Raw genomic sequence first — 143,183 nt, 5'->3', positions numbered from 1 at the left:
AAGTCTCCCAGTCTAGAACCTCCCCCCCAAAAAAGGGAATTAAAAAAAAAATAAGGTACATAATGAATCAACTTTGGAGAGGGGAAAGAGGGAAGAAATAAACATGTGTCAAATGCTTTACAAATATCTCATTGGATTCCTGAACTCGGGAAAATCTAAATTCAAACTTTAATCTCTGTCTGCCTCAATTTACTCAACTCTAAAGTGAAGATAGTAATAGCACTGGAGAAGTTATTCTTTATACACAGAAGAAAAACTCAACATAAAACACTCACAAGGAGATATTAGCAGAATAGAGTTTAGTAATCCAAGTATTCTTACAAGTTGTAACTAGATTAACATTCAGACATTATCAGGTATTTTTCATTTCATCTCAGCTCGGCATTGTCCAAACAACTGCTGACATAGGTCTGCTAGTAAAAGAGATGAGCTTGGATCAGTCTTCTTCTTGGTCAAATTTTCTTCTTGCCTGTTCTGATAGAGAAGTTTTTCTTAGAACCCTCCTGCTGCCACAACAAAACACACCAGTCCCTCCTCTCATAGAACCTAAGACCTCTGGAATTCTCAAACTCACAAGTCCTTCAAGCTAGAACAAGTCTTCCTCAAGAATTATGTTCAATCACCTACTCAGGAAAGAAAATAAAAAGAGAAAAAGGCTACTGGGGCCTGGTGGTATCCATACTTCACATGGATGGTAGCAGGTTCAACTGCCTTACAAGGAACATGCAAAACAGATTGTGAACTACTGGAGCAGAGAGAATGTCTTATATTGGAGAAAATCATCCAAATGGCAGTCAAGTGGGAGAGTCAAAGGAAAAGAAAGTTCAGTACCCTTTTGTATATTCATTGATTAAGTAATTCTTCCAGCTCCCTTGGCTAATAAAGGAATTCCTTATCATCTCAGAGTATAAGTCGTACCCCTCAGTGATGGAACCCACAAGACTGGAAAGCAGTCCTCGAAGCAATTCCAAATATAGGATAATGATTTATGGATATTAACTTCTGAATTTAAAACAATAGGAACAACATATGCTAGGCAATATTTTCCTTACAGAGATCTGGTGAGAGTTGCATAAATTGTAATATAATTGTGATCCTGGCTCAGTCAGTTACTGTTATATTTACTTGCTAAACATGGGTCATATTATATATTTCTTTTCTTTCTAAGAGAAGATGATAGATAATTTCTTTTATCATTCTTACTTGGTTTTCAATCACCCACACCATTCCTAATCTTCTCATTGAGCAGTTCTCTCACCTCTGACACATAAACACACACTTTGGTCTCCAACAGCAGCTTGCCAGGTTAATGAGGCTTATCCTCTGTGTTCTGAATTCACACATCTGAAATCTGGTCCATTTGTTTTAACTTAAATATACTACAGGAAGTAACATCATGTGGAAAGAAACACGAAGATAATTTTGTTTCCATAAAATTGTAGCTCTTGATGGGGAAGTGAACCCTTATGTAAACCTGTGAACACATCATTTACTGTACACAATTCTATTTAAAGCTCCTTGGACTTTCCCCACCTCCTTTCCAGAATTAAGCATGGTCTTACCCTTGACCAGAGAGAAGTGTTTATTTCACCACACAAGTTGATGATTTTGGAACTGGGGACCTGAGAAGCTGAATGTGGTTCTATGCTTCTTTTGTCATAAGCTCAAAGAACTATTGAACATTATATTATGAGTCTAACTCCCTTTTTCTAAAAATAAAACCAAAACCCAAAGAATTTAAGTGACTTGCTCAAGGTTATATAGTGAGTAATGGCACAGACAGGACTTAAAACTCCAGTCTTCTGATTTCCAATGCAATGTTATTTTCTCTGTTTTACTATTTTCACCCAGAAAATTTCTAAGACCCAATCTAATGAGGAGAAAAGATAACAGGAGACTTGAGGTCTTGTATCAGATCTGCTATGAGACCTTGGGCAAGTCTTTTTACTTTTTGGGTGTCTGAAAAATGACTAGAGGATGCAAAACTTTTCTTCAAGGTCTAATATTCTGAGTCTAAAAACAGTTGATGTTTAGTTATGTCTGACTTTTTGTGACCTCATTTGGGATTTTCTTAGCAAAGATACTAGAGTGGCTTGCCATTTCCTTCTCCAGCTCCTTTTTTTTTTTTTAGGTTTTTGCAAGGCAGATGGGGTTAAGTGGCTTGCCCAAGGCCACACAGGTAGGTAATTATTAAGTGTCTGATACTGGATTTGAACCCAGGTACTCCTGACTCCAGGGCTGGTGCTTTATCCACTATGCCACCTAGCTGCCCCTATCCAGCTCTTTTTGCAGATGAAGAAACTTAGATAAATAGTGACTTGCCTAGGGTCACACAGCTAGTGAATGTCTGAGGCTGTATCTGAATTTGTAAAGATGAATCTTCCTGATTCTGGTCCATTGCAGGTGGAGTATACATGTGCCAGATGTTAATTCTGGACTCTGTGAAGTAGCAAAATGTTAAGTGTCAGTGTGGGTTGTACAGGAGGTGGGGGCAGAACAGACAATACAAGAAAAAGGATGTTTCTGCAATGGTTTCAAGTTTCCTGCCTACATGTTTTCAGCAGCTAGCAAGGGTCATGCCGCCTCCACCATGGAGCATACTCAAAGCCGCCTGTCGTGGTTCTAATCAACCTTGTAGGGACTTTGGAAAACCAGTTCCAGCCATTATATATGACTCATTATTGAGGAGCTTGTCCTGAGATGCACTGCTAAGAGGGAAGGGCTGATGACTCAATGAACCTTTTAAAAAGAGATGGCATCTGGTTAGGGCCCTCTCAGCTGCAACTCTCAGGATGGCACCACACATCCTAGCAGGCTCACCCACATGCCAAAGGCTACAATTAGGCAGGTTTATATCGTGGCCCCTCAACACCTCTGCCTCTTTTTTGGGTCCTTTCTTGAGATAACCAAGAGCCACTCCAATACAAAAGGGGATCTGGTGAATTTAAAAGTTCTGGAGTTCTGAAAATAATACATTGGAGCAACATTCACTAAACCAAGAGAGTGATAGACATTTTTGGAAGCAGTTGGTTGTGCACAGGAGTGCATAAAAGCTTAGTGAGGGGTCTTTCTAGATTGGATTAATAGTGAACAGCAGAGGTGTAAAGGGCCTAACTAGCAATCTCAAAGATTGGTTTATATTCTGAGGTACCAATGTATTAAGTCACTGAATTCTATTTGGTTAATGTATGCTTGTTAGTTCTTTCTGTTTAATCTTTCTTGCAGGGGCCAGCTAGGTGGTGCAATGGTTAAAACACAGGGCCTGGCCTCAAACACTTTAACTGTGTGACCTTAATCACTTAATCCCAAAAACCAAAAATATAAAAAAAATGTTCTTGCATACATAGGAATAAATTACTTATTCCATAGGAGATTCATGATGTGCACCAAGTACCTTTTTAAATCTCTACCCCCCCCCCTTCCTTTTGGTGAAATACTGGATTCATTAGCTATAAGCTAATTTACTACAATTAAAATTGTCCCTGAGGTACCAAGGTGGGGGACTTAATAAGCCAATGAGTATGAGAAAAAGTGACATTTCCCTGCAGTCAATAACTCCAGGGCTAAATTTGATTAAAACAGTATGCTAGAATAGAGAGAGGGATTGGGACAACATTCCATCCCCAAGGGCTGGCCAGGTTAGGCTTAAATTTGAAATCTAGTAAAGAGGAAAAAAGTGTTTGTGAGCTACATGGGCCCCAGTATACTCACCCCAGGTCTTGTGTTGAAATTGTCTGATTTAGCCACCTACTCTCCTGTCTTTTCCTTCCTTTCCTTTAATAACAGAAGGAGATAAGTCCCTGAGGGGATCTGGAGAGATCCACTGGGAAATTCATATTCTCTTCACCAATATCTAGTTTTATATGATGATGGCTAAAATTGGATTAGTCCATGGACACCATCCTGGAACTTTCTTAGAAATTTCTGGAGTCTCAAAGGACATGTACACTTCTGCCTTGGGTTGTATTGGAGAGAATATATTCCCTATTACTGGTGTAGGAGTTAATAAACCAAAGAGTATGAAAATAGTAAGCCTTTTCCTCCTAATTGCAGGTCAGGCTATCCTGGAGCAAATTGCAATGCCTAGCTAGAAGGCAGAGAGTGATATAGGTAACCAGCCCCTGTAAATCCAAGCTGAGCATTGCCTTTCTACTATATATGGGAAACCTTATCTGACTCTTTGAGGGGCTAATTCCAATCAAACCCAGATGTTTAATCCTCTTGAGGATTCAGAACTTAAACAACAATAAGTAAATATATATTCGTGCCTTATTTTGTCCTTTTCTTTTTCTTTCTCATTTTCTTCCTTTCTTTTTCCCCTTCTTTATTTTTTCCTTCCTTCCTCCCCTTCTTTCTTCCATTCTTTCTTTCTTCCCTTCTCTTTCTTTCAGGTAACAGGGTTAAGTGACTTGCTCAAGGTCACACAGCTAGGCCATTTATTTTTTTTAGGTTTTTTTTTTGAAAGGCAAATGGGGTTAAGTGGCTTGCCCAAAGCCACACAGCTAGGTAATTATTAAGTGTCTGAGACTGGATTTGAACCCAGGTACTCCTGACTCCAAGGCTGGTGCTTTATCCACTGTGCCACCTAGCCGCCCCTGCTAGACCATTATTAAATGTCTGAAGCTGGATTTGAACTCAGATCCTCCTGAATCCAAGGCCAGTGCTCTATCCACTGTAGCATCTAGCTGCCACCCCATTCTCTTTCTTTCTTTCTTCCCTTCTTCCCTTCTTTCCTTCCTGCCTTCTTCTTTCTTCCTTCCTTCCTTTCTTCCTTCCTTCCTTCCTTCCTTCCTTCCTTCCTTCCTTTCTTTCTTTCTTTCTTTCTTTCTTTTTTTCTTTCTTTCTTTCTTTCTTTTTCTTTTTCTTCCCTTCTTCCTTCCTTCCTTCCTCTCTCTCTCTCTCTCTCTCTCTCTCTCTCTCTCTCTCTCTCTCTCTCTCTCTCTTTCTAACTTTCCTATTGGTGTATGGGTTTGAAACTTCATTTGGAGTGTCCTATTCAGAAGAAGAAATCCTTTTGTGATATTTGTGATATTTGGATGTTCTTTGATATAGAAATACAACTGTATGAACAAAATTATAAAGCACTTCTCACCCAAATAAAGTCAGATCTAAATAACTGGAAAAATGTCAATGTTCATGATTAGGTCAAAAAATATAATAAAAATGACAATTTTACCCAAATTAAATTACTTATTCAGTGCCATACCAAACAAACCACCAAATAACTATTTTACTGAGCTAGATCTGGAGCAACAAAAGATCAAGTTGGTGGAGCTGTGAACTCATCCAACCTTTCTAGAGAACAATTTGGAACTATGCTCAAAGGGCAGCAAATATGTACATATCCTTTGATCCAGCAATACCACTACTGGGACTTTACCCTGAAGAGATGATGAAAAAGGGTAAAAACATCACTTGTACAAAAATATTCATAGCAGCCCTGTTTATGGTGGCAAAGAATTGGAAATCAAGTAAATGTCCTTCAATTGGGGAATGGCTTAGCAAACTGTGGTATATGTATGTCATGGAACACTATTGTTCTATTAGAAACCAGGAAGGATGAGAATTCAGGGAAGCCTGGAGGGATCTGCATGAACTGATGCTGAATGAGATGAATAGAACCAGAAAAACATTGTACACCCTAACAGCAACATGGGGACGATGATCGACCTTGATGGACTCGCTCATTCCAACAGTGTAACAATCAGGGACAATTTGGGGCTGTCTGCAATGGAGAACATCATCTGCATCCAAAGAAAGAACTGTGGAGTTTGAATAAAGACCAAGGACTATTACCTTTAAATTTAGAAAAAAAATTGATATCTTATTGTTTGATCTTACTGTCTGTTATACTTTACTCTTCTTCCGTAAGGATATGATTTCTCTTTCATCACATTCAATTTGGATCAATGTATATCATGGAAACAATGTAAAGACTGGCAAATAGCCTTCTGTGGGGGTGGGGGAGGGAAGTAAAATTAGAGGAAAAATTGTAAAACTCGAAATAAATAAAATCTTTATAATTAAAAAAAAGAATAGCAAAAGGACCTGCAATAGGAAATGATCAAAAAAATATAAAGGAAGGTGGTCTAGCTCTACCAGATCTAAATACTATAAAGCAACAGTCATCAAAACTGCCTGGTACAGGTTAAGAAATAGAGTAATGGATCAGTGGATTAGGATCGGTTCAAAAGAAAATGCAGTAAATGTCTACAGCAATCTACTGTTTGACAAACCCAAAGAAAGCAGTTTCTGGGATAAGGAACTCACTATTTAACAAAAATTGTTGGGAAAACTAGAAAACGGAATGGCAAAAACTAGGCATAGACCCACATCTCTCACCCTATAACAAAAAAAAGGTCAAAATGGGTGCAGGCAACACTAGAGATAAAAACCTACTCTATCAGATCTATGGAAAGGGGACAAATTTATGACCAAACAAGAAGCAGAGCACATTATAAACTGAAAAAATGAATGATTTTGACTATATTAAATTAAAAAGGTTTTGCACTATAAAATCAATGGGGCCAAAATTAGAAGGAAAGCAGAAAGCTGGGAAATAATCTTCACAACTAGGATTTCTGATAAAGGTCTCATTCCTAAAGTATATAGGGTATTGCACCAAATTTATAAGATTTCAAGTCATTCCCCAATTGATAAATGACCAAAGGATATGAATAGACAGTTTTCAAATGGAGAAATTAAAACTATATATAATCATATGAAAAATACTCCAAATCATTATTAATTAGAGAAATGAAAATTAAAATAACTATGAGGTATCACCTCACACCCATTTCAGCTAAGATGAGAGAAAGGGAAAAATGATCAGTGTTGGAGAGGTTGTGGGAGGATTGTGACATTGATGTATTGTTGGTGAAGTTGTGGAGTGATTCAACCATTCTGGAGAGCAATATGGAACTATGCCCAAAGAGCAATAAAAATGTTCATTCCCTTTGACTCAGTAATTCCAGTTCTAGATCTATATCCAGAAGAAATCATAAAAAATGGGAAAAACCCCACATGTTTCAAAATATTCATAGCTGCTCTTTTGTAGTGGCAAAGAATTAAAAATTGAGGGGATACCTATCAATTGGGGAATGACTAAACAAGTTGTGGTACATAAATACTATTAATATTATTGTTCTATAGGAAACCATAAATGGTCAGGCTCTAGAGAAGCATGAAATAACTTAGGAGATCTGATGCTGAATGAAGGGAGCAGAACCAAGAGAACAATGTTACACAACAACAACATTGTGAGATGCTCAATCTTGATGAAAGCAGCTTCTCTCAATAGTGCAGAGAGCTAGGACAATCGTATTAGACTGGCTATGGACAATGTTATCCCCATCCAGAGGAAGAAAAACAAAACAAAACAAACCCTTCAGAATCTGATGAACAGTTTATAAAAATTATCTCTTATTTATCTTTCCCCTAATCCTAATTCCTTATACCTAAAATGACTAATCTGTAAACATTTACCAAAAATATGTATGTACAATATTAACCTGACTGTTTGCAGCTGAGGGGAGGGGGGTGGGAAGGGAGGGTGGAAGTAAATTTTGTAACTTAAAAATATACATATACGTATGGATGAATGTTGAAAAATAAATAATAATAATAATAATTAGGGGAAAAAGATATAGGAACCTAGAGACAATTTTTGTCTGAACCTCCAGTGGAATCTCCTTTGTGATTAGAGATTCTTAGAGCAATTTTGGTGTCTTACATTTGTGAAAGGGTCACTCAGAGATTTAGTTCAGATCTCCAGTTTGATGTGGCCTTAAGTGATGAGAGAATCATGAAAGAATTTTTATCTAGAACAGTTTGGTTTCTCACCTGATGGTGGGTGTGGGTGTGGATGTGGGTGGAGGGACTTCCTGTCAACCTCAGTTTCTTAAACTCTTAATGTGGTGAGCCTCACACATTTTAGGAGCTCAATTAGGATTAATGTTTCTCTGAGAAGGGATGGTCAGTTTTTTCCTTTTCTTCATTCTTTCCCTTTTGTTTGTCTATTCCCAATTTTCATCTTTTCCTTTTTTCTATTTGCTGGGGGTTGTTACTAAGTAAAAGTTTATCCTTCTAAAAAATAATTTGATTTACTTATGGTAAATCTATGAACGCAAGAAAGGACTTTCAGATCATAAAGTACATGGAATTATGTTACCCTTTGCTACATTGAATCATGCTATGTCTACTATTGAAATTTAAATTTCAGCTACTTTCCATGTACCTGTAGGAGATTATACTTCCAGATTTGGGTGGGGAAAAAGGAGTTGGGAGTATTCCATATCAACTTTTCTTATTATACCGTCTTAGCAAATGCTTTTCTTTAAAGTTAATTGAATTTATTGACAGATTTGTTTTGTTTTCGTTTATATTGGAAGGCAAATGGGTCACATAGCTAGGAAGTATCTGAGGATGGATTTGAACTCAGGCACTCCTGACTCCAGGGATAGTGCTCTGTTCTATTTGACTTTACCACCTAGCTGTCCTTTGTAAATAGGAGATATACTGGTGAGGGGCTTAGAAGCTAAAGTTCTAGATGCATAACCCACAGAATTACCCCTAGAGTCTGAGGTAGCAGTTAACCCATTGTTGACCCAACTCTGGTATAAATGCAAGTTGAGAGAGCAATACCAGAAGGGCTACTCCATTAGTACTATATGGAAAATGCTGTCTTTTGGTCCTCTTGCTACCCCATGACAGCAGTAGGGTGCTGCATCACTTAAAAGAAAAGATAGCTTCTGACTTGTTCTCTTTTCCTTTGACCTTCTAGATGGGTCACCCTGGTGTCATGATAACCTTGCCCACATTGCAGCTAGCACAGGGGGCCTCAGCTGGTCCATTTGTGCCTGGGCACCTAGTAATCTTTTCTTGTTAGGGATTGTTGTGTATGGCAACACTGTAAATTATCTTACTAAGTCTTACTAAGCCTTATCTTACTAAGTGCCACGGGAGTGAGAGTGGATTTTAGAGACTGGGGAGGTATTTAAGCACTGATATTTGGTTCAATAAATGGAGACCTTGGAGCACAAAGGGAGAACTTGTCTTCCTTGTATCCTGCCCCTTCAATGCTCACCTGGGAGAAGATTAAGGGAGTCCAGAAAGGGACTCTTCATTTTCTGTCTTATGTTTTTTCCTTTTCTGATCTATGATGAATAACTATGTGAGATGTGGTGAGGTTTGGAGGTAATCTTGTGAGATCCAGAGGACCTGAGTCCACTGAGTGAAACTGACTGGTACCAATAGGAGTTTCTTCAACCACGAAGATGAACAAGGACAAGAAGAGTTTTGGTCCAAGACTGGTCCATTTCACCAGGAGGAATGTACTGTATTTCTCTTTTTTTTTTTAAGGTTTTTTTTTTGCAAGGCAAACGGGGTTAAGTGGCTTGCCCAAGGCCACACAGCTAGGTAATTATTAAGTGTATGAGACCGGATTTGAACCTAGGTACTCCTGACTCCAGGGCTGGTGCTTCAACCACTATGCCACCTAGCCGCCCCTGTACTGTATTTCTCAAAAATCATTCCCTTAACTAGCAGTATTTAGAGGGAGAGATTGAAGTGTTACTAATGTAGAATCTCCATTTTTTAAATTAATTTTTATTAAAGATATTATTTGAGTTTTACAATTTTCCCCCCAATCTTACTTCCCTCCCCCACCCCTCCACGGAAAGCAATCTGTCAGTCTTTACTTTGTTTCCATGTTGTACCTTGATCCAAATTGGGTGTGATGAGAGAAATCATATCCTTAGAGAAGAGACAAGAAGTCTAAGAGGTAACAAGATCAGACAATAAGATATCTGTGTTTTTCTAAATTGAAGGGAATAGTCCTTGAACTTGTTCAAACTCCACAGCTCCTTATCTGGATACATATGGCACTCTCCTTTGCAGACAGCCCAAAATTGTTCCCGATTGTTGCACTGATGGGATGAGCGAGTCCTTCAAGGTTGATCATCACTCTTATGTTGCTGTTAGGGTATACAGTGTTTTTCTGGTTCTGCTCATCTCACTCAGCATCAGTTCATGCAAATCCCCCCAGGCTTCCCTGAAATCCCATCCCACCTGGTTTCTAATAGAACAATAGTGTAGAATCTCCATTTTGAGAAAAATCCAGCGGCCCCTTCTGCTCCCTTCTAGGCAAAGAATCAGTCTCTTTTGGAAAGAGATGGGTAAGATTCTTGATATAACTATCATGCTCATCATGACCTACCTATTGTGAATTGCATTAGAAAAACCCATCTGGGCATACACATAACCTTTATGGGCGATGCACACACTCTAAATGCACTTAGAAAATTTATTTTTGTATCTCTTTATTCTGGAGCTATGAGAGACTTGAACAAGGAAACTAAATTTAGAGATCATTTCCATAGGTTTGATAAAAGAAGATAAGGGCCTTCAAGTACAGAGAAAGGATCAGATGAGAGATGTCATGAAAGTAAAAATGGCAAGATTTAGGAATTGTTTAAATAAGAAAGAAAGAATGGAGATTTTTAGGATAATGCTGAGATTAGGGTCCTGGTACAGGAGAAGGATGATAATGTGTTCACAGAAACAGAAAGTTTAGAAAGAGAAACAAATAGAAATAGGAAAAAAGAAAAGATAACAAGTTCAAATTTTTGTTTTGGAGAGCTAGGGACAAAGTTTATTACATATCATGCTGGTTACTAAAATAACAAATAAAGAAGTTAGTTAATTAAGCGATAATAAGAAATCCAGCAAATCTAGGAGGGAATGTTGGATTTTTCAAGGAAAAAAATACCAGGTATTTTGTTTACTCTTGGGAAGAGTTTTGAGAAAGGGATTGTGGTAATTCCCACCATTCCTGGGAAAGGCCTCTGCAGTGGCCAAGACATTTACATTCCAGTAGGGTCTTTGGATGGGTATGTCTTTACATTTTAGTAGGATCTTTGTTATTGAAAGAAACTGAGCATTCTGATCACTCAAAATCAAGCAAAGTGTTGTCATTTTGGTCTTCTTCAATAGAAGGACAAGAAGTAACCATATCCATATCCTTTAAGTACAGTCTCTTCAACTATATTCAAACTTTTAACTATCCTAAGAGAAAATCAGTTCTCAAGAGTTAGAAGTGTTATCTTCCCTTGTAGGGGTTGTTTACGATTTAATGTTCTTGATTAACATTTGCCTTTTTTTTTCTTTTTTGTTTACCTTTTTATGCATCTCTTGTATTTGAAGATCTGTTCAGTTTTGGTCTTTTTTTTTAAAGGCTTTTTGCAAGGCAGTGGGGTTAAGTAGCTTGCCCAAGGCCACATAGTTAGGTAATTATCAGTGTCTGAGGTCAGATTTGAACTCAGGTACTCCTTACTCCGGGGTTGGTGCTCTATTCACTGCACCACCTAGCCACCCCCAGTTTTGGTCTTTTTATTAGGAAATTTTAGAAGTCTTCTATTTCATTTGAACATCCATCTTTTCCTCTGACAGAATATACTGAATTTTTCAGGGTAATAAATTCTTGGTTGTAATCCAAGGTCCTTTAACCTATGAAATACTGTATTCTAGGCCTTCCAATTCCTTAATGCTGAAGCTGGTAAGTCCTGTATAATTCTGTTTGAACTTCCTTTGTATTTAAATTTCTTCTTTTGGCTGCTTGTAATACTTTTTTCCTTTATTGAGAATTTTGGAACTTGGCTATGATAGTCCTTGGAGTTTTTATCCTGGGGTCTCTTTCTGGAGGTGTCCTGTGTATTCTTTCAATGGCAATTTTGTTTTCTTAATCTAGTAGATTTGGGCAATTTTTCCTTATAGTTTCTAGGTTCTTTTTTTTGATCTAGACTTTTTGATAGACCAATAATTTGTAAATTATCTCCTGGATCTATTTTCCAGGTCATTTGTTTTTCCTAAAAGTTACCTGATATTTTCTTCAATTTTTTTTCAGCCTTTTGACTTTGTCTGATGGAATCTTGAGGTCTCATAGATTCATTGGTTTCTACCACTTCTGATTTTTAGGGTTTTATTTTCTTCAGTTAGCTTTTGTATTTACTTTTCCAGGTGGTTAATTTTACTTTTTTGCTGAGTTGCGTTCCCTTTCCAGTTGTTTAATATTATTTTTGAAGAGTTGATTCTTTTTTCCAGTTGGTTATTTTTACTTTAAAGCAATAGATTTCTTTGGTCAATTTTTCATAATTTTCCTGCATGGCTCTCATTTCTTTTTTCCATTTTTCTTCTTCCTCTATTCTTTGGTTTTTAAATTCTTTTTTAAGCTCTTGTATAGGTTTAGGACTTGAGTCCAGTTCATAGACTCTTTTGAGACTTCCCATGTAGGTAATTTGTCACTGCTTTCTTTTTCTGAGGTGGCATTTTTATCATCTCTCTCTGCACAGTAGTTTTCTATGATGAGTGCTCTTTCAGCTTTTTTTTCATTTGATTATTGAGCTCTGCTCCTGGGGTATAGGGATTATAGATCCAAGCTTTTTGTGCTGCAACTGGGATCTGAACTCTGGCTTATCACTTTCAATTTGTTGCCTAGCTGTTACTGATGTAGAAGTTTGTTTCCTCCTTTATATAAAGTCCGGGCTCTATCTGTGCAGTGGTTTGTTCCAACCCAGTCCTGTCTTTGTCCTATATTCCCAGGATTGTCTGAGGTTGGGACTCTACTTGCTGGCTTGCTATCCAACTGCAGGGACCCGAACTGTTGTTTAACTGCTAGGACCTGGACTGCATTGTGACTAAAAGTCTCCAGCTGGCTTTCCTACTCTCCTGCTTAGCTGGGCTTTATTTCCACCCCCCAAGAGACAGACCATCACTGAAGATCCTCCAGTATGTCTACAGTTAAAAACTTGTTTAGGTCAGCTTGGTGGCGCAGTGGATAAAGCACTGGCCCTGGAGTCAGGAGTACCTGGGTTCAAATCTGGTCTCAGATACTTAATAATTACCTAATACACCTAACTGTGTGGCTTGGGCAAGGCACTTAACCCCATTTACCTTGCAAAAACCTAAGAAAAAGAAAACTTGTTTAGATCTTTTCCCCTTTTTTGGTGGAATCTGTAGCTTTAATGTCTATTTAGAGGCTTCATTTAGCCTCTACTGTTTGTGTAGGGAAAATCTCCAGGAGCATGCTAGCTTCACACCACCTGTTAACTTGAAGGAATTAGAATTGACAATGAGGAAACAAAGAGAACCCGAGAAAAATCATCTAAAAAAACTATTTGAAATAATTAACAAATTCAGCAAAATAGCAGTATATAAAAGAAATCCACATAAATCATCAGCATTTCTGTAATTGATAAACAAAGCCCAAAAGAAAGGAATAGAAAGAGAAATTCCATTTAAAGTAACTGAGGACAACATTAAATACTTGAGAATCTACCTCCCAAGACAAACCCAGAAACTGTATGAACACAATTAAAAAGCACTTTTTCACCCAAATAAAGTCAGATCTAATCAATTAGGGAAAATGTCAATTACTCATGATTAGGTTGAACTAATAAAATAAAAATGACAATTCTACCCAAATTAAATTACTTATTCACTACCATACTAAATAATGATTTTTCTGAGCTAGAAAAAATAATAATATATGGAGCAACAAAAGATCAAGAATCAAGGAAACTGATGAAAAAAATGTAAAGGAAGGTGGTCTTGCTCTACCAGATCTAAAACTACACTATATGGTGGCAATCATCTGGATCAATTGATTAGGATAGGTTCAAAAGAAACAGTAGTAAATGACTACAGTAATCTACAAACCCAAAGACATTAGCTTCTGAGATAAGAACTTACTATTTGACAAAATTGTTGGGAAAATTGGAAAACAGCATCATAAAAACTGGACATAGATCCCATCTCACACCCTATATCAAAATAAGGTCACAATGGTACAGGATTTAGATGTAAAGTGTGACACCATAGACCAATTAATAGATATAGAAATACTCATTTGCGGGGTGGGGTGGGGGGGCTAGGTGGCATAGTGGATAAAGCACTGGCCTTAGAGTCAGGAGTACCTGGGTTCAAATCTGGTCTCAGACACTTAATAATTACCTAGCTGTGTGGTCTTAGGCAAGCCACTTAACCCTGTTTGCCTTGCAAAAACCAAAAAAACAAAACAAAAAAAGAAATACTCATTTGTGAGATCTATGGAAAGAGGAGATGTTTATGACCAAGAAAGAAATAGAGTACATTATAAATTACAAAATGGATGATTTTGACCATATTAAATTAAAAAGTTTAATACTAATGCAGCCAAGATTAGAAGGAAAGGAGCAGCTAGGTGGCACAATGGTTAGAACACTGGCCCTGGAGTCAGAAGGACCTAAGTTCAACTCTGGTCTCAGATGTTTAATAATTTCCTAGCTGTTGGACCATGGGCAAGTCACCTAACCCCATTGCCTTAAATAAAAAAAAAAAAGATTAGGAGGAAAACAAAATCTGGGAAATAACTTTCATAGCTAAGGGTTCTGATAAAGGCCTCATTTCTAAAATATATAAAGAGGGGCAGCTAGGTGGTGCAGTGGATAAAGCACCGGCCCTGGAGTCAGGAGTACCTGGGTTCAAATCCGGTCTCAGACATTTAATAATTACCTAGCTGTGTGGCCTTGGGCAAGCCACTTAACCCCATTTGCCTTGCAAAATAAATAAATAAATCATATATAGAGAGAATTGCATCAAATTTATAATGTTACAAGTCATTCCTCAATTTATAAATGGTCAAAGGATATGAACAGGCAATTTTTGAATGAAGAAATTAAAGCTATATATATATATGTATATATATATAATCATAAAAAATGCTGCAAATCACTACTGATTAGAGAAATGCAAATTAAACAACTATGAGGTACCACCTCTTACCTATCAGATTGGCTTAAATGCCAGAAAGGGAAAACAATCAATACTGGAGAGGTTGTGGGAAGAATGGGACATTAATGCACTGTTGGTGGAGTTGTGAACTAATCCAACCATTCTGGAAAGCAATATGGAACTATGCCCAAAGACCAATAAAACTGATCATATCCTTTGACTCTGCAACTCCAATACTAGGCCTATATCCAGAAGAAAACATAAAAAATGGGAAAAGTCCCATATGTTCCAAAATATTCATAGTAGCCTTTTTTGTAGTAGCAAAGAATTGGAATTTGAGGGGATTCCTATCAATTGGGAATGGCTAAACAACTTATGGCATATGAATGTTATGGAGTACCATTGTTCTATAAGAAATCTTGAGTGATTAGACTCTAGAGAACAAGGCGCTGGTAGACTGTCCAGGTTTCACAGGTACATAGCAATGAAGTCAGCATAAGGGCTCTGTAGTTTGATATCAGTCTAATACCTCTTCTCTCACACTTTCTTCAGAGCCTCTCAAATACTGAGCTACCTCATTGTCATTATGTATCTCCTTGGTAAGGACACTATCAAGGTAAGTGAATTTGTAAACAATACTCAAAATGTCTCCATTTACTGACTGTAACTGATGGTTTCACACATGGATGGTATGGTGCTGGCTGATGGAGCAGCTGTGTTTTCTTGGTATTAATTTTTAGACCAAAATTAGCATAAACAGCAGAGAATTGATCCATACTTTGTTGGATTTCAGTTTCAGGGCCTGCATTGAGTGCATAATCCTTTTCAAGTTGAAGAATTTGCCATTTTGGGGTGGCTAGGTGGCGCAGTGGATAAAGCACCAGCCCTAGAGTCAGGAGTACCTGGGTTCAAATCCGGTCTCAGACACTTAATAATTACCTAGCTGTGTGGCCTTGGGCAAGCCACTTAACTCCATTTGCCTTGCAAAAAAAAAACAACTAAAAAAAAATTTGCCATTTGTGCAATAGCTGAACTTGAGGCCATGTTCATCCTCAGTGAAGGTTTTTGATAACATGGCTGAAAACATCATGCTAAAAAGCATGGGAGCAAGGACATGTCTTTGTTTCACTCCATTGACGACCAGGAAAACTGGATAATAGAGACTAATGAAAGTCTTTTTAGAGAGGAAGAAATTTGGACATGTTGGAAGGAAATAATGGGGAGAGTTTTGGAGAGAGATGGGATAATCTATATAACCAAATTGTTTATATTCTTAGCGGTTTGGAGTGTGCATACACTTTACAATTGAAGATGGGGTCACTCAAGGTAAGAGAGATCCTACTTCTGTTTAAAATGGCTATGCTTATAGTAAGGTAAAGATAACCTTTCACATATAGCAGATATAAAGGGGTTGTGGTCAACCACCTTTAAACTTGCCACTTGACTCTTAACTAAATGGAGTAAATGCTAAATACTATAAAGCTTTAAAAATATAGGGTTAAAATAAAATGACATAAAATACAGATTTGACAGGAAATTTTATTCTCTAGGATTTATCATTTACCTGTGGGTTGAGACCATCTGTCCAAGATGATCACCCAGAACTGAAGGAAACAGAGGCATATATCCAAAAACAAAGTATAGGTGAAATCATTAATTTCCTTTGTTGCCTGACAATGAAATTTGCTCAATCTTAAATGACCCAATTGCTCTTTAATGCCTATCATCCTTTGACAATACCATCAGATTAATTGTTCTGTTCCTGGACTTTAAGCCTCTAGGGGCAGGACAAGTCTTCCAGCATCCTGATGTCTTTTTGAGTTTGTAATTAACAACATATATATATATATATATACACATATATATACATATATATGTATATGTATATGTATATGTATATGTATATATATATAATATATAAAATCATATAGCTTTAATTAACATGGGGTAAGTAGTCAACAAGTAGTCAAGTAGTCACTTCTTTTTTAAAAAATGTTATTTATTTAAGACAAAGGTGTTAAGTGACTTGCCCAAGGTCAGCAGTTAGGCAATTATTAAGTGTCTGAGGTTGGATTTGAATTCAGGTCCACTTTATTCACTACACCATCTAGCTGGTCCCTCAATAATTTCTTACCTATTGTAAAGTAAAAGCTGAATAATGTTCTAAAGAAATCAATATTTTTACCAGGAATATAGTTTTGAAAAACTTTATTTTTATTATTATTATTATTATTATTTTTGTTACACTTTGACAATGATATTATCATCTAGAGCTCTAAAACATTATTCCCACCTTCCTTGGTTCCAAGAAGACTTTAGCTGGCTTCTGAGAGTTTTTTGTTGATTTGTTTTTGAAATTACTCTTTCCATCTGTCTTCTGTCTTCTTAGTTGGATATAACCTGGTTTTTACGTGTAAAGGATTATTTCTCTATCTTGTTGCTATTAGAAACTGTTTAAAATAGTGTTGGAAAACCTTCTTTGAAAGGTCCTCATCTAGAACAGAACATTTTGAACAAAATTAAGTTAGGATTATTTTTGTAGTGGTGATTGAACAGAAAATTAAACTGGTCTTATTATAAGGAGCCAAGAATCATCATAAAACAACTACCACCCTTTTAAAAACAAAAGTTAAAAACTTTTTATGTATAATTGGGTAAAAATAAAAATACTAAGTAAATTTTTACAAAAGACAATAATCACTACCAACTTTGGACATGTTGGATTTAGGAAAAAAAGGTTTTGCACCCATTTTGAAGAAACTTAGCTCTTATGAAAATACAAGAGAGAGTTCATAGTCATTCTGCATCTTGAGACCATCACCTCCTCTCTGTTAGAGGTGGTTAGCAATCTTCATCATGGATCCACTGCATTCATGCTTGGTCATTGAATTCATCAAAGTTTTTAAGTCTTTCAAAGTTGTCTTTCCAATGCTGCTATTATTGCATAAATTGTTCTCATGGTGCTGTTCACAGATTACTTTTCCACACAAAATGACCTACTAACTCCTTCTCAAACTCAAGATTCCAGTTCTATTTCTATAACTTTGCACAGCCTTCAAAGTTTATTTGTAAAGTATTCCTTCCTTATCCCTACTTCATCAACTCCATAGCTTCTTTCAAGCCTCAGTTCAGATGCTCCTTCCTTAATGAAGCCTAGGTCAGCCTTTATCCTTCCCTTTAGTGGTTAGTCCTTTTTCACCTCAAATGACCTGTCTTTTACTTATCACCAGCTCAACCTATTATTCAAGTTCTAAGTAAGTACATTAAAGGCAAGAATTATTTATCTTAAGTCTAAGAGACTCATGATGGAAAAAAAGCTATCTACATCCAAAAAAAGAACCAATGGAGCCTGAATGCATATTGAAATTATTTCACTTTCTTTTTGTGAGTTTTTTCCTTTTGATTCTGTTTCTTTTTTCACAAAATAATATAGAAATATGTTTTACATGATTGTACATAAATAACATGTCAAATTGTTTATCCTCTAAGGGAGGGGATAGGGAAGAAAGAAAATTTCCTTACATGTAATTGGAAAAAGGAAATACTATCAAGGTGGCTAGCAAATATCCAAAAAATGAAGAAAAAATACTATTTATTTGGCTTTTTTTTAAACGACAATGGGGTTAAGTGACTTGCCCAAGGTCACACAGCTAGTAAGGTTAAACTGTCTGAGGTCTGATTTGAACTCAGGTTTTCCTGACTCTAGGGCCAGTTCTCTGGAATGTTTTTCTTCCTTTATGTTACTTTTTATCTAAACTAGACCCACTTTGCCTTAAGCCTGGACAAATGTATCATACCCTTAGCTGACCTAATTTATTCCCACCCCTTGAGTAAACTGGACACACCAATGCCAAGTTCATCTCCCTAAAATGTTACTCTCCCTCAAGTTCCCCAACACAGGAAAGGATGCTGGATGGATCATCTTGCAAAGATGATAGTGAATGGATGGGACCACCAGACTAATCAAAACTGAGGGGCAGAAAACTCAGTGAAACCCTCAGGAAGGGATCCTAGAACTTGATGACTAATTCCTCTAGATAGAGCCTGCTGAAGGCTCAAGGAACATTGTGAGCTCACATCTGAGACCTTAGTGACGTGTATATCTTTTTTTTTTAGTTGGATGATCCCATTTAAAATAAAGATATTTAATGAAGTATCATGGAAAGAATGGGATTAATAAAGTATTTCAACCAGAAGTCTGGGGCACTATCTCCCAGGAATAGATATACTATCAGGTTGAAAAACAAACACATGTAGGGAAAGTGTGGTTGAGGTACACATATGGAAGAACAAGAACCCTCCTGATGCTGGATGAAAAACTCCTTTTTCATGAAATGACACAGTTCCTTTTGGCTGCTGCCAGGCTAAGTTCCATTGGGCAAGTGGTTGGACAATTTATGTTTCTGGCTTTTGATTTTATCATTACCTCTTCTCATAAGAAAAGTGGGCTTCTGTCATTCTTCCTAAATTTAAAACTTTACAGGACCCTTTCAGGTCATCTGTTCTTAAAACATGAACATTTAATGAGTAAATAAAAATGGAGAAGGAATCCCTCTCACCACCTACACTAAAAGAGGATGTTTTTCAGAGGCAAGGCTGGGAGAGACTTTGCATCTATCTATAACCAACTGCTACCACTTTAGAAAGTGAAGTAGTGAAACTCCTGACTGGTTAGTGCCCTCAGTCTCATTTTATTTTTTGATTCAACCTCAATGTCACGGAAGGCTCAGGTCTGTCGGTGGAACACCTAACTCTAGCTTAGACTGGGGACTATTTGTCTCAGATGACTAGAATGCCCTAATTAGCCTTAGAACTATAGGTTGAAGTTCCTTGGAATCCAGGGTTCCCAAGTTTCTCAATTTCCAAATCTTTTTTATCCTCCAGTTTCTTTGGAAGATGTATGTATGGAAAGGTCAGAGATAAAGTTAAGCCCAGGAACAAAGCTATTATCTTTCTCTCAGTTTAGCTCAGAGTTCTGCCTTTGTTATGTATATGAGTCCAACAAAGCTTGAACCCTTTTTCAGGTTTTCAACTCCCTTCTATCAGTGGAATAAACCAATTGTCCTGTTTATTTGGACTGAGATGGAAAGTGCTGGAATGGACAGTTCTATTGATGGGTGCATTTGCACTCTTATTCAAAAAAGAACAGATTTGAATCTCTTCTGTCCAGCTTGTACTCTCTCTTTAGGTCATGCCACCATGCTCACTCCCCTCTCTATGTCTGTATGGAGGCTGTTCCTCCTTGCTGGAGTATTTCTCATTCTCTCTATCCATCCTTTCTCTTCTTATTTCCTTCACAAAGACAACTTCAAACTATACTCACTTTTCTTCTCTCTAAATTCCAATGAAAAACATATGTATGTGCACACAGCACACACAAAGAAGGGCAATATAAATTAATAGATTTGCCCTCACATGCAAGAAACGCATCTCAGCATGGGGGAGGTGGGGGAAGAAATATGAATTGAGGAGGGAATATACTGAATTGGGGTTCAGGTGACAAGATTACATATCCAAAAATGGGTTTAAGAACAGGAGATGGATGCAGGGAGAGACAGTGCATATCAAATCCAAATGTGGTGGAAAAGTTCTCAGGATCCCTTATTAATATACCAGGTGAAAGGTAAGAGGAGTTACTTTATTGGGACCACAAATTGGTTGAAAGCTCCAATATTAACTAAGGGAGCAGAAGGAGATTATCCTGTCCAGGTAGCTTGTTGCTAACTTGACATAATTTATAATGAAATCCTTTCAAATGTCTTAAAAATAAAAGTTTGGTGAGAGGTATTGGTGATGGGGAGTGTTCTCCTTCATAGTATAAGCAACTTAATATGCCTTGCTCTCAAGTGGTGTTTATTTTAAATTATAATGGCTCATAATTAATCTTAGTCCAGGATGATTAAAATGGCTTTTATTCTTTTCTGCAAAAAAGGACCATCTCCCTTAATGAAATACTATAATGTTGAGTCTTAGATGCAGTTTGAAAGGCTTATTCCTCCCTTTGTGCCAATCATTGACTGGGGTTACAATCTAATACATTTACCCTTAAATGTTTTCCCTGCCCTGTTCATTATACTAGTGAGCATAGGGGAGTGAACAGTAATATGCATGAACCTCCTTGAGCAGGTGAACTTGTAAAGGACCAGACAGGCCTGATCTAATCTCAGGTTGGGATCAATCCCTTTGTTGTTTTTTGTTTTTAGATTTTTCTAGGCAATGGGGTTAAGTGGCTGAGGCTAGGTAATTACTAAGTGTCTGAGGCTGGATTTGAACCCAGTTACTCCTGACTCCAAGACCAGTGATCTATCCACTGTGCCACCTAGCCGCCCCTAATCCCTTTGTTTTACACTCACAGGTAGACTCCAGTCTTTGTAAGGTAAACTAACTATCTCTTCTCACATTCTTGTAGAAACCATGCTCCCCATATTCCATCAGTAGAATTCTGGATCTAGAGCTGAGGTCCCCAGCAGTCATCTGATCCAACACCCTCAAATTACAGTTATGAAAATTAAGAAAAAGAGAAGTGAAACAACTTACCCAATTCATGTCAGAAAGATTTCAACACAGGTCATCAGTGTCTAGAGACATAGTATCACAGTGCCTCCCAGTTTATGAGCAAATTCCAAAATTATCTCCAATTCTATTGTTGAAGGGCTGCTTGGGGCATACTTATTCTTTTTTTTCTACTCATTTAAAAAACATTTTATTAATATTTTTGTGTTTCTATTATAAATATTTACATATTGTTCCATTCCATGTGAGATCCCTTATAACACAATGATCTTATCTGAAAATGAAAATTCTCCATATTTTGCCACTTTCCTACCTTTATTTTTTTAATTAATAGAAAATCTCTCCCATTCTCATCCTATTGAAAAAGAAGAATTTCTTATAAGAAATATGCATAATCTACCAAAATGAATTCCCTTAATGGCTTGTATGTACATCATACATATGTGTATGTATACATTTACTTGTATACAAAATTTTTATGTATACATACATATGTATGTTTATGTTTCATTTTTAATCCTCTGGAAGCAAAAATAGTCATCAGTCTGTCAATAGATATTTATTGTACCAGGTACAAAAGTAAGTACAAAAATGAGAAAGGCTGCTTCTACCTACAAAGAACACAAAAGCAATCGACGTTGTTCAGTTGTTTCAGTCATATCCGACTCTTCAAGGTCAAACTTATTCTTACAAGAGAAAAAGGAGACTGCTGGCCTTAGTTCCTTCCCCAAATAATAAAGATATAACAATTTGCAGGTAGGGGGGTAGGGGTACATGGCAAAGAGGAGGTAATATCAGACTTGGTGTCTCCTTCCCCATCACAGGCTCCCCCAACACTGATTGGTAAGTAGAGCTGGAAATAATGGGATACTGAGTCAATATAATTTTCTTTTTTTATTATAATTTTCTTTTTTTAACATATTCTTAAAATTTATTTTAAATATAAATACAAAATTAGAAAAGAAAAAAGCCATATACACAGCAGAATATAATAAAAGATGCAATATAAAGCAATAAATTTCTATTTCAGGCAAGCCTAACAATAAATACTATACAATAAATTCAAGGTTGTCTATCTTTCTTTGCTTCCTTGTAGGTTTTCTTTTGACATCTGTTGTGTACATTTTATTTTTTTTTTAGATTTTCAAGATTCATTTTGTTGATTTTAATCAGTCACATATTTAACAACGCAATTTACAGACACATTAACTTTAAACTAAGGTTCAAATCAAATGACACTTTCTACCGAGGTCCTTAATCAAGTCATTAGACTTAGATCTACTAAAGTCTTCCTTCTAATCAATATATATCCTGTGTGTATCTCATTTTCTAAATTTTTTCAATATTTTATTTGTTTTTCCAACTACATGAAATGGTAGTTTTTACCAATCATTTTTTTGGCAAGCTTTGAGTTTTACAATTTTTCTCCCTTCCTCTTCTCTTCCAAAGCAATCTTATATAAGCTCTATATTTATAATCATGAAAAACATAGATCATTACTGGACATTCAAAATAACTTTCAACAATATGAGTTGCTTGAAATATAAGACTTTTATAAAGAATAATACTAAATAATTGAAATTGTTACTTAAGTAATAGACTTGAATAATTACTTGAGTAATAGATGAGTAATGTCATTTGGAAATTAGATTCAGTGTATTTGAATTTATTCTGCTTTCATTTTAAGTGGAACAATTATGATTAATTAGACTTTATTCAACTATTTGGCATTAAGACAAACTATTGGAAAAATGCATGAATCAGAAAATTTGATATATTTATGATCTTAAAAAAACACTATCTTTGTTTTAAAGATAGTGTTTATTTCACCTAGTTTTTAAAGAATTAAATATTTTATTAATCTGAGTGGGACAAACCTACAAATTCCATTTCCACATACAAAGAAAAAAAAGATTATAATGAAAATGTGTATCTCCAAGATGTACAGTTTTAAAAAATAGTACATAATACATTCAACCTATTAACCTATTAGTTGCAAAACTCTCCTACTTGTGTTCACTCCTCTGAACTGCTTTTGGTTTTCTTCAATCCCCCCCCCCCCCCCCCCCCCCCCCCCCCCCGCCCCAGTCTGTGTTTTCCTATCTCATTTGGGCTGGAAGTATAAGAATCACTTGTGGGCAAACCCCAAGGTAGGTTGCACAGAAGCTTTGACCAGCTCCATTTCTGACTTAGGATAACTGGCCTTTTCTTAGGTAGCTCGGTGGCCCCCTTACTCCTGGAGATTCATTGAACTGGTGATCAGGATTCAGTGAAACCTTTACTGTATTTAGCCCTGCTGCAGTTTAGAACTCCTGATCTCAAGAGATCCATCAGTCTTTATCTCCTCAGAAGCAGAGATTATTTACCAAAATTGTTTTCTGTGAACTTGAATAAAATACTTGCTCTTATTCTTTTTCTACCTGTTCTATCACTATCCCCTTCATTCTTGTATATTTTTAACCTATTAAAAAAAACAAAACAAAACCAGCAAACAAACCAAAACCAAACTTTGAACAATTCTTCCTTATAATCCATAAGCATAGTCAAATAAAATAAATCTACACAGTGGTGTAGTCCTAAAATGGATTTTTTCCTTCTTCACTTCCAATACACTATTTCTCTGTCAAAAGGTGGGAAGCATGTTTTATCTTCAGTCCTTTGGAGTTATGATAGGTCTCTGCATTGAACAAATCTTACATTTTAGGCATTATTTCCTTTTTTTTTTTTGGCAGTACTAAAAGTGAAAATATTTAATGTTTCTTTGATCTGAACTGACAAGTTGGTAAAGTTGGTAAGATTTTCAATTAAACAATGATTAGTTTGATATCCTCCCTGCCACAATTTCTGTAAATGGAAAATTTATGTACTTAGATTCCCTTGTGTATTTCTATTTGAAGGTTGTTATCAGATATTTGTCTTTTCTGGGTAATATCCTGGGCATTGAAATGCATTAACTGCTCTCTACAGATTTTTTTTTTTGGCCCCCTGTCCTCAAAGGGACTTTCATTTTTTAAAAAAATATTTTGTTTTTCCAACTACATGCAACCGTAGTTTTCACCAAATCCTTTTTTTTTGCAAGGTTTTGAGTTTTATATTTTTTCTCTCCCTCTTCCCCTGACAGAAAGCAATCTGATAGAGGATCTACATTTATAACCATGTTAAACATAGATCTATATTGATCATCTTGTGAGAAAAGAATCAAATCCAAAGGAAATGAGAAAACATTAAAGAGGAAAAAAAGACAATATATAAAATTTCTTTTAAAAGCTGAAGATAATAAGCTTTTGTTCTATATTTAAAACAATTCCTTCTCTGAATATGAGTGGTACCATATTTCCCCATGTATAAGAAACACTTTAATATTTGAGGCTGAAATTTGAAAAAATGCATTACATAAAGTTATTGAACTAAAGTTTTATTCATAATAAAATTCATACAACTCATCAAAACTCCAATCCATTAGCTTGTCCTCATCTGTGTTTGATGATGAATCATTGTCCTAGGAGAGGCTCTGACTCTCCTGCCTGTGCTCTGGTCTGTAGTTGACCACAAGCTCTCCCTGGGAAAGTCTGGTTGCATGGATGCAGGCTTAGTCCATTCTGTTTCATAAACTTGAAGCAACAATTGTGTACTTTGAAATCAGTCATTTTTTTTTTTATCAGCAATTCTCACCTTATGCTGAACCATCTTTGTAGACACAGGAATTCCAATAGCCCTTTGTTCTTCAATCCATCTCTTCAGTTCCCTCTTTTTTTAGGTTTTTGCAAGGCAATGGGGTTAAGTGGCTTGCCCAAGGCCACACAGCTAGGTAATTATTAAGTGTCTGAGACCAGATCTGAACCCAGGTACTCCTGACTCCAGGGCTGGTGCTCTATCCACTGCGCAACCTAGCTGCCCCCCTAGGCATTATTTCTTAACAATTTTGTAGCCATTGTTGAAATTGTTCTCCAAGAACATACTGTTTTCACATTTTTAAATGTTTTTTTTGTTTTTTATTCTTCATGGTTTGCCCCTTTTGTTCTGATTCTTCTTTTACAATAAGACTAAAATTGAGATATGTTTAGCATGAAAATCCATGTATATATAGCCCTTATCATATTGCTTGCTGTCTTGAGAAAGAGGAGAGGGAGAAAATTTTATAAAATTTTACAAAATATACAAAAATAAATGTTGAAATAAAGACAAGTAGACTACTGAAAAAAATAATATGAGGAATTGAAGAAAATTGTTCTCCAGGTTCTACTTACTAGTCTGCATAATAGTCTTGTCACTTCTTTTTGAAACCTTTGATTCATTCCTGATTTTACTGAAAGGTTTCTAAAGTTTTTCCATAGAATTGTTTTCATAAAAAGACTTAGAAGAAATCTGGCCAATTGTGAATAGAGGAAGATTGGCTAGCTACTACATATCTATTCCAGTATAAACCTGAAATTGATATCAGACCAAATTATAATTGAAAAGCCAGTGAAAAATTACAGTAAAAAGGCTATTTTCACCACAGACTTAGGTGAAAAGTCAGCCGGACCTCATACGCAATTGGAAAGAGTATCTGCTAGAAAGCCAAAGCTAGCACAGTCAAACAAACCCAGCCTACCAACATGTAGCTTATAAAGTTCTATGTGCAGAGCTGAAGAACCCATAAAGATACAGAGAACCTAGAGTTTCAGTGCTCAGAAAGCTCTAGGGAGGGGACTTTGAGACAGCTCAGGGTCTAAGGTCCCCACCACTTTGTTCTGAGATGGCATAAAAGTCCTTGAAATTCTGGTATTCAAAAATCAAAGATTCAGGGGGACATAATTCAGGGAGGTATAGAGGTCAGGAGAGGACTCAAAAAGAGACCAAGCAGAGTAAACCACAAAAGTGAACAGTGAGTGTTGGGGATGTAAGGAGGTAGGGGCTAAGCCCAGTCCTAGCACAAAAATATAATTTAGGAACTAAAATTCTAATTTAGGATGATTAAATCAAAGAAAACACTAACCTTGCAAAAAATTATTATTAGAGATAGAGTCTCCAAATAAGGAGCAAATAATTGTAACAACTGTAAATAGTAACTCAAAGGAAAAAAAAATGGATTTTCCACAAGGACTACATGATTAATTAGAAGAAATTAAACAGGGCTGGTTAGGTGGCATAGTGGATAAAGCGCCGGCCCTGGAGTCAGGAGTACCTGGGTTCAAATCCGGTCTCAGACACTTAATAGTTACCTAGCTGTGTGGCCTTAGGTAAGCCGCTTAAAGAAATTAAACAAAAGGTAAGAATTTTTTTTTAGCCACTTAACCCTGTTTGCCTTGCAAAAACCTAAAAAAAAATTCATTTTTTTTTAGCCACTTAACCCTGTTTGCCTTGCAAAAACCTAAAAAAAAATTCATTTTTTTTTAGCCACTTAACCCTGTTTGCCTTGCAAAAACCTAAAAAAAAATTCATAAAATTCATACCTTTTGTTTAATTTCTTTAAGCGGCTTACCTAAGGCCACACAGCTAGGTAACTATTAAGTGTCTGAGACCGGATTTGAACCCAGGTACTCCTGACTCCAGGGCCGGCGCTTTATCCACTATGCCACCTAACCACCCTAAAAGATATAAAATTTAAAAAACCCACTAGAAGTTAAAAAAGAAAATCAGCAACAAATGAGATAGCAAAAAATATGATAAAATCAAAACCTGAAATAAATGAAACTGTTCAGATCAATTAGGACTAGAGAACAAAGCAAAGACAGAAAGAATCCATAGATCATATACCACTGCAAAAAAAAAAAAAAGAATAAAGAAGTCCCAGGAAAGTCAGACAAAATCTGGTGCTCCCATGTTAAAAAAAACAAAAAACAAAAACGTATCCAGAAAGCAGTCTAAATTCTAAGCACAGTTCCTTATATTCAGAAAACACTGTCAAGACCACATCAGAGCTGTCAGTTTTTGTTATTCATTCTTATTATACAATATTCCAACTAATTTTGAAAGGTTTACTACTAAGTCCAACTTAGCTTGCAAAACTGAGAATAACCCTAGAGGGAAAATACTTTAATGGACATTCAAGTATTTCTGATGAGAAGATCAGAAATGAGTAGGAACTTTGAAACACAGAGTCCAGAAAAACCTAGAATGATAAATTTGAGTAAGGGGCTGTAGGAAGATATGGCACTAGCATTGTCCCTTTACTTTACCAGGGAGAGGAAACCTTTTATTCTGCCAAGGGTCATTTGGATTTTTATAACATCATTCACAGGCCATACGGAATAATCAACTTAAAAATTAGCCTTCCATTTTTGGTCATTTAATTTATCCCTAAAAAACTCCTAGATTTATTGAATTTTGAGTCATCTATGGTTGCAAGTGGTAGCACCAAGCCAAATGATGCCCTGGAGTCAGCAGTACCTGGGTTCAAATCCGGTCTCAGACACTTAATAATTACCTAGCTGTGTGGCCTTGGGCAAGCCACTTAACTCCATTTGCCTTGCTAAAACCTAAAAAAAAAAAAAGAAAGAAAAAAGAAAACTGAAGAACAAGTAGTTGTATTTAAGGAGTATCAATCAATTGGTAATGGCTGAAAAAATGAAAATATATGAATACTGGAATATTGTGCTATAAGGTAAGAGGAAGGATAATGCTGGAGATAATAAGAGCAAATAAAAATTTTTGATCTTGAAGGGGCAAGAAAAAACTAGAATCTAAAGTGGGATGTTAATCAAATAGGGAATGGCTGAACAAATTGTGGCATGATTGTAAGGAAATACTTTTGTGTTATAAGAGAAAATAGATGATTATCAACTATATAGTGCTCAGAAGTTTTTTTTAAAGACTTTATTTTGAATTTTACAATTTCTCCCCCAATCTTACTTCCCCTCACTCCCCCCAGAAAGCAATCAGTCTTTACATTGTTTCCATGCTGTACATTGATCCAGATTGAGTGTGATGAGAAATCATATCCTTAAGGAAGAAACAAAAAGTATAAGAGATAACAAGATCAGACAGTAAGATGTTTTTTTTCCTAAATTAAAGGGAATAGTCCTCCTTGAACTTTGTTCAAACTCCATGGTTCTTTATCTGGACACAGATGGTATTCTCCATTGAAGACAGCCCAAAATTGTCCCTGATTGTTACACTGATGGAATGAGCAGGTCCATCAAGGTTGACTATCACCCCCATGTTGCTGTTAGGGTGTACAGTGTTTCAAAATAGTTTCTAATAATTCTCTTTATTTCCTTTTTTGCTAATTCTTTTAGATTTATGATATTGGTAACTTGGTTTTTGTTCTTTTATAAAGACCATAGCTTGAATCATGCCTGAATCTTTGCCTACCATTTGGGGTTTACATGGCAAACATATTGGAGCGGTTGGCCATTTTGTTCTCCAGTTCTAGATGAGGTAACTAAGGCAAACAGGATTAAGTGACTTCCCCATGGTTGCATAGCCAGCAAGTGTGAGGCTGGAAGTCAGGTTTTCCAGCACTCTATCCACTGCACCATCTAGTTTTATCTATCAGGTACATGATTTTCCTTTTAATTTTTAAAAATGTCTTAGTTCTGAAAATTAATGTTTGTACTTAGCTGGGGTTTTTGGAATTAGTAACTTTTTACTTTTCATTCTTGAGTTCCCAATTCACTGATGTCTTCTCTTTTGATGATTAAAGTTTTAAGAGATCAAAATTTTCCCCTTGACTTTTCTATATCCTGTAAGTTTTAGTATATAGTCTGTTGTCATTCTCTTTGATGAAATTAGTTTCTATGATTTGCTAATAATACACCAATTTTTTACAATTATCCGTTTTCCAGATTTGAAAACTTTAAAGACCTTTTATTGAACATATCTCATGTCTAACTTTGCTAAAGTTCTATTCAGGCCTTAAATTTTGTGTTAGAAAATTTGAGAGATTTATCTAGGTCTGAAAAGAGTACCTATTAGTTTTGTTATTTTTCCCAAGTTTGATTTTTTTTAAGTTCTTACACTGCCATGCAGTACAAACATACACACATGGTGTCCCGAAGTCTTATTGAAGTTTTCAATTTTTTTATAGTTCCTTTAAAAATAAGACAATGCATTTCTCTTTTAAACATGTCTTTTATTGCTGTGCAGATTTTGCTCGTGGATCTTGATGATCAAAAAAGTTTTTATTTCTACTTTCTATTCTACTATCGTCTTCTATTTTATGGGCAAGTTCATCTCATTTATATTCATAATCACGATTGTCATTTTTCCCTCTTTCATAGCCTCTATGCCTCTTTGGCTCCATCTTATATAAAGGTAGATATATGGAACATGATCTGTAACTGATATGTTTGTTCCCATTCCTCTTACATATAACTTTCTTTAAATTTTCCCCAAAGAACTGGTCTTTTCACTGCTCTTTAACCCTGCTACTTTAACTGATTCATGACTTACTTCTAGGTCTATTAGAAGTCCAAAGACTTAAGCTAGGATTATACAAATACTATTTTGTCCTAATAGCTTCAAATCTTCAGATCAGCTCCTGTTAATTTTGTCTTCCTAGGATGAGGAAAGCACTTTCTGATTTGCCCTCATGTAAGCTTTAAATAAAATATAGTTTGGCATCCCTATAGGTCAACATTTATGATAACGAAATATAAATTAAAATGAAAGTAAGAGACGTAGGACAAACTAGCACATCCAACCAGCAGGAAAGAAAAGTTGTTTTGTCAGGAAACCAGAGTCCCCAATCAGGTCCACTGTCTCTGTGGCAGAATAAGAATTATATTACATGCTAATATCTATTATTATATTATTAAGATTCAGTTCTTCCTAGTCCCGTTTACATAATTTCACATTTGGTATGTGAGCCTAATATCCTCATGCTACCTCTGAGAAGTAGTAGAGTGAAATGAACACAGTAGTGGTGCTGAGAGACTATTCTGACACTCCTTGATGGTCTTTAGTTTCTTCATCTCTAAAATGTGGGACTAGAATAAATGATCTCTTAAGGACCCTTCAACTTCGACATTTATAGAATTTGCTTTTTCTTCTAGTTCTGCCTGCTGGAAAAGCCTTGGTGGAGAGGTAGGCCAGAAATATATTTTGTGGTTATATTAGAACTATCTTAAAGACCTGGATACACTCCAATGTGGAGGAGGAGGAGGAGGAGGAGGAATAGGATTAAATCAGTTCTGTATGACCTTAGAGCAGTAAGTCAAAGTTTCTGGGAGGCAGATTTTTGTTTCATTTATGAGTAATAAACCCAAAGGCCCAAGGGACTGAGGTAGCCTATAATATAACAGAACACTAATAACTCTGAACTCATGTAAACTAGATTCAGTACTAGGTAAATTATAATCTCTAAAAAGAGGCACCAGGTTTTTTTTTTTTAAAACCTGATTGTCTATTTATTTTTAATCCCCCTAACCAGGAGCTAGGCCTTCCTTTGCTATTCTTTTTTTTTTAAGGTTTTTGCAAGGCTTAGGGCACACAGCTAGGTAATTATTAAGTGTCTGAACACATATGAACTCAGGTCCTTCTGATTCCAGGACCAGTGCTCTATCCACTGCGCCACCTAGCCACCCCAAGACATATTTTACTTGACATTGGAAGGCAGACCTAGGAGTAGTGAGTGAAAGAGGAGTGACAGATTTAGGGTGAATGAAAGGAATACCTTTTCAACATTCAGAGTTCCCCAAAAGTGGGAGGAGCACCTTTAGGAGAGAATATATATATAATATATAATATATATACACACACTTCTTCTTCCCTGGAATCCTTCAAGCTGACTGGTTAGGGACGTTACAGAAGAGTTTCCCTGTTCTGGTAAGAGCTGAATTTGGTCAAAATTCTAGTCCCTTCTAATTCTAAATCAAGGAATGGGGTTTAAAGGACCTCAGGCTGTGCTATCAAAACTAGCCTGTTCTTATTCTCAAAGCAACCTGATGCAAATGTTTTTCAAGAAACTTAATTTACCATCTTGAAGATGCTTTACCTACAAAAATCATCTGTCTTTCACTCATTCAAGACTACTCCAAAGGGCAGAAAAGTAAGTTTGATACTAACTTTGACCTCAAAGAACTTCCATCCTGTAAGAGATCTTCAAGGGTCAGACATACAGTGATACCAAATAACTTTCTCAAAATAATACATTAAGTCAGAACAAGCTTGAAGTAAGAACACAGGTGTTCTAATTTCTAAGCCTTTTAAAACATTTGGTACTTAACATTGCATTTATAGTTAAGTAGAAATAAATACAGATGCAAAGTGAAGAATACATTGTATGTTTATTATTCACAGTTAATTACTACCTACCAAATGCTGTTGCAGAGTTAAAGGATTAAGTACATTTTATTTAAACACTGATTTCTTTTTTTTTAATATATATATATATATATATATACACACACAAAACAGTTCAGCAAGGCTTCGTGATATACACCAATTCCAAAATAAACAATCAAATGGTCCAGGTGTCGAATGCCAGTTTCCTTTTATCTTTACTGATGGAAGAAGAAATAGAACCAAACAGCAAGAGGAGGAACATAAGGAATGCTCAACTTGGAGAGTTGGTTACCTCTTGGTGAAACAGGATGTTAAAGGCAGCATCCATCTCTACAAGTGCCCAAGAAAATTTCAGAAAAACTAAAAAGACACTCAAGGAAAAAATGAAGAAAGTCTTATTTATTTTAAGGGGATAGGGCATAAAAAATAACACGGTCAGTGGAAAAACAATGAAGTAAACAAAGATTGGCACTAAGGGCATTGCTATTAAACTAGACTCCCATCAGTTAAAAATCATTTCCCCCAAATACTCTTTCTACTTTGGAAGTTTTGTGATGGAATGGACTAGTCATAAACAGCCTGCTGTTAAGTAGGAAGTGAAGATACTAGTCCCTTGCTTCTTCAATGCTTAATTAAGCAGATCAGGAGCCACACACACACACACACACACACACACACACACACACACACACACACGCAAAAACACACAGAAACAAAACACACACACACACCCCAAAGTTCCAAGCAGATACCGCTATTTTTAAGAATAAGACAATATAAATAGTGACATTCCTACACCAGTGTAGGAATATAGGATTATGTTTTAAGATTCAAGAATGATAGTTTAAAAGTTCAACTATTTTTTTCTCTTTTGGTTTTCTTGTAATTGGACATTTTCTGGCCATAGGGAGATACATGTGAGAATTACTGTCTCCCACCAGTCAAGAGGGAACCAGAGATCACCTGAGACCTTCAGCTTTCTTTATACCAGATTGAATCAAATATAGGAAGGGCTACAACTCTTCCTTTCTCCCATGGGGTGTCTACCATACTGCACAGCATTTCTAGGTCCTCCATGCATTACCTCTGGAAATATGTACTTGTTCACCAATATTAAAGCTTAATCCTTAAAGACTTCTGGCTTCAAAGAGACAAATAAGAATTAGAACTTCTCCCTGTTTGACTCCCTGTCTCCCTCCCTGACGAATATAAAATTATACATACAAAGGAGACAAATTGGCTGAAAAGTTCTGGACTGTCTTTAACTTAAAAATTACAACAAAAAACACCCCTGAAAATAATGGAAAAGGCACTACAAAAAAAAATGTTCAACACACCTTTTAAAAACGAACATGGTGAAAACAAAACTTAACACCTCAGGTTTCTGCTATTTAGAATTTTGCAAGATAGATTATGTATTGGCAAAATATCTTTCATTCACTCTACTTTGCTCCCAAACTGACAAATACAAAGTTTACCCAAACCCACAAATACTTTCTCAGAGCAAAAAGATCTGAATTATGAACATTCCAGAAGTCCTTTTTCTTTTTCTTAAGAAAAGGACAATAAGTATATTCTTTCAAGTTGCTCATTCTATCTAAAACAGACATTTTGCATAGAGAAAATACCAGTCCACTTGGTTTCTTATCTTTTATTATCTGCATCAGTTAAGATTAGGTGTGTCATTTAATGTCATGCACTGATGGACAGAAGAGAAAGAATGGGGGGGGGGAAGGGATAAAGGAAGGGAAATAGGAACACCTGTGAAAATCTGTAATAAAAACGATCTTTTCTTAATTTAAAGGTAAGTTTTGGCATTTTTATATCCAACTCCCTTTCCCACCCCCCCCTCACCAAAGTTCCATCCAGAGTGAGAGAGACGGTCACCCTATGGTGACTTAGGTGTTATGACCAGATGCTCAGAGCTCCCTCACTGGCTGCTATTAGATGCAGCTTGTGGATTTTACTTTTGTATGTGTGTATGCTTTAAAATTTTCATGTTTCCTTAAATAATTTCTTATTGATTCTTAGATGTTCCGGTTCACTGGGGTGACGTAGTTACGTGGAAACATGCCAGTCTGCCCATGGCAAGCTCCTTTCCACCAGTTGGGGTCTGAGTTATCGAGGACCTGTATGAAATCTCCCCGACGGAAGCCCAGCTCTCCATCTTCTTGGGGATCAAAGTCAAAGAGGGCCTGGACATATGTTGGTTGCTTTAAAAGAAAAAAAAAAGAAAAAATTAGTTATTCACTTCTTAAGACTGCTGAGATCTAAAATTTGTCACAAATAGTCTTAGTTTATTATCTTTCAAATGTATGTCAAAGGGAGAAAATTAGTCTACTGTGTACAAATGGATATGTGTAGCCAATTACATCATTTGAGATAACATCATTTCAGATAATTGCTCTTTTGATAATAGGTCACCAGCATCATCTCAGGCTAGTTATATCCTACATGTTGTTCTAACATTCTACCCAAACTCCATTGTACAAACAGCAGGATCAATCAACATTACTTTTAGAAGTTTTTATTGAAACAAAAGACAAGTTGTAAACTCATCCAACCTTTCTGGAGAGAAATTTGGAACTATGCCCAAAGAGCAACAAAAATGTGTATACTCTTTGATCTAGCAATACCACTACTGGGTCTATACCCTGAAGAGATGGTGAAAAAGGGTAAAAACACCACTTGTACAAAAATATTCATAGCAGCTCTGTGGTGGCAAAGAATTGGAAATCAAATAAGTGTTCTTCAATTGGGGAATGGCTTGGCAAACTGTGGTATATGTATGTCATGGAACACTATTGTTCTATTAGAAACCAGGAGGGATTTGCATGAACTGATGCTGAGTGAGATGAGCAGAACCAGAAAAACACTGTACACCCTAACAGCAACATGGGGGTGATGATCAACCTTGATGGACTCGCTCATTCCATCAATGCAACAATCAGGGACAATTTTGGGCTTTCTGCAATGGAGAATACCATCTGTATCCAGAGAAAGAACCGTGGAGTTTGAACAAAGTTCAAGGACTATTCCCTTTAATTTAGGAAAAAAACCTGATATCTTATTGTCTGATCTTGTTATCTCTTATACTTTTTGTTTCTTCCTTAAGGATATGATTTCTCTCTCATCATACTCAATTTGGATCAATGTACAACATGGAAACAATGTAAAGACTGACAAATTGCTTTCTGTGGGGGTGGGGTGGGGAGAGGGAAGTAAAATTGGGGGGGAAATTGTAAAACTCAAAATAAATAAAATATTTAATTAGGAAAAACAAACAAACAAAAGATAATGTATTTTGATTTGTCATTTTAGTGCAAGCTTTGCTGTAGCTCAGCTTCCTTTACTAAAGCATTTAGTAAACCCATACATACATACAATTGTCCTGCATGCTCATTTGGTACAGCCCTGATATTTAGCAAAATGCCTGACTTAATACTGTCCAAATGACAGCCTGCCTGCCACAACTGTTTTGTGTAATGTCATCTTTTTACAGAATCAATGAATAACATGAGGTGGAATATACCTATATGACGAGAAGAGCAAAACCCAGTCTTTGCTAGAAGGATGAAAAATAGTTGAAACATTGCTTAAGCCACAAGTTTTGAAGATATTTTACTTTTTATAATTTAAAACAGCTATAAGCTCTTACAGGTTTCCAGGCCTGATAGAAAAATAGATAACAGTGAAAAATGAAGAGGAAGGGTATTAAGAAAGCTACTGTTCCTCAGGATCACAATTCCAGGTTGTGTTGGAAGTAGACCATGAAGGGTCCTCCTCTGAGTATGGTATAGAATAGGTGCTAACTTATACTAGTATTCTTTTTAAAAAAATTATTTTCAGTTTCAAATTTTCTGCCTTCTTCCCTCTGAGAACAAGAAAAGCAAAACCCATTACAAATACCTATAGCTATGCAAAACAAATATCCACATTAATCATTTTTTTGTTTGTTTTAAAGCAAGAAAATGAAAGAGAAAAGAATATACTTTAACATGTACTCTGAGTTCATAAATTCTTTCTCTGAAGGTGGTTACCAAGTTTCATTATGAGTCCTTTGGAAATGAGATGGATCACTACCATATTGAGCCAAGTCAAATCTCTTACAGTTGATTGTCATTACAATATTGCTGTTACTATTTACTATATATATACACTATCTCCCTGGTTCTGTTCACTTCACTTTGCATCAAGTAATTTAAGTCCTTTTAAGTTTTTCTAAAACCATTCCAGTTTATCTTTTCTTGCAGCACAATAATATAACTTCTTCAGTCATATCCCAATTGTGGGCATCTCATCAGTTTCCAATTCTAAGCTACCACAAAAAGAACTGCTGCAATTATTTTTTGTACATGAGTCCTTTATTTTAACTCCTTGTGATACAAACTTAGTAGAGGTATTGTTGGATTAAAGGATATGCATAGTTTTAATAGCCCTTTGTGCACAGTTACAAATTTTTCTTCAGAATAATCTAATTCACAGCTCCATCAACAGTGTGTTATTGTATCTTTTCTTATAGCCAAAAGCATTTGTCATTTTTCTTTTCTGTCATCTTAGACAATCTGATAGGTATGAAGTGGTACCTCAGAGTTGTCTTAATTTTCATTTCTCTAATTATCAGTGATTAGAACATTTTTTTCAAAAATGATTTTTTGATGGTTATCTCTTCCTCTGAAAACTCTGCTTACATTCTTTGATGAGTAAGGGAATAGCTTTTAAGCTTATAAATTTGGCTCAGTTCTTCATATATTTTAGAAATGACCTTTGCCAGAGAAATTTGCTTGCCTAGGTTCCCCTTCCCCAATTTCCTGTTTTTCTTGTCTGCATTGTTGATTTTTGTGCATAAAATTTTTAATTTTATGCAATTAAAATCAGCCATTATACCTCTTGTGTTCTAGTTTAATCATGAATACTTCCTTTATTCATAAACCTGCCAATTTGCTTAAGAGATCACCCTTTATCCTGAGGATCATGAATCCATTCTGAATTTATCTTGGTATGAGATGTTAATCTAGGTTTAGTCTTAGTTTCTGTCAGACTGATCCCCCCACCCCCAACATAAATGCTTTAAGCCCCAAAGGACACTCAGGAAAGAGCATAAAGATGGGCTGAAACAGGCAGTGATCACCTCACTGTGGACTGCCAGTTTGATTTCAATTATGAGCTTTTTAAGTGCAACAATTTTAATGCATGCTACTGAAGCTGAAATTACCCCAGCTGCTGGTACTAGACTTAGCTTTACTGTAATGTCGCAAATTTGTTTGCCAAAAATACCAACTGTCGTTCTGCCTGGCATTACTGAAATGCCATGGTGCCTTGAAAACATGGGTGGGACCACATATAAATGGCCAAGGCTCCCAATGTACCTAGATCATCACCAGAAGTCTTGTTTCCTATTCTAACCAGTCAATGTGTATAAAAGGTTCTGGAAGAGGCAGTGAAAAGGGTATCTTTGAACAACACACCCCTCATTTTAATCAACATAATATGCATATCATATCATCATTTATTTGCTATCATGGTTTCCTTCAATTACAAAGGATAAAAATCAGCCATATTATTGTCTAACTTTCCCAATTTTTGTCAAATAGTGAGGTTTTTGTTCCAATAGCTGTTATCTTTGGGTTCATAAAACACTAGGGTACAGTGCTCATTTACTACTGCATATTGTATATCTACTCTATTCCACTGATCAACCAGTCTGTTTCTTATCCAGTACCAAATTATTTTGGTAATTATAGTTTTGTATTATAGTCTGCAATCTAGTACTGCTTGGTTTCCTTCATATATTTTTTCTAGTGATTACCCTGACAATTTCAGTGTTCTGTAATTCCTGATGAATTCTGTTGTCAAATTTTCTAGCTCAATAAAGTAAGTCTTTGATAGTATTTTGCAGTTGTGGGTACAAACATATATGTGATGGTGTGTACATACATATATGCTTATGTATATTTTTATTCCTGTGGGGTATCTTAGCAAGTAGATTCCCAAGTATTTTATACAATCCAATGCTATTTTAAATGAATTTCTTTCTACCTCTTCTTGCTGGATTTGACTGGTTAATATGTAGAAATTCTGATGATTTTTTGGGCTTTATTTTAGATTCTGCAAGTTTGCTGAAGTTTTTCATTGTCTCTATTTTTTTTTAAAGTGGGTTCTCAAAAATCATATCATTTGCAAAAAAGCAATATTCTTTGCCTATGTATATTCCTTAAATTTATTGTCTTGCATTATTGCTACAGTTAGCATTTTGAGTATGATACAGAATAGTCTAAGTGATAATGGATATCCCTTGATCTTATTGGAAAAGCTTCTAGCTTATTTGTAATACAGATAATGCTCGATTCTGTTCATTTTAAGAAAGTTTCATTTATTCCTGTGCTTCCTAGTGTTATTTAAACAAGAATGGATGTTATATTTTCTCCAAAGATTTTTTTCATCTATTGAAATAATATGATTTTTTTGGTTATCAACATTCTCAAATTATACTTATAATTTCCATAATATCAAAACAGTCTCCATTCCTGTTACAGATCTAGTCTGATCATAATATATAATTGTTTTATACTGCTTTCTCTTCTAGTTAATACTTTATTCAGAACTTTATGCATCAACTTAGGGAAATTTAATTCTGTGTTGACTCTCCCAGCTTTAGATAGCAAGATCGTATTTGTGATACAGAAGCAGTATCATAAGATTCCTTTTTCAGCTTAGTATGAAGGATTGGAATTAATTGTTCCTTAAATATTTGGTAGAATTCACTTGTAAATTTATCTAGTCCTTAGGAAGTTCAATTCTCCACCCCAAGATAGGGTTATTTAAACATTCAATTTCTTCTTCTTCTCTTTTTTTTTGGGGGGGTTGGCAAGGGTTAAGTGGCTTGCCCAAGGTCACACAGCTAGCTGATTATTAAGTGTCTGAGACTGGATTTGAACTCAGATATTCCTGACTCCAGGGCCAGGGCTCTATCCACTATGCCACCTAGCTGCCCCATTTATACATATTTTCAATATATACAAGAAAATATTAAAGAATGAAAGTTGAGCCAAAATCACAAGGACTTCTTCTCCTATGCTAATTTGCTGAGAAGCAAGTATGGGTGTATTAATTAGTACTGATGCTTTCCTTTTTTATGAGCTTACCTGTGGCACTTGTTCTATGTCCCGTAAGAATATCTGCTGGTTTCTTGAAACTGAGGTGGATCTGTGATAATCTACCAGCTCATTTAAAGAATTGAACTTTACCACCCAAAGGAAATACTTCCCAGCCCCATCTCGGAGCACTTTGAAATGCTGCACATCGTTTCCAAACCTGGAGGAAGACCAGAGGATGTATATTAGGAAGCCAGAGTTACTTCTTCAAGTTTAGTTAGGATATCATTTACTATATTTCTTTTTTTTTCTTGGGGGGGGGGGGGTGTTTGAAAGGCAATGGGGTTGACTTGCCCAAGGTTACACAGCTACATATTTAAGTGTCTGAGGTGTTATTTGAATACTTATTTGAGCCCCTGACTCCCTGGCTGGTACTCTATCCACTGTGCCACCGAGTTGCCCAGATACTACTACAGAAGTAGTTTATTAGGAAAGAAAGCCAGTAACCTGAAAATCTTTCAGGCTAAGGTATCAGATATTTGCACTGTGATTTCAATGAGCAGGGGGACAGGATAATGAAATGTTCTTGTTTAGGAAGAACACTGGTACTCAATGATATTAGCAGGCAATTAATGTTAACATTAATGGTTCACATTAAGATCTATGTAATCTGGCCTTGGGCAAGCCACTTAAACCCATTGCCTTGCAAAACAAACAAACAAACAAACAAAAGAAGATCTATGTAACCAGAGGTCTCCAGCCCTTCCTGATTAGCACATATCTTAGGTTCAGATGGACCATAAAAAAATTCCTTTCATATACAAAGAAACTAGAGAACATAGTTGTCCATAGTGGTTGTCATAGTGCTGCCATAAGTAGACATGTCATAGCAAAGATATCAGGCAAAGAATAAGAATACAGATTTAAAATCTACTATGTAAATGGGGAAAATACCAATTAAAAGAACCAAAAAAACCCCCAACCAATTTCTTTGATAAAATCTTGTTTCTATAGAATAGAACTTCATTTAGTGATGAACAAACACAAGTTAAAAGAAAAGCAGAGTAATTCTTTAACAGAATGGTAGATACTCTTCATAGTAAGTTAATAGCTCACTTCTAGTGGTTTCTGATTCTCCTTTCCTTTCAAATGAACTCCAGGAAAAATAGAAGAAAAAAGAGTAGTTTCAGGTATTGCAGAAATTAGGTCTTCAGTATAATACAAAATTAGTAGAACATGTCCTTTTGTATAGTTTAGATTCAGTTGCCAAAGACAGAACCCCCAATTATGAAGGCTCTGGCTCCAAATAAAAGTCAAAAGAACGTAGTATCTTTCTCTTTAACACTATCTCCATACTGCTTTTCCCTCAAAACAGTTCTTCATAAAATTGACCCATCAGGTGGCAGTACTGAGTTGCCAAAAGAATTATCAGAACACACAAGCAATCTAATGCTTAGAAACAATTTTTTTTTATATAGCAATTAACCTGGCCATGGAGAGATGAATATATGAAGAACAAGTAAAGAAGTTTATCCAGTCCTTATCTACATCTTCAATAGGAATTGCCACCAATAGGCAGGAATATGGGCCCATAGGTAAGCCTAAAGATGATAGACTGAAGATCATCAATTGTAATCTTAAATGCAATTAGTGACATCAGATATCATTCAGTCCATTCTCTCCCTTCTGCTTCTTGTCCTCCATTTTATTACAGAGGAGGAAACTAAGAGCTTTGAATAACATACTAGCTCAGATTTTTATTTTATTTTTTGATTTTTGCAAGGCAATGGAGTTAAGTGACTTGTCCAGGGTCAATACAACTAGATAATAAGTGTCTGAGGCCAAATTTGAACTCAGGTCCTCCTGACTCCAGGACCAGTATCCTATCCATTGTACCAGATCTAGATTTCAACTTTTTTCCTTTCTCTTACCCACCCCCTAACCTAACAAAAAAGTTTATTTGTTTTTGTTACCAGTTTCTCTCCCAAGTTTGGGGAAGAAAACAAGAAAAACAAAACCTTATATAACAAAATATAGTCAAGAAAAACAAAATTATCTATCCATGAACAAAAATATGTCCCATTGTACAGCCTGAATGATCTCTTTGCTAGGAAGCTGATTACATTCTTCATTATTGGTCCTCTGGAATCATGTTTGGTTGATCATGTTGTTTATCCAAGTCCTAAAGTCTTTCAAACGAATTTGTTTTCCAATACTGTTGTTATATATGTCTTCTTAGATTTTTTCTGAAGTTATCTATACCCCCCAGCACAATAGTATTATATATATATATGTCATGATTCATTCAGCTATTTCTCTATGTTTCTCTATTTCTCTTTGTTTCTACTTTTTTGCCATTACAAAAAGAACTTACTGCTCTAAGTATTTTTGTACCTATAGGCCATTTTCCTTTTTCTTAGATTTCCTGGGGAATAGGCCTAGCAGTAGTATCAGGGGATTCAAAAGGCATTCACATTTTTTTTGAAGGTTTTTGCAAGTCAAATGGAATTAAGTGGCTTGCCCAAGGCCACACAGCTAGGTAATTATTTAGTGTCTGAGTCCAGATTTGAGCTCAGGTACTCCTGACTTCGGGGCCAGTGCTCTATCCACTGCCTAGCTGCCCCCAGTGCATTCACATTTGGTGACTTCTTGTGCATAGTTCTAAATTAATTTCCAAAAAAAATTTTCCTAATCCATAGCTCTTCCAACAGTAAACAAATGTGCTTATTTTCCTACAGCTCCTCCAACAATTGCCATTTTGTTATTTTGTCATCAGATTTTTACTCTTAATTCCAAAACAGTTGAGGTTCTGAACCTGCCCTCTGCTAGTATTACAATCACCTAGTTTGGGGTTGGGCAAGAGGAAAAATAGACTCACTTGACAGAGAGGGAGAAGTCTCCGGGTGCACTCTCACTCTCCCGGATAAGAAAGGCACCATCATGTCGCTGTTTGCCAAGCATTTCTTCTGCCTTTGCTCTGGGGATTTTGCCAAAAAACCACCTACAGAACAAAGTAACCCAGTCAAAGTCTGCTCCCCCACATGGAAAAAAAAAGACGTTGAGGCTTTTGAAACATTAGCAAAAAGATGACTCTCCTTTCTAGGTGGGGCAAAGGAAGCAAACACCCACCCTTCATTATCAATATATTAAACCATTAGGTTAACTCAGTGCTACTGTTGAAGGTTCTGTAAGTAAAATTCCCTTAAATGATGCAACAGTCACCAAGCTTTCTCCCTTCCCAAAGTGACTCATAACAGAGTAGTTCATTACAGTGTTAAATAGATTCTATATGGATAGACACTTAAAAATATGCCAGCTAGTCAAAGATCACAGTTTTACCTTCTCAGTCACTAGAGAGATATACTTGGGGAAGCCTCAAATTATATAAACTTAAAAAATGTACAGAATGAAACAAATAAAATCTTTATGTAGTTATTTGTTATTCATATTACCATGATACCAAGAAAAATAGGATGAGGTGGTGATAGGAATGGAATGCCATGGAAATATCCCCAGAAGCAAAACTCCAGCTTTTAAGCAACAGATATTCTAAAATGTAATACCATTCTTGTCAGGAGGATGGAGAAAAATCTTACTAAGTTAGTAGCAAAAATAAGTGAATCTACCTAAGTAAGTAAGTAGTTAACTTAGCTGAGAATTTGTGTTTTCCCTTTAGGAAAAACCTAAAACCTCTTCTTTTATCATAATACACCACAGATCCTGAGTGTTGGAGGAAATGAAGCTGTCTCCTTATATAACAGCCTAGTTATTCTAGGCAGAACACAAAACTGGATTAATTATTAAGTAGACCTACCAATTAGCTGCTAGGTAGTTATGCTGTGTTGTTTTTTTTTGGGGGGGGGGTGCTGAGGGATTTGACTCCCTTCCTCTCCCACCCCTAAAAAACAGGTTTAAAAAATCTGATATTTTTAGAGCCCTTGATATATAGTTTGAAAGAGTGCTAGATTTGGAGTCTGCTAATCTAGATTTTAATGCTGTCTCTCCTACTTAACCTCTCTGTGTCTGTTTTTAGTTTGACTCGATAAAAGTCAGTTACAACTCTATACCTTTGATCATACTCTGTTAACACTGATCTCTTGTACTTAATATCAAATTATGACATTCTCATTTGTATTGTCTCCCTTCATTAGAATGAAAACTCCTTAAGAGGAAGGATTATCTTGGTTTCTTGTATTTTTGTTTACTCAAGTTCAGCACAGTGCATGATGCTTAATAAATGTTCTAGATACCTTTCTATATGTACATACATAAATTCTTTACTGGTTCTGCTTATTTCATGATGCATAATCATTAAGTTATAAGTCTAAGAAATACACAGTCCAGAAAACCCACACCAACCAAAAATGCTTTGCTAACAGCTAGAGTACTTCTTAACTTTACAGGAAGATGTCCCTTTTCCAGAATAAAATAACAAACTACTTAACTTGAAGGAAAAATCTTACTTTTGCAGAGGGAACATGGACAAATCTTCATTAATATCCTTAATAGATATTTCTGGGTTTTTCAAGGTTAGCAACCTTCCATATCTACACACAACTCAAATGTAAGTCCTATAATGAAAACCTACCATATATGAGAAGTAACATTTCAAAGGAACTGGATTCAAAATATGGAAGCCAGTTCAGAAAATGTAATTTCTAGTATAGACACTTCTTCCTTCTTCCCTCCCTCCACCCCATTTCCCCTTCTCATTTCCTTTTTCATAATTATTTTTGTTACTCAAGAGGCCATAGCAGACCTACCTCATAAAAACTCATTCAAACTCCCTAATCATTCAGTTCCTCAATCTCCTTATTTCCTATTACCTTTATCTCTTCTTCATTCACAAAATGGTCATACCTTTAATCTTGCCATCATCCATTCATAAATGTATTATCTACACATATTCCTGAAAACCCTTTATCTGAACATAACCTATTGATTTTTCACCTCTCAGTCTTTCATTACATCATCCACACCATTGGCATCTAATCTCTTAACCCCTCATTTCTCTCCAGGGTCATTTCTCCTGCACTAGCCACTCTGTCCTCTTTTCTCCATCTTGACCCCTCAGTGAAGTCAATTAAATTCTATATTATCCTCATCTCTTCAATCACTACCCAGATTTTATCATTTTGATAATTACATTCCATCAATCTTAGTCTTGAATCATTTCCATGATTTTTCACCCTCACTCCTACATACCTGCTGCTAAATGAAAGTGGGGAAAATCATATAACAAATTTGTTACACAACCTCATTTGGGCCCTACTGCTGAAAGGCAATCTTATGATTCCTGCCTTATTAATTCATTCTTTCAAACACTTTTAGCCATCCACAAATCTCTGATGATTTCTTCTCTCCCCAATCTTTCAACTGAGATCTTCACCTCATATTTTAAGAAAACACGGAGATCGTTTTCTGGGAGCTCCCTCTTCCTTCTTTCTCTTCTCCTATAAATTCAGCTGTCTTTTGCCACTATCTTCTTCACTCCTATTTCACATGAAGAAATGGTCTTACTCCTTACCAAGACTAAGTCATCTCCCTGATTAAGGATTTCACTCTATCACATCCCCATTCTTCCACACATTTTCAATTTCTCCCTCTCTACTGGTTCATTCCCTAAAGAGGTGTCTCTACTTTCTTTCCTCTCACACTCTTCTTAACCCCCCTTACAAATTTGGTTTCCAGTCTTAACATTTCACCAAAACTGCTGTCTCCAAAGTTGCCAATGACTTCTTAGTTGTCAAATCCAATATCCTTTTCTTTGTCCTTATTCTCCTTGACATCTTTGAAGCACCTAACATTTTTTGCTTACCCTTTCTCACTTGATACATTCTCCTCTCTAAGTTTTGGGGAAATCACTCTCTCCTAGTTTTCCTCCTAATCCATCTAACTGCTCTTTCTCAGCCTTTTTTTTTTTTTTTGGGGGGGGGGAGTTTTGCAAGGCAGTGGGTTTAAGTAACTTATCCAAGATCATACAACTAAGTAAGTATAAAAGTGTTTGGGGGCAATTTTGAACTCAGGTCCTCCTGACTTCAGGAATGATGCTCTACCCACTACTCCACCTAGCCCTCTTTCTCTGCCTCTTTTTTTTTTTTTTTTTTTTGCTGGATCCTTATTCAGAACAAAACTCTCAGAGTTTGTTCTAGGTCATCTCTTCTCCCTCTATATGACTTTACTTGATGATCTCACCAGGTTCTATGGATTTAATTGCCATCTCTATGTTGATAACTCTCAAATCTATCTGTCCTTTCCTCATATTCTCTGCTGACCCCCCAATCTCAAATTTTCAAATGCCTTTTAGGTATCTTGAACTAGATATCCAGAAGACATCTTAAGCTAAAGGTAGTCATTATCATTCCTCTTTCCTTTTCTAAACTTCCTTATTATTATTATTATGGGTAACATCAGCCTTCTAGGCTCACAATCTAGAAGTCATCCTGGATTCCTCATTAACTTTTACTTCCCACTGCCAATCTGTTGTCAAAGCCTATTGATTTCACCTTCACAACATCTCTTAAATTCTCTTCTCAAATTTCCCTTCTTTCCTCTGACACTGCCACCACTCTAGTGTAGGTCCTACTCATCTCACATCTGAAATGACTTGCTGGTGGATATGCTTGCCTAAAATCTCTCCCCCACTCCAATTCAACCAACAATGTAACTTTCCTAAACCAGAGGTCCAATAATCCAAAACAAAATGCTTTGCTTAGCATTCAAAACTCTTAATGTAGCCCCATCCTACCTTTCCAGCCTTCTTTAACACTTTACTCCCCACATATACTCTTTGGGCATCAGGCATTGGCATCCTGGTTGTTCCATGAACAAAACCATCATCTCTTAGCTTTGGGTATTTTCTCTGACTGTATCCCATGCTTGAAATGCTTTTCCTCCTTCATTGACCACTGATACTTGACTTTAAATACTAACTAAAATGTCATTTTTTTATAGGAAGCCTTTCTTAATCCCTTTTAATTCCAGCACCTTCTCTGTTAGTGCTCTGAAGTATTTATTTTGCTTGTTGTCTTTGCCTTTAGATTATAAGCTTCTTAAAGACAGGGATTGTCATTAGCCTCTTTTTATATTCCCACTGCTCAGAACAATGCCTAGAACGTAATAGGTATTTTAATACATTTTTATTGATTGATTAATTACAATTTAGTTTAGTTTAATATTTTTGCTTTTTGTAAGACAATGAGGTTAAGTGACCTGCCTAAGGTCACACAGCTAGGTAATTAAGTTCCTGAATCCAGATGTGAACTCAGGTCCTCTTGACGCCAGGGCTAGTGCTCTATCCACTGTGCCACCTAGCTGCCCCTACAATTTAGTTTTTTTTTTAAGGTTTTTGCAAAGCAATGGGGTTAAGTGGCTTGCCTAAGGCCACACAGCTAGGCAATTATTAAGTGCCTGAGGCCAAATTTGAACTCAGGTACTCCTGACTCCAGGGCCGTGCTTTATCCACTGCGCCACCTAGCTGCTCCCTACAATTTAGTTTTGATTGCAGTTATACCAGGGTACACTTTCTTTCCCTGCATTTCCAGTTAAGGATGATGAAAGATGATGGCAAAAGTCATGAAAGCAATTTTTTCCTGTTAAAATTATTTTCTTGAACAAATTTTAAAGGGAAGGGGTTGCATCTGTGATTTCACTTTTATAAAAACCTCCTAGGTGAGTAAACTCCCTCTACCAATGCAGATCAGACCATTTCTGTAACTTTACAGTTTTATAGAGTTATTGAGAGCACTGAAGTTAAAATTATTTGCCTATGAATCACATAACTAGGGCTTTAACTCTTTGACTCTTAGATAGTTCGAGATCTACTTTTGCTGCTGAGTCATTTTTCAGTCACGTCTAGCTCTTTGTGATCCCATTTGGGGGTTTCCTGGCACCTGGAGTAGTTTGTCATTTCCTTTACCAGCTTATTTTACAAATAAAAACTTGAGGCCTGTTCTGAACCTGCTCCTTCAAACTTTCCTCTTTCTGTTGATAGTTGACATCCCTTCAGTCATCCAGGGACAAACCTTGGAGTCATCTTTGACTTGTCCTTTCCTATTCCCTACACCCAATCAATCACTTAAGTTTTGTCAATTCTATCCCCCTAATATCTTGAGTATCTATTCCCTTCTTATTAATCACACAATCATTCAGGTCTGTGTCTTCACTGGTCTCTCTAGTTACAGTCTCTCTCTTTCCAGTCTGTCCTTTTACAGCCCAGGTTAAAAACAACCTTCTCTAGGCACAGGGTTGTCCAGGCAAAATATGCCTGCCTTGCTCAAAATTTTTGGTGGCTCCCCTAATACTTCTAGGTTAATATACAAATTCCACAGCAAGGACTTCATTATCTGGTTCTAACCATCCCTTTTTAGTCTTATTTCACATCACTCTATGTTGTAACCAAACTTGCCTAGTAGCTACTCCATGAATTACACTCTATTTTTTTTTATTTTGAGGTTTTTTGTTTTTTTTGGGGGGGGGCAAGGCAATGGTGTTAAGTGGCTTGCCCAAGGCCACACAGCTAGATAATTATTAAGTGTCCCAGGCTGCATTTGAATTCAGGTACTCCTGACTCCAGGGCCTGGTGCTCTATCCAATGCACCACCTAGCTGCCCCCATGAATTACACTCTACCTTATAACTCCATGCATCTGTGCATCTGCACCTTCCTTTTCAATTCCACTTCCACAGTACTCAATTTGTTTCCCTCTCCTCCCAATGTGATCTGCAAGTGATTCAGCTTCTAAAGCTTTAGCTATCTCATTTGCAAAAGGAGAAAGCTAGTTTCTATTTTGAGATTGTGTTCTCAAATACTCTAAACATACCTGGTATGGACATCCATCTCTCTTGGTTCCCATTCATTCATTCTCTAATTTATGTTACATTTTCCCATGTGTATTTGCTACCTTCCCCCAACCCAGATTGTGTATTTCCTGAGAAAAGGGACTGCTGTCTGTCTTATAAATTAACTTGGACATAAAGGCACTTAATTTATTTGTTAAATTTAGCTGTGCTAATGTGAAACTTTAAAAACCTTGAATCAAATTCTCCTTCCTTTCTCAAAGGAAAAAAAGTAGAGATAGCCCAGCATATCCATCACAGCTCAGAAACTAACAATGATCCTGTGTTTATAAAACTCTTCAGTCACAGAAAATGTCCTGTGTGAAAATTCCATATTGCTGAAGAACAAGAATGTGTTTTTTTTAAAGAGCATAATAAATTGGGGTAATTTCAAAATTACTTTATGATTTGGGGTTACAGGAAATGTGTGCTAAGAAATTTACAGTTATTCTCACAACCCTGAGAGGGAGGTATTGCTATTATAACCCCATTTTACATATGAGAAAACTGAGGCAAACAGAAGTTATGTTGACTAACTCAGGTTGTCACAAAGCTGCTATTAAGTGTCTGAGGTCAAATATGAACTCAAGCCTTCCTTACTTGAGCTCTAGTGCTCTTTCTATCCACTGCTCTATCAGTTGGTCCTAATTTTCATTTTTCAGAGCTCAAAAGTGTCTGAACATGGCTGGCCCACTCTTAGAGTCCAGTTATCTTGTCAGATGAAATAGACACATGATACAATCTAGATGCTTTAGAGTCAAAAACTTGAATGCCTCCATTATTTCTTAGAAATTTAATATTTTAAAAATGGTTTAGAATTAAATGAGTCTCCTCAATATACTCAAAGCACAATTCTATGAGTAACTGCAAATTCTGAAATGATATGGCCTTTCTGCTCTAAATGTTATGATTTAAAACTTCCAATCTCAAGTAGAATCAGGCTTTACAGTCATGCACACTTCAGTTAATGCAATGTTTTCTAGCATAATAATCTACCATATCTTCTTTTATCTGTTCCTTTTCTAAAGAAGCAAAACCACAATGACAAAGAACTTTAGATCAAACAATAAACTAAACCTGTGTTGCTTTTCTTTTTTGAGGATGGTATGAGAGGAAGAAGGTTTTACATATTATCTATTTAGTGTACATATCTGTTCATCTCTGGAGGCAGATTTATTACTTGACCCAATTCTTCCAATACCACTCTCAACCCCCCACTAGGGTAAACACTTATTTAATAGATTCTACTCTCTCTGGGAAATCTCCACATGACTATTTCTTCCAAAAGGTTAGAGGCTCAATTTTTGGAAAGCTCATTTTCAACTTCACTGACGTGTACCTTCTGTCCCCTCCCCCCCCAATGAAAATATATACATTTTCACTTAGATAAATAGTTGCAGAAAATTCATCTGCTACCAGTTTCCTGTCCCTTTTCTTGTGGGTATAAATTATCATCACTTGCATCTTATAGTAAGCCAGGAAGAGTAGTTCTCAAAGTGAAAGGGATTAGGTGACAAGAATCTAGGAGATGGTTGAAATTTTTTTAAAAGTCAAATGTGGAAGAAGTTCTTTCATTTTTTTTTTGTAAATGATTAACTACTTGGTATAAATTTTAGCTCAGAAAATTTCAATCTTCCATAATCCTAGTTCCCAAGAACTGTGTATAAGGAATCACTCCTGCCAATCTGACACTGGAAATAAGTGAAACTTAACTTACGGATGTGGTTTCATTTCTATGTAGTTCTTGGGAATGAAGCCATCTTTTCCATTGAGTTCTGCCTTATACCAATTTTGATCACATTCTTCATTCAACACCTGAAAAAGAATGAGACATACCACCATATCAGCCATGTAATCTCTTTTGAAACCTACTAGTTGGAGACAACATGAACATTTGGCTAACTTCATACAAAGTGCTAGCTTTGGATTAGTAGTCACAGTAACTCTTCCATTAACCAAAATTCAGTTCCAACAACCTTAGAGATCCAAGTAGTCCTGAACTTTTGAAGTTTAAAACCAAAGTCAAGTGTACAACAGTTAAGAGTCGACAGCAATAACAAAAGTTATCTAACATACTGATTACTTCACTGACACCATTCCTCTCTCCTGGAACCCTATCACCTCAGAAGAGCTCTGACTGACAATATGTATATGTTAAGGAAAAAAAAAAGCCACTGACCTGAGAACTGAAAAATAAGAAATAAGATGAAAAAAGAGAAAGGAAAGTAAGACTAGAAGAAAACAGCAAATGGACCATTTTTTAAAAAATGTTTTTGTTTAAGGCAGCGGGGTTAAGTCACTTGCCCAAGGTCACATAGTTAGGCAATTATTATGTGTCTGAGGCCACATTTGAACTCAGGTCTTCCTGACTCCAGGGCCGGTGCTCTACCCACTGCACCACCTAGCTGCCCCCAACCCCTATTTCTTTTTTTTAAAGAAAGATTTTATTTATTTTGAGTTTTACAATTTCCCCCCTAATCTCACTTCCCTCCCCCCGACCCCCACAGAAGGCATTCTGTTAGTCTTTACATTATTTCCATGGTGTACATTGATCTAAGTTGAATGTGATGAGAGAAATCAGATCCTTAAGGAAGAAAAATAACGTATAAGAGCAAAATTACATAATAAAGATAATACCAACCCCTATTTCTTATTTATTTTTATTTTTTTAGGTTTTTGCAAGGCAAATGGGGTTAAGTGGCTTGCCCAAGGCCACAAAGCTAGGTAATTATTAAGTGTCTGAGACCGGATTTGAACCCAGGTACTCCTGACTCCAAGGCTGGTGCTTTATCTACTACACCACCTAGCCGCCCCGCTATTACTTTAAAAAAAAAACTGAGAGGGTCAAGTTTGGTCATTATTTGACCAATCATTATAATTTGATGTTTTCCTAGTTCTGCTTACGTCAATTTCCATCAGTCAGATAAGAGTTTTTTTAATTTATCCCTGCATTCATGATAATGCATTGTTTCCTACAACACAGTAAAATATTCCACTACATTTAAGTACTACAATATGTTCATCCATTTCCCAATCAATTGGCACATGCTTTGTTTCTAGTTCTTCATTATTAAAAAATATTTTGGTATGTATGTGGCTTTTTTGTCATTCATCCCCTTGGGGAATAAGCTAGGAGTGATGCCTCTGGATAGAAGGCTACAGACATTTTACCACTTTCTTAGCATAATTCTCAATTGCTACAAAGAATGATTAGACAAACTGTTATCTTTCATAAACTCCAAAATACTGCTTATTTTTGTAATTATAACCCTTTTCTGATCTGATTCTATTCTGATTTTAAAAATAATCTACTTAATTTTCAAGTTAATTAATTTATTTTGAATTAATTGAGGTATATGGCTTAAGATGTTGGTTCTAAACCTAATTTCTGTTTTCCAGTTTCCCTGGGATTCTTATAGAATAGGAAATAATTTATATTTATGTTTCCTAGGATAATTTATTTTCAGGTTTAAGGCACATGGGTTATTGAAATCAATTTCTGACTGTTCCTTGTCACTACTCTGATCAGTTTTACAATTCACTTTGACATTAGGAAGTACTATCCTCCCTCATTCCTGCCTTTTTTCATTGTTTTCCTGGACATTCTAGAGCTTTTGTTTATCTAAATAATTATTGTTTTATCCCTCTATGGAGTAGCTTATTAGTTATCTGAATGGTATAACACTAACCTGTGAAGTGACAAAAGCCATTCCAAACCACAAAATATCAATAGCTACAAAAAAAGGTTTTGACTAAGCACAATACACATTATATAAAGAAACAAAAACAAATAACACATTGCAAATCATAGGCATAGAAAGATCTTTTTTATGTGACAAGTGTCTAAAAAATCAAAAGTTAGCATTAGAAAGTTTCTTAATTAGTATAAGAGTAAAGCAAAGATAGGTAATAGGAAACATATAGAAATAATCAGTCCCCATGTAAAGGTAAAAAATTTAAGAAAGCTGCTAAAAAGGGAAGATAAAAAAGTTGAGTAATAAATAAAGTCTATTTACATAATATAAGCTCATATTTATATAGTATCTTTTAATTTACAAAGAACTGTAACAGCTCTCTGAAAGATAGGACCAGAAGTTCAAAACATTAGAATGCTTGTGAGTTGCCACCACACTTTTATCCAGTTTATCCAGGCAACATTTGACAGCAGTATGGAGAATTCATGCAAAGACCAAGAATCTATCTGGCAGAGCCAGGTGGAGGGCAGAGTAAGTTAAAAGAGAGACATCATATTGGGAAGAATTTTCCTTACTGGCCCCCTCCCTAAACCACTAGAGCAATGCAATATAAATGTTAGTGATGATGATGATGTCAATGATGATGATGATGGCAGACAACAACTGTGTCTATAAAAAGTAGGAGTTAAGGGGGCAGTCAAATACAATTCAGACTATCAGAAGTTGTTTGGATAGGCTGGTGAGACAAAAGACACAATAAAATGAACCTAGCTTGCTCCCCTTTCCCTTTTTATATTTCAAGTGAAGGGGCAGCCTGTCGCAGTTATCCTTTAAGTGCTCAAATCAACTTTCTGTCACTTCATTCCTTTCAGGAGAAGAGAAAAGACAAAGGAGAGATGCACAAATAAAACACCTAAGGCAATAAATAACAAGCTACAAAGAGAAAAGTCTACCTTGAAGTGAGGGCTAGAAATGGTGCCACTGTAGTTGATGAGGATGGATTTTGTTTTAAAGCTTTGCTCCAGGTGCTGGATCTTTTTGCTTCCATTTAAATCTACAGAATTGGGACTGGGGCTGTTGAAGGCACTGAGGCAGCTTGACTGAACTTTACTGTGGCTTGGTGACTAACAGCTCTTTCAGAATATACAGCTAAACTCTAAACCTCATTTGCAAAGGTTCTACCTTAGCTTTATTTGAGAGCTAAATTTTCTACAGGAGAACCCATGTCCACATTATACTAAAACTTTATTGCAACCTTTTAATTTTTACATCCTACTAATTTCTGATAATGAAGAAAAATAATTTTTTAAAAAATGACCTATGCCTGATAATGTTTGAAATATTTTGCCTTCTTGGGTCTGTTTTTTTTCAAGTTACTCAAGGAAGAAAATTACAACAGTGTTAGCAATGAAAAAAATCAAGATGCCACTTTACATCTTTGCTAAATTGAGAGGCAGGAACTAGATGGTATAACGGATAAGGCACTGGGCCTGAAGTAAGGAAAACAAGTTCAAATCCAGATACTGGTTGTTTGATTCTGGGCAAGTCACTTAACCTCTGTTTACTTCACTTTTCTGATTTGTAAAATGGGAATAATATCGCCTACCTTACAGGGTTGTTGTGAGACTCCAATGAGACAATCTTATCAAGTACAAATGGGTGCTTGTTCCTTTTTAGTATGGGGCTGGGATTTCTTGTGCATAGGGGGTACCTTGAAATGAAACTCTATACTCATCTTCAGCAGTATTGTTTTAGAGAACTGCCCCTGTAAACAACTAAGAAATTCAGTAACTTGTTCACAAACAACCAGTAAATATAGCAAGACATATGGGCCAGGTCTTTTTGACTCAAGTCTACCACTCAAAAAACCCCAACCCCCCCAAAGCCCCAATTATTAAACAAAATAATTGTTTAAATGTAAAGAATAAAAAGACAGACAGACAGAGAGAGAGAGAGAGAGAGAGAGAGAGAGAGAGAGAGAGAGAGAGAGAGAGAGTGAATGAGAATGAGAATGAATGGAAAAAATTGAAACAAGAAGTAGGTGACCTGGGTTCATAAAACCAATTAAGATGCTGTGGTTATACTTTTGAAAGCATACTTTTCAAATGGTCAGTAACAAAGATCATGATTAGAGCTATAAAAGTAAGGAAGCTTCTTGCAAAAGAAAGCAGCTTATGGACCATGTACTTATTCACTGCTGTTTTAAGGATGGATGATCTATATTAAAATTTACTCACATTTATAAACTGTAAGGAATATTTTCAGCTAAAAGGCCACACAATTGTATTTTCTACTTGACCTCCAATTTTTTAAAAATTACTTATTGTTGATATTGGTTAATACACAGTCCCTTAATTAAATAAAAAGTTATTTAATCAAGACACAGTCTAAGGGGTAGCTAGGTGGTACAGTAGATAGAGCACCAGACCTGGAATCAGGAGGACCTAAGTTCAAATCCGGCCTCAGGCACTTATAAGTTACCTAGCTGTGTGACCTTAGGCAAGTCACTTAACCCCGTTATCTTAAATATTTTTTTTTAAAAAAGATACAGCCTAATCTAGAATTATGCCCAAAGAACAATGAAACTGATAATACTCTTTAATTCAGCAAAACCAATTCTAGGTGTATTTCACAAAGAAATCTGAAAAAAAATCTCACATGTTCAAAAATATTCATAGCAGCTCTTTTTTTTTGTAGTGGTAAGAATTAGAATTTGAAGGGCCAACAAATGGGGAATGACTGAATAAGTTATGATTTATGAATGGTATGGAATACTATTTTGTTCTATAAGAAATAATGAGAGTAGTTGAACTTTAGAAAAGTATGGAAAGACTTGCATGTACTGATGCTGAGTGAAGTGAGCAGAACCAAGAGAAGACTGTTCACATTAACAACATTGTGAGATGATTAACTATACTAGATGTAGCTCTTCTCAGCAATTCACAGTTCAAGGACAACCCTGAGAGGCTTGCTATGGATAAGTGCTATCCATATTCAGAGAAAAAAACTATGGACTCTGATGCAGAGCAAAGCAAGCTATAGTCACTTTTAAAAAACTTTTGTTTTTCCATTCTTTAAATTTTTTTTCTTTTCCCTTAGTTCTTTTTCTTTCTTCTTTCTTCTTTTTTTTTAAGATTTTTGCAAAGCAATGGGGTTAAGTGGCTTGCCCAAGGCCACACAGCTAGGTAATTAAGTGTCTGAGGCAGGGGCTTGAACTCAGGTCCTCCTGACACCATGACCAGTGATCTACCCCCCTGTACCACCTAGCCACCCCTTTTCCCTTAGTTCTAATTCCTCTTTCACAACATGACTAATATGTAAATATGTTAAACACAAATGAATATATACAACTTTTACCAGATTGTGTGCTGCCAAGGGGAGGGAAAGGAAGGTTATGGAAAAATGTGGAACTCAAATTGGCAAATGGATTTATGTTAAAAAACCATCATTGTGTGTAATTGGAAAAATAAAATTTCAATTAAAAAAAAAAGACAGGCCAAAAAGCTCTAGCCATTTTTCAAGTAATGATTAAAGCAATCAGCAGTGCATTATAAATCAAGAAGATTTATATCTGAAGAGAAGGGAGCATCAAATCAACCTTACTATAAAACTAGACTAATATTATGAAAACTTCCCAAGAGAAGGGAAGCCTTCTTAACAATTTTTTCATACTACTGAAATGATGTAAAGAAAGGGAAAAAAAAGAATGCAATGACACACATGTATTTTACAAATTTTAGCCATTAACTATTTTTTTCACTATGCAAAGAGGAAATCCTTTTCCAGAAATAAAATTTTCATTATTGACATAACTAAGAACATTGAACATTTTCTACTTTTCGATATCTGATTGTGAAAATATTCTTTTTTTTTAAAAGGATTTTGCAAGGCAAATAGGGTTAAATGGCTTGTCCAAGGCCACACAGCTAGGTAATTATTAAGTGTTTTAGGCTGAATTTGAACTCAGGTACTCCTGACTCCAGGGCCGGTGCTCTATCCACTGTGCCACCTAGCTGCCCCTGAAAATATTCTCTTGCTCCTGAAATCTAAAAACAAACAAACAAATAAAAAAAAAAACACCAAACCTCTCCTCTATATGAAAGGAGATATCTCAGTTCATATCAAGACACAATTTCTCAATAGTTAAAAAATTTGAAATTGTAGACTTAGAATTCTGATCTTAAAGGTCATTTTGGACTGGTCGTCTCCACAGTAATTCCTTTCCTTTGATAGGGTATATACACATTAGCAAGTATTAGAGCTTCAGTCACTAATGGATCCTGGTAGACAAGAGAGTGAGAAGAGGGTTGGTTTTTTTTTTTTTTTTAACAATGATTGTATTCAATTAAACCTTGATGCATGGACTAAATGTCAAGAATATATTTAGATAAAGGCAGCTATTCTTAGATAGTTTTTTTTAAATCAAGAATAGCTTGAGAAAACATGCTTAGAATTCAAAATAATTTTATCTAAATAGACTTAAAAGATCTTTTTAAAAATCTAGTTTAAGGTTCCAGTAACTTTATACAGTTATATACAATTGTCTCCTCCTTCCCTCTAAAACAAAACTGAAGAAACATCAATATAACTTTAATTTATTAATACAGATATAAAGGTATTTTTGGAAGTGTGAATGAATTTAAGTATTTTCTTTTACAACAAAACAAAAAACTGTTTAGAGCAGTAAGAATTCATCTATGAATGAATACTAAAAACAATCAAAACTTTTTTAAAAAAACAACAACAATTTTTCAGGAAAACTTTTCTTGCTTTAGAAACAAATCCATAATTGCTCTGACCAATGAAGGAAAATTCTTGTATAGGATTGTTTATAGTGAAAGAGAGAAGACAAAAAATAAATTAAAAAAAAAGAGACAGAACTATATTTCCAGTCATTATATTTGTACTTACACTTGATCCAGGTTTGTACAAATAGGAAGCAATTCATAGTTGAACTGCTCCTTTGACATCATTCCTACAGAATCAGCTGCAACTTTACTTCCCCCTATTTCTTACCTCACAAAGAAAGAATTTCTCATGAAGTATCCAAAGGAAAAGGAATCTGGAGGAGAAAGGGAGGCTGGTGACTTAGCACAGCACTCTCCTCACTCAAATCCAATTCATGAGTTTGACATGGCATCACTTCCCTGATGATGTGATTTTCTTAAAAAATAAAGGACAAGGGGCAGCTAGGTGGCGCAGTGGATAGAGTACCGGCCCTGGAGTCAGGAGTACCTGAGTTCAATTTGTGGCCTCAGACACTTAAGAATTACTTAGCTGTGTGGCCTTGGGCAAACCACTTAACCCCATTGCCTTGCAAAAAATAAAAAAAGGAAATGAAGGACAAACATTATGATTCTAATATGGAATTTGTGATACAGGAATGAAGCTCAGGAGATTGGGATTGGATACATAGATCTGGAAGTCATTTTCATAAAGATGATTCATAGTAGATGAGAGTAGATGATGAATTAACTAAGAGTGATAATATAGAAAAAGAGGTCTCAAGGCAGAAGACTGTGGAAGATATGCAATGTTAGGTTACACAGGACTGGTCCATAAGTGAGAAAATGAGGCACTCAGTTCCACAATTATGCATGAAAAGACCTAAGAGCTTGGATCTAAGTTCCTGAAAGAGGTAATTTTTTCATGTCGCCTCATCTCCATTGTCTTGCACATAAACAGATATTGAATTTATTTTTATTTTTTTAGTTTTTTGCAAGGCAATGGGGTTAAATGGCAGATATTGAATTTAAAAAATAACAAAGAAAAATATGTGTAAGAGCATAAAAAAATAAAGAACCACATGCACAAACTTATGCTTTGATGTCTGGGTTTTGAGCCTACACTGTCAAACATGCAACAACACCAAACATCAACAGGCCCTCACACAAACCATTTTCTGGCACTAAAATATACATTTTTAAAAAGCAATACTGAAAAGGATAATTTGTTGTAAAATCTCTCCTCCTTCATAATGCCCTCTGATTGGTTCCCTATCTAGACTATTATTGATTTTGATTTTGGCACAAACAGCTGGGATAGTATTTATCATATAGTCATATAGCAGGAGAAAGTTAAGATCACTCAGGGATAAAGAAAACTGAACAGGCGAATGTCTCATCTCAGTCTTTTCAATGATTTGATGGTTCAATTAGAGATGGAAACTGCAAACCCAGGAATTTTATACTGGTGTTTAGTAGATAGATCCATGCTCATATCCATGTTAACATAACTATTTTCTTTACATAATAAACACAATTCCTCAGCGCCTCCATAATCAAATATGCTTATTTTTAAAAACCTGTGACAACTGACTCTAACTTCACTATACATGTAACACTATGCAACCCAGCCAAACTGGCCTTATGTTTCTCACAAGCTCATACGAGCACCTCGTTTCCTTTGTACATGTCTGTGTACTGGCTGTCCATCATGCTTACAAGGCCCTCCCCTTTTCATCTCTGCCTCAAAGAATTCCTCTCTTCATTGAAGAAACAGCTCATACATCATTTTTTAAAGGAATATTTTATTTATTTTGAGTTTTACAATCCCCCCATTCTTTTTTTTAAATTAATTTTTATTAAAGATATTATTTGAGTTTTACAATTTTCCCCCATCTTACTTCCCTCCCCCCACCCCCCCACGGAAAGCAATCTGTCAGTCTTTACTTTGTTCCATGTTGTACCTTGATCCAAATTGGGTGTGAGAGAGAAATCATATCCTTAAAGAAGAGAAGAGAAGTCTAAGAGGTAACAAGATCAGACAAAAAGATATGTTTTTCCCTAAATTAAAGGGAATAGTCCTTGAACTTTATTCAAACCCCACAGCTCCTTATCTGGATATAGATGGCACTCTCCTTTGCAGACAGCCCCAAACTGTTCCCGATTGTTGCACTGATGGAATGAGCGAGTCCTTCAAGGTTGATCATCACTCCCATGTTGCTGTTAGGGTATACAGTGTTTTTCTGGTTCTGCTCATCTCACTCAGCATCAGTTCATGCAAATCCCTCCAGGCTGCCCTGAAATCCTGTCCCTCCTGGTTTCTAATAGAAAATAGTGTTTCATGACATACATATATCACAGTTTGCTAAGCCATTCCCCCATTGAAGGACATTTACTTGATTTCCAATTCTTTGCCACCACAAACAGGGCTGCTATAAATATTTTTGTACAAGTAATGTTTTTACCCTTTTTCATCATCTCTTCAGGGTACAGACCCAGCAGTGGTATTGCTGGGTCAAAGGGTAGGCACATTTTTGTTGCTCTTTGAGCATAGTTCCAAATAGCTCTCCAGAAGAGTTGGATGAGCTCACAGCTCCACCAACAGTGTGATAGTGTCCCAGATTTCCCACAACCCTTCCAACAATGATCATCATCCTTCCTGGTTATATTGGCCAATCTGAGAGGTATGAGGTGGTACCTCAGAGAAGCTTTAATTTGCATTTCTCTAATAATTAATGATTTAGAGCATTTTTTCACATGGCTATGGATTGCTTTGATCTCATCTGTAAATTGCTTTTGCATATCCTTTGACCATTTGTCAATTGGGGAATGGCTTTTTCTTTTAAAAATATGACTCAGTTCTCTGTATATTTTAGAAATGAATCCTTTGTCAGAATCATTTCTTTTGATCTTGGTTACATTGGTTTTATCTGTGCAAAAGCTTTTTAATTTAATGTAATCGAAATCATCTAGTTAGTTTTTGGTGATGTTCTCCAACTCTTCCTTAGTCATAAACTGCTTCCCTTTCCATTGATCTGACAGGAAAACTAGTCCTTCATCTTCTAATTTGCTTATAGTATTATTTTTTATGTCTAAGTCCTGTAACCATTTGGATCTTATCTTGGTAAAGGGTGTGGGGTGTTGGTCTAATCTAAGTTTTTTCCATACTAACTTCCAAATATCCCAGCGAGGTTTTATCCCAATGGCTGGACTCTTAAGGTTTATCAAACAGCAGATTACTATACTCATCTCCTGCTTTTATACCTAGTCTATTCCACAGGTCCACCACTCTATTTCTTAGCCAGTACCAAACAGTTTTGATGACTGCTGCTTTATAATATAATTTTAGATCAGGTAGGGCTAAGCCCCCTTCTTTTGCACTTTTTTTCATTAAGCTCCTGGCAATTCTTGACTTTTTATTTCTCCATATGAATTTACAATTTTTTTTAACTCATTAAAGTAATCTTTTGGAATTTTGATTGGTAGGGCACTAAACAGATAGTTTAGTTTTGGTAGAATTGTCATTTTTATTATATTAGCTCTGCATATCCATGAGCAGTTGATATTTGCCCAGTTATTCAAATCTGATTTAATTTGTGTGAGAAGTGTTTTATAATTGTTTTCAAAAAGATTCTGTGGGGGCGGCTAGGTGGTGCAGTGGATAAAGCACTGGCCCTGGAGTCAGGAGTACCTGGATTCAAATCTGGTCTCAGACACTTGTGTGGCCTTGAGCAAGCCACTTAACCCCATTAGCCTTGCAAAAACCTAAAAAAAAAAAAGATTCTGAGTCTGTCTTGACAAATAGACTCCCAAGTATTTTATATTGTCTGAGGTTACTTTTGAATGTTCCCCCCTATTCTTGCTTCCCTCTCCCCACCCCAGAAGGCAGTCTTTACATTGTTTCCAAGGTATACACTGATCTAAGTAGAATGTAATGGGAGAGATCATATCCTTAAGGAAGAAAAATAAAGAAAGTCATGTACCATTTTCTAAATGAAACCTTTTCTTGCATTTATATTTGTATTCATGTACCTTTATTTATGTTCTGTCACACAACACACACACGTTATCTTTCCTGATAAAATTTACTCTTCTAATGTTTCATTCTTTATGTTTATGTCTCCAGAAGCTTAGCACAATGAATGGATCATACCAGGCAGTTGATTTGTAATTTGGAACTCTTCCCTAAAAGTTGCTAAATCACGCCTACCCTTTTAACCCAGTGATACCATTGTTGTTGTTTTCTTGGCAAAGATACTGGAGTGGATTTGCCATTTCTTTTGATGAGGAACCCAAAACAAACAGGGTTAAGTGACATGCCCAAGATCATACAAATATTAAGTGTCTGAGTCCAGATTTTAATTCAGGAAGATGAGTTTTCCCAACTCCGGGTCCATCACTTTATTTACTGTGCCATCAAATGGCCCAATGATAATATTACTATATATTTACTTCCAAAGAGAGAAATAGGAAAACAGTTAATACTTCCAAAAATATTTGTAGCAGTTCAAACTCTGATCACTGAGTCACAACTTCAGAGTACAAATGATGAAAAATATTATCTACCTCCTAAAAGAGAATTGGTAGAGTCAATATGCAAAACGATATATAGATATCTATAAATAGCCAGTATGATAATTTATTTTGCTTGACTATTCCATATTTGTTTCAAGGACACCCTTTCCTTTGTTAAAGATGGGGGTGATTAGGAAGGAGAAAAAAAATAAATGCTTAGTTATGGTAACATTCAGTTCATTAATCCTCTCCTTTTCTATTTTCTTCATGTATGCTTTTAGAGATTTAATTGTTCCTCTATGGACTACTTTGGATACAATCCAGAAATTCTGGTATGATCATTGTCTTACTATTTTAATTGCATCACAGAAAGAGTGTTTGGTATTTCTATCTTTGTACTTTTATTTGTAATTTTTCTGTGTCAGATACATAGTCAATTTTTGTAAAAATGTCATATGGTGCTAAGAAAAAAAAATTTTTTAATTAAGTCCTACTCATTAGGCTTCATAAATCTTTTTTTTTGTTTTTTTGCAAGGCAAATGGGGTTAAGTGGCTTGCCCAAGGCCACACAGCTAGGTAATTATTAAGTGTCTGAGACCGGATTTGAACCCAGGTCCTCCTGACTCCAAGGCCGGTGCTTTATCCACTACACCACCTAGCCACCCCGGCTTCATAAATCTTTAAAAAATATTTTTTAAAAAAATTCTAAGGGTGGCTAGGTGGCACAGTGGATAGAGTACTGGCCCTGGAGTCAGGAGGACCTGAGTTCACATCCGGTCTCAGACACTTAATAATTACCTAACTGTGTGGCCTTGGGCAAGCCACTTAACCCCACTGCCTTACAAAAAATAAAAATAAAAAAAAATAATTCTATCAACAGAGTTTCAAAATGATTTTTTTAAAGTACTGTTCAGTTTCCCTCAGTTTCTTGGTAAGAATAAATGTCCTTTGCTACAAAAAAAAATGAGTACAAGTGCAAAGTAATAGAATTAAGCAACTATCTTTCCTGTAATGTAAACGTAAGTTACAAGATTGTTTTCCACCTAAAAGTAAGATTCCTAGAAGCAAGGTAAGGACAAAGGACTCTTAGGTTGGTAAAGAAATGAAATTAGGTAGTAGAGAAATACAACAATGTGTGGAAAAAAGTATGGGGCCACTGTACATAATTTAGGCAGTTCACAATGTCTCTAGGTCTCATCATTCCCAAAATGAAGTGGCTGAAGGTTCCAAAATTCTCATTTGGCTATTTACTCTGAAATTTTCTCAACATGCCTCAGAAAGCTTATTGCTGAGATAACTTCATTATCACCAAAGACATTATCAGTCTTGATACTCTACTCAACACTACTCCCTGCCTCTCTGTCTTGGAGGATAAAGCTAAAAATCTCTGAGAGTGCAGCTCATTTATCCTTTTATTTCATAACTGGCTGTACTTCTTCAGGACTGCTCAGACTGACTGCTTTTCCATGCTTCTGTTCTGGATACCTGCCCTAGTCATCAACTTCCTTTTGTGTTGTCTTGCCCCAATTATACTGTAAGCTCCTTAAGGGCAGGGATTGTCTTTTTTTTTTTTTGTATTTGTATCTCTAGCACTTAGCAGTGACCAGCATATAGTAGGTGCTTAATAGGTTTAAAAAAAATACAAACCAACAACTCTGGAGGACCTGACTTAAAATCTAACTTCAGATATTTGATACTTATAAACTGTGTAACCTTGGGCAAATCACTTAACCCTGATTGTCTTGAATCCAGGGCCATCTCCAGTCCTCATTTACATCTGGCCACTGGACCCAGATGGCTCCAAAGGAGAAAGTGAAGCTGGTGACTTAGCACAGTAGTCCCCTCACTCAAATCTAATTCACTTGCTTGTCAGGGCATCACCTTCCCAAAAGCACGGTCTTCTTTGAAAATGAAGGACAACCAACAACAAAAGTCACATCAACAATAAATGTTTGTTAACTAAAGACTCGTTCAGCTTCTATAAGAAATACCTTGGTAAATAATAAGTGTAGGGGCAGCTAGGTGGCACAGTGGATAGAGCACCAGCCCTGGAGTCAGGAGTACCTGAGTTCAAATCCGACCTCAGACACTTAAGAATTATCTAGCTGTGTAGCCTTGGGCAAGCCACTTAACCCCACTACCTTGCAAAAAAAAAAAAAAAGGAACTAAGTGTAGAGGATGAATTCAATGATTCAATAATAATTTTAGATAAAAACACCATTAGTTTCTTTTACCCAGTTCAGATCTAAACAACTATGCAAGGAGAAAGGCGACTCTAACCAGTTAGACTGTTATCCTACCTTAGTCAACAACAGCCAAGGACAAAACCAGTTCTAAAGAGGAGATAAACTAAGTAGACTGAGACAGGATAGAGGTAGTCAGAACTGAAGGCAGCATCATCTAGCTTCATTATTTGGCTTGAGTCTGTTAAGTCTGCCACAGGGGACAAGCACAGCCGACATGGAAAAAGAAATGGGTGCTGAAACCAGAGACTAAGACAGAAAGTAGGCTTGTAGAAGAGATCAGAAAGGGGAACAAAGATCAGTGGTATAGACTAATGGGGAAAATGAACAAGGGTCTAGGCCCTCTATCTAAGGATGCAGAGGAATCAGGTAGAGCCAAGCCTCAACAGAGTCACAATCTAGGAAATGAGTCTGTGGGCATATGTAAAGAGAAGGAAATTTCTAATATATAGAGAAGTAATAGTATGAATTGAGAGAAACCTGAAAGATGGAACATAACAAGAGATTAATTTTATAGTAAGACCAAATATTGGTTAATGAAAAAAATGGTTTGGCCACGAAGACTCCAAGAATAGAAAGCAAGAGATAAAAAACAAAAGCAGAATTTCTTGAGGAAAAATGGTCAGAAAAACAAGTGGAAACAACTTAGCCAAACAAACAATTTGGGGGGTGGAAAAAAAAAAAAAGACTGGAGTAAATTAAACAGAGTGATCCCATGAGACAAGACATATTAGAACTAAGTTAATAGAATGAAAAACTAGAAAAGATAAGAATCTACCATCAAAAACAAGCAACCTAGAAAATAAGTTGAGGAAAGATAACTTAAAATCATCAAGATTCCTTGAAAAATATGACCCAACAAATAATGTGGATGTCCTGTGTTAGGAAACACTAAGACAATAAAATTATTAGACTCTAAAGCTTCCAGATTTAAAAAAATAATAATAATTTAAGCTTAAAGTACAAAGAAATCACAGACAGGATAACTTAGGGACCATTCTACATCAACATTAAAGAAAAGGAAATCCTGGAATATGATACACCAGACAGAAAAAAGTTTACAGTCAAGAATTTTATCCTCAAGTATGCAGGATAGCCCTCAAGGGGAAACAAAATGAATTTTGGACTTTCAAGAATTTCTGATGAAATAACAAGAGCTGGGAGGAATCTTTGAAAGACAAGCATGTGAAAGAAGAGATACTTTGAAAGGAAAAAAATGGGCAATGTGGGCAACAATCCCTTCTCACTATCTTTTTTTTTTCTTTTTTAGGTTTTTGCAAGGCAGTGGGGTTAAGTGGCTTGCCCAAGGCCACATAGCTAGGTAATTATTAAGTGTCTGAGGCCACATTTGAACTCAGGTACTCCTGACTCCAGGGCCGGTGCTTTATCCACTGTGCCAGTTAGCTGTCCCCCTTCTCACTATCTTAATGGGAATAAAGACAAAAGCATGGGCTGAGTATAAGTTTCTTCTATTTTGTTAGTTTTAGAAGAGGAAAAGAAGGAAAAAAGAATACTAGGGAAGAAATGAAGAAGAAAGGCCTATTTTTCATAATTGGAGTACAACAGAAGACTTAAACACGAATGTGTCTTCTATAAGTCAAATATAGGACTGATACCTCAAATGTGGAAAGAGAGTGCATAAGACAAGTATGAATGCCCATCAATTGAAGAATGGCTGAACCAACTAACTCACAAATACAATGAAATTAAATGATATATGATAAAGACAGAGAAACTGGGAAGATTTAAACAAAGGAAAAACTATTTAGGTTGAATTTCTTTATAATAATTTATCTGTGTAAAAAAAGGGCATAATATATAATGTTACAATAAATTATATATGTATTCTTAGTTTTACAAGGATGAAAATCTATTGCAATTATCCAATCAAACAAGTACAAAAAGATTTTGTGTGATTTTATTGTTGCTAGACAGCAGGAAAAAATAATGTTCATATAAAGATAAAAGTTGAATTAACATGCCATTAAATAAAGAAAAGGGATGTTTTCAGAGAACCAATTTATATTTTAGTTTTCTCTCTTTGCATGTGAGGTTGATTAAAATATACCACTGGTTATTTAGCTTAAAAATATACAAACACACACTTTATGCCTGTGCATGTATCATGTGTGCATGTCTATTTATGTACCAATAAAGGAACAGATGAAGATGGGAATCCAAGAAGATGCAGATGAACCAAGTCTCCAAAGTTGGCTTTACTAATAAGCCCTGTTAGTAATTTGCTAAGTGTCTACCTATTAAATCACCACAAACTATCTTGCTTTGCCATGTTCAAATTATTTTCAATCCTTAGGCTTCTTATGGTGAGTCACTAGGCCTGCTTAATCATTTTTTCAAGAGAGAGGCACAAATATGATGGTCTACCCCAAGGGAATTCATCACTACATTAAAGTAAAGGAAAACAATTTTGAAATGATTGATGTGGTGATTAATTATAAAGTCAAAAGACTGACAAAACATGATTTGTACCTCATCATAGAAAAGTTACAATATTCATTACATGGATTTATTTTGCTTTTTTCAGCTATAGTGACTGGTTACGAGTGAAGACTGGGAAAGTTGAGGGTGGGAGGTGGTAGGTGAGAATGATGGAAAGAAAGGAGGAAAAAACAACTGGGCACAAATGAAACATTTAAAATATCAATAGAAGCAAGTAAAACAAAGTTTTTGGGGGGCTGCAAAGTGGTGCAATGGATAGAGCAGCAGTGGATAGAGCACCGGCCCTGGAGTCTGGAGTACCTGGGTTCAAATCCGGTCTCAGACACTTAATAATTACCTGGCTGTGTGGCCTTGGGCAAGCCACTTAACCCCATTTGTCCTGCAAAAACCTTAAAAAAAAAAGGAAAAAAGAAAGTTTTGAAGGGGACAGAGAAAAGCAGGGTAGCTTTGGAATTATATATTAAAAATCAAATTGTAAAAGTTATTCAATTTCACACACTCTCATTTTCCAATCTTTTGTTGAAATATTCATGTTTATTTATATTTGTTAAATTCACCATAAAAACAAAAGGGATTGACCCATTTAGCAGTTGGGAGTCTATACCAAACTAAATTATACTGCTTCTACAGAGCCTAGTTTAAGATTGGATGGGGCCTTAGAGGTCATCTAGTCCAATCTGTTTATTTTACAAAAGACACTGAAGATCAGAGTGGTTCAGTGATTTTTTTCCTAAGGTCACATGGGCCAACCTCTATCACAAGTCCAAGTATACTTTCCACTGTATCCCACAGTTGTTTCCCAATTGCAAGATTATCTCGCTCTTATATGAAAAATAAAAACAAAGAGCCCCATACTAGCTGGATATGTTATCTTTAAACTATATATACTTTTTCCAAGAGTAAAAGCTAAATTGGTAGGGGATAGTGGTTAAGCAGGAGTCAGAAGAGAATAATCATTTAGGCAACTGTTAAATGTTCAAGATATTATAAATCTGAGCTAGAAAGTAATGCAGAGGGAAGTTTCCATGGGAAGATCTTAAGACTTAATGATACTACAAATAAGGATTTATATACTAAAAGTCTGTATACAAAGGAAGCAAGCATGTCTGAGACCAGGACATTTTTTTATGAAAATATTTTCATAACCATTTCAAAATAATTGGTTTCCTTTATCACTTTATACTATGCATTTAAAAACCATAGTCTTGAGAAGCAAACCAGTCTTCATTAAACTTCCAGAGAAGTCTATGACACAAAACTTCTCCCTAGGCCTGCTTTCTTCCATATCAATAAAATGAAGAGGATGGAATATTTGATCTCTAAGAACATTTCTCAACATACCTCTAGGTTCAGTCAGAATGACTTGCTAAAAAAAAATCAGACAGAGTAAAAAGTTCCTCATGATATTTTAACAAAACAGGAAGATGCATTAATCTACACACTATTGCTCCACTCAGTCTTGAGTCAGAGAAACCTAACTGCTTATGAAATCCCTGAAACAACCATTTCTATTTAAGAGAGTATAAAGAATTTCCACTCAACCAATAACTCCTTTTAGCTAGTTCATTATATACCAGCAAACTTATTCTTCAAAGTAAAAAATAAAACACAAAAACCCATTTTTATCTTTGCCCATTTATTCCTTTCTACCACTGACTTCTAATCTTTAATACACTCAATGTGTGCACAGTGAAGAACCAAAGAAAAAAAAAATGTTTTTAAAGTAAAAACAAAATGATGGAAGAGAAGAGTGTTTCAACAGCTGAATTGTATTGATAGTCTGATGTGACAATGTGATCACTACACAAACTGGGAATTTATGATTTTTTTTTAAAATAGAGCCAGAACCAGTGTTCTGGTCCATTACAAAAAAAAAAAGGGTAAACTGATTGATATAATATCACCCAACAATTTATCACCTATGGCCTACTTTAAAGGAAACCACTATATTATCTTTATTCCAAAGGGGTCCAGGTCAGTTAAAAGAATCATTACTAATAACAACCAGCCATAATAATAATGTTTGTCCTTCGTTCTCAAAGAGGAACATGACATTGGGGAGGTGATGCCATGGCAAGGCAAGCACATGAATTGGATGGGGGGGGGGGGTTGTGCTACATCCTCAGTCTCACTTTGTCCTCCAGAACCATCTGGATCCAGTGGCCAGATATGAATCAAGATGACTAGAGATAGCTCTAGATGCAAGGCAATCAGAGTTAAGTGACTTACCCAAGATCACTGAACTAGTGAGTATCAGGTGTCTGAGGCTTAATTTGAACTTGTCCTCTTGACTACAACAAGGCCAGTGCTCTATCCACTACGCCACCAAGCTGCCCCAACAACCAGCCATATACTCCTGAGACACAGCCCCAAATTCCTTTACACCTAGGGAAGTATTCCTTATTCCTGAGTCAGTAATTATGAAGTCAGTTTATGTTTATGTAAAAATTGATTAAAATTTTGAAATTAAATAAATTCTTGTGCAAATAAGGCTCTTTCCATTGCAGGTGCTCTTTTCACAGGGTGGTTCTCAAACCCAAAATTCCATGAGTGGCTACTTTCAAATGGTACTAAAATAAAAAGAGTACTGGCAAATGAGATGTGGCTGCTCTATCTTTCTCCAGAGACAGTAGGTAATTTAAACTTGTGGAGCCAATTAAAGTTGGCCACAGAAGATAAAATGTCCTTCTTTAATCTCTAGCTCAGGCCACATTGAATTGTGAAAGGAAAAAAAGTACGAAAGCCTTTAATATTCTATTAGGCATATAGAAAAAAAATTATTCTCCCTGGTCACACTCCCCCACCCCATTCCTTTAGGTATTAAATAGGAGAAACTACAAATAAAATGGTAGACTCATGAATAATTAAAACATCAAAATATGTAGAATAATGAAAGCAGGACATAAAAATGCTTCTTCATATGATACTGTTTCTAGCTTTTCTGTACAGACAGGAAATATCTTAGATCTCAAATCTCACTTGTTTATCCAACAGCCAACACTGAAAGTCTTACCAAACCTAATTTCTCTCCTGTTACTTCTGCTAAAAGACACCAAACTAAAACGGTAATGTTTCCTCTCTCCCAAAAAAACTTAGGAAAGTTGGACTAAAACAAAAGAAGATCCTAATTATTGGTCATTGTTGGAAGTTTCCTAGACTAAAATATTCCTTAAACAAAGGATACGGGGGCAGCTAGGTAGTACAGTGAATAGAGTGCCAGCCCTGGAGTCAGGAGGACCTGAGTTCAAATGTGACCTCAGACACTTAAAAGTACCTAGCTGTGACCTTGGGCAAGTCATTTTTAACCCCACTACCTTGAAATTTTTTTAAAATTATTAAAAAAAACCCCAAAGGAAAGATACTAGAATTCCAGTCATTCTCTGAATGAAAAAATTGGTTCTACCTGATTTTTCACATTTGTTTAAAACAGGTGCCAAGCATCAAATAAATGACCAATATTCTCTTCTCTGGCTATCAGTTCTATTAGAAATTCTCAAGTGAATCTTTATGGATTTTATCATTATAGACAAAAGTAAAAAATGGAGAACCTCTTTTATTGAATACTTCAAATGAACTCTCAGTTTATGGAAAAGATTTAAAATTTAAAAGACTTTTTCCAAAGGGGAAAACCTAATAAACTCAATCTACCAGACAACCGATTGCTGGGAACCTGAAAGCATGGGAGTAAGCCTGATTCTAAAATACTTTCTGGTGAAGTAATTCCAAGATGACTTCATAGAACACACTGTCTTGGGATGGAGGACAGGTGTCATATTTGCCACCTTATCCCAAACCAGAGAAGATAGGTTAAAGAAACACTTGGGGGGGGGGGTGAGGCATATGCTAGTCATTCTAAGTATCATCAGGATTAAAAGGAAATGCTTTCTGGGTGAGAGTGGAGAAAATTAAGAAGACATTAAATACAAACATGTAGTTCTTATCTTTTATGAACTTTTTATGACTTCATAATAACAAAGACAAGTTTAAAGCAAAGTACTTTTCCTTAGAGCTCTATTATAAAGTTCTTAAATCTCTAAATGAGGTAATAATTTCACTCTTACAAAACAAGTTCAATTACCCCACCAAAATTTATAGTTCCTGCTAATCCTTGAGACTATTTTGGTTTTAAATGTTCAATAAGAATTTAGAATTCCAGTATTTAAAGGGTACTTGTCCATTTTATTGTTCACATATTGTGTTAAACATGAAGTTTTCTCACTGACTACTAAATAAAGGTGATTGTCAAGAATGCTGACAAAGCCTTGCTTTTTAATAATGATATTTCTTTTACAAAGACAACAGTCAAAGTTTCTAAGTCTTTTTTGAGGGGGGATAAAACAAAAAAAAACTTTCACTGACAATCTGTAGCTATTCTAAACAGACTGAATATTAAATTTAACATTCATTCTTACTAAACTTTAATTTTTTATTGCTATCTTTTATTTTTACCTTTATTCCAAATATTCCATGTCCTCTACCTAGTAAACCATCCCTTATTTAAGAAAAAGAAAAGCAAAAAAAAGTTAAGTCCATCAAAATTATCAAATTAATTGAGTCTAATAGTAAATATAATGTAACCTACTACCATCTACCTCTCCAATGATGTGAGAGAAGAACATTTTTCATCTTTTGAAGGACCAGCTTCTAACAGGAAGACTCAAATAATAACAGTGAGCCATTGTTCCTGATTGAGACATGTCAATAGAGTACTACCTAAATTATAAGTTTAAGAGATTTAAGGTATTAAAAATCTGCTATGTATTAGGCACTAAGATACAAGGATAAAAGTAAAAAAATTCCTAACCTCAAGGAACTTATATTCTACAATGAGAGAAAAAATAAATACAATGAGGGCCCTAATTGCTGGTGAGGATCATTAGAAGAGACATCATGTAGAAAGCTTTTGAGTTGAGTTTCAAAGGAAAAAAGAATTGTATGAGGAGATGGACAAAGAGTGCACTGAGGAAATGGGGAAAGCCAGTGAAAGACACAGATAGGAGGTATTGCATCATGTATAGAATAACAAGAACTTTGGGCTGAGTGAAACAGTGATGTGTAGATTGGGGTCAGATTATAAAGGGCTTTCAAAGAAAAGAGGAATTATGGGAGTTACAGTGAATCAGTGGAGTTTTTGAGCACGGAAATGACATGAGATCTGTACTTTAGGAAAATCAATTTGGAAATTATGGCAGACAGGGTTAAGAAGAAGAAAGGGAGGGAGACCAATTAATGGGCCTTTGAAATAGTGTAGGTGAGAAGGGATGGGGGTCTGAGCTAGGTTGGTAGCTATAATAAAAGAAAAAAAGAAATGATGCTGTCTGTAAGTGATAAAAATGTTAAGATATGGCAACTGATTGGCTATGGGGAGTGAGGGTCAGTGGTTGAGCATACAAAAACCTAGGAAACAGGTTTGTAGGAAAGTTATTTTAAAAGTTATATGAAGATATATTATTTTAGCCACAATAAGTTTAAAGTACCAATGTGATATACAACTGGTGATGTCTAAGAAGCAGACAGAACTATGGATTGGAGTTCATAGGAAGAAGAGGGTGGACATACAAAGGCATGGGGTACATCCACAGTTAAGGGATGTCCTATGGCAGAAAAACAAACAAACAAAAAAAAAAAACCAAGAAGAAAGAGAATCAAGACAGGATGATGTCATGAAAATCCAAAGAAGAGAATCTTTATAATGCTAAATACTTCAGAGAGGTGAAAATGAATGAGGATTGAGAAAACAAAGAATAAGAAACAATGGACTGAATTCAATAATTTAGTGTTCAGTAAACCAGAGAAGCTCAAGAGAACTGGTCAGAAAACTAGAAATCAGTTTGGCAGAAATTAGATTTAAGCCAGAATCTTACATCTTTATAACACAAATTCAAAAACCACACCATAAAAAAATCGCACATTATTTTTTATAGCTACAACTAAAGGACAATTTATAACCAAGTAAGGAATAGAGGCAATTGAAAATGATAAAACAGGCTATTTCCAATACATTTAATTAAGAAGCTTCTAAATAAACAAAAATAAATGTAACTAGAAAAGCAGTTGACAATGAAGAAAATTTCTATCAAGTATCTCTAATAAGGATCAGTCTTACATACAAAAATAGAGATAACTAACAAAAATAATTAATATCAACACATCAAGGGGCAGCTAGGTGGCATAGTGGATAGAGCAGGGCCAGGAGGACCTGACCTCACCAATGTGACCTCAGATACTTAATAATTACCTAGCTGTGTGAACTTAGGCAAGTCACTTAACCCTCCTGCCTTGCAAAAAGCCAATTGTAAATTATAAACAACCATATAAAATAATTAATAAGCAAAATGCAAATCACAACAATTTTGAAGTTTTACCTAACACTAACCAAACTGGCAATGATGATAAAAGACAGAGAAAGTAAATACTAGTGGGACTCTGAGACCATAGGCAATGTTGATGAGGAGAGAATTAGTCTGATATTTCTACAAAGAAATTTAGAATTATGCCAAAAAGTTATTTAAAAGTCTTTAACTTTGGTCCTACTGCTAGACATAGCCTCAACAAAGTCAAAGAAAGTTGGTCTCCATCCCTCTTTCTTCCACTAACCCTCTCTGATTTTTTAATATAATGGAATAGGAAGCCTAGAGATGTATGAGAAGATTTATATGAACTGATGCAAAGTAAAGTAAACAGTACCAGGAAAATAACAAAACCACAAAATGGAAATGTAAAGAGCAATACCTGGAAATGTCCAAATTCTGGAGAAAAGGTAAATTAATGAGTATAGTGCTATTAAAAAGTATGAAAAATAAAGGAATTATGGAAATAACTATGTAGTGGAGGGACTGACCCAAGCTTTGCTTGCAGAAGATTTGAAGAACCTACATCAATAAGGCCAAAATGAAGAGCCAATTTGAACAGTCACAAAATGTCTGTGATTCTGAGGTTTTAAGTATCAATTTCCTAGGAAACTAAAAGTGCAGTTAAAAGTCACTGGAATATTTAAGTATTGTCCATGGGCATGTGTGAGTCTTTTGTGGTTTAAACATTATTTTATGTTAAGAAAATGAATAGCTGTCCTACTCAGATTTACTTGGTATACTTAGTTTATCTTTCTCCTTACAGGCAGCTGGTACTTGCGAGTAAAGAGTCTGGCCTCAGATACTTGGGCAAGTCACTTAACTTCTGTCTGCCTCAGTTTTATCAAAAATTAAAATGGGAATTAATAATATCTTATGGCAGAGGAATCAAAAAAGATAAGAGACTGAGGAAGGAAGAGAATCAAGACAGGATAATGTCATGAAAACCTAGGGAATAGGGTGTTTATGATGCTAAATGTTTCAGAGAGGTCAAAACAGATTAGGACTGAGAAAAGAAAAGAATTGTTGTGAAGATCAAATGAAATAATATTTGTAAAAGTTCGCCGAACTTTGCAAATGCAAGCATTATATAAATTCCTATTCCTTTTCCATTCTCTTTTTTTGGATGAATTTCTAATCATGAGCAGCTTTAAGCTTCCCTAAGGCTCTGTGGTGAAAGTGTATTGATCTAGACTGGTATTTAAGCAAACAAGACTATTAGCTCTTTTTCTGAGTGATAGACTCCCCAGTCCCCCCAGGACTGAACCTGATTAATATGGGTTCAGAGCTAGGGACTCTGTTAGAAAGGGGGGGACCTCAGACCCAGGGTCCCAGGACTGGGTTGTGTTTTGTTTTACCTATATGAATTCTCACTTAATACCTGTGTGACCCAGATAAGCTGTAGCTGACTTAATGACTGGCCATCATGTTTTTTCATCCTATAAAAGGAGAGGCCTGAACTGGAAACTAAGGTTTCATCCAGCTCTCTCAAATTACCAGTGGTTCCTTATTTCTCAGTCTTTTGGCCTCCCCACCCCAAAACCTCATATTTCTTCAGCATCTGACACTGTTGATTATTCTCCTTCCTGGGTACTCTGTTCTATTATGGTTTTCATGGTATTTATTCTTTTTTCATCTCGAGGCAGAACAACCAGCTCAAATTATTCATTTTCCTCAGTGTCCCCAATTGACAGTCACTTATCTCATACCTCCTAAATATTGAATTCCCTGTCTGCCCAAGATCCTCTTCACTTGCTGACTTCATTAACTTCCAAGGGTTTGTCATCTTTATGCAGGTGACTCCCAGACATCTCCAAATGGATGCCCAAAACAAACTCATTATTTACCACCACCCTCTTCAGAACTTCTCTATTTTGGTCATGGGTACCATCACCATCCTTCCAATAGCCTAGGTTTGTGACCTTAGTGTTATCTTCAATATTCCACATATCCATTCAGTTGCCTCTACAACATCTTCCCCTCCTTGTCCCCGTTTCCTTAGTCACATAAGCCATCATATATGTCAAGTCCTCATCACCCTTCACATACAAAAGCTTCTTAACTGATCTTTCTCCACCAAACATCTTCCATTCAGCTGCCAAAATGATTCTTTTTGAAGTCCTTTTTGCCTATGAAACTCTCCTTTTCATTAATTCCAGTGACTTCCCTATTGTTCCCTATATACTGATCCTATATATTACTGTTTGCTCTGTAAAACTCTACACAGGAGGGTGGCTAGGTGGCACAGTGGATAAAGCACCGGCCCTGGAGTCAGGAGTACCTGGGTTCAAATCAGGTCTCAGACACTTAATAATTACCTAGCCCTGTGGCCTTGGGCAAGCCACTTAACCCATTGCCTTGCAAAAACCTAAAAAACAAAAACAAACCAAAAAAAACTCTACACAGCTTGGCCCCAATCTAGTTTTTCAGATTCTCACAGCAGTCTGATCTCTGTGCCTTTGCATTCACTAGTCCTGCTGGTTTCCACCTTCCAAGATTCAGCTCCAACTCCAGCTTCAGCATAACCCTTTACTGCTCTCTTGCCCCCTTCCCCCCCATTACTTTGCATTTTACTCTGTATAGACTGTTACACACACACACACAAAGACACACAGACACACACTCACACATCCTTTTTTCAACACTAGGACTGTTACAATGTTATCTGTGCTTCCCAGCTTGAGCACAGCAGATGCTTGGTTAAGAACTTGTTCATTCGTTATGAAATACTATGAGCTTAAATGTTATAAAGTGAGCTCGTCAGAATTGAATTATTTAAAGTTATATAAAATTAAATGAAAGGAGGAAAAATAAGTATCAGAACTTCATCTTGACTTGGAAAGAGAGAAAAGGATAATGCACTTTCTATTAATTCATGTGGTTCTATTTTTAAAATCTAAGATTTTATTTTTATTTCATTCTCTATTAATAGTTATCAAGTTAATAATTGAAAACTAAAAACAAAACAAAAAACTAACCAAAAAAACCTGAACAAAGTCCCCAGCCAAGGAAAAGAAGAGATGGCATAAAAATTTAAGTACTTTGGGAAAAAAAAAGAAAAAAATAACTTACCATAAAGGAAGCCTTTAGACTGATAGCTCAGTTGACACTTCAACGTTTCTGAAGCTAATTTAGCTATAGTAGCAAAGCCATTGCCTGGGATTTTTGAACAGTTTTACCATTTCGTAGGCTAAGACAATAGGTAAGGTGATAGAAGGGGACAGGTGGGAGTGAGCACACCTGCAGATGAACAATGGAGAGAGCTGGGGGTGGGGTGGTATGAATTAGAGGGTAGTGGCAGAGATGTTAAAAAAAAAGAAAGAAGGAAAAAGAAGAAAAAAGAAAAAGAAAAAAGCATCAATACATTAAAATACACAGAAGAAAACAGAAAGACATTCAGAGGGTGGCACAAATATGGTAATTTTGTTAATTGTTAAACTTAAATATATTTTAAAAACTGTACAGAAGTTCATACATTTTCCTTTTGGTTTGAATACTGAAATACTGTTGATGATTAAGTTCATAATAAAAATTAAAACTACAGTGCACTACTTAGTAGAGGAAGGGGAGGGGAATGTATTTGAAAACGAACGTGAAATTAAAAAAAGGCATCACTAAAGCACAAAGCACAAAACAAAGAAGAAAAGACAATTTATAGGCCTAAGAAAAGCAGTAAAATTGTTGGAGATGCTTGACAATGGGCATGAGATCTTACACACTCTGTTAAATGGGAGCTCACATAATCAATACAATTTCACAAACTTTCAAGATGCTAAATTTTGTTTAGTTTTTACTTTTTAAACATCATTGGAGCTTTTCAACAGAATAGGATTTCTTCTCCATCTCCCAACCCTAGTTTCTTGCAAAACTACATCTAAGAAGGGGCAGCTGGGTGGCGCAGTGGATAGAGCACCAGCCCAGGAGTCAGGAGTCAAATTTGACCTCAGATACTTATATTACTTAGCTGTGTGGCCTTGGGCAAGCCACTTAACTCCATTGCCTTGCCAAAAAAACAAAACAAACAAAACAAAAAAAACACAAACCTAAAAAAAAAAATCCATCTAAGATTACCACCAAAACTCAGGGTGTCAACTTCTGAGAGGATACATTATTAGTTAAATATCACGATAGCAAAATACTTCAAAGGGTTCTGAAGTTCTTAATTATGACCAACAGTGAGACTGGTACAAAGAGATGATGTCAAACTTAGGAAGCCCATTGTTTTTTTGCTTTGAGGTTTAAAAATATTCTAGATAAAGGAATCTTTATCCAAAGGATAAAAGATTTTTGAGTCCTTTCCATCAAGAAGCTGGTTCCCTCTCAAATAAATGTTGGCTGTTTTATAAATAACCCCCTCCCCCCCAAGCTTCCAGAGGAATGGAACTAAACAAGTTTGACATTAAAAATATGGCTTTATGGGGATAGCTAGGTGGTGCAGAGATATAGCACCATTGAGTTCAAATTTGGCCTTAGACATTTATTACCTAGCTGTGTGACCTTGGCCAAGTCACTTAGCCCTATTGCCTTGAAACACCCCCCCCCAAAATGTGGCTTTAACAAATGGCAACTAATTTTTCTATCATTAACTTCTGCAGTCAAGAAGACACTGGTTTCAAATGTAAATATAGCCTCAGACATTTTATAGCTGGGTGTCTCAGGGAAAAATCATTTAATCTGTCTGCTTCAGCTTTTTTTCCAACTGTAAAATGGAGAAAATAACAGCACCTATCACACAAGGTTGTTGTGACAATCAGATTTAATTGTATGGCATTTAGCACACTTTAAAGAGCTATATAAATACTATTAATATTTTCATTATTATGCCTTAACACACAGAAGGAAAGGATAATATAGATTAGTAGAGATAATCTAGTCTATAGTCCTGCTCACAAAGGCACAAGTAAATCCACCTGGGAAAACTATTTATTCTGTTTTTAGATTTCCAGGTAGTATCCTCAAGAAAACTATCAACATAATTATTAAAGTTTACTTATCATGCCCTACAAATAAATCTTTAATTTAAAACTTTTCAGCTGCAATTTTTACAAAACCAACACACCAACACCTACACAAGATGAAAGCATTTTTTTTTAGTTTTTTGCAAGGCAAACGGGGTTAAGTGGCTTGCCCAAGGCCACACAGCTAGGTACACAGCTAGGTAATTATTAAGTGTCTGAGACCGGATTTGACCCCAGGTACTCCTGACTCCAGGGCCGGTGCTTTATCCACCTAGCCACCCCAAGATGAAAGCATTTTAAAAGAAATCAGAACACAGAATTAGAGTACTCAGGTCTCAATTCCAATGGCACTTAGACATTAACTAGATATGTGACCTTGGGCAAATTGCTTATCTGAGCCTCAGAGTCATCACAAAATAAGAGAATTAGATTATCTCTAGTCTCTTAAATTCTAATATTCTAAGATTTAGCATTAAATTGCTTTCAAATTAGAAGTTAAAATAAAATAAACATGGATAAAACTATATGGAAGGAAGAAACTAGTTGTTTTCTCCCAGGAGGCAGCAAGAGGTCAAGAGACTTGTCAGTAACAGTTTTAAGAATTCAAATTGGTCAGCATAGACAAAGAATTTTCCCCTGTGGTATTGTAATCATAAGTATTTAGAACTACATAATTCACTGATATGTAATGAAGCTTAAAAAAAAATAGTTCTAGGACTATAAATACTCAAGCATTTTATTTTATTTTATTTTAGGTTTTTTGAAAGGCAAATGGGGTTAAATGGCTTGCCCAAGGCCACACAGCTAGGTAATTATTAAGTGTCTGAGACCAGATTTGAACCCAGGTACTCCTGACTCCAGGGCCGGTGCTTTATCCACTATGCCACCTAGCCGCCCCATCAAGCATTTTATTAAAGGTCTCCTACACAGCAGGCACTGTTTTGTGGGCTCATGATACAAAGACTAAAGGGAAAACAGTCCTGGTCTTTGAAGAACTTAAATTTCAAATTCTAAAGGAGACAACACAGACAGGAGGTGATTTTGGAAGTAAAAGCACTTGAAACATGAAGGGACCAAGGAAAATGCTTATATTCAAAGTGGCACTTGAGCTGAATTTTAAAAGGAAACCAAGGGCTATCAAAGATGAAGATAAAAAGAGATAGATAGCATTCTGTGCTTGGGAGAAAGTCCATGCAAAAGCAGAGATAGATAATGAAGTTTCATGTGTAAGGAACATTGAGAATATCAAAATGGCTTACCAGGGTGTACCTGGAGGAGAATAGGTAGGATGGGACCAGGCTGAAAAGAACTTTAAAGTCAGAAAAGTTTATATTTCATTCTGGAGGTAATAAGGAGCATTACAATTTACTGATGCTATGATCAAACTTTTGTGCTCTAGGAAAACCATTTTGCAATTCTGAAGATGAAATAATGTGAGAAAGACTGGAAGTAGAAACCAACTAAGAGGCTAATGCAATAACTAAAGTGAAAAGAGACGAAGGTTTGAACAAGATGATGGCTCTTTCTGTAAGTGGAGAGAAGGAAAAGGTAAAAAATATGGCGACAGAAATAAGAAAAGTGAAAAAACTTAAAAAAAAAATCAAAAGTATCAATAATTTCATCAATGTATACGTATTCCTCCAATGATGACTACTACAAGCCATCCCACATGTTTTTTGGTATGAAGGGATAGTGGAAATGATGAAAAAGATGAGTTTTCTCTCATGTCTTTATTTTGCCACAAGTGGCAGGATTTTTTTTTCTTTTTCTTGATACCTCCAGCATACCAAAGGAGCAAGTGAGCTGTTCAGAGACAATCCCTCACTCTGATAAAGTGACCAAGCCATTTTCTTACAAATCACACATTCTTTTGATGACCTGGCTGCCATATGTTAAGCTCATCTTTCACATGTTGCAGCCTGCTCATACTATCAATTTTCCTATTACTCAATGAGTGATACTAATTTTTAATATTTTGGCAGCTGTAGTGTTACAGGAGTCCTAATATTATAACACTGATAAAATTAAGGTTTTGGGTTTAAAAAAAAATAAGCCTTTGCTGTGGGAGGAATCTGAGGTCATTAAAAGGGTCTTACACAATTCTTAAAGGTAATTCAGTTCATTTTCTTCCTCTAGCTAATTCTGGGTTTAAATCATAATGCATTTGTACTATCCATATATTCTAATGGTCAAAACATAATATTTTGCCTAACTGTATATTCTATTCTATTCATTTTATTTTATTTTTTTAAGTTTTTGCAAGACAGTGGGGTTAAGTGGTTTGCCCAAGGTCACACAGCTAGGTAAATGTCTCAGGCCAGATTTGAACTCAGGTACTCCTGACTCCAGGGTTGGTGCTCTATCCACTGCACTACCTAGCCGCCCCTGTATATTATATTCTAGACAACGAGCCTTTATCCATTTGATTTTTCCTACATGGATAATTAAGTCAAAATTTTTTGAATGGTTACAGATCTCTTTCAGGAATCTTTGAAATGTTAAAGTGCATGATGCAATGAATAACACAATATCATGCCTAAAAAGGCAGGAATCTTCACCATCCATAGTACAAATTCCTGTAATATGTATACAGTATAAATACATATTCCTGTTTTCTGACTGAACTGATACTAATGATCAGAGACTTAAACAAGTTTCTCTATTTTATCTTTCTAGGAATCTTTTTTTTTTTTTTTTAGTTCTTTTGCAAGGCAAATGGGGTTAAGTGGCTTGCCCAAGGCCACACAGCTAGGTAATTATTAAGTGTCTGAGACCAGATTTGAACCCAGGTACTCCTGACTCCAAGGCCAGTGCTTAATCTAATAAGCCACCTAGCTGCCCCTCTGTTCTACTGTATCAGAAGCTTTCTTATAATAAAAAAATAAGCGTAGTGGGATCTTATATTTCCAGATGTGGTCATAATAATTTCTGAAATACTATTTCTTACTGAAATTCTTATCAAGAGATACCCTTAAGTATTATATAGATAATTCTTAAACATGAATGTATCTTGGTCTTGTTCACCTCTTTTGGTATATTAACAAAGTATTAGATTTTTTTCACATTTTTTTTATCTTTTTTCTTCAGTTATCTTACAAATCAATTGTTCAAGCCCCCCCCAACTCTATTATTTCTATACAGAACTCTTCTGTACATTTGACCTAATTCAACTGCTTTTCTCATTTGCGTTCTTCAAAATACCTGTTCTACCTACTCTTATAACCACATCTCAGATTTAGAGGATCACGGTGTCCCTTCTGTCTTTGCTGATGAAAGTTAACTATAAAAAGAATGAAACAATGAACTACAAAAAAGATTGCTCCAACTAAAAAAACTCAAATAAAATCATCTCTGAGGTACACAAAGCAAAAACATTAAAAGATGGAACTAGTCAAAGTTGGAAGGCTTTTGGGAAGAAAGCATGTTAGTACACTGTTAGTGTAACTTTTGTGGAAAGAAATTTTAAACCAAGTAACCAAAATATCCAAACCTTTGTCCCAAAGAACCCACAACTTCCTATAATACTTCAAGGAGTAAACAATAAAAGCAAAGTCCACATACAGTAAATGTTTTATGGGGACACTTTTTTTATAGAAAAAAAAAGAAGAAAAAAAGCAGATTCTATTAGTCATGAAATAAGCTAAACAAATTGTGGCATAATGTGATGGAATATTACTACACTGTAATAAACAATGAATATTAAGAATTTCGAATATAAAGAATTCATAAAACTAATGCAATAATACTACAGAAACAGGAAAACAATGCATGTGATTTGCTAGGCACTAGTGATAAAAAGACAAAAGCAAAAAAAGGGTAAATTTATAGGAATTTATAAACTAGGTTGTGGAGACACAAATAGAGATATAAACAAAATAGATTTGGATAGGAAAGCATTAACAATTTCAGATGTTAAGAAAGACCTAGGGGCAGCTAGGTGGCTCAGTGGATAGAGCACCAGCCCTGGAGTCAAGAAGACCTGTGTTCAAATTCAACCTTAGACACTTAATAATTGCCTAGCTGTGTGACCTTGGACAAGTCACTTAACCCCATTGCCTTAAACAAATAAATGAAAAAGAAAGACCTGATGTTGACAGTAATACTTGAATTGTTTCTTTTTTAAAAAAAATATTTATTAATTGTCCAGTATGAGGCGATAACAGTCTGGACCAAGATGGCAGCAGTGTCAGGAGAGAAGGACGTTTGAGAGATGTCATGAAGGTAAAAACATTAGTACTTGACAAATGATTGTAAATTGGGGGGAGGAGGAGATAAAGTGAGAAACAGTGAGGAGTTGAGGATGAATTTGAGGTGAGCCTGGGTGAATGGGAGAATTATAGTGAGCAATACTTGGGAAATCATTGAAAGGATAATAGATAAGTACATTTTTGAACATATTGAGTTTAAGATGTCTCAAAGGTAGTTGGAGATGAAAGATGTAGTAGTCAAAACCAGGAGAGAGTAGTGACACTAAAACCAAAAGAAAAGAGTATTGAGCAGATGCAAACCATTAACAGTGTTAAAAGCTGTAGAGATATCAAGAAGAATGAGAACTGAGAAAGACCATTAAATTTCATAATTTAGAGATCATTTGGAAAGATTGACATTCAACTGAAACACAGTTCTCTCCAAAGTTGCTAATCTTTCCAAACATGTGAGATATATATATATATATATATATATATAATAAAATGAGCGGGTGCAGGGACCAACAACCACTTTAATGTTAATCTTTGCTAAAAAAAAGTCAAAAACTAACACTTATAACCACCTGAAATGACTGAATAACAATAAATTCAAGGTCAAATACCTTTGGGGTTCAGTTTAAAAGTAAAAAAGAAAAATCTGGCAAATAAAATTTTTTTTTAAAAAGTCAGCAAATAAATGTGTAGAAAAAACCATGTATTGGGGGTTATAGCTGGTAGCTTACCTAGATTTTTCATAAGCATAAGAAATACTCAAAGTACAAAAGATCCTGTTCAAATTTCTCCTCAAATCAGAAAGGTCGATAGTCAACAAAAATGCAATCTGAATGGGACACCTTCTTCTTTCCTCTAACATTACATATCACAAAAATTTAAAAGTACACACATTATTAAATGAATTTTCCACAAATTTGGCTAAAATGCAGGAGCAGACTTTTTTTTTCTATGTATCTTCACTTAGCAAATACACCAAGAATCTGCAGAGTAAGGTACAGTCTATAATTTAAGCCTTTTTTTACATAAAAATTCTCCTTTTCTTCATCAATAATTCATCAATAACTGAGTATGGAATTGTTCTGATTATATAACACCCTCATCCCAATGCTGAGTAATCACACATTACGTATATGACAGGTTTACTTAGTTGAGGCATGGAATCTACCTGCTCTTCATATAATGACTCAGGAAGTCCCCTCCCCCCCCAAAATACACCCCAACAAAAGACTAAAAGACAATATATATATATATATTTTTTTAGCAAAGAACAGGATAGGGAGTGAAAGACAATATCTCTAGCTAGAAGAGAACCCCTATGGTCTTCTGCTTCTAAATTTGAAACCAGCTGACCTTCATTCTCTCCCCACGCCCAACAACTGCAATAACTCTAGTTAGGAAACCAGCCAACACTCCCCAACAAAAGGGGCAATACTAGAAGGTCTTTTAAACCCACAAAGAGTAAGGGATAGAGTCTGAATGAAAATCATAAATGAATTCTGGGAACACAAGAAAAACGTTAAAAAGCAAAAATAAAATCTGGAAATGAAAGCCTAGGCATAAGCCTCACTCCCAAAGAGAAAAACGAACAGGAAAGAGAGACAGAAAGGAAAATGGGTAGAAAGTGAGACAACACAGGACATTGAACCAATATAGTATGAAGTAAAGTTAATGAAAAATATGTAGTGAGAAGTCTGTGGAATCTCTTGAGACCAAGAAAAATGCAATAAATTCCAGAATAGTTAAAAATAAAGTTTAAAACAAGAGATGTCAGGATGGAAATCAAATTTCCATACAAAGTAAAGAAGTCAAACAATTTGGTATATAACTTACAGCTATCTGAAAGGTCTCTCAGTATGAGATTTAAAAAACGAGCAAACAAACCAGATTACCATACTACAAAAAAACATAAAACATAAAACTGCCCAAAAGAAACAACAAAGTAAGGTCTGACCAGGATACCACCAGAGAAAAGGCCTAGTTTGAAACCTCAAGGTATATGGTGTATAAATATAACAATTTCAATACTACTCAAAATTTGCAAGCTGCCATGATAAAGACTTTAACTTAGAAGGAATGCCAATTAAAATCACTAAGGATTACTCTACAGGTAAAAGAAATCACAGACAATACAAATAGGATATCCTATTTCCCTCAAAGAATATAACTTCAACTAATAAAAATCTGTAAAGCAGAGTCAAATCAATGAAAAAAAAATGAGCTTTTAACAAAAAAAGGGATATTCCTAACAGACTGTGCTATCAAACAATATATCTAACTTCAAACATTACAACAGCAACACCAGAAATATAAAAGTGTACAATCATCAAGAATCACTATTAATGAAACCACTTCCCTCAGATCTGCAGGTTTTTATTTTAAAAGAAATGTAGTTATACAGAACAGAAAATAAATATGTTAATGGAAACAATGAAGAATATTTCTGTAGCATTAATTATGGAGGCACTGTGCTAAGTGTTTTGCAATTATTATCTCATCTGATCTGCACCATAGCCCTGGGAGGGGGATGCTATTATTATCCTAAGAGAAAGACAAAGGTTAATTGACTTGCCCAGGATCACACAGCTAGTCATAGTCTGAGGTCATATTTTCAGTCAAGTCTTTCTGACTTCAGGCCTAGCATTTTTTTAGGTTTTTGCAAGGCAAACGGAGTTAAGTGGCTTGCCCAAAGCCACACAGCTAGGTAATTATTAAGTGTCTGAGAGCGGATTTGAACCCAGGTACTCCTGACTCCAGGGCTAGTGCTTTATCCACTGCTCCACCTAGCTGCCCCCAGGCCTAGCATTTTAACCACTGTGCCACCTAGTTCCCCAGAACTGTATAGTATAATGGAAAGAGCTTTGGAATCAAAAGACCAGGCTTAAATCCTGCCTCTCTGGATTCCTCCAAAAATGAGAAGGGAGTCCTTACTGAGTTTTGGCCTTAAAACATAGATTATTACTTTAAATATAAGCTGATCCTCAGAGTTTGTCTTATTAGGTGACAAATGTTAACCTGTAGGGTTTGGTCTTAAGAAAGGGTAAAACAAAATTAGATTAACATACATATTTATTAATATTTTTTAAGTTCACTGATTATAAAGGTGTACATGGAATAGGGGTGGAGGGAAGGAGAAAGTCTGACTAGAGGGTTAAAACCCAAAAGATGTGTCAGAGAACTGTGGTCCTTATACTTTCCTCTATCACAAAGCAGTATCTGAAAAGTTACTGCTGACTAGCAACGAAAAGAGTGGCTTCCAAACCAAGGATGGGGACTGGATATCAAGACATGGACCCACTAGGAATAATGTCCAAGAGCGATGGCTCTTCCCAAATCCAGGTTTTTTGGTGCCTTTATAAAAGGGAGGCAAAAACCAAAGATGTACTTGTACCTGGTCAAACAAAGAATGGCAATTTTCTTGAAGCCTCAATGAGAATAGGAGTTTGTGGGGCAAAAAAGAATAAAAACAATGAAAGAACTGCAGTGGGAGGATGGGGGGAGGAAGGCAGTGTTCTAGGAAGGAAAAAGTTTCCATAAAAAAAATGATGCACTTTAAGAAAATTCCTTTGGCAGCTATCAGAAGATGGAATGACAGACCATTGCAATAGCTCAACTGAAAGGTGATGATGAGGGCTTAAGCTAAGATTGACCATATTAAGTCATATATATATGATCTAGCAAAGGGAGGAGCAGGAAGCACTAAGAGACCATGGGTCATAAAAACACTGAGAACAAAACCTATCCAGGAGAGGTTATCAACAGTATCAAATTGTGTAGAAAGGTCAAGAAGAATGAGAGCTGAGGCAAAAAAGGTCATTTCACAATTAAAAGACTACTGGTACTCTGAAGAAAGATTGCAAAGTATTTAGAAGAAGGTGAAAAAAAAAATTAAAGATGATTTTTTTCCAAGAATTTTTTCAATAACCAACAAGATAAAGGATAATAAGCTAGTTTTATCTAGTAAAGGTTTAAGGTCAAGAAATAACAATTTATGGAAATCAAGTAAATGTTTTTCAATTGGGGAATGGCTTAGCAAACTGTGGTATTGTATGTCATGGAACACTATTGTTCTATTAGAAACCAGGAGGGATGAGAATTCAGGGAAGCCTGGAGGGATTTGCATGAACTGATGCTGAGTGAGATGAGCAGAACCAGAAAAACACTGTACACCCTAACAGCAACATGGGGGTGATGATTGACCTTGATGGACTCGCTCATTCCAACAGTGTAACAATCAGGGACAATTTGGGGCTGTCTGCAATGGAGAATACCATCTGTATCTAGAGAAACAACTGTGGAGTTGAACAAAGACCAAGGACTATTACCTTAAATTTAGAAAAAAAACCCCTCTTATCTTATTGTCTGATCTTGCTATCTCTTATACTTTATGTTTCTTCCTTAAGGATATGATTTCTCTCTCATCACACTCAAATTTGATCAATGGAAACAATGTAAAGACTAACAACTGTCTTCTGTACTGGGTGGGGGGAGAGAAGTAATAGTAGAGGAAAAACTGTAAAACTCAAAATAAATAAATCTTTAATCTAAAAAAAGCTAATTAAAAAATAAAATTTTAAAATATTTAAAAAAGAAATAATTTTAAAATACATAAACTAGAAATAATGAGCAACTTTAGCAAAATAAATTCTCATAAATCCTCAACATTTCTATATATGACTAGCAAGAGGCAGCAGAAAGAGCTAGGAAAGAGAAATCCCAATTCAAAGTAACTTCAGACAATATAAAATACTGGAAGTCTATCTACCTGCCAAGGCAGACTCAGAAACTTTTTGAAAACAATTACAAAACACTTCTCACACAAATAAAATCAGATTTAAATAACTGGGCAACTATCAATTGCTCATGGATAGGTCAAACTAATATAATAAAAATGACAATTCTATTAAAATTAAACTTCTTGTTTAGTGCCCTATCAATCAAAATTCCAAAAATTTATTTTGAGTTAGAAAAAACTGTAAGTAAATTCTTATGGAGAAATAAAAAAATAGAGAATTTCCAGGGATTTAATGAAAAAAAGTGCAAAAGATGGTAGTTTAGTTGAAATATTATAAAGCATCAGTCATCAAAACTGGTATTGGCTAAGAAATAGTGGTGGATCAGTGGAACAGACCAGCTGCAAAAGCAAGAAATGATTATAATAACTAACCTGTTGTTTGATAAACCCAGAGTCCAGCTATTGGGTTAAAAACTCTCTCTTCAATAAAAACTGTTGGGAAAATTGGAAGTTAGTATGGCAGAAACTTGGATTAGACCAACACCTCACACCCTATACTAAGATAAGATCAAAATGGATACAGGATTTAGACACAAAAAACAATATTGAGTACATTAAATTAGAAAGCTTTTGCACAGACAAAACCACTGCCACCAAGATCAAAAGAAATGTAGTAAATTGGGGAACAATTTTTACAACTGGTATTTCTGACAAAGGATTCATTTTTAAAATCTACAGAGAACTGTGTCAAATTTTTAAAAAGACAAGCCATTCCCCAATTAACAAATGATCAAAGGATATGCAAAGGCAATTTACAGATAAGGAAATCAAAGCAACCTATGGTCCTATGAAAAATTGCTCTAAATCACAACTTATTAGAGAAATGCAAATTAAAGCATCTTTGAAGTACCACTTCACACCTCTAAGACTGGCCAATATGACCAGAAAGGACAATGATCAGTAATGGAAAGAATGTGGGCAATTTGGGACACTATGAAAAAGGGTAAAAACACCACTTGTACAAAAATATTCATAGCATTCTTTGTGGTGACAAAGAATTGGAAATTAAGTGAATGTCCTTCAAGTGGGGAATGGCTTAACAAACCGTGGTATATGTATGTCATGGAACACTACTGTTCGATTAGAAACCAGGAGGGAACAGGGCAGCTAGGTGGCTCATTGAATAGAGCACCAGCCCTGTAGTCAGGAGTACCTGAGTTCAAATCCGACTTGGGACACTTAATAATTAATTACCTAAGGGGCGGCTAAGGTGGCGCAGTGGATAAAGCACTGGCCTTAGAGTCAGGAGTACCTGGGTTCAAATCAGGTCTCAGACACTTAATAATTACCTAGCTGTGTGGCCTTAGGCAAGCCACTTAACCCCGTTTGCCTTACAAAAAAAAATAATTAATTACCTAGCTGTATGGCCTTGGGCAAACCACTTAACCCCATTTGCCTTGCAAAAACCTTAAAAAAAAAAAACCCAAAACCAGGAGGGATGGGAATTCAGGGAAGCCTGGAAGGATTTGCATGAACTGATGCTGAGCAAGATGAGCAGAACCAAAAAACATTGCTCACTCTAACAGCAAGGGGGTGATGATCAACCTTGATGGACTTGCTCATTCCATCAGTGTAACAATCAGGCACAATTTTGGGGTATCTTCAATGGGGAATAACATCTGTATTCAGAGAAAGAATTGTGGAGTTGAACAAAGACCAAAGGCTATTACTTTTAATTAAAAAAAAAAAACCCAAAATGTTATCTTATGTAATTTTGCTATCTCTTATACTTTTATTTTTCTTCCTTAAGGATAGTATTTCTCTCTCATCACATTCAACTTAGATCAATGTATACCATGGAAACAATATAGACACTAACAGACTCCCTTCTGTGGGGCGTGGAGGGAGGGAAGTAAGATTAGAGGGAAAATTGTAAAATTCAAAACAAAAATCTTTCTTTTATTAAAAAACTACATAGAGTGGCACCTGCTTAATTCAGATTTATCAAGAAACTAACAAGTATCTATTGAAAATAAGTTTACTCTGCTCATATCCTCCTTTATAGGTCTTTATTATTTACCCTCTAATACCTTGACTTCTCCCAGTATAATCCTTCTTTTCATGTCCTGTTTTAAATCTGACTTTATCCATATCCTCTGTCAAGACATATTCCTTTTATCTGTGCTGATAGTACAATTTAAATATTGATTTATTAATTGATATTATAAACCTCATTGCCTTATAGTCACTTCATATCCTCTGCCTCAGTTCCAAGTATACACCCCTCAACTGTCCCATTGGAAATACAATTCTCAATAAACATCATCAAAATATAATCAATTTACATCACACCCTTTCCAAGTACCCTCTATAGAAATAAAATCTTCATGAGCTAAAGTATCATACAAAGCAAAATCACTTCATAATCCATTTATACTCACCCACTCAAAGTATATTTCCTCCAATTGTAGCTAAAGTATCATGTAAAATAAAATAACTTGATAATCTATTTATGTCCAGATCCTTTAAGCACATTCCCCTCCCTCTGTCCCAAGAGAGATATAACCTTGTGAGCTAAAGAATCATGTAAAGCCAAATTACTTCAAGATCCATTTATACCCACACCCTCTAAGTACACTCCCTCCAATTATATTCAACCCTCATGAGCTAAAATACCAGCTAAAGCATCTTCACTTTCCTAATCAATCTATCCCCAAAACCTCTAAGTTATGCTGCTTAAAAAAAAAATATATACAGCTATGCTTCTTTTAACTATCCCAAGAGAAATATAATTCTCGAGTTATAAGTATTGTCTTCCCAGGTAGGGATGTTTCCAGTTTAATGTTATTTACTAATAGTTTCCCTTTCCATTTACCTTTTTATGAATCTCTTGAGTCTTGTATTTGAAGATTGAATTTTCTACTCAGTTCTGGTCTTTTTATTAAGATTATTTTGAACTAGGCCCAAACTGTGGATACAATTTGATTCAGCAATATATTATAAATTTATATCCCAAAGAGGGAAAAAGTCACAAATGTTCAAAAATATTTGTTGCAGCTCTTTTTGTAGTGGCAAAGAATTAGAAACTGAGGGGATATCCATCAATTGGGGAATGGCTGAACAAATTATGGTATATGAATGTTATGAAGAACTATTATTCTGTAAGAAATTGTGAACAGTTGGGACTTAGAGAAGCATGGAAAGCTAGCATGAACTGATGTTGAGTGAAACGAGAAGAACCAAGAAACTAATGTTCACATTAACAACAACACTGTGAAATGATCAACTATGATGGATGAAGCTCCTCTCAGCAGTTTGGTATTCAAGGAGAAACTTGTTATGGAAAATGACATCTACATCCAAAGGGAAAAAAACTATAAAGTCTGAAAGCAGAGCAAAGCACATTATTCTCACTTTTCAAAACTCCTTTTGTGTTTTTTCTTTCTTACTCTTGGTTTCGCTCTCCTTAGTTCTAATTCCTCTTTCACAATAGGACCAATACAGAAAGAAATATGTTAAACATGATTATGCATGCATGACTTTTACCAGATTGTTCACTGCTATGGGAATGGGGGAGGGAAGGGAAGGTGATAGGAGAAATATGGAACTTATAAACTTGCAAATGAAAGAATACTGAAAACTACCTTTGCATGTAATTGGGGAAAGAAAAGAGAAACAAGTAAACAGGTTAATGTTACTTAAGATGACTCATCTTAAGAATTTTCATATAAATCTAAAAGTAATAAAATGGCTTTTTAAAAATCACTCTCTTCCATTAAATCCACCAATCCCAGAAAAACAATATAACCAATTTAAAATTCTAGATTTTATTTATTATCTCACTAAATCTTTTGAACTTCAAAGAAGGTACTGATGATAAAAACAGGAGGCTTATCTAGTCTATAAGTCTTTGACTTCTCACATCCTTTATTCCTGATGCAAATTTGGCAAGATTTCTTATCAATATCATCCCCTAGGCACACCTTTGAACTTAAGTCACAGAATGTCAAAGTACATATTGAATTGGAGGATCTTAGCCAGTTATTTGTAGAATTTCTCTTTAACCTCTGCAATAATTATGGCATAAGGTACAAAACAACATGAGGTGCAAATCTTTTCATAGTATTTTTGCAAATACTTAGGAATGACCAAATGTCACATGGAATTATTTTACTGCCTTTGGAAATATGATAAAAGTGCCGCAGTCAATGAGGAGAATCTGAAAGCCATTCTTCTACTTAGCTCCAAATATTGTCTTTCTCTTGGTTTTATATGTAAAATATCAAAATGAACAGTAAAAATGTTAAAATGTCAGCACTGATGTTGATCCAGACCTATGGAACATTCATTCACACATCTAAGCTGAAGTTTATAGACTGCCTTAAAAACTTAAAAAGACACTATCACATATTTCTAATTATTTTTCTCTACTTCATACCATATTGTCCCAAAGGTACAATAAAAATACATAAAGTATTCTAATAACAGCTGAAAAGACTCCTGCTAGAAAGTGAACACAACTTGGGGGCTGCTGAGCAAACACTTTCTTTCACCTCAAAATCTATACTGTCCAAACAATTCACAGCAACAATAGGGAAAGTTGGCAAGGTCCAAAATTGCTATTCTGCTTTTGACAATGATGTAGCTTCATTCTTCCTGTTCCAAGGAACATGTTAGCTATACCTTTGTTCTAATAATAAACATGCTGTTCAGTAAATCTCCTTGTAAGAGTTGTTTTTTCAGACTTGGGAACTTCAAGATTTGTTAAGTCCATTTTCAGAATCTGCTCGCTCACATTATGTGGAAGTACAGTTCTGCCTCTACCAAGTATTCAACCTGCAGGAACTTTAACATTCTGGTTGTTTGGGCAAGAATATGCTTAGAAAAGGAAACAAAGGCTGAAGGCTTTTGAAATTTGAAACTCAGTAACCTTAAGGCAATGGGTAAAAAGTTAGTATAGATCACCATGCACTTCTTTTTCAAGTTTCAATGAACTACTCAGGGTAATATAGAAAATAAAGATAATCACCTCACTACCCCACTCCCCATTCTATCATATTCTAAGCTTGTTTTGCCATTCTTAGTAGCTCATATTGGACAGTAGTCCAGATCCATTAGCTTCACCTTACAGATGAAAAAAAAGTAAAAAGGAGACAGAACCATGGTGGAAGGTATGTGCTGAGTTACTCAACTAATCAGGCAGCATATCTAGACAAAGAAAAGTAGTGAATTAAGATGAAACTAAGAGATACTTAAATAAGTTGAATGGCTCTTTGAATATTTCCCTTAATATCCTTTATTTTATCAAGCAATGATGTTTTTGTATTGCTAATTTTTTGTTTTGCTTTTGTAGGGGGAAGAAGGAAGTGAATTAGCATTTATATAGAACCTACTACAAGCCAGGTACAGTGCTAAATTCTTTTTAGAAATATCTCTAAACTCAAGAGATAGGAGCTATTGTTATTTCCCTTTTACAGTTGGGGAAACTGAGACAAACAGGTTTAAGAAACTCTTGCAAGCTGCCACAGTTACTAAATATCCTGTCAGAAATGAACTTAGATCTTCCTTTTCAAAAATTTATTTATTTTAAGCAATGGGATTAAGTGACTTGCACAAGGTCACACAGTCAGGTAATTATTAAGTGAATGAGGTCAAATTTGAACTCAAGTCCTCCTGACTCCAGTGCTCTATCCACTGCACCACCTAGCTACCCCAAAACTTAGGTCTTCCTGACTCCAGGTCCAGCAATGGTAGATTGCTGTTGTCTAGCATATTGAAACTGCTCAGGGCCACAGAACCTATGGCAGAACTTGAACCCAGTCTTCAATACTAATTACATTAAAATTTTTTTTTATTGAAGTCAATGCAATAAGTGACTTGCCCAGGGTCACAAAACTAGATAATTATTATGTATCTGAGGATTTGAACTCAGGTTCTCCTGACTCCAGGGGTGGTGCTCTATCCACTGCACCACATAGCTGTCCCTACTATGTGCTAAAAATTTACTCAACTTTGCCATTAGGTGAATATTCTAACAAATATAATAAATAATGTACTCAGCCAAAATGCTCAAAAAGGCCAAATGAAAAAAACCTCTCCTTTCCAGTCATGTAGTCAACCAGTATGACTAGATTCTAATAGACAGCACTGGAACTTCTATCTTACTCCACCCTTCTTTTTGGCACTAAAACTAGTTTTTTGAAACTAGCACAGGACTGTCCAAAATGCGGGTGCTTGTAGGTAGATTAAATGCTTTAGTAAATGAAGCCGAGCAGACCTTTCACTAAAATGGCAAATCAAAATAGGTTGTCTGTTGTTTCAATAAAAACTTTTAAAAGTGAGGCTGGACATCTCTGGTCTAGCAAGCTGAAGGAAATCAGGTAAAGATTATCTTTAAACAATCTATTTATTCTTTGAGGTGGAATCTAATAGATTTTTGTCAGCCCTGGAAAGTGTAACTTTAAACATCTAATTCCTCACCATTGTGGGCCATTATACATTTTACATGTTCTGTGGGTAGAGCAAGGTGGTTCTTTTTTCCCCCCCCTCATTTGCTTTCAACTAAAGCTTTAAATCTTTCAAGTAAAAAAATCCCTTTAAAATATCTTACAGGGGCAGCTAGGTGGCGCAGTGGATAGAGCACCAGCCTTGGAGTCAGGAATACCTGGGTTCAAATCCGACCTCAGACACTTAATAATTACCTAGTTGTGTGGCCTTGGGCAAGCCACTTAACCCCACTGCCTTGAAAAATCTAAAAAGAAAAAAAAATCTTACAAAACAGAACCTCATCTATGCTAAACATAAGCAATTCTTTTTTTTTTATTTTCACCAACAACTCTGTCGTGGGTGGATCACATTCTTTATAAGTCCGTGGCAAAAGTTACTTCCATATTTTTCCACCATTGCCATTGCTGATCGCAACTCCCTCCATTCGTATTTCTCCACTACCACAAACTATATTTTCTCTCTCCTTTCACTCTGACTCTGCTATAGGAGCTGAGTGGTGCAGTGGACAGATCCCTGGCCCTGGGGCCAAGAGGCCCTGAGCCCCCCTACCACCCCTTAGGCCCAGCATCCATCTGTTCCTATGGGTCCTGGACAGGCTTTCCAATCCCAGCCCCTTGCAAGGAGTAAAAAAGAAAATGTGTTATATCTGACCACTCTACCCCCATGGTCCATCCTCTCCTCCATCACTCATATCCCCCCCTTCCCCCTGTCCCCCCCTCTATTCTTGTGTGCATCTTCCTATCAGCATCAACTATCAGCTATTACTTCTTTTTCTTCTAAGTTATCTATTATAAGGTAACATCTCCCTCTTAGTCTTTACTCTCCTCTTATAGCACATCCTTGCTCTTATAGTTCTTCAATAGGGCCAGAAAATCTGTTTCATTCAACCAGTTGAATAAGTGTGTGGATGAATTTAAGGGGGTATGGTATTTAATATTGAAATTTTTCTATTAATCACATGCTATTTATATAGTTCAATACTTTTTGCAGAGTGTTTTACAACATTCATTCTTACGAAACTAAAAAATGTCAATTTTTGCTTTACTTCTTTCAAAATAGAAGTTCAAAGAGAAACAGATGAGTGGTTGGTATATTTTACCTCTATTCCTTCATACAAATACTCATACACATTTAAAAAAAAAATTGAAACAGAAGTTGTACTATTTTGCCTTCAGAAGACAAAATGCATCAAGTATCTGCCAATGAAATTTCTGAAGTTCAATAGCTGCAGTCAATGGAGAGTAATATAAAATACTTCAAAATATTTTTTTTTTTTGCTTTTACTACTGTAAGAGAAATAACAGTCTCAGTTAGAAGGGTCCTAAACAGATCATCTAGTTCAAGTTGTACAAAATCCCCAAACAAGGTGTTTTTCAAATCAGTATTTCAGGCTAAATACATTAAGGCTAAAGAGATCAGTTTAAGGATTAACCAAAACCACTTTACACACAACTAACTGGGATCAAGAGACTCTTCATTTTAAGTCAGAGAGAGTGTATGGCTTGCAAGTTTACTTAGGAAGACCGTTTTCTGAGATCCTGAAATCAAGAATATATTACTCAATTTAAACCTCAAAAGGATTCTTTCTAATCTCATTGAGAGTTGGGTCTAATATCAGCAATGTTTCTTATCTAGAGGATTTAGCCCAGAATCTCAATTTATACAAAGAAAGCAGAAAGTTGAGAAAGTCTGATCCTGCAATCTTTATTTTTTTCCACCTGCAGAACTACTTTACCTGGCAACTTGTGTCAAGTGACTTATTGTTCAAGTTCTTCTCTGAGCTTCTAAATCTGAATGGGAGGAAGGTCCAAATGAAAGAAAAAACTGATTTTCCCAATTCAAGCCTTCCCACAAAAACATAGAAATGTTTGTTTTGCATCAAGATTACTTTTACTTGGCACAAAATTTATAACTACAGTTTCTAATCACGATCCTCTGTTTTCCATCTCCTTGCCACAATCCTTCTAAACCCCAATCTTTATTTTAACCATGTATAATAATCCCTTCATTTCTCTCAGAAGTCTACTCCTGGAATACTCTCCTCACTTCCTTAAAGTCTGAGGTAAAAATCCCACTTTTTGCAAGAAGCTTTCCCTAGTTTCCCTTAATGTTAATGCTTTTACCTTAAGATTCCTGCTATTATGTTTTCTATATTTCTTGTTTGTATGTTTTTTCCCTATTAAATTGTGAGTTCCCTATGGAACTTTATGCATATCCCAAAGCTTAGCATAGTGCCTAACACATAGTAAGAACTTAATGCTTCTTTAGTCAAGCAATCAATAAACATTTAGTAAGTCTTAGAATACTTGTTAGCTGTGTAACTGGGCAACTCAACTCATTCACTCTGTAAAATGAGGATAACAATAGCACATATATCAAAAGGTTTTTGTGAGAATAAAATTAGATAAAATTTGTTTAACACTATATAAATGCTAATTGTCATCATCACTATCCACCAATAGATGGAGGGCTAGACAGGGATCAGGAAGACCAGTTTATATATACTACCACTTACTAGGTGTGAGGCCCTGGGCAAGTCATTTAACCTGTTTGCATCAGTTTCCTCACCTGTAAAATAACACCTCCCCAAGACTGTTAATGTTTGGCAGTTTGGTGAAGTCTTTAGACTCCCCAGAATTGTGGTTTTAGATTATTTAAAGAAAAGCTAAATTTCACAAGTCAGTAGAAAAAAAAATGTAATTTCCCCCCCACCATTCAAGTTTAGAGATCTCTTTAAAAATCTATCCTTGAACTCCATGGTGTCTAGGTTAAGAAGTTCCATTATAGGATAAAATACATCTTGATTGTCATTTGAATCCCTTCACAGTTTGGCTCTGAACTACCATTTACTATTCCCCTCCATGTTCTGGTTAAACGATTTTTCTGATCTCTACCTTTTAATATTATTGATTGCTACTATACTCCAAATGAAACAATCCTACATTTTTACATAAGTTAATAAAAATCAAGTTTTCTTGGCCAAATTTCCCCTCACCAACTATCCTTAAGCAAGGATAGTTATGCACCTGGTCTGCCTTTGCCAATCAAATCAATCTGCCAAACTCAAAAGTGTCTTTTTTTGGGTTATATTGCACACATATAAGATGTGGACTACAAGGGATAGAATAAGGAGAGCAAACCAGTAGTACCAGATATTTTTCAAAACCAAAACAGGAACCAGACTTGGTTTAATGAATATTCTAGACCAGGTTTGTCCAAAATGCTGCCCACAGGGTGGCTGCCTTTGGGTTTGCAACTGAGCTACCACAGAGCTCTCACTAAAATGGCAAATCAAAATATATTGACTATGCTTTCAATACAAAATTTTAAAGTAAGGCTGGACAGCCCTGTTTAGACCATCAATTTCAATAAATGATCAGAGAAGAGAACTTCTGAGACAATGTTAAATATAAAACTTGATGATTCTACAATCTTAATGCTACATATCTGTAGTTTATTTTATTATGTATGATTTCTCTTAATTCTTTGGAAACATTCTATAAAATTCATTCTTTTAATTTCCCTAATGAACAACTTTATGTTTTAAAAAAGAAATCAGAATTTCCCAATATCCACCTCCAACATACCAATTCTTCTACTCAATCTTCTCGTGCAACAATAACAAAATAAAAAACCCAAATTCAAATAATAAAACCTTATCTCATAATATATCCATTATTTCACCCCCATGATTCTTCTCACACCTCTTTATATTTCCTACTCTTTTCTCTCAAAAATCATTCATTTTAATTGACCACTCTCAAATGCCATTATACTAATCCAATGCCTGCTGGGATTTTTTTCCTCTAAACTATTTTATCTATTATAAATAGATTAACTGATGAACAGCATAGGCAAATTCTGCCCAATCCTATTACAATTCCACATTCAAGTTCAGCTTCTACTTTTATTCACACTGCTTCCTCGCCAGGCCTAAGAGTTTTTCTCCAGACCACAGTCCTCCTTTCTCTTAATCATACTCAAAGTAATTCATTTGGGACTGCAGATTTATAAATCTAATATAGAATAAAATATTTTGGCAACATCAAGTGAATAAATTTTTTTTTCAACTGCTCTAATAATATATACTCTTTCTACTGGAATTCTTGAATGATATGATACCAAATTTCCTCATCCATTTTATAGAAGCCAGCTCCTTATCTCCAAAAACCATTTCAAATAATTACCACTACTAATAGTAATAGTTAATATGTAACACTTTTGATGTGCTAGACACTGTGCTAAGCACTTTCCAATTATTATTTCATTTTACAGATGAGGAAACTGAGGCACTTAAGTGACTTGCTCAGGGTCACCCAAGCTGTTAAGTGTCTTAATGTGACCTTTGGGACCACACCAAACCTAGCACTCTATTTGGTAAATATGCAGTGGTCAAAAGGATTTGAATCTTTGTAATCTTTGTAAAATTAATTTTTTATTTAGCATTTGATAACTAAGTCTACCCTTAGGGAGTTCCATTTCATTTAAGAGTACCACTTCTGTATTCTAAAAGATAAAAAAACCTTGGGATTCACTTCAATCAGCTCTTTTCAAATTGGTAACTATCTCCTATTGGTTGCTCCTTTGCATTAATGTTTTTCAAATTTCCATTTAGACTGATCCTACCTTAGTTTATCCCATGGTGGGATCTCCCACCTGACTTTGCCTGGAGTGTGTCTGGAACTAAGCTAGGCACAGGAAACAACACTAACTTTAGATGATACAGTTCCCGATGCTGAGCGAGATGAGCAGAACCAGAAAAACACTGTACACCCTAACAGCAACATGGGGGTGGATTATCAACCTTGATGAACTTGCTCATCCCTTCAGTGCAACAACCAGGGACAATTTTGGGCTATCTGCAATGGAGAATATACCATCTGTATCCAGAAAAAGAATTATGGACTTTGAACAAAGACCAAAGACTATTGCTGTCAAATTGGGGGGGGGGGAAGCATTATATTATAATGTGATTTTACTATCTCATACTTTATATTTCTTCTTTAAGGATATGATTTCTCTGTCATCACATCCAACTGAGATCAATGTATAACACGGAACCAATATAAAGACTAACAGAATGTCTTCTGTGGGGGGTGGGGTGAGGGAAGAATGGGGGGGGAAAATTGTAAAACTCAAAATAAATAAAATCTTTCTTAAAACAAGATAATATAGTTCCTTGAGCAGAAAACTTACAGTGTAATAAGAGGATAAGATACCAATATGGTCATTATGGTAACAGTAGTTCATAAGACTATTAGAGATGCAAAACAAAGTGCTAAGTCAAGTGGAGATTATTTTAGTTTATTTTTTAGGTTTTTGCAAGGCAAATGGGGTTAAAGTGGCTTGCCCAAGGCCACACAGCTAGGTAATTACTAAGTGTCTGAGACCGGATTTGAACCCAGGTACTCCTGACTCCAGGGCCGGTGCTTTATCCACTACACCACCTAGCCGCCCCTCAAGTGGAGATTATTACCAACCAAAGTGAACAAGTAGTGCTCATAGAGAAGATGCAAAAGAAAGAAGAAGCTGCTAGCATTTATGCAGTGCTTTAATATTTACGAAGTGCTTTTACAGTTATCACCTCAGAGCAACCCTCAGAGGTAAGTGCTATTATTATCCTCATTTTACAGATGAGGAAATTGAGGCAGTGGCGACAAATTGAACAAGTGTCTTAAGGCAAAATTTAAATTGGACATTAAAGTATGGAGAGGAGAGGAGACTTCAACAGGGTAACCAGTCCTTCTAGGTGTAGTGCAAGGAATAGCCTGAGAAAGTCATGGAGATGAGAACACACTGATTTCTTCAGAGGAATGAAGAAGAGTTTATGGAGAGAAATAAGAGGAGATGAGAGGCTGATCAAGTAGAGTGGCATTAAGTTGTAAAGTACCTTGTAGGCCAATCATAGGAGTAATCTGTAAGAAAAATTATTCTGGAAGTGTTATAATGGCATTGTGATAGTCGGATGGAAAGAGAACTGAGATGGAAAGCCAAGTGAAGAGATTATTATGGTAGATCACATAGGTAATAATAAAGGTCTGCTTGTGAAAGTAGTGGGTATGGAAATGAGGGGAGTGGATTTCAGACAGTCAAAACTAGTAACTGAATATATGGATATAAGAGGTGGGAGGAAAGTGAAATACGAATAAAAATCCCCAAAACCGAAAATTATAAAAATAGGAACCAAAGACAAAAATAATTAAAATGAGGAAGTTAAAGAAAGTTCAGGTTTAAAAATAAAGATAATGATCATGCACAGTACAGACCCGGAGGACATTCAAGAGAAGTCCTGAAGGCAATTAGAGATGCAGATCTAGTCCAGCAAGAGAAGAAAAGACAGGTAGATCTATAAGTTTCCTAAGCAGAGATAATAGCTTACAGCAAAGTAGTTAATGAAAACATCAAGAGAGAAAAGTGGAGAAATGAATTTGCTAGAATAGTTTGGCCTAACTTATAACAAGACAAACAAGAAACCTGAAGAAGGTACTAGCATTGAAAATGAGGAATGGAAACATCTAGTAGAGGAAGCCTTTGCCAAGAATACTGCCTCAAGAGAGGTCTCTAGAAGGCTGGCTCAGAGTTTCTATTACTTAAGTTGGTGAGTGGTCAGTCAACCAGGAAGAAAAACTACTGAAGATAATGTTTACCTTGTATGCTGGAAATCTTTCCTTTTCTACAACTAAGGAAGAACTTTACAAACTCTGGTGAAAGTAGTGACAAAATCATTACAATCCAAGGAAAAATGAAGAAAATAGCTCATGGATTCTCTTTTGGATTCTCCAAAATAGATGGTGGAAATGCTATGCAATTATGAACTAATACAAAGTAAAGTGGGCAGAATCAGAAAAATGTACAAACATAATAGCTATAAATGGAAATAAGGAAACAACTGATACTGAATAATAAAAAAATAATAAAGATCTATGAGGGGGTGGCTAGGTGGCAAAGTGGATAGAGCACCAGCCCTGGAGTCAGGAGTACCTGAGTTCAAATCCAGTCTCAGACACTTAATAATTATCTAGCTGTGTGGCCTTGGGCAAGCCACTTAATCCCACTTGCCTTGCAAAAACCTAAAAAAAAAATCTATGAGAAGGTAACTTTCTCTGCTTCTTTGCAGAGGTGGGGGAATGTGAATATTGATGTGGAATACTTCTCAGATTTTGTCTGTATTTTTGTCTATATATAGAATTGATTTACCCAATCTGATAATAGCCAGGTGATTCTTAAACTTGGTTCTGAGCACCTCAAAAGTTTGTGAAACCAATCCTGGCAGCAATAAAGTATGGAGGGGGAGGGAGAGGGGGAGAGGGAGGGGGAGGGAGGGAGAGAGAGAGAGAGAGAGAGGTAGAAAAGACACACAACTCCTAAATCCATATTAACTCGGTCCCATGACTGTCTTTGTCTGAGTCCACAGGGTGAGAGTGGACCTTGCCTGGGGATGGTAACTCTGGTTCCCAAGTGAGAAAGTGGGCCCAAATGAAGAGAGCTCAGATTGGCACAAATAATATTGAGAGGTCAGGCATGAAATTACAAAGCAGGGACTGGAAGTTCCAGGATCAAGTAAGGCTCACTAACTTTGTATTTTTCTTTTGGGGGGGGGGGTGTTGGGAGAGAAAAGAAGAGTCTTTGTTCAAATGGACTAAGATTTCCCAGGTAGGAGAACTTCCCTGAATAGATAATGCCAAATAATATCATATTTTTTTAAACATTAATTAGTTTTATCTGTTTTTTCCTCCCCCTTTTCTTTTATTCTTTGTTATAGGGAATGTATCACTGGGAGAAGGGAAAAGGAAAATAAAGGTGATGTAGAAAACAGAAGAAATCAGGAAATTAAAAGGAAAATGTCACATAACACATGTGAACAAATTATCCACAAAGACTGGAAAGAAGGTTTCAAACATCTAACAATCATAGATAGTAAGAGACTTCATAATCATCTAATCCAATTAAGTTCTTGTCAAGATCCCTTAGGGAAACCAGGGCCCCCATTCCAAGTATTCTAAACCTCTCTAACCTCTTTATTTTAAAGATGAGGAAACTGAAGCTCAGACTAAATCATCTGCCCAAGGTCAACAACAGCAATACTGGAATTCAAGAAGTGGGATTTAAAATCAAGGCCCTCAATTACAGACTCAATATTCTTTCCAAAATATAATGCTGCACCAAACAGTACAGACAGGAAAAATCTAAAGGTCAAGCATGGGCACAAACAAAACCATGATGCTAGCAGAGTGAATTATAGACAAACAGGGTAAAATCAATGAATGGTGCAAAGATTATCACTTTTAAAAACAGATTATCTTGCCTTTTGTTCTTCTAAAGAGCAAAACTGAAGATGTGAAAACAATTTGTTTAAAAGAAACTCTAGGAGCAGCTAGGTGATGTAGTGGATATAACACTGGCCCTGGAGTCAGGAGGACCCAAGTTCAAATCCATCCTCAGACACTTAATACTTACCTAGCTATGTGACCTTGGGCAAGTCACTTAACCCTATTGCCTTGCTAAAAATAAATTCTAATACATTTCTCTGTTAATGTATAATTTAAGCAAAAAACTTCTTTTTGACTTTCTCCTTTGAAAATCAATGACAAAAAAAAAAATCAATTAAGTGACAGAAACTAATCACTCCGGACCTGGTATAGAAACATAAAGGCCTTTTCAGTTTGTATGACTTTCTATCATCTGATGAGCAGCAAGTTGAACAATTCCGTCATATTCATTAACTCAGTGTCAACCCCAAATATCAAACTTTCTCTTAAGGAAAATGTTAAAAGCCTTACTGTATGATTGTTACTTTTCATGTTACTAAGATGTCAAAGTCTTAAATGGTCATTAAATAAAAAGTTTTAACAAAACCTATTTGGTGGGGGCAGCAAGGTGGTACAGTAGATAGAGTGCTGGCCCTGGAATCAGGAGGACCTGAGTTCCTATCTGACCTCAGACACATTAAAAAAAACACCCAACCTATTTGGAAATAGATTAATGATCAGTGTACTGAAAGCAAAATTGCTATAAATTAGGACCACTGAAAATATTTTTTTCCATATCCTAATACATAAAAGATATTAAAATTGTTAGGGAATTTTCAAAAAGTTGCTTCAATACCAAAAAATAATTTTGATGCTCTGAATGACCTCTAAGGGAAATCTGTATTTAGGATGTTGAGTGTTCACTAAATACAACCTTAATCTTCAATAAAGTTAGTCAAAAAAAGATTATCCTGAGAGCCAAAGAAAACAGGATTTATGATAAAAAAAATTAACACTTTGTAGGGATGGAATGATAGCTGAATTCAAGAAGCAACTAACACTGAAATTACGAAAAGTTGTTATCAGACATGTTACACTTCTAAAAAATGAATAAAATTTTAAAAAGAAATGAAAAATTTAGAGTGCAGTCATATAATGAAGAAATATTTCAAATAGAAATGGTCAGACAAGTTTCACTTTAGAAATATTTATTAGTTAATAATCAATTTAGCATATATATACATACATATATATATATATATATATTATAGTATTGTCATTTGTAATGTTCTTTTTTTTGTTTTTGCAAGGCAATGAGGTTAAGTGGCTTGTCCAAGGCCACACAGCTAGTTAATTACTGTGTGAGGCTGGATTTGAACTCAAGATCTCCTGACTCCAGGGCCGGTGCTCCATCCATTTCACCATCTAGCTGCCCCATTTGTAATGCTCTTAAGTAATAATGCTTCAAGTGTGCTCCTACGATGATCACTCAGATGCTCTAGAGTCTGAGAGTATTTATTTAAGCTCCCATTGTTTTAAGGAATAAAAAAGACAATTTAATTTTGACATTTTTAGAAGAGGATTTTGTAACATCCAAAGAAGAGGATTTTTGTAACATCCAAAGAGAACTATAAATCTTTTCTACCGTTTTCCACATGTAGTAGTTTACATCCCTTTTCCACATGATGTAGTTTTTATGTCCTTTTTCTTCTGTATACTCTCACTTTCTTAGTTTTTTTAGACTGCTTTCTCCTGATTTTTCTAATACCTGTCTGATCACTGCTTTTCAGTCTCCTTTGCTGAATTTCAGTCTAAAGTGGAGGAAAAGAAAAACCTAATTTGAATTTATTAAACCATCTAATAAAACAAAGTGTGAATTAAGTGACAAAATTCAACAATTTGATGTATGTAAAAAACACTCCTGCAACAGGTGGTGCTTGAATTGATTCCTAAAGGAATTCAAAGATTCTAAAGAAACAGAGATGAGAAGGAAGAGTATGCTACTATGAGATAGTCAGGGCACAGGCCTTCAAGAATGAACAAATAGGCTAGTATGGTTGGATATATGAATCCAATACATAAATACTTATTTTTTAGCATTTTTTCCTTTATAAATTTTAAATTCCAAATTGTCTCCCTGCCTCTAATTCCATCTCCAACCACTGAGAAGGCAAGTGATATGATACCAATTATATATGGGAAATAATGCAAAATATATTTCCAAATTAGCTATTTTTAAAAGCAAGGAAAATAAAGTGAGAAAATTATACTTTAATTTGCACTCAAAGAGTTTTTTCATCTTAAGTTTTTCTGTTGGAGAAAAACATGTTAAAAAAGACTACAAAACTAAGTTAGGAGCAGGTTGAAAAGACAGCTAAATATAAGAATATATAGTTTATCCCAGAGGAAATAAGCAGCCACTCATGTGAAATAGCAATATTACAACATATATGCTAGTCTGAGCTATAAATACCAAATATGGGTTTTAAGAAAACCTGAGGGGTGGCTAGGTGGTGCAGTGGATAGAGCACTGGCCCTGGAGTCAGGAGTACCTGAGTTCAAATCCGACCTCAGACACTTAATAATTACCTAGCTGTGTGGCCTTGGGCAAGTCACTTAACCCCATTTGCCTTGCAAAAACCTAAAAAGAAAAGAAAAAAAGAAAATCCTGAAACTGTGTCCTATGTACTAATTCTTTTTCTGCTCTTACAAAAATGCCCAAGTTTTCCCAGTTCTTAAAACTTCACTAGAAATATTTATTTCTCTTCTTCCCAGCTAAACCCCTTGAAAAAAGTCACATAATGTTTCCTTTTCTCTCATCCTCTAAAGCCTGGCATTCTAGTTTCTGACTTCATCAATCAACTAAAACTAAGCTCTCCAGTTTCTGTCTTTGTCTTTCTTGACTACTCTGCAGCATTCAACACTGCTGACCATCTCTTACTCTACTCTCTGGGTTTAAGTGACACCACTGTCTTCCTAACCACTCTAGTTCTTTGCTGCATTTGCATCTGAGTCATATCTGACTCAGGGATGAGCTTGCTCAGAATGAGTGAGGTGAAGGAGGTCATAGGAACTTATAAAGTTAGAGAAGTAGGCACTTATGATATCTGGAGGAATATCAATATGTATATAGAAATACCTTATTCTGAAAGAAGAAATTTGAGAAGAAAGAAGAGAATAAAGTCAGGCAATGAAATTTGAGAAAGGAGGGAGACTGAACTAGGCATTGGTAAATAACAGCTACCAGGATTTGGACTGTGTAATAAATATGAACAGGATTAACCTCAACAGAGAAAAGGTTGTAGAAAGGAATAATAGCTTATTATTAGCATAGTGACAATGGCAAGAAGTAAGGAGTATGTCAACTACTCCATTTGGTCTAGTGTATCAAAAATATGAGAAAAGCTGCAACAAATACAGTCAAGCCATACTATATACAAGATTATAAAATAAAAACCATATAGTTTATACAAAAATTGGGTTATGGCAAATACTCAAAGGTTTAGTAAGTGACACACTAAAAAAAAGATTGTGGCCTCAGGCTACTGCTTAGTCTTTGATCCAGGCTAAATGGGTAGACCACAATTCCTCATTTCAGGCAGAAAGTAGTCTATGGAGAAAGAGAGTGGTTCTGACCAGTCTTCTAGTCTTCTACTGCTCACAGCTCATACAATAAATAAGTGAAGAGGTACTTTCTGTGTTTGGTTGTTTCTTTTTTGGGGAGCAGGGAAATTGTGGAGCAATGGAGTTGAGTGACTTGCCCAAGGTGACATAGCAAGTAAATATCAAGTGTCTGAGGGCAGATTTGAACTCTTGGAAGAGGTATATTTTTGAAAATCTAAGATTAAGTTTCTCTTGGTTAGAGAGAGTCAGAGGCAGTAGGAGAAGCAACATTGAAAAAGGTAGGAGATTAGAAGGTTGAAGGATTTTATCTGGATCTTGGAATAGTCAATTGTCATAGGCAGCAGCCCATGTTAGTAACAGCTGTAAAGCAGAAGCTTATTTAGAAAGTCAATCAAGGGAACAGATGACAGAGACTGGCAATATTGTAATGTAACCGGATCTACAAGGCCATGCTCAATCAGAACATGGGAGGTGTCTTTTCTGGACTTCAATACAAACCAAAACAGGACTGTTAGTGCCTGACATCTAGCTGTCTAATTTAGATAGTTGTCTTGCAATTTCCCAATGGTCTTTAAGTAATCATGACTCCCTGAATAAATAAAAAACTTTTATATTACAAATGGGAATCTCTCTGAAGATCAAAGGTCACTCTGGGGCATATCTTTAAAAAGCCTCTCCTCTGCCTTGAACAAGTATGTGGATCAAAATTTTACAAATATCGAAAGACAAAACTTTTCATACCATTTGCTCTCTCTGAAACTAATGTTTTACTAGGTTTGGAAATAATCCAGGTTGGATATATCTATCAACATAACAGGATACCATCTGGTTCAAGTTGGTTTACTGCAGCGACCTTGAAATGGAGCAAGAAAGTTTCCTTGGAAACACAGAGAATCCAAATAGGTTCCAATCAAATGTTAACAAACTAGGACTTTTTAAAAGAGTCAGAAAAGTGAAAAAGCAGATTCCTTACATCTGCTGTAAAAAAAGCGATCTATCCTATATACTACTGCAGTTTAATCCTTGAAAAATTCAGTTCTGATGTTACCCACTCAAACCTTCAATAGCTCTAGTGCCGACCAAATAAATTTCAAATATTTAAGACTTTTCAAACTTTGGTCCCAATATTCTTTTCAACCCTTGTTTATTTCCCATTACTATCTTTCACAAATATTACTATTTAAGAAACCTCAAACAAAAAACTTCTCTAGCCTTCAGTTACCTAGAATTAATCTAAAATAAATCTAAGGTCCCTAGCAAATGAGATATTTGTAAAGTTCTTAGGGGGTGGCTAGGTGGCGCAGTGGATAGACACTGGCCTTGGAGTCAGGAGGACCTGAGTTCAAATTCAGCCTCAGACACTTCATAATTACCTAGCTGTGTGGCCTTGGGCAAGCCACATAACCCCATTGCCTTGAAAAAATCTAAAAAAAAAAAAAAAAATAGAGCCTCCATCTCAGGGCAGCTAGGTGGCACAGTGGATAAAGCACTAGCCCTGGAGTCAGGAGTACCTGGGTTCAAATCTGACCTCAGACGCTTAATAATTACCTAGCTGTGTGGCCTTGGGCAAGACACTTAACCCGTCTGCCTTGCAAAAACCTAAAAAAAAAAAAAAGCAATAAATGTATTGTTCCTTATTATGGAGTTAGCACTGTCTGAAATGGATCAAGGATAAACATTATCACCAATATTATTTGAAATTTCTCTAAAAATGCTAGTAATAGCAATAAGAGAAAATGAAATGAAGACATCAAATATAGGAATAAAAAAAAGAAATAAAATGACCACTTTTTACAAATGACATAATCGTTCAGATAATCTTTTTTTTTTGATATTACTGATTACATGTATCTGACAATCTGTGATCCTATTTTGGGTTTTCTTGGTAGAGATACTGAAGTGGTTTGCCGTTTCCTCCTTCAGATAATTTTACAGAGAAGGAAACTGAAGGGAAAAAAGTGACTTATAGTAAGTAGCTGATTTTCCTGGCTCCAAGATCACCACACTTAATCCATTGCAACAACTTGATGCTCCATATACAACCCTATAAAATCAATTAAAAAACTGACTGATCTGAGGTACCACCTCACACCTCTCTCAGATTGGCCAATATGACCAGAAAGGATAATTATCTATGTTGGAAGGGATATGGGAAATCTGGGACACTAATACACTGTTGATAGAGCTGTGAACTGACCCAACCTTTATGGAGAGCAATTTGAAATTATGCCCCCCAAAAATGTGCATACCTTTTGATCCTGTGATACCACTACTGGGTTTATATCCTGAAGAGATCATGAAAAAGGTTACAAAAACATCACTTATACAAAAATATTCATAGCAGCTCTGTTTGTGATAGCAAAGAATTGTAAATTGAGTGAATGTCCATCAATTGGGGAATGGTTAGGGAAATCTTGGTATAAGTAGGTTACAGAACACTATTGTTCTATTAGAGGTTAGGAGGGATAGGATTTCAGAGAGGCCTGGAGGGACTTGCATGAACTGATACTGAGTGAAATGAGTAGAACCAGAAAAAACACTGTATATCATAACAGCAACATGGGAGTGATGATCAACCTTAATGGACTTGTTCATTCCATCAATGCAATAGTCAGGGACAATTTTAGGGTATCTGCAATGGAGAATGCCATCCGTTTCTAGAGAGGGAACTGTGGAGTTTAAACAAGGACCAAAAATTATTACCTTCAATTTTCTTTTATAAAAAAGTTTCCTGGGCAACTATGTGGCACAGTGGATAGAACACTGGCCCTGGTGTCAGGAATACCTGGTTCAAATCCAGCCTCAGACACTTAATAATTACCTAGCTGTGTGGCCTTGGGCAAGCCACTTAACCCCAAAGCATTACAAATAAATAAACAAACAAACAAACAAATAAAAAAATAATTTTTTTTTAAAGTTGCCTTATGTGCTATATAATTTTGCTATCTCTAATGTTTTATTTTTTCCTCAAGGATATGAATTTTCTCAACACATTCAATTTTGACCAATGTATAGCATGGAAACAATGCAAAGATTACCAGACTGCCTGGGGGGGGGGGGGGGGGGGATTGTAAAATTCATAACAATACAAAAAATGATGGATGCAAACCTCTATTGCATACAAATGGACAAGAAATAAAACATTTATATAAAAAAGCTGATGGGGGAGCAGAGCCAAGATGGTGACAGGAGAGGATCTTCTCTTAGGTGCTCTCTCTCTCTCAAAACCTATAAACAAAGGACTCTTAACTAAATTTTTGAGAGACAGAACCCACAGAGGGATCCAGTGAAGCAGTTGTCCAAGCCAAGATAACCTGGAAAAGAGAGGAAAGGCTCCGCTCCCTGGGGGTTGGAGGGGTAGCCCACCAGAGTGAAGGAACTTCAGCCTCCTGGAGGCAGCCCCAGGGAGCTGGGAGCCGTGGCTCAAAGCAGCAAAGGCAGTTTTCTGACCTACACCCCGGGGAACACCAGGCACAAATTGGGGGATCAGCAGGGGACCTCTGCCAGAGTGAACAAGTGAAGCCCTGCCCTCAGGGCAGACAGCGAGCAGTGTGGCCTCAGCAGACCAGATCCAGGAACCAGAAGCAGGAGGAACTGGCAAGCAGGAGCCCCCAGGCATGAGTGCTGAGCCTAGGGAGGGGAGTAGAGAGATCCTGCCGAGCTCTGTCCTCTGTCCCTGGAACAGGACTCTGGGGCTTTGACCACATTCAGATCCTGATCGCAGTCTAGGCCCCCCAATAGAACAGCAGGGCCCCCCATCCTCAGCCCCGTGGCACAGGGGTACACTTAGGGTCATTCACAGACCAGGAGGGAAGACAGAACCTCACACACTGAGATCCTGGTGGGTATGTCCCAATAATACTCAAAAGCTCAGGAAGCACCCCAAAACCAGGCGCAGGCTGAAGAAATGAGTAAGCAGAGAAAAAAGAGGAACACCATTGAGAAATACTTTGCCTGTGATCCCAAGAAGGATCAAAACACTCAATCTGAAGATGAGGAAGTACAAGCTCCTGCATCTAAAGACTCCAAGAAAAACAGAAATTGGCCTCAGGCTATGACAGAGCTCAATTAAATGAGACAGAAGAAAAATGGGGTAAAGAAATGAGAGAGATGCAGGAAAAACATGAAAAGAAGTCAGCAACTTAGTCAAGGAGATCCAAAATAGTGCTGAAAACCAGCTTAGGTCAAATGGATAAAACAGTTCAAAAAGTTATTGAGGAGAAGAATGCTTTAAAAAGTAGAATTGGCCAGAATGGAATAGATACCCTAAAATTGTCCCTGACTATTGCATTGATGGAATGAACAAGTCCATTAAGGTTGATCATCACTCCCATGTTGGTGTTATGATATACAGTGTTTTTTCTGGTTCTACTCATTTCACTCAGTATCAGTTCATGCAAGTCCCTCCAGGCCTCTCTGAAATCCCATCCCTCCTAACCTCTGAGGAAAATATATCCTTCAAACAAAGAATGGAACTGAGGGAGGCTGCTGATTTTATCAGAAATCAGGACACAATACTTCAAAACCAAAAGAATGAAAAATTAGAAGAAAATGTGAAACATCTCATTGAAAAAAACAACTGATAATGGAAAACAGATTTAGGAAAAATAATTTAAAAATTATTGGAATACCTGAAAGTCATGATCAGGAAAAGAGCTTTGACATCATTTTCAAAGAATTACTACAGGAAAATCGCCCTGATATTCCAGAAGCAGAGGGCAAAATAGAAATTTTAGAGAATCCACCAATCTCCCCGAGAAAGAGATCAAAAAAAAAAAAAAACCCCCCAACAACCCCCAGAAATAGTATAGCCAAGTTCCAAAACTCCCAAGTCAAAGAGAAAATATTATAAGCAGCCAGAAGGACACAGTTCAGATATTGTGGAGCTGCAGTCAGGATCACACAGGACTTAGCAGCAACTACATTAAAAGCTTGTAGGGCTTGGAATATAATATTCCGGAAGGCAAAAGAGCTTAGAATGCAACCAAGAATCAACTACCCAGCAAAGCTGAATGTCTTCTTCCAAGGAAAAAGATGGACTTTCCATGAACCAGGGGAATTTCAAATGTTCCTGTTGGAATGGCCAGAGCTGAACAGGAGGTTTGATCTTCAAATACAGGACTCAGGTGAAGCATAGAGGGGGAGGAGAAGGGGAAAATATGAGGGACTTAATGATGATGAACTACATGTATATCTGTATAGAAAAATGATACTGGGAATACTCATATGAACATTCTTATTTAATAGAGCAGGTATAAGGAGCTTTTATAGATGAAGTACAGGAGAAAACTGAATTTGAAGATATAATGTGGTGTAAAAATGGAGTCAATAGATAAAAGGGAAATGTAATGGGAGAAGGAAAAAGGAGAGGTGGAATAGGCTAAGATATTTCATATAATATGATTTTTCTTTTACAATAAGCTACTACAATGATACGGAAGGGGGAAGGCAAGGGGGAATGATGGAATCTTTGCTCTCATCAGGTGGCTAGGAGAGGAAACAGCATATATACTCAATGGGGTAAAAACATCTGGAATAAGGAGAGAAGGGGGATGGGGAAAGGGTGAGGATGTGACTGATGGAGGAGAGGATGGACCATGGAGGGGAGAGTGGTCACATTTTCTTTTTTTCTTACTTCTTGCAAGGGGCTGGGATTGGATGGCCTGTCCGGGAACATAGAGCCGGGTGGATGCTGGGCCTAAGGGGTAGTATGTGGGCTTGGGGTCTCTTGGTCCCAGAGCCGGGGATCTGTCTGCTGCACCACTCAGCTAACCTACAGCAGAGACAGAGTGAAAGGAGAAAGAAAATATAGTACATGGTAGTGGAGAAATACGAATGGCGGGAATTGCGATCAGCAATGGCAATGGTGGAAAAATATGGAATTAACTTTTGTGATGGACTTATCATAAAGAATGTGATCCACCCGCAACAGAGCTGGTGGTGTTGGAACACAGACTGAAGCACATTTATTATTATTATTATTATTATTATTATATTATTATTATTATTAGGGGGGAGGTTGCAGGGCAAATGGGGCTGGGTGGCTTGCCTGGGGCCACAGAGCTGGGTGATTGTTGGGTGTCTGAGGCCAGATTTGGACCCAGGTGCTCCTAGCTCAAGGGCCAGTGTTCTGTCAGCCACCCAGCCACCCCTACTACTATTATTATTATTATTATTATTATTTTATTTGAGGTCTTTTTTTTTTTTGGTTTTTGCAGGGCAATGGGGTTGGGGTGGCTTGCATGGGGTCACACAACCTGGGTGATTGTTGGGTATCTGGGGCCGGATTTGGGCTCGGGTGCTCCTGGCTCCAGGGCCGGTGCTCTGTTCACTGCACCACCTGGCCATACCTACTACTACTACTACTACTACTACTACTACTACTACTACTACTACTATTGTTGTTGTTGTTGTTTTAATTTTTTCCTCTCCCCTTTACTTTATCGCTCATGTGGATCTATTATTTTTTGGGGGTGGGGGTATTATGTTTACTCTTAAACAAGAATATTTTAGTAATGTATAAAAATATTATTTGTACAAAATAAGAGTAATAAAAAAGCTGATTGAAACATTTGCTAACTTCATTAAGATATAAAGTAAAACAAAAAAGATCATTTATCTTTCTGTGCATGATCAATAAAGACAGAAAAAAATCTCATTCAAAAGAACTACAGAATGTTTAAATTATCTGGGAGTTTCGTAAGTGATCATGATACATGATACATGATAATACAACTATAAAACATACCTAAAAACTAGCACAAATAATTGGAAAGTTACCTGTTCATAGCTGGACCCTGACAGCATCATTAAAATGACAATATTACTAAAACTAATTTACAAATGGTCATGGCAATTTAAATCAAAAAGCTACTTTAGAAAAAAAAACCCACAAACCTATTGTCTGCCTCATTCAGTGTGAGTTCCTTGAAAGCAGAGATTTACTTTTCTTTTGTATTCCGAGCTTTAATCATTCATTTATTCAGAATGGAGATAATAGCACCAACATCATAGGGTTAATGGACCAAATGAGAACGTATACATAAAGCACTTTGTAAGTGCTGTATAAATGCTGGTTATTATTTATGAATATTACAAAATCTTCTTTTGCTCTAAGAAATGACAGATAGGAAAGATTCAGAGAAGTCTAGAAAGACTTTAATGCAAAATATACATTTATATGATTATAACATCCTACAGAAAGCAGCTGTGAAAGGCTAAAGAACTCTGATTAATGTAATGACCAATTATGACTCTTGAAGAAGACTTGCAAGAGTGCTTCCATCGATTCTCAAAAAACTGAACATCTACAGAAACATATATCGTCTAATGGTCACCATGTGCATGTTTTTGTGTCACTGACTTATATTACAAGGAAGAGCTTTTATTTCTTTGAGGAGGAAGATTTTGGAGCAGGAATGGGGACTGTATTGACAAGGTTTCCAGAAAAAGAAAGAAAAAATCACTAATTCTAAAATATACTAAATAGAGCAGAAAGAAGTTAGGAAGACAATTTGTATCATACTGCCCCCCCCAATCAAATTCAAGTTATTTTTAATGGGGGGAAGCACAGAGTGTACCTAGAAAAACTCACATGCAATTTCTTTACTAATTTTTATATCGTGAAGGAGCCATGTTTATTGATGCTTATAACTAATATAATAAAAAAAGAAAAAACTAAAAAGAAAAAATCCCAAACAAAAAGTTTAGGTAAGATAGCTAAAATATTAAGCAATTCCCTTTTCAGACAATGTTACAAAGTCTCAATCCCATACTTTGGTTTCTCTTAAAATTTATTCAGGACATATGACGTAGGAGGAGATGATGATGTTGTTTGTCCTTTGTAAGCACAAGAACTGGATTTGAGGGAGGGGTGCTGTGCTAAATCACCAATCTCACTTTCTCCTCCAGAGTCATGAGTCCAGTGGCCAGATATGAATTGGGATGACTCAAGATGGTCCTGGTTGGGAGGTAATTAGGGTTAAGTGATTCGCCCAAGGCCACACAGCTAATAAGTGGCAAGTGTCTGAGGCCAGATTCAAACTCTTCTCCTAACTCCAAGGCCAGTGCTCTATCCACTGCATCACCTAGCTGCTCCAGGAGAATAAAGACAAGACTATAACCACAGATTCATTTTCTAATCTATAGAGTTCAAGCCACATAAGAATTAAGCATAAATGCTGCTAGAAATTCGATAACAACCAACCACATCATCAGTTTGATTTTAAAGGAACTGAAAAATATTGGATGATTCTAGTTCTATACAATAGTCAACACTGAGACGTCAATGCTCATTTTCAGAAAAAGTGCTTGTTAAATGAATATTGGTAGGCCTGGGGGGGCTGGAGGCCACCCTGGCCTCCCCGGCCTCCCCGACCTGGGGCCCAAGGCTAAAAGCGCCCTGGAGCCGGTTCCGGAAGTGGGGGCGGGGCGGGGGCCCACAGGCCAGGGGGGGCCGGGGGGAGGGGAGCCCCGGGAAGGGCCCCCCAGAACGTGCCAGAAGCCACCGCCGCAGGGCCAGGGTTGGGGCCCCCGGGGCCAGCCTCCGCCCCCTCCCCGGCCCCCAAGGTCGCAGTGATACCCAGGGGAAGCCCAAGTCTGGCCGGGTGTGGAAGGACCCCAACAAGAAGAGGTTCTCCCAGATGGTCCAGCAGGCAAGATGAAGGAGAGGCAGGAGGAGAAACTGGCCCAGGGCTTTGCCCAGCACCAGCGGCCAGCTGAGAACCTGAAGAGGCGCCTGGAGAATGAGCGCAAGGCAGGGATCGGCCGAGGGATCCGGGGCCCCACCAAGCTCCAGTTCGGCTTGGCGCCTCCGCAGGAGCAGCCCCCACTGCGGAGTGAGGGGGAGCAGGGGGGCCGGCTGCCCCTTGGCTTCTCACTCCACCATCCACCTGGATGGACGTCATTCCCAAGGGCAGTGCTAGACGGAGTGGAGGCTTGTACTGTGGGGGGGCTCAGGGATGGGTCTCACCTCTTGGAACCCTGGGATCTGGACAGAAGGGTCAGTAGGGGGGCTGGTGGCTGGATGGGGTAAGGAGAGCAGTAACCTTTCACAACATGGACACAAGGTCAAGGGCTACACCTCATTTTATTATGTCACAGGTCTTGGGGGAAGCAGAAATGGCTGCTGGGGAAGCTCGTGTCCAGGAAGGGGGACCCAGAGGGCATCTGGCTGCCAGCCAGGAGTGTCTGTGCCTTATACTCCATGCCCCCCCCCCCCCCCCCCGTGTTGGGAAACCAAACCTGGAGATCAGGAGCTGCAGGAGACCCCACTGCATTTTTGACACCTTTGCCCTCAAGATTTAAGAGTCTATGGGGCTAACTCAGGGTCCCTGTTCCTTCCCCTTCCCCCCATTTGAGATAAGATTGGAGAGGATATGGAAAGGCCCTTTTAGTGGTCTACTGGGAAGATTAGGGAGCAGAACAGGGGCTGCTGGGAGCACAGGAGCTGTACCGGATGGCCCCGTGCCTGAGGATATCACTACTCCTGGAGAATCCAATAAACTCACTCCCTCTCAAGTGTTAGGTTAAAAAAAAATGAATATTGATAACTTTCAGAGTGAGAGCAATTGAACCTAAATAATTTTGCTGCAATAAAAAAGCAGCTTGAGTCTACAAGGATGAGAATTCCTCCAAGACTATTTACTTAAAGAGGACTCTAAAAAGACATTGTACTAATAATGGTTTTGCTGAACTGAAAGTTTTTTCTCCTTGCAAATGCTTCAGCTGCTAGGCTGTATATGTATTTAGTTCAAAACCACATTACACAGCCGCTGACACAAGAATCTCAAATTAGAATACAGGCAGATTCCAGTTTACATATGACTAACTTATATAGTCTTCTCTCTCATGGCAAATAGCTTCCTCCTCACCTCCCTTTTACTTTAGTACCAGGCAGTGGCAGGAACTAGTAGTGAAATGAGGTTGGGAAAAGAAGGGACAAAGATGGAAAGGTGGAAGGAAGGAAAATCCCCTTATATTTTTGTTCCTTAACTTTCTTTCTCCAAAATGATCTTTACTTCTCAAAACACTGCCCCCTCCCCAAAAGAACTTTGATCCCTAGTTTCCTTCAGAACTCAGTTCAAATGGCACATTCTTCTAATATAAGTCTTTACTGATCTCTCAGCAGTCTGTGCATCGTCTCTTACAAAGTACTTCGCGTATATTTTGCATCCTTATTTTATATGCTAGGTTCTCCTGATAGGTAAAGATTGATGTGGGTTTCTGTGTCCCTAGAGTAACCTATGGTACCTGGCAAAAAGGTGGAACTCAAAAAACTAATTGCTTGCTTGATTTTTAGAATCTATAGGAAGAGAAGAGTCCAGGGAAATTCTTTGTCCTCCCTTTTCTATTATAGGGTTAGGGAAGAAAAAAGAAGGGGAAAAATAAGTACAGGGACAATCAGGTGAGGACAATCTTGTCCTGGTTTTACCACTCTTAAATTGCTCCATTCCTGGCATTTTCCAATCTGAATACTAATTCTTCCCTATATTCCTCCAATCTTCCAGTGCTAAACCAGAGTGGAAGCAACAGACTTAACTGTTACAGGAGAACAGGCATTCCACTAAACCTTTGGGGAAAATAGAATGGAGGGACAATATAGTTAGTAATACTGTGGAAAAAATTTTTGAAGCAATTTTCTCTTTATAAAGGCCTCATTTCTCAAACATATAGAGAATTAAGTCAAATTTGTAAATGGTCATTCCCAACTTGATAAATGATCAATTTGAACAGTTTTCAAATGAAATAATCAAATCCATATGAAAAAATCCTCTAACTCACTATTGATTGGAGAAATGTAAATTAAAACAATACTGAGAATTCCTTATGTCTATTAGATTTGCTAATGCGACAGAAAAGAAAAGTGACAAATGCTGGAGGGGAGGTGGGGAAAATTAGACATCAAAGCATTGTTGGCAATTATGAACTGATTCAGCAATCTTGTAGAGCAATTTGGAACTATGCCCAAATGACTATATAAAATCATGCATACCTCTACTAGGTCTGTATCCCAAAAGAGATAAAAACAAAAAGGAAAAAATGTACAAATATAAATACACACACACACACACACACATTCTCAACACATCAGCTCTTTTCTAGTGGCAGAGAATTGGAAATTGAGATGATCATCAACTGGGGGATGGCTGAACAAACTGCAGTATAGGATTATGGAATACTATTCTGCTATAAGAAATGATAAGTAATGAGGGTGGCTAGGTGGTGCAGTGGATAGAGCACTAGCCCTGGAGTCAGGAGTACCTGAGTTCAAATCCAGCTGGCCTCAGACACTTTAATAATTACCTAGCTGTGTGGCCTTGCGCAAGCCACTTATCCCCATTGCCTTAAAAAAAAAACCAACCTAAAAAAACTAAAAAAAACAAAAACAAAAACAAAACCCAAAACACAAAGATAAGCAGGATGCTCTCAGAAAACCCATCAAGAGTTACATTAGCTGATGCAAAGTGAAATGTGCTGTACAAAGTTACAGCAATATTGTAAGATGATCAGCTGTGAATGACTTAGCTATTCACAGCTATACAATGATCTAAGACAACTCTGAAGGACTTATGAAAAATACTATCCATACTCAAAGAGAAAGAGTAGATAGCATCTGAATATAAATTGAAGCATACTTTTTTTTTCACTTTATTTTCCTTGAGTTTTTTTTTAGTCTATATTTTCTTTTACAACATGGCTATTATATAATTAAGAACAGGATTCTGGTAATTAAAAAAAGTTTTAGAGCTAATAAAAATTTTGCCATGAACTCATTAGGAAACAAAGTACATTTATGTTTTGTATCTTCTTGGGTACTTGAAAGAAGTTCTCCACAGAATATATTTTTGTTCAATGCCCTATTTTCTCAGAGAATTTAGAAGACCGAGGTAGCAAATGCTGAAACTAAAGGTTTAATAAAGGAAAACAGATGAAAAAGTTTTGTCTTTTTAAAAAATATCTCAAGCAATAAAATAGTCAAATTATTAAAAGGAAAAAGGATGGAAAAATGGAGACCAAGATAATCAGCATCCAGAATTCCTAGGAGCTAAACTTAGTGATTTTAATCTAATTTGGAGACTATGTCTTTGAATTTACAAAGCCAACTAAAGGATTAACTGAGAGCACAGAATACCATTTTCCCATCAAGAGCTGGAAAAAGAATACATTATCATAACAACTCAAGACATAGCACCAGTCTGTCAAATCTGCAAAGAAAAAGACTGAGCATATTTTTAATTTATTCTAATATACCTTAATATAAAGTTTAAAGTGTACCTAGATAATTTAAAAAAAAATAAAACTTTTTTAATCGCTTAAGTTAGATGAGTTTTTCTTTCTTTCATAAAACAGTAGAGTTAGGAATTCAAGAAATGCCTACTGAATTGAAAACTTAAGACACACAAAGTCATAATGGTTGCCTGGTGATTGGAAAAAACTCAGCCAGAACCACATAGCTACAATCAGTATAATCAACTATGAAGCCACATGCATTTATCCATAGCAAATTCTCTGAAGTTACATGTTTGAATTAAGTCAAAGTCTTTACCTCTTAAGCTCCCAAGAAGTCACCTTCCTGGCTGAGATTTTTGGAATAAAAGTAAATCTCAGTTAATAAACAAAAATTAAACAAAACAAAAACCCCCTGACTTTTCCTTAACTCCTTTCTGAAGGTAGTGTTAAAAATATTTCCTTTGAATGGGATTAATTTAACCCTTGGAAGTAGAATGGCAAGACATATTACTAAATATGTACACACACACACACACACACACTCAATTTCAGCTACTTCAATAAATATTCAAAAGGAACATAGTTAAACTAAGTTCATCATACTATTTTATTCATAGCTCCTAAGATCAAAGTAATAATCCAAAGGAACACAAAACTAAACCCTCTGAAAAAGAATTCTGTCAGGCAGTTTATATGCTGAACAGGTAGGAAGTCAATTCTGAATTTCACATTTTAATGTTCCACAGCAGTTAAACAACACAGACAAATGTATGAAAGGAAGTTAAAAGCCAAGCTATGTTGTTACTTCAAATCAAAAGACATAAGGACACTCACCTATTTTACCTTTTGACCAAAGGTCAATTAAATAATTGAACATATTACAATTAAAAGCAACCAGTCTTGGGGCAGCTAGATGGCGCAGTGGATAGAGCTCCAGCCCAGAAGTCAGGAGGACCTGAGTTTAAATCCAACCTCAGACACTTAATAATCGCCTAGCTGTGTGACCTTGGGCAAAATCACTGAACCTCATTGTCTTAAATAAAAGTTTAAATTTTAAAAAAGCCTTAAAGGGCGGCTAGGTGGCGCAATGGATTAAAGCACTGGCCCTGGAGTCAGGAGTACCTGGGTTCAAACACTTAATAATTACCTAGCTGTGTGGCCTTGGGCAAGCCACTTAACTCCATTTGCCTTGCAAAAACTTTAAAAAAAAAGCCTTAAAAAAAGCAACCAGTCTTAATCATCTATTTTTTTCCTGAAACTTCCCTTTCAGTATAAAGGTATGAATGTTAACTATTTCACCTATGTTATTTCAACAGAAAGGATAAAAAGAATTACTATTAAGAAAATGAACATATAAATTAAAGAGTATATTCCCTTCTATGTTCCTTCAGTTCATAATAAATTCAGAGAATAATGGTCCCAAATTTACTGATATTTCTCAATTCAGCTTTGAAGCTTTTTAAATATCATTATTAGACTATGCAAAATTTGATCATCTGCTGTTTCCATTTAGTTATATTTGATCTTAAATGACAATTATATTCCATCATTTCACTAAAAAGTTAATGATTGAAGTTTAATGAATTAAAGATTAATTTTAACTGAAAAATACAAAAATTTCTAAAAACTTTCACTAAATTAAGTCTGGCTTAGAATGTTTTTCATTAAAATCCAAATGATGCCTCATCATGTGATAGGGGTTGTTGACTGTAGGTTCTGAAAAGTTTTATCAGCAGAACTCAGATTCTGTATCCAAAGCTGTAATGGCTTCAAGTATAGGAGGATAAAAGACTAGACATACTGTCCTTTAAGAATTGCTCCTCATGGGGCAGCTGGGTGGGGAAGGGGATAGAGCACCAGCCCTGGAGTTAGGAGGACCTGAGTTTAAAACTTACCACAGACACTTAATACTCACTGAGCTGTCACCTTGGGCAAGTCACTTAACCCCAATGACTTGCAAAAACCAAAAAAACTCCACAAATAAACAAAAAAAAGAATAGCTCATCTCCTGATCCTTTCAAGAGCAGTTAAATTACAATGGCAAGAGAACCCATAATGACAATGTCATGGAATTCTACAGTATTTAAATATTATACTCAGCATATATTATTAGAAGAAACATTGCAATGGATGCATACTGTACCCTAAAACAATGAAATCCCAAGTTGAGGGAGAACATGCCTCCCTCCAAATCCATATTTGACCCTTCCAGACAGTGAGGTTGAAATAAATTATATAAAAAGTATTTCTGAACAGCAGAGTACATAGCACAACTATAAAAGGTTAGTAGATATATAAACAGAAGTATGGGTTTTCTCTGGAATATTATAATCTAGTTGATAAGGAGGAAAAAAACAGATAAAAAGAAGTTAACAGCCACTATAAAATTATCTAGCACAGAACTAAATGAACACAACTGCTATGGCCAGAGCATGTAAGAGAATCTGCTTGCTTGCTCTCTCTCTCTCTCTCTCTCTCTCTCTCTCTCTCTCTCTCTCTCTCTCTCTCTCAGAGAAAAGATTTTACTACCTCCTTCAAGGCATTTTAAGGATGCTTTTTTCTGACAGCAAGTCAAAATTATCTTCTAAATAACCACCTAATAATTTCTGGGACCAAGCATAATGCCTAATCCCACTTCCACATGACAAATCTTAAAAATAATGATTAGGTTATCATCTCAACTCCCTTCTAAGTCTGGGAGAAAGGGAAAGAGATTTCAGTACAGGAGAAAACAAAAAGACAGGAATTGCCAAAAGTATTCATGGAATCTGGGATTTAAGTGAAGTTTTTAGGAACAAGCCACATCCTATTTCAAGACTTTCAGGAACCCTTAGGTAGTATGATCATTAGAGTTGACAAAGAGTGGAAGAGAATAGACTTTTCAGCTCCAGGTTCACAGAGTAGGGTTAAGAAGGGATAAACAAGTAGAAAGGTATGAACCTTTGATGAAGCAAAAAGAAAAGGAAATGTGCTACATATATCTGGGAAATAGACAGTTAATATCAATTGCTTCAGAAGCAACACAGAAGCGCCCTGATATAGAGTCATTTCTTTACACAGAGGTCTTTAGCCATACTACACCCTGCCCCTCCCCCTTTCCCCCCCTGTGCTTTGTAGGAACTGAAAGTACATTCTCAGCACCTGCTATTTGGAAACAATCTATTCAGCTGACAGGAAAAAAAAAATGAGCACAGTAAAAGCAAAACAAGTAATCTGAAATTAGAGAACCCAAACAAGGAACTCTCCTCCATACATAAGGATTCAATGAGGTCTTCCCACTCTTGAATTTAATCAACATAAAAGAAAACCAAGAATTCATCTTCTATGAACAAAAATCCTTTTATATATGGGGGGGGAAAGTACTTGAAAGCTCAAACAGTAGCATGTTCATACCAATTACTTATCTTTTTGGCTTGCAATTCATCTTTGTAACCATCTGAAATCAGAAGTCTTTGCTGAATTCCAAGAATCAAAACTATGAAAAATTCTGACCAGGCAAATTTCTGATTGTCCATCTTTTACAATCATCAGCCAATATATGAGCTATATGTCATAAAGGAGCTCCTATTTTTCAGGAACATGTAATGAAATGGCTAAATGAGTTATCTGTACCAATACCACTGCATGAAAGAAAAAAAAAGTCAAAAATTCTGTCAGTGTTTTTCTTAAAGATGTCCCTTCTAGGGGCAGCTAGGTGTTGTAATAGATAGAGCACAGGCCCAGGAATCAGGAGGATCTCAGTTCAAATCCAGCCTCAGACATTTAATAATTGCCTAGCTGTGTGACCTTGGGCAAGTCACTTGCCTTAAAAAAATAAATTTTTTTAAAAATGTCTCTTCTATCTCTTTATGCTTACCATCCCCATTCCAATCCAAATTTCATTTACCTTATTATAATTCCAAAAATTTTGAAGCTAGCCTCCCTAATTATATACGTTCCTCATTGCATTCCAAAACCTGTTAATCTATACTAACCTTCCTTTAATCACCAATTTCATCTAGTAAACAGTAAACTAAATGAGAGCAGGGAATGAATTATCTAAAAATTTTGCAAGACTCTCCTACATACACTCCTAAAGTGTCTTTCATCAAAGCCCACCTCAAGTCCCAGCTCTACAAAGCCTACACAGTACCTTTCTACCTCAGAGACCTCAAGTTTATGCAACTTCTTTTATAAATCTTTACCAAACATTTCAGTATTTCATGACAAATTATCTCATATTATTCCTTGTTTCTTATTAATTTTGTATCTTTTAAGTCCTATAAAGTTATAAGAAATAAAACCTTAAACTTCTCATTTTTCACATTCACAGTACTAAGGCACAGTACTTAACACATAGTAGGTGCTTAAATGTGTCACTGATTGAAACAAGTTACACTTTTTTTAGGTTGTTTTTTTTTCAAGGTAAATGGGGTTAAGTGGCTTGCCCAAGGCCACCCAGCTAGGTAATTATTAAGTGTCTGAGACCGGATTTGAACCCAGGTACTCCTGACTCCAAGGCCGGTGCTTTATCCACTACGCCACCTAGCCGCCCCACAAGTTACACTTTTAAAGAAAAAAGCCCTAATGAACTCCAAAATTTCATTTCTATCAATATACTGGACAGAAGAGACTATCCCTAACTGGTTCTCAGCTCCACAGTTCAGCTCAAAATTCTGAGTCCAAATGAATACAAATGCAGTAGCCAGCTTATACTTAGTACTTTCTATATGCAATGCACTGCAAAGGCAAGATAAATGGAAGACTATATATCTCTCTTACCTTCAGGTAATTCATCTAATTGGAAGATAACTATAACATAAATTAGAATATGATACAATAAGACAAAAATAGCAGAAAGATTAGAATCCCTTCTGCCTGAGGCATAAGAGAGATTATTTCTTCTAACTTTATAGAGCTTAGAAGACACAAAACTAACAAGAAACAAGGAATAATATGAGATAGTATGTTATGAAATACTGAAATGTTTGGTGGATTTATAATAGAAGTTGTATAAACTTGAGGTCTCTGAGGTAGAAAGGTCACACTGTGTAGGCTTTGTGGATACAGATTTGAGAAAGCTTAATGGAACAAGTGGTACACAGGAGTACAGGGAAGGATGTAAGCAAACTTATGATATCAAAAGAGAGCAGAAAAGACTGACAGGAAGAATGGTAGAAAAAAATAAATCTAGAAAGAAAGAGTAGATCCTTATTGTTAAAAATATCTGAATGCCAGTTTAAGTTTTAGTTTATCCAATGAGCAATGGAAAATTCTTGGGGATTTTTAAACAGAACTGATCAGATTTGTGCATTACAATTACTTTGGCAGTAATATGAAAGGCACATTAGAGAAAGGAAAAGTGGAGGTAGGAATACAAGTTAGAGGGCTACAATATCTGGGAAGGAAATAAGTGGTTCAAACTTGGGTGCAGTGGCTGAGAGATGCAGAAATATTGGGGAGACAAAAACAAGATTTGGCAAATGACTGAATGGGGAATGGTGATAGAAGAATCAAACATGGCTTTGAGGTTTTAAGCCTGAATGGCTAGGAAATGGATATATCACTTAAAAAATAGGAAAATTAGTATGTGAAAAGAGCAAGTTTAAGGAGGCTGATAAATTTAACTTTGGACAAGCTGGGTGTGAGGTTTTATAATAGAATGGAAAAAATGCTGAATTTTGGAGTGAGAAGACTTCTGATTCAAATCCATTTTCCAAAAGGTTCTATGAATCTTTGGGCAAGTTATTTCATTTCTCTGGTTCTCAGTTCCCTTAACTATAAAATGAAAGGAAGAGGATGAGATGGCCTTCTGGCTTTAAATTTAGAATCCTAGAAATGCCTCAGAGGTAGCAGAAAACTATTTGCAACAACTACAAAAATTTAAATGAAAAGAACAATAATAATCATAACAAGAGAACTGAATCCTGTGTAATTATAATGACCAAGTATAATCCTAAAGAAAAGAATATATAGTCTCTCCCTTCTTTGTTACAAAAGAGGAATATAGAGATGGAACACAGCTTGCACTGGGATTGAACTAATTGTTCTTCTTTGTTATAAGAAACAGTTCTATGGGAGGAAAGGAGTGATAAATTGGGAAATTGAAGGTGTTACAAAAACAAAAGTTATCAATTAAAAATTCAAGAATAAGCCTACATACAAACAAAACTATGTATTTATGTCTGTATAAGAAATGGGACTAAAATTCAGAAGAAAAGTATAGAATTTGGTGACATCTGAAGACATAGAAGTAGATTTACAAGCCAAGAGGGAAAGGCAGAAAAACCAGACAAACCTTGTTGAATATATACACTTTAGTTTAAGAAGAAAGAAGATGAGTCAATGGAAATGACTGATCAAAGAGGAAAAAGAACCCAGGAGAATCACAGAGAAGAAAGGGAGAAGAAATCATCAAGGAAAGAATATATCAAAGTGTTAAATGCTACTGAAAGCTCAAAGAAAATGAAGACCAAAAAAGGCTACTGGATTTAACGAATAGGAGACTACCAACAACTTTATAAATTAACAGGATGGAAGAATTTGAATCCAGAGTAGTTCTAGGAAGTCTAGCCCAATTCTGTGTTTTTTCTCAGACCCTAGAAGACAGAATCAACAGTTGGGTCTGCTCCAGAGTCTATTTTAGTATAAGAGTCATGAGACTATTCAGAGCCCACCTTTTAGAGAAATGGGGAAAGAAATCCAAACTTTTCCAGCTTCCTGGGGATCCTCCAAGCCTGGGTTCAGAACTAGTGAGAGCAAATTTCAAGTGGGGCCAGTATGTATTAGCCTTTTGGAGAGACCAAGAGTTGGTACATTTCTTCTCATAGACTCAAAGATAATGTAATTCCCTTAAAACAGATGAGAATATTGAAGCCCAAAGAGGTGAAATGATCTGATTAAGGTCACACAATTAGTCTGGTGAAAAAACTAGGAATATAAAACACAGGTCTTTCTAGCTCTAGGTCAGAATTAATTCCACTTAAAACATGATGTCTTTTCTGAAAAGACATGTATGGAGCACTATAATTTCACATGTAGACAGAATATAAAGATGTCATACTACACAGGAAAAACCATCAAGATTACTCTCTGAGGTAACTGTTGAGAAATAGTAAACAGATCTTCTCAGTTCCGGTTAGAAACTAATAACTCCAAGGCCGTCCACCTTTCATCAAATAGGATCACTCAATATTTGCTAGCAAAGAACATACAGATGCTAATTTCAACCTATACCTGTATAATTCCAGCTACTGTTTTGTTTAGGCTTCAAACATCTTTAGGAATCTATAAGTCATAAAAAGAATAAAAGCCAATGAAATTGCTGAAATGGATCCAGGTATTTTTTAAAGAATTAAAAGGGGGGTAGCTATGTGGCGTAGTGGATAAAGCACCAGCCTTGGAGTCAGGAGTACCTGGGTTCAAATCCAGTCTCAGACACTTAATAATTACCTAGCCGTGTGGCCTTGGGCAAGCCACTTAACCCCATTTGCCTTGCAAAAATCTAAAATAAATAAATAAATAAATAAAAAATAAAAGGAAAACTAATTACTCCAAAAGAAAAAAAGAAAAAATTTTCTTCTTCATTCAACTGTTTTAGAGAGTTATGTGTCAAGAGGTAACCATCTTCATTTGTTTTTGGAGTTAAGCCATAAGATTACTAACAACCAGTATATGAATTTTTTACTTTTGTACTTTGAGAAAGGAAAAAACTAACACACTCTGATCAGCCTTTTTTTTAAATATCAAACACATTTCTTTGATAAGTTTATTTAGCTCTTTGAAAACATTGTATACATATGCTCTTGGAGAAATGTTAAACAGCATTGTTTGTCTTAATTAGAATACCACTCTTTTAAGTGTCAAAGAATTATATACTTGCTTTGGGATACATGGATCATCTAAGTTAACAAAGTTCTTCTGACTCATGGCCACGGCTACCATGTGTAAATTTTCAGAAATTTCCTGGATAAGCAGGATTCAAGTTCTCTAATCCTCGGTGCTGAACATGCAAATAAAATAAGCAGAATCTAGACAGTAATCCAGAATGTCAGACCATCATGTTTAAGTCTTGAGAATTGAGGCTTTCACTGAGAAACGTATCAGTTTGCAAAAATAAAACCAAAGTCCAAAAGACATTTTTGTCAAAGCTAGAATATGTTGACTTTCAAGAAGCTAAATGGTACTGTAGAGTTAACAAATGTTATCTGTTTGAAATCAGAAATAACTTTAAAAATTTTTGAAGTGAACCTGTTCTGATATTTTTGCTGCCTTTAAAAATTTTTATTCTAAAAGTTAAAGATCTATGTCACTCTAAATTCTAGTACTAGTTCTATTTTTTGCAGACCATTTAAATTATGTATTAAAGGAATTTAATTTCAGAAGCGTTTTCTACCAAAAAAAACTTGTTCTCAGAATTGTTTCTGCCTTTTTTTAAAGGACAAGTTCCTATGGAATTGGAACTTAACTTTTTTAAAAAATAAAAAAAAATTTGTGAGGACCACCAAGCTCAACCTTTCATCTCAACTGAAGAGAACATTGGGGGAAAAAAAATAGATCATTCTAATCAAAATCATTCAGGATTTTAAAAAGTCACAAGCACTTGTTACAATAGGCTATGCTTCTACATTATCACTTTCTTCCTCTTTAGAAAATTTCCTGGCTTTCTCTCAGACATAATAGAGATGCAAGCCCCTAATAACACCCAAGCCACAAGACTACAGTTCAGAGAAGGAGTAAAAATTACATATAGTAAACTTTTTTTTAAAGATTTTTCAAGGCAGTGGGGTTAAGTGGCTTGCCCAAGGCCACACGGCTAGGTAATTATTAAGTGTCTGAGGTCACATTTGAACCCAGGTACTCCTGACTCCAAGGCTGGTGCTCTATCCACTACGCCACCTAGCTGCCCCTACATATAGTAAACTTAAAAAAAAAATCAAATGACCAAACACTAAACTTTAAAATCTCTCCATTCAAAGGTGACACACTGTTCTATACACCCACAGCTGTAAAAGTAAATTATATATCTAAAAGGGCAAAGCTGCTAAAGTCAATTGTGTAAACAATATAATTAACATGTGCCAGGTGAAAAGAAAATCCTAGTGTAAATAGTGGGACTCAAAATGAGTTGCAAACGTGTGGAAGCTTATTTTTAAACTGTCAGCAAGTTTCTTTTCTGCAATTACAGTATATTATGGGGTAATTGCTTTCCAACTTTCTTTAGGAAAATAAAAATCTGACTTCTGCAAGAGCAAGTTAACTACCTTATTATTTATCCCTCAAGATGACTTCTGTTTAAAGGGATGAAAATACACAGCTAACTAACACTGGTTTATCAAGGTCTGGAAAGTATTCTAACCTTCAAAATATCTGGAAACAAAATTAATTTCTCAAGTGGAAAGATTCTCCTTGCTACTCTGAACTTCAGTACATGGAATAGCAATGTTGATACATGACTATCTTATAAGATGAACATAACTTGATGCTTTTGCACAATTCAGTTTGATATCAACCCTACAAATCCAAATCTTTCTTATAAAAAATGTTTACTTATTGACCAATTCAATCATTTTATTCAATCACATAAAGCAATGTCTGATGTCAAATCCATGTATACCAACATAGGAAACAGGATAAATGCTTGACAATTGACTGAAGCAAATAAGGCAATTAAAAAAAAACCATATCAACTTCAAAGTGATAATTAACATTTCATTCAGCAATTATCTCAAACTATCCAGATTTAAAGAGAGTAACTATATTGTGAAAATGGAAAAGCAAGCAATGTTTCTTTGGATTTCTGAATAAGAAAGACTGGTGGGCTAGATGAGGGACTGACATTGAGCATCAACCCTTACCTTGAGGATGTCACCTCTTTTGAAGCTCAACTCATCATCTGCCGTGGCTTTGAAGTCGTATTTGGCGATGGCTTCCATGCTGAGAGCTGATAAGTGCTTAGCAGCTTGGGGCAGGAGGGAATGGAGACTTCCCTGCTGCAGCTGCCAGACTATCTGGGCTCAGACTCTCCTCCCTCCCTGAGATCTGATTTGTTGGAACTGCTTGTAGAGGAGACTTAAGATTCTGACCTGAAAGGAGAAGGTTAAAAGTTAAGTGAGAGTCAAAGGTGGCCCCCAACAATGATAGCCCCAACCTGACAATATGCCAGGCTATATTGAGCCTTCAAATCCCCTGGCTTGGCTGAAGCTCCCTTTCTCCTCCTCCTTCTTTATTTTAGCCTCAGTCCTAAGGCCCCAACTGATGATAAACTGGTCAATGGCAACATCAACTAAGGCTATTCAGTTCCAGACTTGCTTCTTTTTAACTGGTTGAATATAAACATAATCAGGATCCTCAATCAAGTCTTCCTCCTGTCCTACTCCGCTTGCCACCTAAGAAAGCTGCTCATGAGAAAAGAGACAGCAATCCCCTAGTTGAATTTGCTCTCCAAAACCAACCCTTCCTCCATTCTCCCTCACTGGAAAACCAGCTGTGAAACCTCATGGGAACCTAAGGTTGGCTAGTTGCCATTTCTCAACACCCAAGTCAGAGAATAAGTTTCAGACTTAGAATGCTTTTCTTATCCCTCTCCCTTTTGTTCAGCCTACCTTCAAAGACTAAAAGGTGAAGAGGGGAATGAATAAGGAGCTTACCCTATTTATGTTTAAAAGAAAAGCTACTTCAAAGAGAGTGCTACCTTGGTACCATTTTTCACCTATAGCCAGAACAGCCATTCCATTTGTCCCACAGCATGGTCAAGGAATTACGAGCAAAGTTCCTAGTGTCTTTGTCTGCAGACAGGTACCTGAATATGCCTCCCTTAATACAAAGAGATACCCACAGAGATTGGTGTCCCTCTCCCAAAGGATCATCTGGTTTAGAGGTGAAAGGGACCTGAGAAAGACCATTTATGATAAACCCCTCAATGTGGAGATGAAGAAGCCTAGAAAGGTTAGTGACTTGCATTACACTGGAGAGTTAATTAGTAGCAGAAATGAGGGCTAGGTGGGTGGCGCAGTGGATAGAGCACTGGCCCTGGAGTCAGGAGTTCAAAACCGGCCTCAAGACACTTAATAATTACCTAGTCGTGTGGCCTTGGGCAAGCCACCTAACCCCATTGCCTTACAAAAAAAAAAAATAAGCAGCAGAAATGCAATTTCGATCCAGGTCCTTTGACTCTGACTACCACATTTTTTCTACCACATCCACTACAAGGTACCTCTTATCTCCCAGCTTGAGAAAAACAGCTAGAGATCAGGATCCTGAAAGAAAACAATATATTCCTTGGCAAGAATGAATGTCTAACTGACCTGATGAACTAAAATCCAAATTCAAGCCTAACAACTTTTTAAGTGCCTACCACGCATAGCACACTGTGCTATGTACTAGGGAAAACAATGGTTAGACCAGACACAAAAGATAATTTTTCTGGTGTTTGCCTTCTAGAAGGGAGTTATACCATATGCAAATACCAAATTATACATAGGTATCTCTTATGAAAGGTGTAAAGTAACTAAAGGAGGGGGATGAAGAAGTGACCAAGGAAAGCTTTATGGAGAAACTGTTTTAGTTGGGTAGGAAATTAAAGTAAGGGAGAGGGCACTCTAGGAAAAGAGAAAAAAAGCAAACACATAGGTGCAGAAAGAACAGGGTGAAGGGATGGTTGTTGAAGGTCATTGAAAATAATACTATCCAACTCATAAAGTAGTGATGAATAAAGCAATCTGCAAACTTTAAGGCTATAAAACTGTTTTTGAAGATCAGTTTCAACTTAAAAAATAATAGGAAGCTCCTAAAAGATGTTTAAAAGAGTTACATGATTGTAGATAGATAACATGAATTATAAGCAATGGGGTGAGTGAAAGTTAATGAGGGAAGACCTATTAGGCTACTATATTTGGTCTTATAGAGATGGCAGTAGGGGAACTAGGAAGGAAGTGAGAGCTATCATTAAATTAGAAGACAAAACTTAGTGATGCTTTGGCCATTAAAGATGAGGGGTGTAAGAAAGGTAAGGTTTCAAACCTGAAGTACTGGGTAAGTGGTGCTGCCACTGACATTCAAAATGGATTTTCTTTCAAAAGTGGAGGTTCCAGGCATCTGGAGGAATAAATGGGGGAGAAGGCCAAGCATCAGATCCTCACACAGGTTTGTCCCAATACAAAGAAGCTTCTTTTCCCAGATCAAGGAGACAAAAAAGTTATTATAATTAGTAGTTGAACAAGTGACTTTTTTCTTTTGCCACAGCAACAACGGGAGAAAGTGAATCTCGGTTAATACACCATAATTTAGTTTTTGTGAGGTCAGGGGAGAATACCAGCTTATTTTTTTACACTGTAATTCTCATTCTTGTTCAGTCACTATGCTCAAAATCAAGAAAAAATAGCACTTGGCATTGCCACAATTAAAGAATAGGGACAGATATTTATAGTGACACCTAGATCAGATAACAAGCACCCCTGAGAGATCTTAGGAGGGGCACATAAGATCATTATTCTTTTGTTCTCCTACAAGTTAGCAATTAGAACATTGTTCTGATTGACACAGTTGCAACTGCCTATTCCTGCCAATTGGGAATATTAATACAGGGTTATGGCTGAGCCATGATTTTACGAATGGAAAAAGTTATCGTGAAGATCTGAGTCAACTTGAAATAAAAATTATGGGGTTCTAAAGACCTTCTATTGCATGATAAAGAAATCTTTACAAAAACAGGGACATGACAAAGTTGTGAAAGGGATGAACTATGCTGAATTAGGATTAAAAAGCAAGAGTAATAACCGACAACAAAAAAGCTATTTTTATTCAAAACTTTTTTTTTAACATAACTCCAGGCTAAGGTCCTAGAAAACAGACATTATTTTGGAGAAATTAGATAACTAATGATATAACTCTTAGCTACCTCTCCCAGACACCTGCCAATGAACTTAACAATAATTTCTAACAATGAGCTGGAAAGGCATCCTTTAATTCAAGGCTACCTTACATATGACAAGCTAACCTACCCTAATAAATTCATCAATGCATGTTCTAACTGGAAGGAACCTCAAAGAATCAGTCTGACCTCTTCATTGTAGAAATGACAGACCCCAGAATGATGAAGTGATTTATCCAAAGTGATATTAGTTAGCAACAGAACTGACCTAGAACTTAACCTAACAGCTCTAGTTATCAGTCCAGCATCCTTGCTCTACTCCAGACCTAACAAAGGGCATGCTACAATGTTATCCATATTTAAAGTTATTTTGAAACTGAAGACAACAATAATCACTCACATTTATATGGTACTTTAGCAAAGCACTTTATATAATACGAAATTGTTCTTACTGCTTTCTACAATGATTTTAGTTTTGATTACCTTGTTTAAATTACCTGAAGGTTTTTAGCAGATTCCAAAAGCCATAAATTAGACCAGCAATTGTTACTATGTAAAATACGGTTTGATTGATACAAAAACAAGATATCAAATCCAATTAGCATTAATGTTGATATGCCAAAAAAAATTTACATGTGGAATACAAAATTTAGAGAAGTGTCCCGGGTGTGGTGATCAAAATAAGTTTACTGAAGGTTATTAAAACCTTCACCATAAACAACATGATACCACATTTGTCTAATGTAAGCCAAATTTCCTTGGCTAAAAAGATTCAAAAGGGTGTGTCCTGAAGATGGGAAGGAAAATTCCACCCCCAATTAAGCAAAAAGAAAATTTTACGTAACTAAATAGGCCCTATCTGAAATTTAAAATTTAGAATCTATACAGATTTTAATGACAATTTTTTTTAACTTAATATCTGTAATATCATCATTTCATTCTCTTGGGAAATGGATGTAACACATAAGACTAACTTCTAAGCTCTTAATTAACATTAAACATACATCTGAAAAATGACCTTTTCAATACTCCAGTATGCAATGACATTTTTATTTTTATTCAGGTACAACTACATGATTATAAGATTGCTTTCAAAAGAAGTTCATACAATATTTTTTACTGAATTCTTCCTTCTTTCACTTAATTTCCTTCTCTTGCAAATTCACAAGAAAAGGAAATTCCTGAGCTTACTGTACCATGTTCAACTAACCAAGTCCAATTCACTGTGGGCAAATATTCTTTAAGAGTCAACATGTTCTTTATCTAGATGTTCCTGGTTCCTTAATGAAGTCTCATCATTAGTAAAAAACCAGCTCAGTAAGAAAACTAAGAAACACTTTTAGTGGGCTTAAAAAAAAAACACAACCACACACATTACTGTAGTAATAGGATCAAATAAATAACTAAATATACAAAAGTTAATCATATAATAATGAAAAAATTTACCTAGTAAGTTTCAAAATATTTTCAAATATAGAGGAACTGTAAATTCTGAATAATGAGGCTAGTTTTCACAGGAGCAATGCTAAGGATTTTCTAATTTATGGTAGTACAAAATGGATGTCTTAAACAGATTTCAAAACTCTCACTCTTAATGCAGTACAAGTGCTACATGACAAAAAAAAAATGCACACCTTCATATTAGTTGTCACAAACAAGTACCAAAGAAGCTATAAGAAAAAATGAGCACTCTCATGTAGCCTATGCAGAAACCTATTACTAGAAAATTATTAGGAATTAAGTAAATAATGAAATTCAAATTGCCCAAAAGGAAAATCAGATTTATATTCTGAATTGTTTCATCTTTCCCAAGTTAATAGGTTTCTTCTTTCCCAACAGGTGCCCTAAGACCAAAGAAGCATTGGGTAGGATTTCTGTTTCACAGATCAATTAGCACATTATAGGTTCTTGATTATGAATCTAAAGTACAGTGAAAAGAAACAATGAAAAGAACCTACAGGTACGCCTAAACAGAACTGGGATTAGTTAATGGTGACCTAAGGTGTAAGGGGAGGAAAGAAGTTCAAATGACTGGTTTAACATTACTTTTAATAAATAAATTGCTTTTTATTGATGTCTTTTGTTTTTATATCATTCATTTCCAAAAGTAATTTTCCACTCTTCCCTTATCCTGAGTACCTTGTCTTTTATTTTAAGAAAAAAAATTAAGCAAAAATTCATCCACCTGACATTACATGCAATATTCCAGGCTCATAACCACTCCCACTCCAACTCTCATGAAGGAGTGAAATATATATATATTTAATAGCAGAACCTGTTTTCTAGGATAGTAGGCATTTTGCAGAAAGTCAAGATACATGTGTTACCAGAAAAATGTACTACACACTAGCTACAACCAAAGAAGTGAATAAGAAAGACTGGCCAAAGAATCCTGATTAAATGAACTGAAAAATTATGATACTTTATATTCCTGAAATTGATTTAAATATAGTTACGATTACTATGCAAAAACACCTGCATTACAATGAAATCTTAACGCCTCAGATGGATCACAAAACAAGTTTTTAGACTTTGAACAGAAACCATAAATGTTTTGTTCTGGTACTGATAGACAAATCAAAAGATGTTAAGGGCCAAACATTACCCGCAGCTAAGTGGCGCAGTGGATAGAGCACCAGCCCTGGAGTCAGGAGTACCTGAGTTCAAATCTGACAGACACTTAATAATTACCTAGCTGTGTGGCCTTGGGCAAGCCACTTAACCCCATTGCCTTGCAAAAAAAAAAAAGTGAAAATAAAGTCATTTTTTTTTAGGTTTTTGCAAGGCAAATGGGGTTAAGTGGCTTGCCCAAGGCCACACAGCTAAAAAAAAAAGTCATTTTGGGGTGGCTAGGTGGTGCAGTGAATAAAGCACCAGCCCTGGAGTCAGGAGTACCAGGGTTCAAATCCGATCTCAGATACTAAATAATTACCTAGCTGTGTGGCCTTGGGCAAGCCACTTAACTCCATTTGCCTTGCAAAAACCTAAAAGAGTTAAACATTACACAATCCCAAAGAGAAACTGATTTTTCTCCAGGAAACAGCTAAGTGAGGCAAAGAAAGAGAAATATACACTCACATTTCTCCAGGACTGACTAGGGGGTTCTCAAGGACTAGATAAACAAAATGATGATAATAACAAAGGACCTGATCAGAGTAAATAACTGAAGGTAACTACCGAGGTGCACATTTTAACTGATCCACCATAGGTCTTCAAGTTCTAATACATGAATTTACAATTAGAGTGAGCTCACAAGAATCTCAAGTCCCTTAAGTCTTCATTTTTAAAAATTCACAACTGAATCAGTCTAAATTCATATCACTCTCAGAAACCCCAGAATAATCTAATGTTTAATATAATGATGCCAATTCAAGAAAAGAGAAAGGCCCCTACAGGTTAAAGCAAACACAAAGGACCATCCTAGAGTGAAAGAGATTAGAAGAAAATCAATACAAATATCAAGAGAGAACTACACTTATGACCTAAGGCAGTGTCAATTACTTAGGGATGAATTCAATCCTTTGAGTCCACTAAACCCCCAAGAGAGGAGCCTGAGTCTCTCATATGCATCTCTGGCAATGCTTCCGGTTGAATGAAAGAACACAGTGGAACATTTCACATATATAAATGTGAATGCATATAAATATATGTAAAACTATAAATATATTTATGGAGTGAGAGAAACAGAGAGAGCCAGTGTGCATCTGGTTTGGTCCTTCTCAACCTGGAAAGAGTTATTGCTATCCTCAATAGGTGAAAGAATAGGAATAGCAAAGTTAAAATTTTACCTTTTGTGATAAAGAGAAAACAAAATGCAAGCAAAAAACTGCACATAAACAAAAAAATCTATTAATGATGAAATGCTGATATCCATAGGACACTGAATCGAAATAAGTTAAAGATTAGAGGATAATCAAAATTATTTACACGATAGATGCCTAGGGAGGAGTCAATAAGTAAAGGGTACGGTTGGAAAGGTGGTGCTCATAAAGAACGAAAAAACAAAACCCAGAAATTCTTTTTCTAACATACTTGTTCAATTTATTTCAACTTAAAACCAAAAAGTAACTGAATTTAAGCTGCAATGCAAACTCTAAAGTATCTTCTTCAAATTGAAATTCATATTTACTACCATATATAAAGAGGCCCAGAATTATTTTCTAGGGTTTTAATCCGTTTTATATTCAAAACATTCCAAATAAAATTTCTAGTGATTGATTTTTATTCTTCCTACATGTCCCATTTTTCTAGCTTCCATCACAAATTTTTTTTCCAGTGAAGCTAATCAAAAAAAAAAAACAATAAAGTCACAGAACTCAATGTATTTTAAATGGTTTCCCTATCCTCTCTTCCCAGACATACGAAAGCTTCTTGGGTGAGTTCCTGAAGTTTAATAAAATAAAAAAAATTGAAATTCGTTCTGACACCCCGCAGCAGCGGCCACGAGGGGTGCCTGCTGGGCCCGTGGGAGAGGGGGCAAGCCCACCGGGCAGTCGGCCTCTTCTGGAAGCCCCTGCTTCCTGCACCGAGGCTGGCACACAATTAGCAGTCATCACCCGACAGTAAGGGATTTCTGCTTCTCGCCGGCCCGGGTCCACAAAAGCCCGAGCCAACGACGCAAGATGAAGTCGAGACGCCCCCAGCAGGGGAGCTGCGCGGTCTCTTCCCTAGGGGGTCGCGGCGTAAGGGAAGGAGGGCGTCCCCAAGGACTAGAGAGTGGGGGGGTCAGGCGGGGAGGGGGCGACTCGGGCGCGGTGTCAGCGCAGGTAGAGGCGGCGGCCCCGCCGCTGCCCATCCGCGGGTGGAGGCGGCAGTCCTACCCACCCCGCGGCGAGGGGGGCCCCGGCCCTGAGGCGCCCTTCCCCTCAGGGCCTCCTCCCCGAGGAAAAGGAAGAAAAAGGAGTGGGGGGTGGGGAAAGAGCGGGGCCTGCCCCGGCCTCCCCGCCCGCCCGCCCGCGCGCCGCACTCACAGTGGCGCCGCGCTCCCGCTCTCCGGCCCGCCGGCCCGTCCACCCGCAGCGAGCGGCAGCCGAGACCCCGGCGCTCCCCGCAGAGCAGCGCCCGCCGCCGCCCGGTAGCCGCAGCACCAGAGCCGCCTCGCTTCCGCTCCGCCGCCGAACTCCCGCGAGAACTTCCTCTCCTCCTCCGGCCCGGCCAGGCCCCGCCCCCCCGGGAGACTTCCCTCTTCCTCTCCCTCTCGCCCTCCCCCCCCCCCCCCCGCCACCCAGCCCCCGGGGCCCCAGAGCGCAAGCGTTCATTCCCCGGCCCTGCCCAGCAGGTGGGGAAGCCTTCCCGGAGCCGCCCTCTGCGCAGGCGCGTGAGCCGCCGCCGCTGCCGGCCCGCCCCGGAGCAGGTGTCAGGGGGCTGGCGGGCGGGCAGCCGCCCTTCCCCCACACCTCCTAAGGAAGCTCTAACTGTTTTCAGAACCAGCGTAAAGTCGCCACCTCCTGCCCTCAAGACTTCCCTTTCGCCTTCCCGAAGTGGCTGTAACTCTTTCTTACCCTTAATCCTCCTCCCCCTCTTTTCCTGACGTCGTATTGACTAGAAATTGTAAAGATGAAAGAAATTCTAGACTAGCCGAAGGATAAGAGATGATAGGAGGAAAAGGCTTCTCTGTACAAAAAAATGTTCATACCAGTATCATTCCTAATAGAAAGAAAAAATCTGGAAATAACCTATATGTCTAAAGCTTTAAGTGGTGGCACATCAACATAATAACAAATTTTTTTTTTGCAAGGCAAACGGGGTTAAATAGCTTGCCCAAGGCCACACAGCTAGGTCATTATTAAGTGTCTCAGGTCGGATTTGAACCCAGGTCCTCCTGACTCCAGGGCCCGGGGCTTTATCCACTACGCCACCTAGCTGCCCCTATAATAACAAATTTTTAAAAATATTAACTTAAGAGTGAAGGAGAATTAGAATAATACACCGATGGCTATGTAAAAGCAAATCCCTAAATAATACTTTCACAGAAAAAAAAATCAGGAGTAATGGAGACACAAGGACATTTTTGTTATTATATTGTTACAACTTCGTAAACATTGTAAATAATAGGGTTTACAGTATTTTTGTAGCATTCTCTCTGGGCATTCATACTTGAGACTGTATCCCCAGAGGATAGCTTGTACTTTCAGTTTATGAGTCCAAACTGTGGGTACCTACCCCTGCTGGTATATGTGCTTGCCTAACATTAACAATTGGTCAACAGGGGCGGCTAGGTGGTTCAGTGGATAGAGTACCAGCCCGGAGTCAGGAGTACCTGAGTTCAAATCCGACCTCAGACAATAATGACCTAGCTGTGTGACCTTGGGCAAGCCGATTAACACCATTGCCTTGCAAAAAAACAAACAAGCAAAAAATTGATAATTAGTTCCTGGCATACCCATTGAAAGAAGATAGTATATGGGCCAGCTAGGTGGAGCAGCAGATACAGGAGTCAGGAGTACCTGAGTCCAAATCAGGCCTCCAGACACTTAATAATGTGTGTGTGGCCTTGGGCAAACCACTCAACCCTATTGCCTTGCAAAAGCTAAAAAAAAAAAATTTAAAAAAAGATAGTATTAAGTGCCAACAATATGTGGCCAAAGATTGTCAAGTTCTAAAAATACAAAGTGCAAAAACCCCAACAGTTCCTGCCTTGAAGAAGTTCACAGTTTAAGGGGGGAGACAACATAAAAATGACTAGGTATAAACAAAATATATAAAGGTTAAATTGGAGAAAACAGAGGGAAGGCATTAAGGAGAAGAGCAGGAAAAGTTTTCTTACACAAGGATGTAGAAGTTTAGGTATATTTTGAAGAAAGCCAGGGAAGTCAGGAGGCCAAAGTGGAAAGGGAGAAAATTCTAGGCATGGGAAATAGCCAGGGAAAGTATCAAATCAGAAATATAGTATCATAGCAAAGAGTTCAATGTTACTGGATTCTAGAAGAAAAAAAACAGTAAAGAACCAGGAAGGAAGGGAGGAAGAAACCAAATTATGAACAATTCTTCAATAAAGTTGGGCTGCAAAGAGATCATAAAATAGGGGGAAATAGTGCAAACAAAGCAGTTTGTTTTGTAGTGGCAAAGAATTGGAAATTGAGGTGATGCCCATCATTTGGGGAATGGTTTAACAAATTGTGGTATATGAATGTGATAGAACAGTATTATTCCCTAAGAAATCATGAGCAGGTGGATTTCAGAAAAACCTGGAGCAATTTACATGAACTGATGCTGAGTGAAGTGAGCAGAACCAGGAAAACATTGTACACATCAGCAAAAACACTGACCAACTATGATAGACTTAGCTCTTCTCAGTAGTACAATGATCAAAGACAATTCTTAAGGACTTGAAATGGAAAATACTATCCACATTCAGAAAAAGAACTATGGAGTCTGAATGCAGACCAAAATATACTATTTTCAATTTTTTCAATTTGTTTTGTTTTATTCTTATTTTTCCTTTTCTTTTTTAATGGTTTTTTATTTAAGACAACTTAACAAATGACACAGATCTCTCAAGGGAAGAGGGACCTTTCGTTTTTATTCTGATTCTTCTTTTACAACATGACTAATATGGAAATATGTTAAACAGTTATACATATATAACCTATGTCAGATTATGTTATGTCAAGGGAGAGAAGATATTGTGGAACTCAAAATCTTACAAAAATAATGAATATTAAAAAAGTATCTTTGCATGTATTTGGAAACAAATCATTAAAAAAAAGTTGGATTGTACCCTCCCCCAAATATACTCAGTGTTAGTGAGATAAGTGAGTCCATATTTGGTATGAGAGGGTACGGGGCGTGTGAGGATCTGCTGAAACCTTTTTAAGGCTACTCATCCACCTTTATTATCCACCTGTCACCTAATTCTCCCCTGTCCTGTAGCATGTGCTGCAGCAACATCTCAGCAAAACTATCTTGTCAAGAGGGTTAACTCAGGCTGAGGGTAACTGATGTTCTCAAATCAGTTGAGGAGTTAGAAGGATGTCTACCAGAAAGGTGTGAAGACTTCTCTTCACATCCCCTCCACCCCCTCCAATAGCCAATTGGTTCTTGTCCTTCATTATCAAAGAAGACCAAAATGACATCACTATGTTTGAGACAAATTACAGTGTGTCCTACTGTGACTGATCAGACCAAAAATGGAATGGGTAGATGAAAACAACTTGTTTCAACTACCATGAAGGTGGCTAAAGCAAGTGAAATGCTTAAACACTGGTCAAACAGCAAAGATGCCAAAGTTCCCCACTGCATTCCTGGACAACTTCAATCATTTTGATTTTTGACTTGCCACTGGGTTTCCATGATTCTGGAAGAAAGAATTAGGCTGATGATTTTGTGCAACTCTGACTCACTTAAACTCAATTTTTGTGCAAGTTATTACATGTAATGTCCTTTGTAAAAAAATGAAGGACAAACAACAAGCAAGGCTAGTGTAAAGAAAAGAAGTGACCAAAGCAACATATGGTACAGGCACTTAGGCTTTAATGTCCTACCTCAATTTATGGAAACTTCTAGAAAGTACTCCTGGTGCACTGTGTTTCTGTTGGAAATGGGCAGATGAGCTACTAGAGGTTCCACTCTGTAAAAGTCCTTGAAAGCAATCTATTTGTGACTGCCTGAAGTATACATGTACCTACTCTCCCAAAAATGTTTGAACTCTCCAGAGCTCGCTCTCCAACTGCTGAACAGTAAGGAGGTTAGTTTGGATGCACCAAAAAAGTATAGGTATATTAATGTTTAATAAGGCTACAAAGAGGGGCAGGAGTTAGATTGTAAATGACTTTAAATATCAAACTAAGAAGTATGTTTGATCCTAGAGATCACGGGGAACTAGTGAAATTTATTGAGTAGAGGAGTAATGCCCCTGAGAAATTGGTATCCAGAAAGAACTGTTTAGCATGTGTAGATTAATTGACAGATTTCCTTTTGCCCTGAGAGTCAACACACTTTTCTGAATAGAAGCCTTCCTAATGGAGACAAGGTAGGGCTAAATCTAGTTGAACCATTACTGCATATGTACTAAATATTTTTTCTACAGTTCTGCTATTAAATTTCCTTTTTGTTAAGTGTTAGATGGTATGCAGTTGGTTTATTTCATCCTAATTTCAAATATGAACCATGAAACCAGACTCAATCTGGGAAATTATAATCAGGGAAATACACATTTCCAAATATTCAAATGCATTTAGATATGATGAGTTTGTGTGTCTATGGATCAGCCAGTTTGAAATCCCCAACAGATAACTGATATGGGAATATCACTCAGGAGAGAGAGAGAGAGAGAGAGAGAGAGAGAGAGAGAGAGAGAGAGAGAGAGAGAAAGAGACAGAGACTTCATTTCAAAATTTCCTAAGAAAATTATAGAAGAGATCATGAAAGAGATGGTAGGTAAATAGCTAGAAAAGGAAGCATTGTTTACAAAGAACCAACATGACTTCATCAAGAACAGGTCATGCTATACTAATCTCATTTAAAATTTCTACAGCACTATTTTTTTTTTGAATTATAGAATTTTATTTATTTTGAGTCTTACAATTTTCCCCCCATCTTACTTCCCTCCCCCACCCACAGAAGGCAATTTGCCAGTCTTTACATTGTTTCCATGCTATACATTGATCCCAATTGAATGTGATGAGAGAGAAATCATATCCTTAAGGAAGAAACATAAAGTATAAGAGATAGCAAGATCAGACAGTAAGATATCAGTTTTTTTTTCCTAAATTAAAGGTAATAGTCCTTGGTCTTTATTCAAACTCCACAGGTTTTTCTCTGGATACAGATGATATTCTCCATTGCACACAGCCCAAAATTGTCCCTGATTGTTGCACTGATGAAATGAGAAAGTCCATTAAGGTTGATCATCACCCCCATGTTGCTGATAGTGTGTACAATATTTTTCTGGTTCTGCTCATCTCACTCAGCATCAGTTCATGCAAATCCCTCCAGTCTTCCCTGAATTCCCATCCTCCTGGTTTCAAATAGAACAATAGTGTTCCATGACATACATACATATATATATATATCACAGTTTGCTAAGCCATTCCCCAATTGAAGGATATTTACTTGATTTCCAATTCTTTGCCATCACAAACAGGGCTGCAATGAATAGTTTTGTACAAGTGATGTTTTTACCCTTTTTCATCATCTCTTCAGGGTATAGACCCAGTAGTGGTATTGCTGGATCAAAGGGTATGCTCATTTTTGTTGCCCCAATTTTTATTTTTTTCAATTTATTTTTTCCAATTTTATATATATGTATATATATATAGTTTTGAATATTCATTTTTGTAAAGGTTTCTTCCTCCTACCTTTTCTTCCCCCAAATCTAAGATAGTAAGTAGTTTGATATAGATTATATATGCATAATCATGTTACACATATTTCTATATTTGTCATGCTGCAAAAGAATCAGAAAAAAAGGAAAAACCACAAGAAACAAAAAGTTTTTTATCTGATATGGATGGCATTTTCCATCACAAGTCTTTTAGAATTGTCTTAGATCACTGTATTGCTGAGAAGAGCTAAGCCTACCATACATGATCATCACACAATGTTGCTGTTACTTTGTATAATATTCTGGTTCTGTTCTCTTCACTCAACAATTGTTCAGGTAAGTTCACATTTTTCTGAAATCTCCCTGCCTATTTCTCATGGAGCAATAATATTCCATTACATTCATATACTACAACTTGTTCAACCACCCCCAAATGATGGGCATCACCTCAATTTCCAATTCTTTGCACCCCAAAAAGACCTGCTACAAATACTTTTATAAAAGTGGATCTTTCTCCCTTTTTTTGATTTCTTTGGGATACAGATCTAGTAATGTTATTGTTGGATAAAAGAGTATGCACAGCTTTATAGCCTTTTGGACATAGTTTCAAATTGCTCTCTAGAATGGTTGGATGAATTTACAACTCCACCAGTAGTGAATTAGTGTCCCAATTTTCCCACATCCCCTGCAACCTTTATCATTTCCCTTTTCTGTCTCATTAGCCATCTGATTAATTTTCTCAAACTCTTGGCTCATCAGACTTGCACCCCAGCTACCTAAGAAAAAATTACTTAAAGTTTTAAGTTTTGCCAAGTCTGGAGTCTGACTAAATAGGAAAGTAGAAAAGTATTAACATATGATGTAAATCCAATAAGGGTCAGAAATTTATTTCCTCCACAAAAAATAAATGCTTAACATAGAAATGACTCAAAAGCACAAATTGATCAAAGGATCTAAAACAAAATTCAGTCTCATAATTGCTATTATGCTCAGCAGACAAGGAAATAAACAAACAATAATATTTACAATTATACTCTTCAGAGAGGAAAAACTTAAATCTCAGAATATGAAGCTTTGATTTCATGAATAGACATTTTGCATTTCACTTCAGCTCTATACTGCTGTTTCCTTAATGTTTACACCTGTGGCAGATAAAAGGACCTATGCTCCAACTTTAGTTCATCTTTTCCAAGAGTGGATAATTTGCTAGTCATATATAATCAAGGGACTCAGGATCTCTAACCTCTTGAACTCACAGGATTGTCTCTAAAACTGGCTTTGTTTCCCTTGGGATTACCGTTCAGTCACCTGTGCTGAGGGAATGCAAAATGGGGGCAGGGCAGAGAGGAGAAAAACATGTGGAGCACACCATGGCCCAAGTTCAGATTATCTAGCTAAGTATTTAGCTACTACTTTTACTACTAGAAGGGCACCAGAACTCCTACAGGAATAGATTTGAATCATCCTACCATAATTTGCAGACAGAGAAGAGACATCTAAGGGCAGATCATTTCCTTTTAAAGATTTACTGGGTTTCTTTCTCACTGGCTAAGAAAAATATTTGCCATACTCAAAAAGTCAAGAGCTTCAGTTATTTTTTTTAGAAAGATTTTATTTATTTTGAGTTTTACAATTTTCCTCCATTCTTGTTTCCTTCCCCCCCCACAGAAGGCATTCTGTTAATCTTTCCATTTTTTCCATAGTATACATTGATCACAGTTGAATGTGATGAGAGAGAAATCATATCCTTAAGGAAGAAACATAAAGTATGAGAGATAGCAAGATTACATAAGATAACAGGCTTTTTTTTTCTAAATTGAAGGTAATAGTTTTTGGTCTTTGATCAAACTCCACATTTTTTTCTCTGGATACAGATGGTATTCTTCATTGCAGACAGCCCCATGTTGCTTTTAGAGTGTACAATGCTATTCTGGTTCTGAAGAGCTTCGGTTCTGAATCAAACATGCCAGAAGCAGACATAGATTTCATTATCCCCAAAGAAACTAAGCACATATGATCAGTCATTTGATATAGCTGTAGATCTACAATCCACAGAGGGACCCTCTCTTAGATATTGAAAGCTAATTCAAATACCATTTCTTCCATGATGCTTCCTTGATATGGCCAGGTAGAAAATGGTCTTTCTTTCCCCTTGGACTTCACATATCTTGCCTCTTATCAAATCATGTATTCTTTTGTATTGTAGTTATTTTTATGTATCCTATCTCCATACCAGAATCTAGGTTCTTAGAAAAGGTTGTCTGCATATCCAGGAGTGTGTGGGAGTTAGTCCCTGCAAATTCAGAAGAATCAATTGAAAATTTTCTTTACGAGCATTTATACACCCCAGAAACCATGAAATTCTACAAGCTGATTTATTGTTCTGTTGATTTCTAGCCTCAAGAAAGTGATGGAGAAAAATTTAATAATGTAGATTAATGACATTGCCTCTAATAAACTCTAAGCACTATTAAGTAACATTCTTTTTAAGCTTAGTATTTCCATTCCCCTTTCCCCCAACATCCCTAGTATATAGTGTACTTCCATAATACTTACTGAAATGTAATGGGAAAGAAAAAGGAGAGGGGGAATAGGCCAAGATATTTCATATAATAAGATTTTTCTTTATTACAATGAGCTATTGCAATGATATGGAAGGGGAGAAGGCAAGGGGGAATGAGGGAATCTTCGCTCTCCTCAGAGGTGGCTAGGAGAGGAAACAGCATATATACTCAATGGGGTATAGGCATCTGGAGTAAGAAGAAGGGGGGGACAGGGGGAAGGGGGGCATGTGATTGATGGAGGAGAGGATGGACCATGGGGGGAGAGTGGTCAGATATAACACATTTTCTTTTTTACTTCTTGCAAGGGGCTGGGATTGGATGGCCTGTCTGGGACCATAGGGCCAGGTGGATGCTGGGCCTAAGGGTTGGTATGGGGGCTCAGGGCCTCTTGGCCCCAGAGCCGGGGATCTGTCTGCTGTGCCACTCAGCTACCCTACAGCAGAGTCAGAGTGAAAGGAGAGAGAAAATATAGTGCATGGTAGTGGAGAAATTCGAAAGGAGGGAGTTGCGATCAGCAATGGCAATGGTGGAAAAATATGGAAGTAACTTTTGTGATGGACTTACCATAAAGAATGTGATCCACCTGCGGAAAAAAAAAATACTGAAAATTAAAGTGAAATTAGAAGAGAAAATGTATGCCCATATATAAAGGCAATATTTGAAATTCCCAGAATGGATGAAAGAGTATAATAGTGCAAAAAGTAACAATAATAATAATATAATAATAATAATAACTAATAATAGTCAATATTTATATGATTATTATATGCCAGTTACCTTCATGACCAGTGGAACAAATTGTTCCCATCCACCCATTCTGGTGAGGGAAGTCTTCACATGCTTGGGGTAGGCATTCCCCTAACTCACCCATGGATTTGAGACCTGTTGGTTACCCTCAACCAGGTTTAGCCTGTCTGCCAGGAGGATTTTTTCTAGGATATGGATGCTGCAGTTGCTATTGCTATTGCTTCTTGAGGCCACAGGTATGATTGGGTGACAGGTGGATACCAAAGGAGATGGAGCTTTTCTGGAAAGGGCTCAACATGCCTTCATGCTAGAGGTGCTAGTCCTTCCTGAACATCCCACACATCCATTGAAGATGCCCAAAGGGTTATCCACTGCAGCCTAGACCATTACCAGTCCTCTTGACTTTTATCTTGCCTCTAGACTTTGATGACTCTACAAAGAGAGAGTGGGTCCGACTGCTTTTGCAATTCTACCTCACAAATCCAATTCACGAGCAAATCAAGACATCATCTGTGATGTCAAAGATCCTCATTAAAAACCAAGGACATATGATGTGCCAGATACTATGTTGGGCGGGTTGAAGACTTTTCAGCCTTCCCACACTATGAACTCTGGTCAGATAGTCCCCGCTTTTCCTCCTTCCAACAAGGAGGATTCAAGCACCACTGTCATCACCATCCAATCCGCAGAGTCTCCCCCGAAGGATTTCTTTCTCTGGTCCATATTCAACATGGTGTACATGAACGTTTGCTGCCTGGGTTTTCTGGCGTTGGCCTTTTCCATGAAGGCCAAGGAACGGAAACAAGCGGGTGACCTGAATGGGGCCCAGAGCTACGCAACCACGGCCAA

General features: G+C 36.5%; 1 protein-coding gene across 3 annotated transcripts; it reads right to left on the bottom strand.

The window, feature by feature from the left end:
* Window positions 1-31,587: 31,587 nt before the first annotated feature.
* GRB2 (growth factor receptor bound protein 2) lies at window positions 31,588-142,712 on the bottom strand. Of its 3 annotated transcripts, XM_074224590.1 has the most exons (7): window positions 133,730-133,860; window positions 127,910-127,984; window positions 125,746-125,973; window positions 49,137-49,234; window positions 41,461-41,583; window positions 38,634-38,802; window positions 31,588-33,701 (listed from the first exon to the last, which is right to left on the bottom strand). In XM_074224590.1, the coding sequence occupies exons 3-7, from the start codon at window positions 125,821-125,823 to the stop codon at window positions 33,516-33,518; spliced, it is 654 nt and encodes a 217-aa protein (XP_074080691.1). In that variant the 5' UTR covers window positions 125,824-125,973; window positions 127,910-127,984; window positions 133,730-133,860; the 3' UTR covers window positions 31,588-33,515. The 3 variants fall into 3 exon arrangements, with proteins under 3 accessions (XP_074080691.1, XP_074080692.1, XP_074080690.1); XM_074224591.1 differs by lacking the exons at window positions 127,910-127,984; window positions 133,730-133,860 and adding an exon at window positions 142,365-142,712; XM_074224589.1 differs by lacking the exon at window positions 127,910-127,984.
* Window positions 142,713-143,183: the final 471 nt, after the last annotated feature.

Source organism: Macrotis lagotis, chromosome 2, assembly GCF_037893015.1.
Source record: "Macrotis lagotis isolate mMagLag1 chromosome 2, bilby.v1.9.chrom.fasta, whole genome shotgun sequence".
Classification (NCBI taxonomy): Eukaryota; Metazoa; Chordata; class Mammalia; order Peramelemorphia; family Peramelidae; genus Macrotis; species Macrotis lagotis.
Note: the sequence above shows the minus strand (reverse complement) of the source record. Positions and strands in the feature narration are given on the sequence as shown.

Bases quoted from the DNA above. Each gene is read 5' to 3' on its own strand.
- GRB2 (XM_074224591.1), bottom strand. From the start codon at position 125,823: ATGGAAGCCATCGCCAAATACGACTTCAAAGCCACGGCAGATGATGAG. The intron at 49,235-125,745 runs GTAAGGGTTGAT...ATTCTTTTTCAG, and splicing joins AAAGAGGTGACATCCTCAAG to GTGTTGAATGAAGAATGTGA. The intron at 38,803-41,460 runs GTGAGTCTATTT...GTCTTCCTCCAG, and splicing joins GACTTCTCCCTCTCTGTCAA to GTTTGGAAACGATGTGCAGC.